We start from the raw sequence: 118,789 nt of genomic DNA, 5'->3' as shown, positions 1-118,789 counted from the left end.
CTAATGAGCAAAATAACCAGCTAACATCATAATGACAGGATCAAATTCACACATAACAATATTAACTTTAATGCAAATGGGCTAAATGCTCCAATTAAAAGACACAGGCTGGCAAATTGGATAAAGAGTCAAGACCCGTCAGTGTGCTGTATTCAGGAAACCCATTTCATGTGCAGAGACACACATAGGCTCAAAATAAAGGGATGGAGGAAGATCTACCAAGCAAATGGAAAACAAAAAAAGGCAGGGATTGCAATTCTAGTCTCTGATAAAACAGACTTTACATCAACAAGTATCAAAAGAGACAAAGAAGGCCATTACATAATGGTAAAGGGATCAATTCAACAAGAAGAGCTAACTATCCTAAATATATGTGCACCCAATACAGGAGCACCCAGATTCATATAGCAAGTCCTTAGTGACCTGCAAAGAGACTTAGACTCCCACACAATAATAACGGGAGATTTTAACACCCCACTGTCAACATTAGACAGATGAATGAGACAGAAAGTTAACAAGGATATACAGGAATTGAACTCAGCTCTGCACCAAGCAGACATAATAGACATATAGAGAACTCTCCACCCCAAATCAACAGAATATACATTCTTTTCAGCACCACACCTATTCCAAAATTGACCACAGAGTTGGAAGTAAAGCATGCCTCAGCAAATGTAAAAGAACAGAAATTATAACAAACTGTCTCTCAGACCACAGTGCAATCAAACTAGAACTCAGGATTAAGAAACTCACTCAAAACCACTCAACTACGTGGAAACTGAACAATCTGATCCTGAATGACTACTGGGTAAATAATGAAATGAAGGCAGAAATAAAGATGTTCTTTGAAACCAATGAGAACAAAGACACAACATACCAGAATCTCTGGGACACATTCAAAGCAGTGTGTAGAGGGAAATTTATAGCACTAAATGCCCACAAGAGAAAGCAGGAAAGATCTAAAATTGAAACCCTAACATCACAATTAAAAGAACTAGAGAAGCAAGAGCAAACACATTCAAAAGCTAGCAGAAGGCAAGAAATAACTAAGATCAGAGCAGAACTGAAGGAAATAGGGACACAAAAAACCCTTCAAAAAATCAGTGAATCCAGGAGCTGGTTTTTTGAAAAGATCAACAAAATTGATAGACAACTAGCAAGACTAATAAAGAAGAAAAGAGAGAAGAATCAAATAGACTCAATAAAAAATGATAAAGGGGATATCTACCAATCCCATAGAAATACAAACTACCATCAGAGAATACTATAAACACCTCTACACAAATAAACTAGAAAATCTAAGAGAAATGGATAAATTCCTTGACACATACATCCTCCCAAGACTAAACCAGGAAGAAGCTGAATCTCTGAATAGACCAATAACAGGCTCTGAAATTGAGGTAATAATCAATAGCTTACCAACCAAAAAAAGTCCAGGACCAGACGGATTCACAGCCGAATTCTACCAGAGGTTCAAGGAGGAGCTGGTACCATTCCTCCTGCAACTATTCCAATCAATAGAAAAAGAGGGAATCCTCCCTAACTCATTTTATGAGGCCAGCATCATCCTGATACCAAATCCTGGCAGAGACACAACAAAAAAAGAGAATTTTAGACCAATATCCTTGATGAACATTGATGCAAAAATCCTCAATAAAATACTGGCAAACAGAATCCAGCAGCACATCAAAAAGCTTATCCACCATGATCAAGTGGGCTTCATCCCTGGGATGCAAGGCTGGTTCAACATATGAAAATCAATAAATGTAATCCAGCATATAAACAGAACCAAAGACAAAAACCACATGATTATCTCAATAGATGCAGAAAAGGCCTTTGACAAAATTCAACAACCCTTCATGCTAAAAACTCTCAATAAATTAGGTATTGATGGGATGTATCTCAAAATAATAAGAGCTATCTATGACAAACCCACAGCCAATATCATACTGAATGGACAAAAACTGGAAGCATTCCCTTTGAAAACTGGCACAAGACAGGGATGCCCTCTCTCACTACACCTATTCAACATAGTGTTGGAAGTTCTGGCCAGGGCAATCAGACAGGAGAAGGAAATAAAGAGTATTCAATTAGGAAAAGAGGAAGTCAAATTGTCCCTGTTTGCAGATGACATGATTGTATATCTAGAAAATCCCATCATCTCATCCCAAAATCTACTTAAGCTGATAAGCAACTTCAGCAAAGTCCCAGGATAGAAAATCAATGTACAAAAAGTCAATGTACAAAAGTCACAAGCATTCTTATACACCAATAACAGACAAACAGAGAGCCAAATCATCAGTGAACTCCCATTCACAATTGCTTCAAAGAGAATAAAATATCTAGGAATCCAACTTCCAAGGGATGTGAAGGACCTCTTCAAGAACTACAAAAAACTGCTCAATGAAATAAAAGAGGATACAAACAAATGGAAGAACATTCCATGCTCATGGGTAGGAAGAATCAATATTGTGAAAATGGCCATACTGCCCAAGGTAATTTATAGATTCAATGCCATCCTCATCAAGCTACCAATGACTTTCTTCACAGAATTGGAAAAAACTACTTTAAAGTTCATATGGAACCAAAAAAGAGCCCTCATTGCCAAGTCAATCCTAAGGCAAAAGAACAAAGCTGGAGGTATCACGCTACCTGACCTCAAACTATACTGCAAGGCTACAGTAACCAAAACAGCATGGTACTGGTACCAAAACAGGACATAGACTGATGGAAGAGAACAGAGCCCTCAGAAATAATGCCACATATCTACAACTATCTGATCTTTGACAAACCTGTCAAAAACAAGCAATGGGGAAAGGATTCCCTATTTAATAAGTGGTGCTGGGAAAACTGGCTAGCCATATGTAGAAAGCTGAAACTGGATCCCTTCCTTACACCTTATACAAAAATTAATTCAAGATGGATTAAAGACTTTCATGTTAGACCTAAAACCATAAAAACCCTAGAAGAAAACCTAGTCATTACCATTCAGGACATAGGCATGGGCAAGGACTTCATGTCTAAAACACCAAAAGCAATGGCAACAAAAGCCAAAAGGGACAAATGGGATCTAATTAAACTAAAGAGCTTCTGCACAGCAAAAGAAACTACTATCAGAGTGAACAGGCAACCTACAAAATGGGAGAAAATTTTTGCAATCTACTCATCTGACAAAGGGCTAATATCCAGAATCTACAATGAACTCCAACAAATTTACAAGAAAAAAATAAACAACCCAATCACAAAGTGGGCAAAGCATATGAACAGACACTTCTCAAAAGAAGACATTTATCCAGCCAAAACACACATTAAAAACTGCTCATCATCACTGGCCATCAGAGAAATGCAAATCAAAACCACAATGAGATACCATCTCACACCAATTAGAATGGTGATCATTAAAAAGTCAGGAAACAACAGGTGCTGGAGAGGATGTGGAGAAATAGGAACACTTTTACACTGTTGGTGGGACTGTAAACTAGTTCAACCATTGTGGAAGTCACTGTGGTGATTCCTCAGGGATCTAGAACTAGAAATACCATTTGACCCAGCCATCCCATTACTGGGTATATACCCAAAGGATTATAAATCATGCTGCTATAAAGACAAATGCACACATATGTTTATTGCGGCACTATTCACAATAGCAAAGACTTAGAACCAACCCAAATATCCAACAATGATAGACTGGATTAAGAAAATGTGGCACATATACACCATGGAATACTATGCAGCCATAAAAAATGATTTCATGTCCTTTGTAGGGACATGGATGAAGTTGGAAACCATCATTCTCAGCAAACTATCGCAAGGACAAAAAACCAAACACCGCATATTCTCACTCATAGGTGGGAATTGAACAATGAGAACACTTGGACACAGGAAGGGGAACATCACAATCTGGGGACTGTTGTGGGGTGGGGGGAGGGGGGAGGGATAGCATTAGGAGATATACCTAATGCTAAATGATGAGTTAATGGGTGCAGCACACCAACATCGCACGTGTATACATATGTAACAAATCTGCACGTTGCACACATGTACCCTAAAACTTAAAGTATAATAATAATAAAATTAAAAATAAAATAAAATAAAATAAAAAAGAAAAGAAAAATCTCTGTGCCTCTTTTTCTTTCATCTTCCCTAGGCACAGGGATCTTATAAGAATGTGTTACAGATCTTATAAGAATGTTTTGAGGTCAACTTTTTTGGGGGGGAGCTTTATTGGGTGATGTGTTCTCAGGCACCCCAGGTTTCAATATTGTCTGTGAATAAACCAATATACCTGCCATGACTATGTCTGCTATAGTGTCTAGTGATTACCAGCTCCTGAGTCATTTTCTCCCATAGGACAATCTGAGATACAGGGACTCTCAAGGGAGCAGTCAGTTGAATGCTTGGAGCTGAGAGGAATCTCCTGGTGTACTCTTCCTTTGAAAAGCTAACCCCCTGAGACATTTAAGATTGTCTTCACTCGGGCCGGTTGAGGTTGCTCATGCCTGTAATCCCAGCACTTTGGGAGGTTGAAGTGGGTGGATCACCTGAGGTCAGGAGTTTGAGACCAGCCTGGTCAATGTGGTGAAACCCCATCTCTACTAAAAATACAAAAATTAGCTGGGTGTGGTGGTGCACACTTGTAATCCCAGCTACTCGGGAGGCTGAGGCCAGAGAATTCCTTAAACCTGGGAGGCAGAGGTTGCAGCGAGCTGAGATTGTGTTACTGCACTCCAGCCCGGGTGACAAGAGCGAAAACTCCATCTCAAAAAAAAAAAAAAAAAAAAAAAGATCCTCTTCACTCAACTCAGCTTGCATTTCTTGAAGATTCATTGCTGGTCAGCCAATCCGATGCTGGTATTGAGGGGAAAACAGACATAATTTCTGCACCCTTTATTCTTTAAGTTTTGTGAAAAAAATAGTATTCCTAAGAACAAAAAATAAAAACCAGACCCCAGTGAGACTGTGCAAGAACTTGCGAAGTAAAACATACTTGGGGAACTCACTGGGGCATAGTGCAGTGTCTCCTGAGAGGGTGGTCATTGAGCACTTAAGCGAGCAAGTTGGGGTGGGAGAATCTCTAAAGTGATTGGATGACTAGAATTGACACATGAGTGAGACACACCTGTTTTCTAACCAACACTGCCACTCCCTGGGTTTGTCACCTTGAAAAGATTTGTTCACTTATATTAACATCAGTTTTTTAACTGTAAATTGCATATTATTAGTAGAGCTTGAAACGTAAAGTATTTACAAGGGCCTAAAGCAGGTGAGTTTCAAAAGAATCTAATAGTATATTTCTTTGGTTAAAAATTCTCATTTACCTATTTCTTTTTCTCTTTCTTCCTCTTTTTTTTTTTTTCTTTTTTAGAGATGGAGTCTCACTGTTTCCCAGGCTGGAGTGCTGGGGCGTGATCTGGCTCACGGGAAACTCCGCCTCCCGAGTTCAAGCGATTCTCCTGCCTCGGCCTCTGGAGTAGCTGGGATTACAGGCACCTGCCACCACACCGGCTAATTTTTGTATTTTTTTAGTGGAGACAGGGTTTAGACATGTGGGCCAAGCTGGTCTCCTGACCTCAGGTGATCCATCCATCAACTTCCCAAAGTGCTGGAATTACAGGCGTGAGCCACCGCGCCCGGCCTAATTTTTTTTTTTTTTTTTGAGATGAAGTCTTGCTGTGTCACACAAGCTGGAGTGCAGTGGGGTGATCTCGGCTCACTCTAATCTCCACCTCCCAGGTTCAAGCGATTCTCCTGTTTCAGCCCCCTGAGTAGCTGGGATTACAGGTACCCATCACCATGCCCAGCTAATTTTTGTATTTGTAGTAGAGATGGGGTCTCACCATGTTGGCCAGGCTGGCCTTGAACTCTTGATCTCAGGTGATCTGCCCACTCCCACCTCCTAAAGTGCTGGGATTACAGGTGTGAGCCATGGCACCTGGCCTCACCCGGCTAATTTTTTTATTTTTAGTAGAGATGGGGTTTTGCCATGTGGGCCAGGCTGGTCCCAAACTCCTGACCTCAGGTGATCCATTTGCCTCAACTTGCCAGATTGCTGGGGTTACAGGTATGAGCCATGGTGCCCAGCCTAAAAATTCTCATTTACCTTTTTCTTTCCCAGGGTGAGTTTAGAAATTTCCTCAGGTGTATTTTTTATGGCTAAGTGATTTCCAACAGAATTCCAAGGCATAGCTATTAGAATAGTAGCTACCAAGGATAAAAATAAGGGAAATCTTCCCTTATTTTGGCTTCAGGAAATAAATAGGTTTCCACAAGAAAATGTGGTAGATAACTAGTGAGTCACATCGATTCATTAAAACATCAGTTTCTCTTTTTACAGGGTAAATTCATGATGTGAATATTTTTGTTCTATATCCTGTGATTTTTATTTCTGAGTTTTATGCTAAATTTTATGAGATAAAACTTCAGGCCAGGCGTGGTGGCTCACAACTGTAATCCTAGCACTTGGGGAGGCTGACACGTGCAGACTGCCAGAGCTCAGGAATTCAAGACCAGCCTGGGCAACATGGTGAAACCCCATCTCTACTAAAATACAAAAAAATTAGCCGGGCATGGCAGCATGTGTCTGTAGTGCCATCTACTTGGGAGGCTGAGGCAGGAGACTGGCTTGAACTCAGGAGGTGGAGGTTGCAGTGAGCTGGGTTTGTGCCACTGCAGTCCAGCCTGGGTGACAGAGCGAGACTCCATCTCCAAAAACAAACAAACAAAAACTTGGTACCTCCTAGAAGTGTTCTTATATTACTAATTGTTTGCTACATGATTTTTCATGAAAATAGTACAATAATACATTTATTGTCTGAAGGGAATGGATAATTTTGCTTTCCTTGTTGAGGTATGAAATACAAGCACCTTAAAATTTCCTTTTTTTACTTCAACATTTTGTTTGAGTAATTTTGCTGGATTTTTCAAACACTTAGTTTCAAAATCCAAGTGAGTGGCTGGGTGCAGTGGTTCATGCCAATAATCCCAGCACTTTGAGAGGCCGAGGCAGGTGGATCACCTGAGTTTGGGAGTTTGAGACCAGCCTGACCGACATGGTGAAATCCTGTCTCTACTAATAATACAAAAATTAGCTGGGCATGGTGGCAGGCACCTGAAATTCCAGCTACTTGGGAGGTGCTGCAGGAGGAGAATCACTTGAACCCAGGAGGTGGAGGTTGCAGTGAGCTGAAACTGTGTCATTGCACTCCAGCCTGGGCAACAAGAGCTAAACTCTTTCTTAAAAAACAAACAAACAACAACAAAAAAAAAACAAAACAAAAAAGAAAAGTAACTCTGATGTGGAAATTAAAGCTTGATCACAGTGATTCCAAGTTAAGGCTAATACTGAGCCTGCAAAATGAGTTTATTATAGGCCCAGTTAGTTTTTTCTGGGGAGCCTCCCCTGCAGGTGTCCCAGCCTGCTCACCCCAGCCGTAGAAGAAAACTTTACAGTGAGAGAAGCTACAGAGCCCTGGAAATCTGGGGACCCATAGGCAGATGCTGTTAAGGTTATGATAAAAGGACACTGGGAGGGTCTTACTGAAGATAAGTTTGTTCTTGTTTTGAGACAGTTGCCAGACTTTGTAAAGTAAAACAAAGTTAGATTTATGTAAAAAAAAATATTAAGTTCCAAAGGAGTATTACAACAGAAGGAAGTACCAACTATAATCCTTAAAGCTTTAAAGATTGCAAAGTTTAGGCAGAAAAGTGCTTTATAGGGAGAAGCAACAAGATTAGAAAGAAGGTGGAAGGTGAATGGCAAATGGAGAGTGAAAAAGTCAGATTCTGGATCAGAGAATGTTTTACCCTGAAGTCATACGTTCTTAGGAGGGACCTAAAATGGAGTTGTATGTTGGCTTAGGCAGAGGGTAGCTCAAAGTTCAGGAGCCTGTAGGAAGGTGATAGACTTAAGTGAAGTTGTTTTTTTTTGGGAGGGAGTCCCACTCTGTGACCCAGGCAGGAGTGCGGTCATGCAATCTCGGCTCACTGCAACCTCCATCTCTCAGGCTCAAGCAATTCTGCTGTCTCAGCCTCTCAGGTAGCTGGGATTACAGGCGCATGCCACCACACTGGCTAATTTTTGTATTTTTAGTAGAGACGGGGTTCGCCATGTTGGCCAGGCTGGTCTTGAACTCCTGAACTCAGGTGATCCACCTGCATCAGCCTCCCAGAGTGCCAGGATTAGAGGCGTTAGCCACTGCACCCAGCCTGACTTAAGTGAAATTTTATTTAGAAGCATTTTATTTTTACCACTGAAGAAAAATTCAGCTGATTTTTAAATGAGAACAAGAAGGAAATGTGCAGAGTCTATGTCTGACTATGTGGTAGGTGAAAAAAAGAGCATCTAAGTCATAATGGGAAGGATGTTTCTTTTCATAAATGGTTCCTGGAGCACATAATAGATGGAAAATTTTATTTTATTAATCACAGCTATTTACCAGGATTTTCTATGTGCTTCATCTTTTGCCACCTCTTTTCTTTGCCCTGCACATATTTTTCATTTGACTTTTCCTGGATTGTATCTTTTATAATAAACTGGTTAACATAACTACAGTGTTTTGCTGAGTTCTGTGGGTAGCTCTATCAAATTATTGAACTTTAGATAGTTTATAGGAGTCCTGATTTTTTTTTTGTTTGTTTTGTTTTGTTTTGTTTTGTTTTTGAGACAGTCTTGCTCTGTCACCCAGGCTGCAATGCAGTGGCACAATCTTGGCTCATTGAAACCTCTACCTCTCGAATTCAAGTGATTCTCCTGCCTCAGCCTCCCTAGTAGCTGGGATTACAGGTGCACACCACCAAGCCTGGCTAGGGAGTCCTGAATTTTTAAACAGTAGCTCAAAGGAATAGCTGGGCCCATGGGGTTTGTGACTGGCAACTGCACTAAGGACAATGTTGTGGGACTGAGTCCTGAATCAGGGTGTGTGCTGACTCTGGGTGGTGTTAGAATTCAAATGTTAGAAAATGAGTTGGTGTAGAAGTGCTTGGCATTCAGCAAACTACAAATTTGATGCCAGAAAAAAAGATACCACGGAGGCCTGGCCTGGAATAAAACTGGGTGTCTGGGAATGAAAGTCTCCACTCTCTAGTACACAGGTGGTCACACTGCCCATTGTCCTGTGATTTCAAGTCTTCTCCCAGAGTAAGAGAGGACTAAAAACTTAAATGTGCTTTGATGACAGACCCCCTTTTCCCACAGCTGCCACCACAGGATTCTCACCCACTCACAAACATACCCACTACACATTGATGTGCCCACACCTCTCTCAGGACTAGGCACCACCCTCAGAAACTTCACCACAGCATTTTAAATTCTAGTGCTTCTTAACAGAAAACACTATACACTACACAAAAGTGTCTACAATTGTCCTGGCATATCCCCACCTCCAGGCACTGGATCTGCAGCAGCAACCCATTTTCTCCACCAAGATTAGGTTTCTAGGTAACTTGTTCATAATCTCATCTGCCTACATGGACACAGAAGTAAATCAGAGTACAGTCCCATTTGGGTCACTATCTGTAGCACAAACCAGTCTTTCCACCTACATTTCATTCTCCTCCAGCCATGGAGTTATTTCATATTAACTCTTATCTTTGGTTCAAGGGTACATGTGTAGGTTTATCATATAAAGATCACATCAGAAAGAATTTTTACTTATTCTTGTTCCTAGGTTTTTTTTTTTTTTTTGAGACAGAGTCTCGCTCTGTCACCCAGGTGGGAGTGCATTGGTGCGATCTCCGCTCACTGCAAGCTCTGCCTCCTGGATTCACGCCCTTCTCCTGCCTCAGCCTCCTGAGTAGCTGGGACTATACGTGTGTGCCCAGCTAATTTTTGTCTGTCCCCTGCCACAGCCAATAGTGCTGCAGTAGATTTATGCTGCACAAAAGCTGTGAGCCTTCTGCCTGGGGAACCCCTGCAAAAGTTCCCAACAGGAGTCTGTGGATCTTTGACAGTGGGGAGGATAGGATTGCTTCTAGGTAGGTCTAGTTTCAATTTAAAAGGAGTGCAAATACATACAGGAGTAATTGATTCAGACTACAATGGGGAAATTCAAATTGTTATATCTACTTCTGTTCCCTGGAAAGCAGAGCCAGGAGAGCACATAGCACAGCTCCTGATTGTGCCATATGTGGAAATGGGGAAAAGTGAAATTAAATGAACAGGAGGATTTGGAAGCACAAATAAACAAGGCAAAGCAGCTTATTGGGTGAATCAAATTACTAATAAACGTCCTACCTGTGAAATAACTATTTCACAGGGAAAGAAATTTAAAGGTTTGGCAGATACAGGAGCAGACATTTCAATCATTTTTCTAGAGCACTGGCTGTCCACATGGCCAATTCAACCCACTAAATTTAACATAGTTGGACTTGGTAAAGCCCTTGAAGTATACCAAAGTAGCTATATATTGCATTGTGAAGGGCCTGATGGACAACCTGGGACTATTCAACCAATTATAACTTCTGTACCTATAAATTTATGGGGGAGAGATTTATTAAAACAATGGGGAGCACAAGTTCTAATTCCAGAACAATTATATAGCCCTCAAAGTCAGCATAGGATGCATGAAATGGGGTATGTCCCTGGTATGGGACTAGAAAAAAATTTGCAAGGTTTGAAGGAACTGCTTCAAGCAGGAGACAAAGTTCCCTCCAAGGTTTAGGATATCACTTTTGATGGCGGCCATTGTTAAGCCTCCAAAACCTATGCCTTTAAAATGGTTAACAGATAAGCCAATTTGGATAGAACAATGTCTGCTGAGTAAAGAGGAACTGGAGACTTTAGAAGACTTAATTACTGAACAATTAGAAAAAGGACACATAGCTCCAACATTTTCCCCTTGGAATTCTCCAGTTTTATTAATTAAGAAAAAATCAGGTAAATGGAGAATGTTAACTGACTTAAGAGCCATTAATTCAGTTATACAACCTATGGGGGAATTGCAGCCAGGATTGCCTTCTGCTATGATTTGGAAAAATTGGCCTTTAATAATCATAGGTTTAAAAGACTTTCTTTTCTATCCCCTTAGCTGAGCAAGACTGTGAATGGTTTGCATTCATGATTCCTGTGGTAAACAACCTACAGCCTGCTAAGCATTTTCACTGGAAAGTGTTGCCACAAGGCATGTTAAACAGTTCAACAATTTGCCAGACTTATGCAGGGCAAGCAATTGAACTTATTGGTAAAAAACTTTCACAGTGTTACATTATTCATTAGATGGATGATATATTTTGTGCTGCCCCCACTCAATAAATATTATTCCAATGTTATGATTACTTGCAAAATTCAGTTTCTCATGCTGGTTTAATTATAGCTCCTGACAAATTTCAGACTACTAATCCTTACTCTTACTTGGGGACCTTAGTAAATGACACTACCATTGTGCCACAGAAAGTAGCCATACATAGAGATCAATTGAAAACATTTAATGACTTTCAAAAATTACTAGGGACATTAATTGGATAGGACCTGCTCTAGACATTCCTACCTATGCCATGAGTAATCTATTTTCCATCCTTAGAGGAGGTCCTAGTCTCACTAGCCCTCAGCAATTAACAAAGGAGGCTGAGGTTGAGTTACAGCTAATCAAAAAGCAAGTCCATAAGGCTCAAATTAATAGAATAGGTCCAGAGAAGACTCTAGATTTGCTAATTTTTCCAACTCAGCATTCACCTACTGGTGTTATTGTTCAAGAGCAAGATCTTGTAGGGTGGCTTTTCCTTCCACATACTCATTCACAGACTTTGACTCCTTATTTGGATCAAATCACTACTATGAGAGGAAATGGTGTATATATACAACATTTTCTTTATCCAATCTGTCATTGATGGCATTTAGATTGACCATATCTTGCTATTGTAAATAGTGCTGGAATGAACATTTGAATGCATGGGTTTTTATGGTAAAATAATTTACATTTCTCTGGATATATATGCAGTAATGGGATAGCTAGCAGAACTATCAAATGGTAGTTCTGCTTTTAGCTCCTTGAAAAATCACCTAACTGCTTTTCACAATGGTTGAACTAATTTACACTCCCACCAACAGGGTATAAGTCTTCCCTTTTCTCCACAACCTCACCAGAATTTATTTTTTCACCCTTGAATTATCTCCATTCTGACTGGTATGGGATGGTATCTCATTGTGGTTTTGATTTTCGTTTCTCTAATGATCAGTGATGTTGAGCTTTTATTCGTATGCTTGTTGAGCACATGCATGCCTTCTTTTAAGAAGTGTCTATGTTTTTTGCTCACTTTTTAATGGAGTTGTTTGTTTTTCTCCTGTCATTGCCATGGTTGCAGCTGCTGGGTGGGGTCTTACCTGGTGGCCATCATGCCATTGTGTGTGCTGCCCATGTTGGGCTCTGCATTGTCAGGGGTGGGAACCCCCTGGCAACTGTGGGGTGTCTGTGCTCACCCCTGTGGGGGGGGTGTGCATGCCCCTGTGGTGAAACCTTCCAACCCATCTGAGAATTTTGTCTCATTGCTGTCTCATTGGCTGACCTGAGGCAACCTCTTCGGGGATGTGCTGTGCCAGGAGGGCCTCCCCCTGTTGGGTGTCCCTCACCAAAGAACCTTGTAAAACTCTTAACGGTGGATCACTCCGCTCCTGCATTGATGAAGAATGCAGCCAGCTGTGAGAATTAATGTGAGTTGCAGGACACACTGATCATCATTTCAAATGCACTTGTGACTCTGTGTTCCTCCCAGAGCTACACCTGTCTGAGTCATCACTTGCTGAGCAATCATCCCAAGGGGTGCTTCTGACCTCCAGGGATGCATGGCTGGCAGTTCCCTTGCAGGGCTTGTTGGCCCCTCTGTCCTCCCAAGTACAGGCCTGGTGGTGCCCCCTTCCTCTTCCATTAGCACCTTCCTCCCAACTCCCATCCATCCATGCAAGCCCTGTGAGGGACCACGTGGTGGGGGAAGGAGCCTTGGTTAGGAGGGATCCCACTGCCTGTGAGAGGAAGGAAAAGAGCCGGCTGGGGCCGAGTTCCTATGGCTGCCACAGTCCGGGTTCCCCTAGAGAACTCCCTCGTGCTGCAAGTGGTCCAGGGTTCGCCTGGGCCTGGGTAAAATGTCCTGTGCTGTCCTACATTGGCGGGTGGGGGGCGGGGAAGGTTGAGGGGGTGGAAAGCAAGATTTCATCCCGGTTGCCACAGTTCACCGCCCACCACAGTTTACCGCCCGCCCCGGTGGCAGCCTAGTGTCCGGCCAACTGTTGCTCCTCCCTGCACCCTCCTCCTCTCCCGCCCAGCCTGCTGTGCACTTTTGGGGCCAGAAGTCTGCCCTGCGTGACACCCCCGGTCGGGGTCGAGGCCAAGCTGCGTGCTGGGCGGTGCCCTGGTGGTGGCCCATGGGACACCATGGCGGCATCCGACATTGTGTGCTTGCCCCTGGTTCATGGCTGTGCCGCCCCTGTGGCCCCCTTGAGCTTCCCCATTGGGGCGGGTGGAGCCACATCCTCAGTCGCTGTCCCCTAGTTCTTGCTTCTCCCTCCCGTCATCCGGCTCTGGTGCCGCAGGGACACCATCAGCTGCAGCTCTTCTCTGTCACCCCCGCCCCCCTCCCTCACTGGGCCTGTCTCCCAACCGAGTGTCCAGGCTCGCATCCTCCATGCCCGCCCGTCCCTTCCGTTATTCCAAGACGCGACCTAAGATGCTGAATTTAAGCATATTAGTCAGTGGAGAAAATGGAACTAACCAGGATGCCCGTAGTAAAGGTAAATGAATAGGGATCCCAATGCCAAATCCCTGCCCCTTGGTGGGTGGGGTGTGGGAAATGTGGCCTATGGAAGACTCACTCTCCAACGCCACTTGTGGGGGCCCAAGTCCTTCTGATTGAGGCCCAGCCAGCCTGTGGACGGTGTGAGGCCATTAGCAGTTCCTGACTGCCACGCCTGGGTCTTTCCAGAGTCCGGTTGCTTGGGAATGCAACCTCAAGCTGGTGGCAAACTCTATCTAAGGTTAAATACTGGCTCAAGAGCACAATAGTCAACAAGTACTGTAAGGGAAAGTTGAAAAGAACTTTGAAGACGCAGTTCAAGAGGGCGTGAAACCGTTAAGACTTAAATGGGTGCATGCAGTCTGATGGATGATTCAAACAGGCGGCGGGTCGGGCTGTGCCAGTGGTCTGGCAGATCTTTCTTGCCTCCGGTTTCTCCCGACCCCTCCAACCGCCCTCCCTCCCCGGCCACCTCTCCTCCTCCTTGGAGGTTGTGGGCCCCAGCAGGTACGGAGGTGGGTGGGTAGGGCAGGCGGGGGAGTTGTTGGGGACTGTCCTCCAGACAGGGACTGGCCACCACCAGATGCATTTCCACTGTGGTGCTGCGCCGTGACTGGCTATGGGACGGCTGGGAAGGCCCGGCAGGGAAGGTGGCTTGGGGGGGGTCATGTCCTCCCCGTCCCTCGGGAGGGGGGTGGAGTGGGCCACTCCCTGAGTGTTACAGTCCTTCAGCAGTAGCACTCACCGAATCCCAGGACTGAGGTAGTGAGACCTGTTGCCCTGCTCTCCGCTTCCCTGAGCCCACCCCAGTGGGAGCCCCCCATGAGGGGATCTCCCGTGGGGGCATGACAGCGTCCCTCTAGGGGGCTGGGGCACCCCTCCCACGGTGTAACTACTCTACCACCCTTCCCTGCCCCCAGCGAGTAGGCCGCATGGGAGGGGCTGGGGCTGACTGTGGTGTGCCCCAGGCTGGTTGTGCTGTCGGGCCTGGGGGGACTCTTCGGCCATGCACTCATTTCAAAAGAACAGTGGAAGGAGTGCACGAGGCCGGTGGAACTGTTGGCTACTCACATGACCCATCTTGAAACACGGTCCAAGGGGTCTAACACGTGTGCGAGTCAGGGGCTCGCACGAAAGCCATTGTGGCGCCATGAAGGTGAAGGCTGATGCGCTGCCTGGCTGAGGTGGGATCCTGAGGCCTCTCCAGTTCGCCAAGGGTGCACCACCATCTGCTCTCACCCACTGCATTAGGCAGGTGGAGAAAGAGCGTTTGTGTTAGGCAACAAAAGATGATAAACTATGCCTGAGCAGGGCGAAGCGAGAGGAAACTCTGGTGGGGGTCTATAGAGGTCCTGACGTGCAAATCGGTCATCTGATCTGGGTATAGGGGCAAAAGACTAATCCAACCATCTAGTAGCTGGTTCCCTCTGAAGTTTTCCTAAGGATAGCTGGCGCTCTCGCAAATCCCCATGCCACGCAGTTATTTGGTAAAGCGAATGATTAGGGGTCTTGGAGTCGAAATGATCTCAACCAATTCTCAAACTTTAAATGGGTTAGAAGCCCAGCTCGATGGCATGGAGCCAGGTATGGAATGCGGGTGCCTAGCGGGCAACTTTGGTAGGCAGAACTGCTGCTGTGGGATGAACCAAATGCCATGTTAGGGTGCCTGATGCTGATGCCCATTAGACCCCAGAAAATGTGTTGGTTGATATAGACAGCTGTCTATATCATGCTTCCATGACGGTGGCCATGGAAGTCAGAATCCGGTAAGGGGTGTTTAACAACAAAGAATCAACTCGCCCTGAAAAATGGATGGTACTGAAACATTGGGCCCATACCCGGCCATTGCCAGCAGTTGAGAGTGGATGGGAGTGGTGAGGGTGGTCGCTCCCGCTGGAGCCCCGAGGATGCTATGCTGCTATGAGTGGGAGGACCGCTGCGATGAGCCTCGAAGCCTTGGGCATGAGCCTGGGTGGAGCTGCCCCAGGTGCAGATCTTGGGGGTAGTAGCAAATATTCAAATGAGAACTTTGAAGGCCGAAGTGGAGAAGGGTTCCAGTGGAAGATGGGTCACTCAGTCCCTAGAGATAGGCGAGTGCCATTCCGAAGGGATGGATGATGACTTCCATTGCCCTCAGCCAATGGAAAGGGAGTCAAGTTCAGATTTCTGAATCCAGAGTGGCAGAGATGGGCACCATGAGGCATTCATGGAGGTAATGGAAGTGATCCTGGAGAAGCTGGTGGGAGCCCAGGGGAGAGTTCTTTTTGTGAAGAGCAGGGTGCCCTGTAGTGGATTCACCCTTAGAGAGAGGTCTGTGCCTTGGAAAGAATCATAGTTCAGGTGGCACCTGGTGAGCTCTCACAGGCCCTTGAAAATCTGGGGGAGAGGGTGTAAATCTCACACCAGGCTGTAACCATATCCACAGCAGGTCTCCAAGGTAAACAGCCTCTGGCATGTTAGAACAATGTAGGTAAGGGAAATCAGCAAGCTGGATCAGTAAGTTCAGGGTAAGAATTTGCTCTAAGGGCTTTGCCAGTCTGGCTGGGGCTTGAAGTGGGGCTGGGTGCAGGCAGTGGCTGGATGAGGTGCTGTACTCCACCCCCCAATGCTAGTGGCACTCCTCTGAAGACATCCCTCACCCCACCTTGCCATACCTTCCTCTTCCCTATCCCTCCCCACCTCACTATTGCCACTTCCTAGCAGCCCTCTTAGAACTGATGCAGACCAGGGGAATCTGACTGTTTAAAACAAAGCATGGTGAAGGCCCATGGTGGATGTTGACACAACGTGAATTCTACCCAGTGCTCTGAATGTCAAAGTGAAGAAATTCAATGAAGCACGAGTAAACGGCAGGAGTAACTATGTCTCTCTCAAGTGTAGCCAAATGCCTCGTCATCTAATTAGTGACTCATATGAATGGATGGACAAGATTCCCACTGTTACTACCTGCTATCCAGCAAAACCACAGCCAAAGGAATGGGCTTGACAGAATCAGCAGGGAACAAAGACTCTGTTGAGATTGACTCTAGTCTGGCATGGTGAAGAGACATGAGAGGTGTAGAATAAGTGAAAGGCCCCGGCACCCCTCTGTTTCTCTGAGGAGATGGGGTGAGGTCCACTGGCCTTGTGGGCTGCCAGTGAAATTCCACTACCCTGATAATTTTTTACTGACCTGGTGAAGTTGGGGCTGGGGAGGAAAGCCACAAGGGGCTCAAACTTTTGGCACCAAGCACCTGGCCACATGCTGGCTGGATGTTAACTGCTCCAGGAATAGTGCCAAGTGCAGAGTTGGCCTGGTGCAGTACACCTGTCGAACAGTAATGCAGGTGTCTGAAGGTGATTGCAGGGAGTACCAAAACCTCCCGTGGAGCAGAAGGGCAGAAGTTGCTTGATCTTGATTTTCAGTATGAATGCAGACCGGGAAAGCAGGGCCTCATGATCCTTTTGACGTTCTGTTTGGGTTTTAAGCAGGACCATCAGAGAAGATACCAGATGGTTGACCAGATGGCCCTCAGCTGCTATGATTGAAGTCGAACAGATGGCTCTTGCCTTGCCATGTCTGAAGTGGACAAGGGATAACTGCCTTGTAGTGGCCAAGAGTTCATAGCGACATCGCTTTTTCATCCTTTGGTGTTGGATCTTCCTATGGTGAAACAGAATTCACCAAGCGTTGGATGGTTCACCCAATAACAGGGAACCTGAGCTTGGTTTAGAACGTCATGAGACAGGTCGGTTTTACACAACAGTCTTTTAAACAAGGTCTTCCCACCTTGGCCTCATGAGTACCTGGGACTACTGGGACCTTATTCCTCTGTATTTTTTCTAACCACAATTTCAGTTTGTTTCCACAATACTTAGAGTAACTTGCTGTAATTTTTCATTGTTCTTTTCTCTCTCTATTCTTATATCTCCTTCCTACACACTAAAGTTGACCTTTGGTTTATTTTTTGTCACAGTTCACACTGGTTGTGACAGACACACACACACACACACACAGTGAGAGAGAGAGAGAGATAGGAGTTCTCAATTGTGATATTAAATGCCTTTTATTATTGTTAACTTTGGCTTAATTATTTCATCTTTAAGATTGTTGTTATTTGATATTGTGATATACTTACTTTTGGTTTATTTATTTTGATACAGTTGTCAGCCACAAGCCTTGGACTTAGCCACCAGCTTGCCATGACTGAGGTCGGCCAGATGGCTCTCACCGTGCCATATCTGAGGTCCACCACATGGCTCTCACCTTGCCATATGTAAGGTAGATCAGATGGTGCTCACTTTCCCATGTCATGTTTTGATTTATTTTTTGTCACACTTCACCCTTCTGTTTGGTGTGACAAACAAAAAGAGAGAGAGAGAAAGAGATACACACACACAGAGAGAGGAGTCCTTAATTGTGATATTAATTACCTTTTATTATTGCTCACTCCCACTTTATTTGGATTTTATTATTGTTTGATATTATATATATATAGTTGGTTTTTAAATTTATTTTGATACAGATGTCAGCCTCAAGCACTGAAATAGCCACCTGCTTGCCATGTCTAAGTTCCACTAGATAACTCTCACCTTGCAATGTCTAAGATCGACTAGCTGGCACTTGCCTTCCTATTTTTGGGGTTGACCAGATGGCCCTCAGCTGCCATGATTGAAGTCGACCAGATGGCTCTTGCATTGCCATATCTAGGTGGACAAGATGGTTCTCACCCTTCCCTGTCTAAGGTCAACCAGATGACTTTCACCTTGCCATGTCTAAGGTCAACCAGATGGCTCTCACCTTGCCACGTGTGAGGTCAACAAGATAGCTCTCACCTTGCCATATGTAAGTGGACAAGATAGCTCTCACCATGCCATCCCTAAGGACGATGAGATAGCTCTCACCTTGCCATGTGTAAGTGGACAAGATAGCTCTCACCATGCCATCCCTATGGACGATGAGATGGCTCTCACCTTGCCATGTTTGAAGTCTTCCTGATGGCTCTTGCCTTGCCATGTCTGAGGTCAACGAGATGGTTCTTGCCTTGCCATGTCACATGTTGTCCAGATGGCTCTCACCTTGCCATTTCTGAGGTGGGCCAGATGGCCCTTGCCCTGCCCTATCTTAGGTCGACCAGATGGCTCTTGCCTTGCCATGTCTAAGGTCAGCCAAATGGCTTTTGTGTTCCCATGTTTGAGGTTGACATGATGGCTCTCACCTTGCCGTGCCTAAGGTGGCCAAGATGGCTCTCACCATGCCATGTTTGAGGTCAACAAGATCGCTCTTGCTTTGCCATGTCTGAGGTCAACCAGATGCCACTCTGACATGTCTGAGCTCGACCAGATGGCTCTCACCTTTTCATGTCTCAGGTCGACCAGACAGTTCTCCTCTTGCCATGTCTGTGGTCCACCAGAAGGCTCTAGCCTGGCCATGTCTGAAATTGGCCAGAAAGTTCTCACTTTGCCATGTCTACAGTCAACCACAGGGCATTTGCTTCGGTATGTCTAAGGTCGACCAGATGGCTCTCACTTTTCCATGTCTGAGATCAACCAGATGGCTTTCACCTTGCCGTGTCTCAGGTCGACCAGATGGCTCTTGCCTTTTCATGTCTGAGGTTGACCAGATGGCTCTCGCCTTGCCATGTCTGAAGTTGACTAGATGGCTCTCCCCTTGCCATGTCTGAGGCCGACCAGAGGGCTTTTGCCTTGCCATGTCTAAGGTTGACAAGATGGCTCTCACCTTGTCATGTCTGAGGTGGAGACATGACAAATGGCTCTTGCTTTTTCATGCCTAAGGTCGACCAGATGGCTCACACCGGCGGCAGTGCTGTTCAAGTCCAACAGAGATGGGATTGTGATTCACTGCAGCCTCGATCTTCCCAGTCTCATCCAGGTGATCTTCCCATCTCAGCCAGAAGCATTGGAATGAGTCCACAGCTTGCCATGCCTAAGGTCGACCAGATGGCTCTCACCTTCCCATGTCTAAGGTTGACCAGATGGCTATCGCCTTGCTATGTCTGAGGTCGAACGGATGGCTCTCGCCTTCCCACGTCTAAGGCCGTCCAGATGGCTCTGGCTGGCGGCAGTATCATTCAGGTCCAGCAGAAAGATGTGATTGTGATTCAATGCAGCCTCAGTCTCCCTGGTCTCACCTGGCTGATCTTTCCAATTGGGCCACCCAAGTACCTGAGAATACATGAACCTTCTTCCTGTGTTGTTTTTCTAACCCCAATTTCAGTTTGTTTCCACAATACATAGCGTGATTTGCTGTTGTTTTTCTTCGCTGTTCTTTTCTCTCTCTATTCTTCTATGCTCCATCTTGCACGCTGAAGTTGATGTTTTCGTTTACTTTTGGTCACACTCCAGCCTGAGTGTGACAAACGGAGGAGAGAGAGAGATCTTAATTGTGATATTATCTTTCACTATTGTTCACACCCGCTTATTTATGTATTGGTCTTTAATATTGTTATTATTTGTTATTGTTCTATATTTACTGGTAGTTTTACAAATTTATTTTGAGACACATGTTGGCTGCAAGCATTGGAATTAGCCACCAGCTTGCCAGGTCTAAGGTCGATCAGATGGCTCTCGCCTTCCCATGTCTAAGATTGACCAGACGGATCTCACTAGCGGCAGTACCATTCATATCCAGGAGAGGGATGTAATCGTGATTCACTGGAGCCTCAATCTCCCCAGTATCCCTCAGGTGGTCTTCCCATCTCGGCTTTCCAAGTACCTGGGACTACTTGGACCTTCCTGTGTTGTTTTTCTAACCTCAATTTCAGTTTGTTTCCACAATATTTAGAGTGACTTGCTGTTGTTTTTCTTCTTTGTTCTTTTCTTTCTCTGTTTCTTTATGTTCCTTCCTGCACAGTGACCTTTTGATTTATTTTTGTCACAATCCAGCCTTGGTGTGACAAACCGAGAGAGAAAGAAGGAAGGAGAGAGAGAGAAAGAGAGAGAGTGAGGAGATCTTAATTTTGACATTAATTACCTTTTACCATTGTTCACTTTCACTTTTTTATGTATTGGTCTTTAATATTGTTTTTATTCTTTGTTATCATTATATATTTACTGTTGATTTTTAAACTTATTTTAAGATAGATATTGGCCATAAGCGTTGGGCTTATCTGCTAGTTTGCCATGTCTAAGGTCTATGAGATGGCTCTCACCTTCCCATTTCTGAGATCAACAAAATAGCTCTCACCTTCCTATGTTGAAGATCAACCAGATGGCTCTCACCTTGCCATGTCTAAAGTCGTCCAGATGGCTCTCGCCTGCCCATATCTTAGGTCTACCAGATGGCTATAGCTAGCGGCAGTACCATTCAGATCCAGCAGAAGGGTGTGATCATCATTCACTTCGGCCTCTATCTCCTCGGTCTCGCACAGGTTGTCTTCCCATCTCAGCCTCCCGAGTATCTGGGATGACAGGGTCCTTCTTCCTCTGTTTTTTTTTTTTTTTTTTTCCCTAACCCTAATTTTAGGTTGTTTTCTCAATACTTAGAGTTACTTGCCATTGATTTTCTTCTTTGTTCTTTTCTTTCTGTATTCTCCTATGCTCCTTCCTGCACACCGAAGTTGACTTTTCGGTTTATTTTTTTGTCACTCTCCAGCCTGGGTGTGACAAACAGAGAGAGGAAGGAAATCTTAATTGTGATATTAATTACCTTTTACCATTGTTCACTCCCACTTATTTATGTACTGGTCTTTAATATTGTTTGTTATTATTTATTTGTTACTGTTATATATTTGCTCATTTTAAAAATTTATTTATTTTGGGACAGATGTTGGCTACAAGCATTGGACTTAGCCGCCAGCTTGTCATGTCTACATTCAACCAGATGGCTCTCGCCTTTCCATGTCTAAGGTCGACCAGATGGCTCTCACCAGAAGCAGTACAGTTCAGGCTCAGGAGAGAAATGCGATCATGATTCATTTTGGCATCAATCTCCCCTGTCTTGCCTGGGTGGTCTTCCCATCTCAGCCTCTCGAGTCCCTGTGACAAATAGAATCTTATATTTCTTTCTTTCTTTTTTTTTCTCTAACCACAATTTCAGTTTGTTTCTACAATACTTAGGATGACTTGCTGTTATTTTTCTTCTTTGTTCTTTTTTCTCTCTATTCTCCTATGCTTCTTCCTGCATGCTGAAGTTGACATTTTGGTTTATATTTTTTCACACTCAAGCCTGGATGTGACAAACAGAGAGAGAAAGAGAGAGAGAGAGAGAGACCTTAATTGTGATATTAATTACCTTTTACTATTGTTCACTCCCACTTATTTATGTATTGGTTTTTAATTATTATATCTTTGTTATTGTTATATATTTACTGTTGGCTTTTTAATTTAATTTGAGAGAGATGTTGGCTGAAAGCACTGGACTTAGCTGCCAGCTTGCCATGTCTAAGGTCAACCAGATAAATCTCACTGGCAGCAGTACCGTTCGGGTCCAGCAGAGGGATGCAATCATGATTCACTGTGGCTTTGATCTCCCTGGTCTTGCCCAGGTGGTCTTCCCATCTCGGCCTCCTGAGTACCCGGCAATACTCAGACCTTCTTCCTCTGTTTTTTTCCTAACCTGAATTTCAGTTTGTTCCCACAATACTTGGAGTGACTTGCTATTGTTTTATTTGTTGTTGTTCTTTTCTATTTCTACACAGTCTATAACACCAAAGGACTTTATACAGTATGAATGACAATCACAATTAACTCTTGAGTCCTTCATGCTTGTATGGACCCATGACCATACCTGCTGCCCCAAGCCCAGGTATGAGAGTCAACATCTCTCAAATTGGCTGGGTCCAGATACTGGAGTCCTCACCTCCCTCTAATGTGGGCTTAGAAATATGTCACTAATCCAACTGTGGCTAGATCTTTACATATTACAGTCAAAATTCCAACTGTGGACTGTATTTGCATGTGAAATTCTGGACCTCAGGAGTGAGCTCTTTCCATGAGTGAGGGTGACAATTCTAATGTTTGGTGGGGTGTGCATATGAGAAACACAATCTCACCTGCATATTGTTCCCTGTTATAACACTATCTGTAACACTCAGGGGCTTTAGATGATATGGGAGTCATTTATTGCCAAGTCAAAGACAACCCTTTTAATTCTGGTGAGCACAAAGCCAGAGATTATCTAGCCTCAGCTTAAAGATCCTCACTCAAATTGAAAATGCTGAATAATTCTTTTTAAAGCTTCCAGTATTTCAGGGTCACTATTTATTTTTTTTTTAAGCGAAAAGGGAATACCATCTTGTCTTTTGGTTTTGTTGGCTAGAGACATGACTTTTAGGTAGGAGTTGAAAAGCCAGGATCTGTGACTTAAAGATAGACTGTGATACTGGAATCATATTACAACTTTCCTTTAATGCTTTTTTCTGTAGATTTATATACAGATATAAGATATGTAGAAAAATATATTCAAACACGCTGGGTTATATAAATATATCTATGCAATATCTATCTATGAGTTCATCTTATAAAAAAAGTCCCAAAATATAATAAAGCTGAATCATATATAAGTAAACCAGTCCCAAAATATAAGTAAATTGGTCCTACACAGCCCCTCAGGATAGGTGAATGCAATCAGCAAATTGGCTCAGCCCATGTATTTCCAATTAGTAAACTAGCTCAGCCAAGGTGATTCCAGCCAGCCAATTAGCTCAGCTCACAAGATTTCAATTAGCCTATTTGTTTAGTTCATGTGGATTCAATCAGCCAATTATGTAAGTGATGACTAAGTATTCATCCAGGCAAGCCCAGGAAGGTAGATGTGAATGGTGCATGCATAAAACAAGAAGAAAATAAGTGTTCTTAAATGCTAATGTGGACAGAAAGCATTACATGGGTTTCCTGTCAACTTACTTCCCAGTTCTTTTCCCTAAAGGTGAAGCATTGTTTATGTTTATACAAAAATATTGTATAGCTATGTTCCATTCTTGCATGCTACTGAGCCAAAGAGAAGAGAAGTAATTCTACATACGCATTCTTAGAATATGCTATGAGATTGAGAATGTCTTTTGGAGTACATTTTTTTTTCTTTCTGAGATGAAGTCTTACTCTGTCAACCAGGCTGGAGTGCAGTGGTGTGATCTCGGCTCACTGCAACCTCTGAATCCTAGGTTCAAGCAACTCTTCTGCCTCAGCCTCTCAAGTAGCTGGGATTACAGGTGCCTATCACTGTGCCCAGCTAATCTTTTTGTATTTTTAGAGGAGACGGGGTTTCACTATGTTGGCCAGGCTGGTCTTGAATTCCTGACCTCGTGATCTGCCCACATTTGCCCCCCAAAGTGCTGGGATTACAGGCGTTGGCCACCGTGCCCAGCAATTTTTTGTATACATAAATAATTACATAGACGTACTTATATAATTCCGTGTTTTTATATCTGCCTATGTATATCTGTATACAGATATATTAATCTTTGTATCTATATTGATATAGAATAAATTTATAGAAGTGAAAGTATTGATAGATATTGATACTAACAGTAGCAGAAGAAGAAACTTACAAGTATAAACTCTTTGCCCTATAAAGTATATCTACAAGAGTACACAAATAAAGATACAGCCTTGCAAACATTCCGCTACATTTATCATTTACAAAGAAAACACTGGTCTTTGTTGCTCACTTCTGAGAGATGAAAATGTCATTCATTCCCATTTTCAGTTTGACCTTTTCCTTTATCTTGTACATAGGGACAGAGATGAACCAACCCCAGTCCAAAGGTCCTCACCTCAATTTGAGTATACTTATTATTTCTCATCTATGGCCTCAGTCAAGGCAGGGGCTCTTTATTATTTTCCCAATGCATGCACGATGTAAAAGTGCACTCTTGTCTTATAATCTCTGAGGCTGAAATAGGGTTTTTGTGGTAAGAGACAGAAAGTTTAGGTCACTTTTTAGAAGACAGATTGTGAAACTGAAAGCAAATATAATGCTACATAGTTCCTGGCCACATTTTAACCAGGATAGGGTGAACATTCACTGAAATGACAAAGGTAATTCTTACTGGCTAGGCAAAAGCTTCTTTGTGAGGAAAGCTAGGTGACTGGTGTTGAGCATTTCTAGATGTTTCTACCTGAATGTACAGAGCCACTTTAGGCTAACTTAACGAGACCCAGAATGAAAAACCTCCATGTTCCAGATAACAAAAAACATTTTCACATTTATTTTTAAAATATCAGCTGGTGTGTAGCTTGAATTGAATAAATCATCACTGAACTAATTGGCTGATTGCATTCAAATGGCTTGAAAAAAATTAATATAACCTCTGACCATGCTTACTTTGTGATTATTTTTCTGCACACATATACCTTCATATCAAGTAGGTGGGGAAAATGTATATATATAAACATAGTGTGGACCCTATGGGTATGGCTATGTAATGTCCATTTGTGCATATGTCTAGTAAAACACTTCAGAAAAAAATCTAGATCAGAAGTCATCTTCATTCACTAGCATATCTTCATTCACTAGTTCCCTTAGCACAGCTCAGGTGGATATAATCAGACAACTAGTTAAATTAGGAAGCAGAGGCATCAAGGGAGAACAAAGATGGCATATGTGAATAACAGAGAAATACAAACAGAAAGAAAGTAGGGCCCTGAAATATTAAGATGCACATAAAGCTTCATGTGGCAGTACTGGAAACTTATATCCAGGCCATGCCCTAAAGTGTGAAGCTTTGTTGATTTATATATGTATGGCTGTCTTTCAGTCTGAGATGGTATGGAGCTATATAGGTGAGAAGTAAAGTCTTCATCTGTGTTTCTAAGATAGGCTGGGGAATTGACAATGTCTCCTGATGAACATTTTTTGCATATACAATTATTTACATAGATAAACTTATATAATCTTGTATGTATACGTTTATTTATCTGCTCATGTATATGTAAAGAAAATGGCTTTGCTGCAACCAAGCAGGCATAGGGCAGCAAGCATAGGCTGAGGTAAACAGTCTGGATGACTCAGCAGGTTTGTGGCACAGGTGCACAGCTTTGTATAACCACAGTCATGTAGACATAACATAGAGAAGCTCACCACCTGGCACTCAGCCACTGTTGTTTGTGTGGTATATAAATGTAACACTGACCCTGTGAAGGGGCTGCTGAATAAAGCCATGTCTCATTTACCTGCTGTCTCTCAAGTGTTACTCCAGCTCCCTGCCCCACATCCACCCACTCCCCTTGGCTCTCAGCTGGGGATGTAACCTGACCCTGAGCATGACAGTGTATTTCTATCCAGGTCTATCTATCATTATTTCAATATTTATACAGAATAAAGATGTAGAATTTCAAAGTGTTGATAGGTATTTTTACTGATAGTAATATAAAAATAAATTTCCATACATGTAAAATCTTATTTGCTCTCTAAAGTATATCCACAAGAGTACACAAATGGAAGAATACTCTGACGTGAATTTAGCTGCATTTAACATGTTTAAAGAAAGTATTTTTTGGCTGGGTGTTGTGGCTCACACTGCATTTTGGGATGCCAAGACAGGTGAATCACTTGAGGTCAGGAGTTTGAGACCAGCCTGGTCAACATGGTAAAACCACCTCTCTACTAACAATACAAAAATTAGCTGGGCATGGTGGTGGGCACCTGTAATCCCAGCTACTCTGTAGGCGGAGGCAAAAGAATCACTTGAACCCAGATGTCAGAGGTTGCAGTGAGCCGAGATCCTGCCACTGCACTCCAGCCTGGGCAACAGAGTGAAACTCTGTAAAAAAAAAAAAAAAAAGTATTTTTTTGTTGCTCCAATCTGTGAGCAAGGAATTTACTAAAACCACAAGTGTTATTCAATGCCAAGTCAAAAATATTTCTTTTCATTCTGATTAACACAGGAACAGAGATAAACTAGCTTTAAATTAAAGGCCCAAACAAAAATTGAAAATGCTAATTCCATTTAAAGCTTACATCTTTTTAGGAGCGCTTTGTTTTTGAACTTGTGACATTGAACACAATTTTGTAATTGGTTTGGTTGGCTGAAGAAGTGACTTCTTGAATATGGGTAGAAAAGTCAAGGTCTGTAAATTCAAGACAGACTGCAATATTGAAAGCAAATTTCAGATTTCTTCGTACACTTTAACTTGAATATTTATTAACAGGTATATGTAGATAGATAAGCATATGCAAATACATACAGATATATAAATATGTCTATGTAATGTCCATTTATGAGTATGTCTTGTAAAAAAACTTAAAAGTCAGAGGTCATTTCCCTACTTATTCTCAGGGCAGGTGAATACAATCAGCCCATTTACTCAGCTCTGATGATTTCTATCAGCCAATCAGCTTAGCCCAGTTTATTCCAATTAGCCAATTAGCTTGGTCTAGGTAATTCTAATCAGCCAATTTGCTCAGATCAGGTAAATTCATTCAGTCAATTACTTCATTCCAGGTGATTTCAATCAGCCAATTAACTCAAACCAGGTAATTACAGTCAATTAGCTGATCCCAGGAGATTAAAATCAGGCAATTAGTTCAGTCCAGGTGATTTCAATTTAGCTCCAGTCAGCAACTATTTGAGCCCAGATGATTTTAATTGACCAATAATTTCAGGCCAGGTGATTTCAGTCAATCAGATGAGCCCAGGTGGATTCAATCAGCCAGTTCTCTAAAAAGCAACTGTAGATTTAATCAAGACGGGCCCCCAGTAGTGGATGAGAATAGCTCATGCATACTCTGAGAAGAAAAGCAAGGTCCAGAAATGCTAACCTGGACAGAAAGTGTTACATGGCTTTACTATCAGCTTATTTTTCAGAACTTGCCCAAAAGTGAAGCTTTGTTTGTCTATACAAATAACATTGTATAGCTATGTTCCATTCTGACATGCTACTGAGCTAGAGAAGGGAACTAATTCTATATATGCACCCTTAGAATATGCCAAAAGATTGAAAAATGTTTTTTGAGGTACAATTTTTCTGTACGTATTTACATAGAAATACTCATGTAACCTTGTATATGTATCGATATTTGTATGCACATTCATACAGAACAAAGATGTAGAATGTGGAAGAATTAATAGGTACTGGTACTAATAGTAATGCAACTAGAAACTAGGATCTCACACATGGTTCAAGTCAACTGTTGAGATTGTGACTCATCTATTTGGATCCAACACACAGGTGTTGACTCTCATACCTAGAACCGGGACCTGTGTGAGATTGTTAATTTCATTACTGGACCTTCCTGCAGGTGTGATTGTGACATATGCACCTTCACAGAACCTTTTTGACACATGTGCCTGGGCCCAGCCCAGATGAAATTGTGACACATCACTGGACTCAGCCCTTAGGTGATACTTTATCACTGCTAAAAGGGGAATTGTAACATCACTGGGCCTTACATCCAGCTGGTGTGAATCTCCTCTCCTGCTCTGACACTGCCCATGGGGGGCATTTTGACATATAACCGAGTCCCACACCCAGGTTATGTGACTCTCCTGACTGTGTCTGGCCCATATCGGCCATTGTGACATGTTGCTTGGTCTAACACCCCAGTTATGTAACTCTTGTGTTCTGGCCCTGCCTACAGAGAGCATTGTGAAGTATCTCTGTGTCCACCACAGAGGTGATGTGACTCTCTTCTCTTGACTGTTCCCTTCTCAAAGGGGTGACTATAACATATAACTGGGCCCAGCACCTAGCTCATGTGATTTTTCTTTTTCTTTTTCTTTTTTTTCTTTTGAGATGGAGACTCACTCTGTAACCCAGGCTGGAGTGCAGTGGTGCTATCTCAGCTTACTGCAGCCTCCGCCTCACAGGTTCAGGTGATTCTCCTTCCTCAGCCTCCCGAGTAGCTGGGATTACATGTGCCCACCAGGACGCCCAGCTAATTTTTGTATTTTTAGTAGAGACAGGGTTTCCCCATGTTGGCCAGGCTGGTCTTAAACTCTTGATCTCAGGTGATCTGTCCACCTCGGCCTCCCAAATTGTTAGAATTATAGGCATGAGCCATGTTGCCTGGCCAACGTTTCCCTTCTTTATAGGTTCTGCCCACAAAAAAAAAGTGTAAGATATTGCTGCAATCAACACCTCTTTTGGCTCTGCTCTCAAAACGTATTGTGATATATTGCTCGTCCTACCACCAAGGTGATGTGAGCCTCCTGCCTGGTCCCTGTCCACAGGGGGCAATGTGATATATCTCCGGGCCCATCAACCACTTGATGTGACCCTGCTCTCTTACCTGATCATTGCCCAAAAAAGAAATTGGGAGATATCCATGAATCCAGATCTTAGGTGATATGAATCTTCTCTCCTCCCTGGGCCATGCCTAAAAAAGAGAGAGTGATGTATTGCTTAGTCCAGCACACAGGTTGTGTGATACTTCTTTCTGACCTCTGCCCAAACAAGTAACTGTGACATAACTCAGGTTTTGTTACCTAAATGATGTGACTCTCCTCTTTTTCCTGGGACCTGTCCACAGTGAATGTTGTGGCAAATTGCTTGGCCCAGCATCTATGTGATGTGACTCTACTCTCATGCCTGGGACCTGTCCACTGGGTGATTGCAACATACAGCGAGGCCCAGCTTCTAGATTGTGTGACTCTCTTCTTTTTCCTGAGTTCTACCCACAGAGGGTATTGTGAGATATCTCTGGGCCCCTCACCTAAGGACATGGCTCTCTTACCTGTACTCTCCCCTCAGTAGGTATTGTGACACCTTGCTGGACCCAGCACTGAAGTGATGTGACTCTCCTCTACTACTTGGGCTTTGCCCAAAAAACGATTGTATAATTGGGCTCAACAAATAAGTGAAGTTACTATCATCTCATTCCTCAGCCCTGTATACATTGTATATTGTGACATATTTCTGGATCCAACACCTAGGTGATGTGACTGTCCTGCATGGATCATGTCCACAAAACTATTATGACATGTATTTTTATTCATCACCTTGGTGATGTAACTTTTCTTTCTGCCTGGGCCCTGCCAAAATAGAAAATTGTGATATATCATTGGACCCAGTACCTAGGTGATGTGACTCTCTTTTTTTGCCTAGGCCCTGCATAATTTGGGTATTGTGACATATCACTGGACCCAAACCCTAGTGGATGGAAGGCTTCAGTCTCGACCCTGTCTGCAGGAGACCTTGTGACATATCTCTGCATCCATCACATAGGAGATACGACTCTCCTCTTCTGCCTGCATCATGCCCACAGGAAAGATTTTAACATATCACTAGATTAAGCAACCTAGTGATGTGTTTTGACTGCTTGGTTCTCTCATATAAGGGTCATTGTGACATGTCTCTGGTAACACCTACTATCTGATGTTACTCTTCCCTTTTACCTTGGTTTTGATCATGTAAAAGATTGTGACATATCTCTTGGCCCAGCAGCTAGGTAATGTGACTCTGCTCTTCTGCCTGGGCCATGTCCACAGAAATGAGAGTGATGGCTTATCACTAGGTGCAGCACACAAATAATGTAATTCTTCTGCCTGATCTCTGCCTAAAGAGGTTATTGTGAGATGTCTCTGAGTCTATCAGCATGGGGATTATGATATATCACTGCCCAGTACCTATGTGATGTGACAGTCTTCTCTTTAATGGACCTGCCTACTAGGGTGATCGTGTCATAGAGCTGAGCCCAGCTTCTAGGTTATGGGACATTCTTCTTTTTTTGTGAATACCCCAAAATGGAATTGTCCCATATCTCTGATATTCTCACCAAAGTGACTCTCTTTCCTGGGCCCTCTTCTCGGGGGTATTTTGACATATTGCTATACCCAGAACTTATGTGGCGTGACTCTTTTTTACTGCTTGGGCTTTGCCAAAGAAGTGATTGAGATGTATTGCTGGGCCTAGCACCTAAGTGATGTGACTCTCCTCTCCTTCCAAAGTGCTGCAGACATTGTGATATATTCCTGAGTCCTATACCTACAAGGTGAAATTTTCTGCACAAGCACTGCCCACAGAGGAATAATGACATACCTGTTTATTGATCACCTAGATGATATGACTCTTCTCTTCTGCCTGGGCCCTGCCAAAAAAAAAAAAAAAAGGAGAAGAAAGAAAAGAAAAAAAGAAGGTTATTGTAACATATCACTGGACTGAGCACCTAGGTAATGTAACTCTTCTGTTTTGCCTGGGCCCTGCATATGTTGAATATTGTGACTAATACTGATCCCAACTTATACTGGATGAGAGACTCCTGCCTGAGCTATGCCCACCAGTGGCCTTGTGACATATCATTGCCCCCACCACCTAAGAGATTTGACTCTCCTCCTCTGCTTTCATGTTGTTTGTAGGAAAGATTGCTACATATCGTGGAACCCAGAAACCAAGTTATGTGTCTTTCATGCCTGGGTATTACCCAAAGGTCACAGTGTGACATAACACTAAGCCCTGAATCTGGGTGATGTGTTGCTGTTGTCTGTGTCCTGCTTCCAGTGGGGAATTGTAACATATCGCTGGCTGAGAACCCAGGTGATCTATCTCTTTTGCCTGGCCCCTTCTTTCAGAAAAGATTGGCACATATCCCTGGCTCAGCACTTAGGTGATGTGACTCTTCTGTTTGCTCCCTACACACAGGTAGTATTTTGACATATATATTGGCCAGTGCACAGGTGCGATAATGACTCTAATATTTTGAACCAGCCAAGGGGACAAATACTGTCTGTCATAGCTAGGTGTAGAAAAATGGGTAAGATCCTGGGTTTCCTTTCTGTAGAGAGGTTTTAAAATGTTACCACTCTCTCACATATTGTATAAAGCCCTTGGGTGGTAGAGAGAGTGCCATGACAAGGCCCAGCATGCAGATGAGATTGTGTTTCTTGCGTGCTCATCCTGACAACCATTATGGTTGTCACACATGGACAAAGCCCACTGGTGAGGCACTTAATCTCACACATGGATGCAGTCTGCAGTTAAAATTGTGACATTTATTTGTGAATTTCTCTTCAGAGTTGTGATGGTGACTCATTTCTAAACCAAGCTCTGGCAGGTGAAAACTCTCTTATCTGGACACAACCAATTAGAAAGATGTTGACTGTCATACCCAGGCTTAAATCTACAGACACTATCATGGGTCCATACCAGCACAAAGGATTTAGAGGGAATTGTGACTCCCATGCATACCATATAAAGCCCTTGGGTGATACAGAACATGTCTTAACATGGCCCTGAACAAAGGTAAGATTGTGACACTCTTACACACACACAGCAAACAGTAAAGATTATCTTACTTTCACAGCCCACTGTTGAAGTTCTGAATCTCATACCTGGAGACAGTCAAAAGTTGGAAAATTGACTCTCATAAGTGGATCTGGTCCACAGATTGATTGATTTCTCTCAGACAAAAATCTAGCACACCTGTGAGACTGTGATTCTAATAAAGGAACACAGTACACAGAAAAAATTGAGGCTCTCATGAGTGGATTCAGTCCATTGTAGAGATTGTGGCTCATGTATATAGAAGCAACATACAGCAGGCATTGACTCTCATACCTAGAATTTGGACATGTGTGGAATTTTTAATCTCATTCTTGGACCTTCCTGCCGGTGTGAAATGTGCCTTTTCCCAGCACCCAAGTGATTTGACTCTCTTTGTTTGGGCCCAGTCCACAGAAGGGATTGTGACATATCACTGAACCCAGCAGCTAGGTGATGTGACTCTCCTCCATAGGTCCTGCCCACAGAGTTATTGGGATGTGACTTTTTGTTCATCCCCTAGGTGTTTCAGATTTCCTCTTCTGCCTGGGCCATCCCAATAAAAAGAATTGTGACACATCATTGGAGCCAGCACTAGGTAATGTGCATTTGCTGATTGGACCTAGACACAGAAGACATTGTGACATATCATTAGGCCCAGCAACCAGGTGAAGGGACTCTGCTTCCTTAGTCCTGCTTTCTGGAGGGGATTATAGCATATCACTGGCTAAAAACACAGGTACTGTGCCTCTCTTGCCTGGTCCTTACTCTCAGAACAAATTATGACATAATTCCAGCCCAGCAACAACATGATGTGACTCTCTTGCCTGGCCACTGCCCTCAGAGAAGGTTGTAAATATCTCTGGCACAGCACCCAGGTGATGTGACTCTCCTGTTCATTCCCTCCTTACCCAATTGTGGGATTGTCACATATATCTTCATTCAGTTTACAGGTGTCGTAATGACTCTCATAACTTGAGCCAGCCAATATGAAAGATACTGTCTCTCTTAGCTAGGCTTAGGAAAATGAGTCAAATCCTAGGTATCATTTTTGTGTGAAGGTCATAGAGAATTACCACTGTCTCACATTTAATAGAAAGCCCTTGGGTGGTACAGAGAGTGTCAACACAGAGCCCAAGACACAGGTGGGGTTGTATTTCTCATTATTTTCTCAATTGAATAAAGCCCATTATTGAGGTCCTGAATCTTACAGGTGGACACAATCTACATTTGAGATTGTGGCTATCATATGTAAACATGTAAGCACAGTTGGGATGGTGTCTCATTTTAAGCTCAGCTCATAGGAAGGTGAAGATTCTTCATTCTGGACTCAGCTAATTGGAGAGACGTTTATTCTCATACTTGGGCTTAAGAGCACAGGAATGATCATGATTCATACCAGCACAAATGTCTCAGAGCAGATTGAGAATCTCATGCACCAGGTATAAAGCCCTGGGTTAATACACAGGCAAGATTGTGACACTCACCAAGTCGACAGAAAAAGATTGTCGTCTTCCCACATGAACACAGCCCATTGTTAAGGCTCTGGATTTCACAACCAAAAGCAGTCAAACGTTGGAAAATTGATTCTCATAGGTGAATCTGGTCCACAGGTAGGTTGATGACTCTAAGACCAATATTCAGCACACCTGTGAGGCTGTAACTCACTCAGATGAAACAGCACACTGGAAGGATTGTGCCTCTCATGCACTGATCCAGTTTATTGTTGAGATGAACTCACGTACTAAGACCCTACATACATGAGGTGTTAACTCACATACTTAGAAACAGGATATGTGCTGGATTGTAGATATTATTCTCTGATCTTCCTACAGGTGTAAATGTGATATATCCCTCTGGCCAGCACCTGAGTGATTTGACTTTGTAGCCGGGGCCCAGCCCAGCCCAAATACAGGACCCAGCACCTAGGTGATGTGGCTTTATTATCCTGCCTTGGTGCTGCCCACAGAGGACATTTTTGGGACTCACTTCTGCCTGGTTCCTGCTTACAGGGGGGATTGTGACCTGTGACTAACCCAGCACCTAGCTGATGTGACTCCTTTTCTTTTCATGTTCTTCTCTGAGGGCAACAGATTGTGACACATCACTGCACCCAGAAATCAGGTGATGTGTCTCTCCTTCATGTTCCTGATCCAAAAGCTGAGTCCAAAGAACGCTGTGATTTACTGCTGGGCTCGGCATCCAGGTGAGGTGACTTTGCTGCCTGTGTCCTGCTTTCAGGAGGAGATTGTAATGTATCTCTGGCCCAGGTGAGATTGTGACACTCTTATGCACACGAAGCTCATAGTAAAGATTTTCATTATTGCACATGAATTCAGCTTACTGCTTAGGTTCTGAATCTCACATTAGGAGGAAGTTAAAAGTCGGATAATTGAGTCTCATACTTCGATGTAATTCACAGGTGGGTTGGTGAATATCAGACTAAGATTCAACTCACCTGTAAAGCTATTACTCCACAAATAAGACACAGTGCACAGAAGGGACTGAAGTTCTCATGCACAGATTCAGTCCACTGTTGATATTGTGAATTTTGTACTCAGACCCAACATACAGCGGGTGTTTGCTCTCATACCCAGAAGAGGGATATGTGTGGGAGTTTTATTCTTATCCTTGAACTTACCTTCAGCTCTGATTGTGACATACACTTCTTCCAAGCACCTGAGTGAGGATGTCACAATAAAGACATATACCCTAGGTGTTAGGTCCAGGAATGTCACATGAAATTGTGATATATTTCTGCACCTAGTACCTAGGGTATATGTTTTTTATTCTGTCTTGGCATTGCCCACATTGCATCTAGTTACATATTTCTAGGATGAAAACCCACGTGATGTGAATCTCCTGCCCAGATTCTGCCTACAAGGGGAATTGTGACATATTTCTGGACCCATCATCTATTTGATGTTATTCTCCTCTCTTACTTGGTACTTGCCAACAGGTGACATTGTGACATACCTCTGGCCCCAACACCTAGGTAATGTGAGTCTCCTTTTCTCCCTGGGCTCAGATCACAGAAGGGAGAGTAAATTATCCCAGGACACAGCCCAGAGGAGATGTGATTCTTCTGCCTGGTTCCTGCCCATGAGGACAAGAGATAAATACATTGTGATGAATCTCTGTGACCATCAGCCAGATTATGTGACTCTCCTTTATTGCAGAGACCTGTCCACAGTGTGAGTTGTGACATATCACTTGGCACAGCATCTATGTTATGTGACTCTCCTCTCATGCCTGGGCCCTGCTCACTGAGGTTGTTGTAACTACGGCTGGCCCCAGCCCCTAGGTTATTTTTCTCTTCTTTTCTTCCTGAGCCTTACCCACAGGAGGCATTTTGACATATTTCTGAAACCCTCCCCAGGTGATGTGACACTGCTGCCTGGGCCCTTTTTTCAGAGTGTATTGTGCCATATTTTTGGGTCCAGCAGCAAGGATTACCTCTACTGCTTGGGCCGTGCCCAAGAAGAGATTGTAATGTATGCTGGGCACAGCACGTAGGTGATGTGACTGTCCTCTCCTTTCTGAACTCTGCATACATTCTGTATTGCAAAATATGCAGTACCTTTGTGGTGTGCTCTCCTCTCATGTTGGAGCTCTTCCCACTAGAGCGATTGTGACATATATATCAGCACATCTATTACTTTATGTAACTTCCCTCTTCATTCTGATCTTTACCCACGCAGAGAATTGTGACGTATTTCTAGGCCTCTCACCTAGATTAAGTTACCCTTTTACCTGGGCCCTCCTCTCAGGGGTTATTGCAAGGTATTGCTGGACTTAAAGCCTAGGCTATGTGACTCTTCTAGACTGCTTAGCCTTTGCTGAATAAAAAATTGTAATGTTTCAATGGATACAAGACCTAAATGATGTGACTATCATTTCTTGCCTGAGCCCTGAATACATTGTGTATTGTGACATATGGCTGGGTCCAACACCTAGGTGATGTGACTCTCTTGCATGGGCCCTGCCAACAGAAGGCATTATAACAAATCTCTGGTTGCATCAATTATTTGATGTGACTCTGCTATTTTACCTGGACTTTGCCCATAGAAGAGATAGTGACATATCTCTGGGCCAAACAGCTAAGTGTTGTGACTCTCCTCTTTTGCCCGTGCCAGGCCCCCAGAAGGAATAATGAATTATCACTAGGCCCAGCACACATGCAATGTCATTCTTCTGCCTGATTATTGTCCACAAGGGCCACTGCAACATATCTCTGGGCCCATGACCTAGGTGATGTGATTCTCACTTTCTTTCTGGGACCTGCCCACAGTGAAAATCATGACATATTGCTTGCTGTAGCACCTACATTATATTACTCTCTACTCTTGCCTGAGCCCTGCCCACTGGTGTGATTGTGACAGATAAGTGGGCACTGGCCCTACGTTATGTGATGCTTATCTTTTCTTCTAGCTCTACTTACCAGGGACATTGTTACATATTTCTTGTTCCTTCACCAAAGTGATGTGACACCTCTGCCTAGGCCTTTCTCTCAGGAAGTTTTGTGGCAAATTGTTGTACCTGGCACCTAAGTAATGTGACTCTTCTCTACTTCTTGGGCTCTGCTCAAGGAGGCATTGTGATGTATCCCTGGGCACAGGACCTAGGGGATGTTACTCTCCTCTCCTGCCTGGGCCCGGCATACATTGCATATTGTAATATATGGCTGGACCCAACAAGTAGGTGATGCAACTCTTCCCCATGAGCCCTGAAGACAGGGGTATTATATGATACTGTTGTTCATCACCTAGGAGATATGACACATTTCTGTTGCCTGGGACCTGCCAAATAAGAAGATTGTGACATATCACTTGATCCATCATCTAGGTGATGTCTTTTTTTTTTTTTTTTTTTTTTTTTTTGCCTGGTCCCCACATGTTTTGGGTATTGTGACATATTGCTGGGCCCAATACCTAGAAAATGGAAGGCTCCTGGCTGGGGCCTGTCCACAGAGGACCTGGTGACGTATTTCTGCATTCATCACCTAAGCGATGTGGCTCTCTTCTTCTGCCTGCACCCTGCCCTGCCTACAGGGAAAATTGTGACATATTGCTGGCCTCAGCAAACAGATGGTGAGTCTCTCCTAATTGGGCCTTGCCCACAGAAAGCATTTTGACACATCGCTGAGCCCATTACCAAGGTGATGTGGTTCTGCAGCCTGCATTGTGCATCCAGCTTTCAGGAGGGGATTGTGATTGTAACATATTCCTGGCTAAGTACCCAGGTGATATTATTATTCTGTCTGGTCACTTCTGTCAGGGAAGATTGTGACATATTCCTGGCCCAAAACATAGGTGATGTGACTCTCCTGTTTGCTCCCTACTCACAGGTAGGGACATATATCTTGGTCCAGCTAACAGTTGCAATGATGACTCTATTACCACACACCAGCCAACAGAAAAGATACTATCTGTTTCAGCTGGGATTAGAGAAACGGGTAAGATCCCATGTCTCCTCTTTATATGAAGGTTATAGAAAATTACTACTTTCTTACACATTGTATAAAGCCCTAGCGTGGAATAAAATGCCACCACAGAGCCCAGCATTCAAATGAGATTGTGTTTCTCATATTCTCACCCTAACATCCATTAGGATTTTCACCCTTACACATGGACAGAGCCCACAGGTGAGGTCCTGAATCACAGAGGTTGATACAGTCCACAGCTGGAATTGTTTCTCTCATATGCTACAGTTGAGATGGTGACTCATTTCTAAACCTAGTTCATAGGTAGGTGAGGACACTTCTATTTGGACTGAGCCAATTGAAGAGAAGCTGACTCTGAGACAAGAGATTAGGGTAAAAATTATAACCATGGGTCCATACCAGACCTCTGAGACCAGCAGGGAGGTCTCAGAGCATATTGAGACTCTCATGCATAAAGCCCTCAGGGGCTACAAAGTGTTTCCTGACAAGGCACAGCACAGGTGATATTTTGACACTTGTATGCACATCCAGTTGACAATAAAGACTGTCACACTGCCACATGAACATGGCCAAATTTTGAGGTTCTGAATGTCACATTTAGATGCAGTCGAAACTTGAAAAAGTGACTCTTATATGTGGATCCAGTCCACAGGTGGGTTGGTGACTCTCAGACCAAGATTCAGCACACCTGTGAGGCTGTGACTCTACTAAGGAGGCATAATGCACAGAAGAAAGTGAGGTTCCCATGCACAGACCTAGTCCACAATTAAGACTCATGACTTAGGCCCAACATAAAGGAGATGTTGACTCCCATACTTAGAATTAGGTCATATGCAAGAATTTTAACTTTGTACCTGTATCTTTCTGCATGTGAGATTGTGTAACATATGCCTCTGTCCAGCAACTAAGTGATTTGACACTTCTGCCTTGGCCCAACCCACAGATGGAATTTTGACATATTGCTAAACCCAGCATCTTCATGATGGGACTCTAGTCCACTGCCTTGGCACTTCCCACAGACAGCATTGTGACATATCACTGTCACTAGGCCTTATATTCAGTTAATGTGAGTCTACCCTTCTGTTTTGTCACTGTGTACAGAAGGCATTGGGACATTGGGCCCCATACCCAAGTTATGTGATTCTCCTGCCTGTACCCTGCCCACGTGGCCCATTGTGATATGTTGCTGGATCCAGAACCCAGGTGATGTAACTCTCTTGACTTGGCACTTCCTACAGGAGGCATTGTGACACCTCTGCACCCATTAGCCAGGTGATGTGACTCACTTCTGCCTGATCTCTGCTAACAGGGAATATTGTGACCTATCACTGAGCCCAGCATTGAGTTGATGTGACTCTTCTATTCTTTTTAGGTTCTGCCTGCAGGAGAGGTTGTGATGTGTCTCTGGACCCAACGGTAAGGTGATGTTACACTTTTGCCTTGGTCCTGGCCTCAGAAAGCTTTGTGACATATTGCTGGGCTCAGCACCAAGATGATGTGAGTCTCTTACCTGGACCCTGCCCACAGGGGGCATTGCAACGTATCTCTAAGTTCATGAACTATTTGATGTGACTCTTCTCGCTTACTTGGGCTTTGCCATTAGAAGAGATTGTTACATGTCTCTGATTCCAGCACCTAGGTGTTGTGACTCTCCTCTTTTGCCTGTGCTATGCCCACAGAAGGTAGAGTGAATTATCCCTAAGCCCAACACACAGGTGATGTGATTCTACTGCCTGGTCATTGCCCACAGGGGTCACTGCAACGTATCTCTGGGCACATTACCTAGATGGAGTAATTCTCCTTATTTTTCTGCTTCTGTCCCCAGTTGGGATTGTGACATATTCCTTCACCCAACATTTATGTGATGTGATTCTCTTCTTATGTCTGGACTCTGACCACTGTTGTAATTTTGACATAGGGCTGGGCTCATCTGTCTAGGTTACGTGACAGGTTATGTGACTCTCTTCTTTTTTCCTAAGCCCTACCTACAGGGAGCATGGGTACATAGCTCTGGGCCCCTCACCAAAATGATGTAATCCTCATTCTTGGGCCCTTCACTCAGTGAGTACTGTGACATATTGATGGACTCAGCACCTAGGTGAGGTAAACTCTCTTCTACTTCTTGGGCTCTGACCAACGAGGTATTGTGATGTATCGCTGAGCCCAGCACATAGGTAATGTTACTCTTTTCTCCTGCCTGAGCTCAGCATAAATTGTGTATTGTGACATGTGGCCTATCTTAACAACTATGTGATGCAACTCTTCTGCATGAGCCCTGCTCACAGGGGTATTATGCCATACCTTTTTGTTTATCACCTGGGTGATGTGACACATTTCTGCCTGGGCTCTGCTAAAGAGGGTTATTATAACATATCATTTGGCCCAGCGCCTACGTGATGTGACTTTCCTTTCTCCCAGGCCCCAAATATTTGGTGTATTGTGAAATAACACTGGGTCCAACACCTAGAAAATAAGAGGCTCCTGCCTGGGTGCTGCCCACAGGGGGCCTTGTGACATATATCTGCATACACTACCTAGGAAATGTGACTCTTCTTTTCTGCCTGCACCCTCCTAACACAAAAGATTATGACACATCACTGGACCCCGCAACAAGGTGGTGAGGCTCTTTTGACTGAGTCTTGTATTCAAGATCTTGTATTCAAGTCTTGTATTCAAGAACTAACGTAGATCACTGTGACATATTGCTAAGCCCTCAGAGAAGATTGTGACATACATTTGGCCCCAAACCCAGGTAATGTTACTCTCCTGCTTACTCCCAATCCAGACGAGTGATTGTGACATATATCTTGGCCCAGCTCACAGGTGTGATGATGACTCCCATACCTTGAACTAGCCAATGAGAAAGATACTGTCTCTTATAGCTAGGCTCAGGGAAAAAGGTAAGATCCTGGCTGTCCTCTTTGTACAAAGGTCACAGAGGTTCACCACTCTCTTGCATATTGTATAAAGCCCTCAAGTGGTACAGAGAGTGTCATCACAGGTCCAAGGACACAAGAGATACTGTTTCTGGTATGCACACCCTGCCAATCCTTAAAATAGTCATCCTCACACATAGACACAACCCACTGGTGAGATCCTGAATCTCATACATAGACACAGTCTAAAGATGGAATTGTGTCAGTCATATGTGAACATCTGGACACATATGGGATAGTAACCCATTTCTAAACCCAGATCATAGGCAGATGAGTACTCTTCTATTTAGACACAGCAAGTTGGGTAAGTGCAGACTCTCATACCGAAGCTTAGAGTGACACGTACAATCATGGGCTCATATCAGCATGAAGGTCTTAATGCAGATTGCAATTCTCATGCATATCATATCGTATTAGTTCATTTTCACACTGCTATAAAGAACTGCCCAAGACCAGGAAATTTAGGTAGAAAAGAGGTTTAATTGACTCACAGTTCCACATGGCTGGGGAGGCCTCAGGAAATTTATAATCATGGCAGAAGGGGAAGCAGGGACCTTCTTCACAAGGTCGCAGGAGGGAGAAAGTGAATAAATGAGGAACTTCCAACACTTATAAAACCATCAGCTCTCCTGGGAACTCACTCACTATCACAAAAACAGTATGGGGGAAACTTCCCCATGATCCATTTACCTTCTTCCCTTGACACGTGGAGATTACATTTGTAGATGAGATTTGGATGAGGACATAGAGCCAAACCATGTATCTCATAAATTCTTTGGGTGGTACAGAGAGTGTACTAACAGAGCCCAGCTCAAAGGTGAGATTGTGACACTAGTAAGCAGACACAGTCAAGAGTAAAGATTGTTGTCCTCTCACATGAGCATGGCCCACTGTTGAGGTTTTGAATCTTATATCTAGAGGCAGTCAAAAGTTGCAATGTTGACTGTCATACATGGATTTGTTATGCATGGATTTGTTGACCCTCAAACCATAATTTAGCACACGTGTCAGGCTGTGGCTTATCTAAGGGGCAAAATGCCCAGAAAACATTGAGAAGCTGTTGCACAGATCCAGTTCACAGTTGAGATTGTGACTCACGTACTTCACACGACATACAAGACATGTTGACTCTCAGACCTAGAACCAGGACATGTGAGGGATCGATAATCTCATCCGTGGATTTTTTGAAGATGTGATTGTGACATATGCCTCTGCCAAACACCTGATTTGACTCTCCTGCCTGGGCTTTGTTCACTAATAGAATGGTGATATATTGCTGGACCCAGAACCTAGGTGAGATGACTCTATTCTCAAGCCTTTGTGCCTCTTACAGGAGGCATTGTAACATATCGCTGGGACTTGCACTCAGGTGATGTAAGTTTTCTCTCCTACCTTGGTGCTGTGCACAAGGGACATTGTGACACATTGCTCATTCTAACACTTAGGCGATGTGACTGTTCTGCCTGGGCCCAGCCTAAAAAGGGGATTGTGACATCTCCCTGCACTCCTCACCCAGGTAATGTACTCTCATCTCTTGCCTGGAGGGATGGTGACATATCCCTGGGCTCAGCACCTAGCTAATGTGACACTTATCTTCTTCCTCGGTTCTGCCTGCAGGGGAGACTGTTACATATATCCTGGGCCCAGCTCCAAGGTGTTACTTATTTGCCTTGGCCCTGTCTTCAGAAGGTATTGTGACCTATTGCTGGGCCCAGGACCAAGGTGATGTCACTTTCTTGCCTTGACTCTGTCAAAAAGGGGCATCTGTGGGTCCATAAATATTTGATGCATCTTTCTTTTCTTACCAGGGTCTTGCTTATAGAAGAGATTGTTACATATCTCTGTTTCCAGCATCTAAGTGATGTAACTCTCCTCGCCCGCCTGGGCCATGTCCATAGATGAAATAGTGACTTATCCCTGGGCCCAGCACACAGGCAATCTGATTTATTTCTCCTAATCTCTTTCTACAGGGGGCATTGCAAAGTATCTCTTAGCTCATCAACTATTTGATGTTTATCTCTTCTCTTACCTGGGCTTTGCCCATAGGGGATGTTGTAACATATGGCCCAGCATGTAGGAGATGACACTCTCCTCTGATTGTTAATATTGCTTTGCTCAGCACCTACTTGATGTGACTCTCCTCTCATGCATCGTCCCTGCCCCTTGGGGTGATTGTGACATATAGCTGGCTGTAGCCCCTAGGTTATGTAACTTTCCTCTTCTTCCTGAGCCCTACCCACTGAAGGCATTGTGCCGTACCTCTGGGGCTCTCACCTAGGTGATGTGGCACTCCTGCTTTGGTCTTCCTCTCAGAAAGTATTGGGATGTATTGCTGGACCTAGAACGTAGGTGATGTGGCTCTCCTCTACTGTTTGGGCTCTGACCAAAAAGAGATTGTGATGTTTCACTGGGCCGAGCACCTAAGTGTTGTGGCTGTCTGCTCTCTGCTGTCTCCTAGGCACTGCATACATTGTGTATGGTGACATATGGCGGGATCCAAAACCAAAATAATGCAACACTTTTGCATTGGCAACATCCACAGGTGTATCACCAGGTATCTTTTTTTTTTTTTTAGCTCTGAAATTGAGCTCTGAAATAATCTGGATCTTTGATCTTTGTTCCCATCTCTCCTACTGAGTTTAAACTTTAGTCCAAATGCCATGACAATAGTCATAATTACTGAATGCCACAAAGTTATAATTTTTTCTCCTCCTCCTCCTTTTCTCTTCCTCTTTTCCATCTCCTCCTTTCCTCTCCCTCCTCCTCCTCCTCTCCTTCTCCTCATTATCTCCTCTTTCTCCCCTGCACTTCCTCCTCTCTTCCTCCTTTTCTCCTCTCTTCCTCGTCCTCTCCTTTTCTTCCTCTCATCTTCTTTCTCTCCTCCTCTTCTCTTCCTCCTCCATCTCCTACTCTACTCCACCTCCCTTCGTCTCCTCCTCCTCTCCTCCTCCTTTTCCTCTCCTCCTTCTCTCCTCCCCTCTTTTTCCTCCTCCTCCTCCTTTCCTTCTACTCCTTCTCTCCTCCTTCTCTTCCTCTCCTCCACCTCCTCACCTACTTTCTCCTCTCCTCCTCTCCTTTTTCCTCCTCCCCCTCTCCTTCCCCTCCTCCTCTCATCCTCATCTCCTCCTACTCTCCTCCCCTTCTCCTCCTCCTCCTCTCCTCCTTCTCTTCTCCTCCTCCTCTCCTCTCATTCTTCTTCTCTACTCCTTCTCCTCCTCCCCCTTCTCCTGTCCTCGTCTATTCCTCTCCTTCTCCCTTCTCATCTTCTCCTTCTCTTTTTCTCCTCTCTTCCCCCTCTCATCCTCTCCATTTCCTCTTCTCCTCATTTTTCACCCCCTCCCCTCCTTTTCCTACTCCTCCCCTCCTCCTTCTACTTTCCTCCTCCTCCTTCTCTCCTTCTCCTTCTCTCCTTCTCCTTTTTCTCTCCTCCTCCTTTTCCTCCTTCTCGTCTTCCTCCTCTCTTCCTCATTCTTTTCTCCTCCTCCTCCCCCAAACCTCTCCACCTCCCCCTCTCCTCCCCCTCCTACTCATCTTTTACTCCTCCTATTCTCCTCCTTCTTCTCCTCTCCTCCTTTCCTTTTCTTACTCCTCCACCTTCTAATCTCCTCTTCTTTTTTCCTCCTTCTTATTCTTCTCTCTTCCTCCTTCTCCTTTTCTCATCTCCTCTTCTTCCTCCACTCTTCCTCCTTCTCCCCTCCTCCTCCTTCTCCTTCTCTCCTCATCTCCTCTTCCTCCTCCACTCCTCCTCCTTCTCCTCTTCTTCTCCTCTCCTCCTCTTTTCCTTCTGCTTCTCCTACTCCTTCTTCTACTCTCTTCCTCCTCTCCTTTTCCTCGTCCTTTCTCCTCCTTTTTCTCTCCTCCTCTTACTCTTCTTCTACTTTCCTCTTCATCCTCCTTCTCCTCTCCTCCTCCTCTCCTATTATTTTCCTCCTCTCCTCCTCCTCTTCTCCTTTTTATTTTCCTTTCTTCCTCCTCCTTCTCCTCTCATCCTCCTTCTCTTCTTATTCTCCACTCCTTCTCCTCTCCTCCTCCTTTTTCTCTTCCTGCTTCTCCTCTTCTCCTCCACCTCCTCCTTCTCTCCTACTCCTCCTGCACCTCCTCTTTTTCTTCTCTTCCTCCTTCTTCTCTTCTTCTACTCTCCTTCTGCTCCTCCTTCTCCTCACCTCCTTCTTTTGCCTTCCTCCTTTCCTTCTACTGTCCTCCTCCACTGCTCCTCCTCTTTTTCTCTTCCTTCCTCTCCTGTCCTCCTCCATCTCCTTTTTCTCCTCTCCTACTCTTCCTCATTTTTTTCTTCACCTTTTTTCTTCTCCTCCTCTCCTCCTTTTCCTTCTCATTTCCTCCTCATCTCCTTCTTCTTCTCCTCTCCTCCTCCCCCTCTCCACTTGCTCCTTTTTCCTTTCCTCCTCTCCCTTCTTTTCCTCTCCTCCTCCTTCTCTGCTTCTTCTTCTCCTCTTTATCTCCTCCTCCTCCCCTCCTTTTTTCTCCTCATCTCCTCCTCCTTCTATTTCCTTTCCTCCCCTCCTCCTTCTCTCCTCCTCCTCCTTTCCTCTGCCTCTTCTCCTCCTATTTTTCTCTTCCTTCTTCTCCTCTCCTCCTCCTCTTCCTCTCCTACTCTTTCTCTTCCTCCTTCTCCTCTCCTCCTCCCCCTCCTCTCCTTTTCTTCTATTTTTTTCTCCTCCTCTCCTTCTTTCCCCCTCTTCTCTTTCTCCTCCTCTCTTCCTCCTCTGTTCCTTCTCCTCTACTCCTCCTTCTCCTCATCCTCCTCTCCTCCTCCCCTTCTCCTCCTCATATTTTCCTTCTCCTCCTCATCTCTTCCTGCTCCTCCTCCTCCTTCTCTGTTCCTCCTCATTCTTTTCCTCTCCTTCTCCTCTCCTCCTCCTCCTCCTCGTTCTCCTCCTCTCCTCCTCCTCTACTCCTTTTTCTCTTCTGCTGTCCTCATCCTTCTTTTCTTCTCCTCCTTCTTCTGTCCTTCTTCTCCTCTCCTCCTCCCCTCCTTTTTCTTCTTCTCTTCCTCCTTCTTCTCTTTTCTTCCTCTTCCTCCTTTTCCTTTTCTTTTTCTCCTCCTCCTCCTCTGCTCCTTCTCCCCTTTTCCTCCTCCTCTTTTTTCTCCTCTCCTCCTCCTTCTCCTCCCCTCCTGTCTCCTCCTCCTTTTCCCCCCCTCCTCTTCTCCTCCTTTTCTCCTCCTCTTCCTTCTCCTCTGTCTCCTCTCCTCCTTCTCATTTCCCTCTGATCCTCCTTCTTCTCATCCTCCTCTCCTCCTCCTGTCCTCCTTTGTCTCTCCTGCTTCTCCTCCTTCTCTCCTCCTCCTCCCTTTTTTCCTTCTTCTTCCTTTTTTCTCCTCCTCTCCTTCTCCTGTCCTCATCCTTCTTTTCTTTTCCTCTGATCCTTCTTCTCCTCATCTTCCTCTCCTTCTCCTCTTCATCCTCCTCTCCTCCTCCTCCTGTCCTCGTTTGTCTCTCCTGCTTCTCCTTCTCTCTTCCCCCTCCCTTTTTTCTCCTCCTCCTCCCTTTTTTTCTCCTCCTCTCCTTCTCCTCTCCTCATCCTTCTTTTCTTTTCCTCCTCCTCTTCTCCTCCTCCTCCTTCTCTCCTCCTCCTAGCTTTCTTTTTCTCCTCATTGCTCCTGGTCCCATTGTCCTCCTCCCCTGTTTATTTTCTCCTCTTCCTCTATTCTTACTATCTTCTCATTTTCTCCTCCTCTCCTCTTCTTGTTTCCTCCTCCCTTTTTCTACTTTTTCCTCTCTTTCTTCTCTTCTCCTCCTCCTCTTTCTCCATTCCTTCACTCCTACTCCTCCTCTTACTGAGCTACTGGCCATGTCAAGCAGCACCCAGCACATGCGGTGTCCGTCTCTGCAGTGCTGCAGCAGAAAGACCTGATGTGCATCTATATTAGCTTTCGGAGGGTAGGAATCCGGCTCAACCCAGGCGGCTGAGTTTATTTATATATTTATATATTTATTTATTCTATGAGGAAGGCTCTTGCTCTGTCACCCAGGCTGGAGTGCAGTGGCACAAGCTTATGACTGACTCTAGTGTCAAGAGATCCTCTCTCACCTCAGCCTCTCGAGTAGCTGGGATTGCAGACGTGACCAACCACACCTGACTAAATGTCTTTTGTAGTGACGGGGGTGTCACCACGTTGCCCAGGCTGGTCTGAAACTTCTGGACACAAGTGCTTCTCTTGCTTTGGCCTCCAGGAATACTGGGGTGAATTTGTTATAGCCCCGCCGGGACTTGGATGGTTCAAGCCTCGTAAGCCAGAAACATCTTCCAGACGCTGCTCCCCACCTTCCGCCCTCTCTCTCCTGGCATCTTTCCCCTGTGGGATGAGGAACTTTCCTTCTATGGACTTTCCAGTCTCTCTCTCTGGCAGGGAAGCCTGGAAACTAGGGTTCCTGCTTTCCCCTGCAGCCGCAAAGCATCAGGGGTGCCGGCCAGGAGGTGGCCTCCTGGGGTACTCTCGCCAAGGTGTTTGGTGGAAGCGCCTCCTGCGCCCTGCTCTGCGGATTTGAAATTCCGGGGCAGAGGACACTGGCGTCGAGGAGGCAGCAGGCAGCCCTGCGCCCTGGCCCTGGCCCTTTCCTGGCTGGCGGTTTTGGTGTGGCCGACTACCACCTAGGGCACCCGGTAAAGAAGGGGGCCAGGGCCTTGCCATGGGGGCGCCTATCGTTCCTCGTCCTTCCGTTGGCGGGGTGTGTGTTTTACAGGGATCCGTCAGTGTGGAGTGCACCTTCCTTGCGCGTGTGGGGGGCTCAGTGCCGGGTGCCATCGTGAGTCCAGGAAAAAGGCGGGGGGCCTACTCCCGCTGGAAAAATCTGTGGCTATTTCCGGGGCTTCCTTTTTTCCTCCCATACCAGCCTGCAGCCTAGTGTCGCTTCCTCTGCCCCCAGCACTAGCCTCTGCCTGGACCCCCTCCCCCAATCCCAGTCGCGTCTCTTAGGAAACTGCGACCCTAATGTTTGCTAAGGAGCAGGGGAGGTCCTTCCCGTCGCCGACACCGTCCATGGGAAGCGGCGCGTTTTCTGGGCCGAGTGCACATCAAGGATGTCACCCACTCCCTGGCCAAGGGTGAGGACAGGACGCGGCGGCCGATCCCACTACCTGGCGGGGCCGCTTCCTTTCCAGGCAGGGCGGAGACCTGCAGGGCTCGGGGACCCGGCTCGGCGCAGAAACGCGCTGGCCAGTGGGCCGCTGGGCAGGCGCCCTGGGCACCTGGTGGCCTTCGTCAGCGCTGCATCCGTGAGAGGTTATAAATGAGGAGGAAAGATTTTCTTTCTTTTTTTGTTTTCTTTTCTGCTCAGTGGATTTGTCCTCCTTGTCTTCCACTGGTTAGGAGATAGAACACGAGCCCAGATCCCGGGCAGCAGTTCACACTCCATTACAAAACTCTACACAGCTTCCCAGCTAGCAGCAGCACACATTTGGGGAACATTGGAGGGATTACCTTCTTTTGTGGGTGGTGATGTTAGTGTTTGTGGAGAGACAGAGAAGGGTGAATAAAAAATATAACGATTTGGTAGGTTGAAAAACATGTCTGGGATTTTCATTATTAGAAAACTGAACCCTCCTTCTTGTTTAAGAGTTTAGATTCAAGCTTACCCCTTTCAAAGTCAGTGGAAACTGTTTGCCTGTTAGATGAGAATGCTGAAAACAGTGAGACACTACTGTCTGGAGGAAACAAAATGATTTCTGCAAAGGCAAGATTGCCACTTCATCCCCATATATTTGAGGGTTTTTTCCTTTTTTAGATAGGTAGTGGTCTCTGCACCTGTGCACAATGATTCTGAAGTATATTTAATAGAAGTGGGAGGTGGGGGAAAAGGAATTGCAAAGAGAAGAATGTGATTTTGTTTTCATTTTTTCACACCCGTGAAAAGCATTCTCTAGTTTTGATGCTTTTTCAAGTAGGCAGGTAGAGTTTCTAAGCCATATTTTAATCAGAGAGTCTATTAGAGGCCAAAGTCTTGGCTAAAACCTCTTTGGAAACACACACACACAAAAAACACTTAGTTCTGTGCTATCTTCAAGGGTCCACAGAACTTTTGCAGGAATGGATATGAATTCCTTCAAGAGGGTCTTGTGCTCCATTTCAGGTGAATGAAGTTCAGTTTATCATTTTTTAAAATACTGCTAAACTGCTTGCATGTTAGCATATCTTGTTTTTAAAGGACTTGTTGGATGTTTGATAATTTTTAGAAATGCTACTAATGCTTATGGATGTATGGAATATCACTCTCTGGGGTTGTCTAGATACCACTTTATTTCTCATCAGAAATTTAGACTCTAAGCCCTGAGCATGGCAGACACGTGTTTGTTATGTGATGTAAACATGCATCTCACTAAGCTGGCACAGGTGATACATTCATGCCTAACTTGTTACACCATCCAAGTGACTGCTTGATTTTCCTGCAACTAAATGTTCCCATCTGGGGGAACATTTTTTATTTTAAGTCTCTTCAGGCAGACTCCTGAGGTCTTATTTGCATCTGAAACAGGCACAGCATGTTGAAGGAAAAAAAAAAAAAAACCTTACCTTATTAGTCCTGCATTAAGTCAATAGCTGTTAATTAACAACCTGGTGTATGCCAGGCACTGTACAACATAGGTGCCCTGGTAATAAATGGCTGGTAATAAATGTAGTTGTCAGAACACAGTGGCTCAGGTCTGTAATCCTGGCACTTTGGGAGGCTGAGGCGGGCGAATAAACTGAGATCATGAGTTTGAGACCAGCCTTACCAACATGGTGAAACCCCATCTCTACTAAAAATACAAAATTAACCAAACGTAGTGTCACATGCCTGTAATAGCACCTATTTTGGGAGACTGAGGCAGAAGAATTACTTGAACCCAGGAGGTGGAGGTTGCAGTGAGCTGAGATTGCGCCATTGCACTCACCCACTCAGTCAGTCAATCAATCAATGTAGTTGCCCCATATCAGGGGTCCTCAACACCGGGGCACAGACTGATACCAGTCTGTGTCCTGTTACAAACCAGGCTGCACAGCAGGAGGTGAATGGTGGGTTAGCAAAGCTTCATCAGTATTCACAGCCACTCCCCATCACTTGCATTGCAGATCAGCAGCAGCATTAGATTATCATAGGAGTGCAAACACTATTGTGAACTGAGCTTGTGAGAGATGTAGGTTGCAAACTATTTATGAGAATCTGATGCCTTAGGATCTGTCACTGCCCCTCATCACCCCCAGATGGGAACATTTAGTTGCAGGAAAATAATCCCAGGGGTCTCACTGACTCTACATGATGGTGGGTTGTTTAATTATTTCATTATATATTACAATGCAATCATAATAGCAACAAAGTGCACAGTAAGTGTAATGTGCTTGAATCATCCCAAAAGGAAACCATCCCGCCACATGTGCGGAAAAGTTGTCTTCCGCAAAACCAGACCCTGGTGCCAAAAAGATTGGAAACCACTGTCCTACATTATACAGTGCCTGGCATACACCAGGTAGCCAAAAAATTTCTTAGTGGGGTTAATTAGATAGAACTTTTAAAAGCTGTATTTGTCTTTTGATAGCTTGCTTTGTGTTTTTCTCTTTTTCCCTTTTCTCAGAGACAATGGGGTAGGATTATATATCGGATATTTCTGGTGGTTTAATTACTTTAAAATATTCCTTATTTATTTTGGTGTACCTTCCTGGACTAAGTTATTTTCACTCTGCTTTTTCGAAAGCATTCAGCAAAGATTTCACATTTCTACTCAGAGCAAAACTATTAGGGTTGGGTGGGTATACTGACTCCTGTTATAGCTGCTTTATGATCTACCCAGGGGCTGGCAATAAATTAAGCTCAGGATTCACAGTTCCTAACTACCACTTAGCCCCATGGAACAGCTGCTTTATAGAGTCAGCTTGATCTCAAAACAATGTAGCTTTAAATGTACACTGCTTATTTACCTCTGTGTATGTGTGTTGTTATTTTTAATAAAGCAGGCCATATTTTTTTCAAAATAAATTCGATTAATTTTGAAAGTATAAGTGAATTTAAAATGAAACTTTAGCCTTTGGTGGCATTGCCATTGGTGAATATGATGATAGGCATCTTGTCAGTAGCTTTTGTACCTCATGGGATTGTTGTAAGGATAAAATAACTGTTCCAGAAACTCAAAACCCACGTATGGAATAAAGTGGTATATTTTGAGATCAGGAAGCTTTGTGGGTGTCCACTGTGGATTTCCTTTACAGAATGATGATAAAATTTTTAGTGTCTTGCTTTGAGAAAGGGTGCTACTGGCATTTAGTGTACAGACACTAGAAATGCTGCTCCACATATTACAATGCATAGGACAGCCCCAAATGTCAGGAGAGCTGAAGTCAACGAAGCCTGCTTGAGAGGTGTAGTAGTGGTCTTTATTGCATCCACAAGCACACTGGGTGCATTCCCTGTATTGCATGTGCTATATTTAGAAATCTGAAGTTCCATAAAGTAGGTAAACTTTTATCTGCCTCTAAGTTGCCATGGTTGGCAGGGTCAAAGTTTTACAAGAAGCTTGGGACTGAGGAAAACATTAAGTGGTATTCAATGTATTTGAAAACTTTATAGTAAATAAGAGTTCTAGAACTCACCTTCTTCTACAACAAATGAGATGCATTGGCTCTGTAAAGCTGTTTTGGTAGGTGGCTCAGTTTTCCCAGTCACCTCCTCAGTTATTTAGGAAATCCACTCTGATGCTGTCATCTGCCAGTCTTCCTCATGATTTAAGTTATGTGGAATATATCTTTTTAAAAAATTCTTTGAATTATCTCTTACTTGCTTGACAGTTAATGTTTTCGCATTCATAGTCACCCTTATTTTAATTTCTCAAGTTTTTGCAAAATTCTTACATAACTATCTGCCCTTTTCATAGAGCAGTGTTTCTGACCCAGGTCTTCTGTCCATACATGTCCCCCTGAGAGGGTGGATGTCAGCCAGCTGCCCTGGCTGAGAGGGATAGGGACAATACAGGGATGCAATAAAGGAGACAGTGATAATTTTTATGTTCTGAGAACCCAGGCCTCAGACCAGAACTGTCTAGTAGAATGAAAGGAGTGATCTTTTCTTAACCAGTGCCACTGGTCTGAGCTTTGTCCTGCCCTCCCACTTTCCACCCTATTACACAAGCAGGAGATATGCAAGGGAGAAGGCAGGAAGATGAGGAGACTGAATTCCAGATAAGAAAGGGCTGCCTGCAGTAAGGAGACAGTTGCCCCCAAAGTGGTGTGGGCCCCCACTTACCTCAGAGACATGGGTAACACTTGAGAATAGTTGTTTTAAAATTCTTTTTTTTTTTTTTTGAGACAGAGTCCCACTCTGTCGCCCAGGCTGGAGTGCAGTGGTGCGATCTCGGCTCACTGCAAGCTCCAACTCCCAGGTTCACGCCATTCTCCTGCCTCAGACTACCAAGGAGCTGGGACTACAGGCGCCTGCCACACACCCGGCTAATTTTTTGTATTTTTAGTAGAGACGGGGTTTCACCATGTTAGCCAGGATTGTCTCAATCTCCTGACCTCGTGATCCACCCGCCTCAGCCTCCCAAAGTGCTGGGATTACAGGCATGAGCCACCGCGCCCGGCCTAAAATTCTTAAATCAGTAGACAGACTGTAAGCATCCCATTGGTGTCAGTGGCCAGGTACCCAATGCCTGTTCTCTGCAGCAACCTTTGCAGTCCCATACATGGGAGTGAGTTCCGTTCCTGCAGAATGCCCTGTGCATTCTGGTGCTTTTCTGACCTCCCCTCTAACCTATAAACTGGCAACTCCAGCTCTATATTTTCACCTATGACTTATCTGAAGCTGTAATCTTCTGTCATCCTGATCACAGTACAATTCCCTCATCCTGCAAGTACTTGTAAAAATGAAAGTAATCTCCATCCTTTCTGGAAGGTGATTGTCATGCACACAACCTGCTAGGCCAGGAACATTACTGCTGACTGTCCTGATGCATGTCTCTCTCACCCTCATGTCCATCAGTCACCAGGCTCTCCTCAAAACCATGCTTCAATCACTGACATGGGCTGTTTAATCACTCCTGACCTGAGGACCTCATTGAGTCATAAACACCTCTTAATTTTCTGCCACCAGTTTCTCCCTACTGATGTTAATCTTCCACCTTGCTGTCAGAGGCATTATCCTCAAAACCTAAAGCTGCTCTCGTTGTTTGCCTGCCTAATGACATCTCTTGGCACCATGTTGTCTACAAAAAGGAAAATCCAAACTCCTTAACTTGTTTTACAAAGACCCTCATCTGCTTCCAAACCAAACTGCTAGTATTGGCGCTTGTCTCTATCTTCCACATCACTGCCACACTGAATAATTCTTTACTGCCTCTGCTGTTGCATGGGTTCTTCTCTTTGTTGTGTCTCCATCTTCTTCCCACAGCAAAGAACATTTACTTTTCTGTTGAGACCCATCTCAAATACTACCTTTTCTAGAAAGAATTAGGCCTTCTGTTTCTAATGACTTTTACTCCCATGTGTCAAGTCTGTCTGCTGTAATTTATCTGTTAACATGTGTCTCCCACCTCAGAAATATTTTTTCCATCTCTTGTACCTAGCACAATTGCATGGTTGGTGCTCACTGACTACTGCATGTTGATTTCTTTCTTGCTTTCCTTTCTTTCTTTTCTTTCTTTCTTTCTCTTTCTTTCTCCTTCTTTCTCATTCTTTCTTTCTTTCCCCTTCTTTCTTTCTTTCCTTCCTTCCTTCTTTCTTTCTTTTCTTTCTTTCTTTCTTGATGGAGTTTTGCTCTGTCACCCAGGCTGGAGTGCATTGGTGCAATCTCGGCACACTGCAACCTCTGCTTCCCGGATTCAAGCAATTCTCCTGCCTCAGCCTCCCGAGTAGCTGGGATTACAGACACCCACCACCACATCTGGCTAATTTTTGTATTTTTAGTAAAGACAGGGTTTCACCATGTTGGTCAGGCTGGTCTCGAACTTCTGACCTCAGGTGTTTGGCCTGCCTTGGCCTCCCAAAGTACTGGGATTACAGGTGTAAGCCACCGTGCCTGAACTTGCCTGTTGATTTCTAATATAAACATGAGATTTTTTAAGATTTTGGAGAAGAGCCACATGTAAATTGAAAACTAAGGCCTTTCACTCCACATTCAGTAAAGGAAGTGGACATAAACTAACAACTTTGGCACATCTGTCATGTAGTCATTTGCAGCTACATGAAAAAAATTTAGGTGCTTTGGTGGGAAAGAACGTTGAATTACAGAAATTCTAAAATAAAATTTGGCTCAGCTTAAAGAGAAAAGAAATGCTTCTTAATGCCTGGTTGCACTAAAAGCTGTCACACTGTGGCCTTTAATAATTCTAAACATTATTAATGGATTTTGGTTTGAACTTTAAATTCAATGGGAAAAATAAACGCACAGATAAAAGACCCAGAACATTTCAGAGCTCCAATATGTGAATTCATTTTCTCTACTTATTTAGAGTTTTGTTTCACTAGTAGTATGAGTTAATAGAAGTGTTGGTTTATATATAATTCAACTTTCCTTTATTCCATTATTTCTTGGTTTTAAAATTGAATGTAAAACCAGAAACCTGCAGGGTATAAATCTTGCCTGATGTGTGTATGTGCAATGTACCTACTTCATAATAATTGATTATATATCATACTCATAAAAAGAACCATTTTTACTGTTTTAGGGGAAGTTATTTTACCCTGGTACTTTATTGTTAAAAACAACAACAAAGCACTTCTATAATTACACACAATCAAAATTTTAACTTTCTTTTAATAGAGGTACATATATTTTTAGAAATAAAAGAGATACTCAGAAGATAACATGGGTGTCCTGAAACACAAGGTGAACCATTTGAATGAGTTTTCTTTTGAAAGAGTAAATTTTTAACAAAGAAAAAGTTAGCATTGTGGGTGACTTAGTGTCTTTTATACAAGATGAAATCCTGATTGATTAAGGATACATTACTAACTGTAAATGTCGATTAATAAGTGCTTGCATGCTAACTAGAATTTAGATTCATACCTGACAGATACATTTAAATGTAACATTCTAACTTAGTTTTATTTCTGAGAAGGCTTCTATATTTTCCTCTATGATACAGAAAATAGTTTTTTTAGGCCATTTTATCTTTTACTTTAGAGCTTTTGTTGGTTCAGCGGATTGTTTTACAATGGTTTAACATCTCAAACAGTTTTCTGTGATTTGGTCAGTTAAATCTATATCTATTTGGTTAAAACACTCAAAAGTTTTAAACCAAAAGTAACTTAAAGGAGGCTTAACTTGTGTTTCTCTGAATTTGATTTGTATTTAAATTATAAAAATAAGTTTTACAAGAGCCATTTTATGTTAAAAGCTTATTAAAGTTTTACAATTTAATTTTTCTAAGTACAGTTCTGTATTAGATTTAGCCTCTTTTTTTTTTTGAGACAGAGTCTCGCTCTGTCACCCAGGGTGGAGTGCAGTGGCAGGATCTCGGCTCACTGCAAGCTCCGCCTCCTGGGTTCATGCCATTCTCCTGCCTCAGCCTCTGGAGTAGTTGGGACTACAGGCGCCCGTCAACATGCCCAGCTAATTTTTTGTATTTTCAGTAGAGACGGAGTTTCACCACGTTAGCCAGGATGGTCTCGATCTCCTGACCTTGTGATCCCACCCGCCTCGGCCTCCCAAAGTGCTGGGATTACAGGCGTGACCCACCGCCCCCGGCCTAGCCTCTTTTTAAAAGAGACGGTTTTTCACTATCAAATTTACCATTCCCATGATTTTTTTTTTTACATTTACACATTTTATTTATTCCATAAATATCTAATTATCTGCTTCTGAAGGTTCTGTCTTTACCGCCAAACTTACTTGCATTGCAAAGACAGACAGTTGCTAATATCATAGAGGATATATCACAGTGAAAGAGACTCATCCAGCCAGGAAAAGCTCACTTATATCAGTGTTAACTGCTCAAAGTTAAGTATGATAAAAACTTATGAAGTAAAGTTTGGCCTTTGTGTATGGGAGAGGAATGGAGGATGTCAGGATGCAGGTCAAGGAAGGCATCCTGTGGAAGTGACATTTGAGCTAATATCTGAAGAATGGGTGACAGGAAGAAAGAGAATGCTTCAGAGAACAGCAGGTGCAGAAGCTGAGGTTGAAAAAGTAGATGTGTCCAGGGAAGTGGGAGAAGTACAGTGTGTTTGGAAGAAGAAAAGACACTGAATGAGGGGAATGACAGGAATGACGAAGTAGGCAGGGGTTAGAGTAGGCTTGTAGGAGCTCTGGAAAGCTGTAAAAAGTGTTGGGCCCAAAGGTAGTGTGGTGAGATTTGAATGTTACGGACTATTTTTACCCATAGTAGTAAATAGACCTGGTAGAAGGAAATAATTATTGGCCTTCTGTTTGGAAGAAGATCAGTTAGAAGGCTAGTTTATGAAAAATTTGAAAAGCATTGGTGGCCTGAAGCATAGTGACAGTAGAGATGGGAGCTCAGATGGATTTGATAGAGGTTTAAGAGGTAGGAGAGGCTTGATGATGGGATGGTGTGGGGAAGGGATAGATGACTTCCTGATCTTGGATTTTATAGCTGAGTGGATAGTGGTGCCTTACTAAGTAAGATTGGAATGCTAGATTAGGCAATGTGTATGAACTGGGCATGTTCTCTACCCTTTAAAGAGTTATGTATATGTTTTCTGTTTTTAGCTATTTCTCCACTTGTAATGTGTTATAGTTGGTTAAAAATTAAGTACCTGGCATGGATGAAGCATGAAAATACTATGTAACTGATAAACCAATGTCATGTTCTTACCTACAAAAATAATTAAATGGCTTTATCTTATTATTTTCCTGCTTTCCTTTTAATTTACTGACACTAAACTGCAAAGAACAGATTTCTTGTAGATGACCTGAGCTTTTCAATGATTTTCAGATGGGATTTACACGTAAATGTTAAGAGTGTTGAAGTTTGTGTTTGATATAGTGATGCTTTGTCTGTTTGACTTTTAAGCATAGGATTCATGAGAAGAGACTTTGGGTAGGAACCAAGCTAGGACTTTCACAATGGCTTAAGGCCATCAGAGCAGTTCTGATGCTAATTAGGAGCATCAGAACTCCTTTCACGGACTTATTTTTCATGTAATTTCTTAATTGAAACCCCATAAAGAACATAAGTGGTCTTGTGATACCTTAATGTCTTAGAGTTATATCAATATTTTGCTTCACCTGTAATCTGTGAAAATGAAGTTTATTTAGTAAACAGAAGTTGTTCTTTATCTATTGTATGCTAAGATCTTCACTAGATCTGAGAGTGCCCAAGACAGATTTATTTTACCCCTTTCACAAACAGTGAAACTTATTTCCACAGAGTATTTGTTTAGCCAGCATTTAAATACTTCTGGTGATGACAGACCTGCTACCTACCCCTAGGCAGTCCTTGGGCTTCTACTATATTAATTCACTTTTTTATGGCAAACAAAGTATTTTTGAAACAAAATAGACAGGGATGTGTTTTCTGCTGAGTTGGTACATGCTAGAAGCTGGAGTGCAGGCAGGTTGTTCTGTGCTTTATGCAACTCAGGGAGACAGTATGCAATCTGACCCCCAGAGAGTTCCATCAGGGCATGCTTCGACTACTTAGTGAGTGGCCATCTCCTACATTAAGATTTCTGCTCCTGAGAAAAAAATATCAGTCTCACTTGGATGCACAGCCATCCTTTTCTGTGTGAGTTGAGCCACCATATTCTAAGACAATCTTATGTGAAAGTCTTATAGGGACTCCAATTTTGGGTAATGCTTGTCTCTGATGTCATCCACATGACTCACCAAAATCTCAGGTGAGCCCCACTGTGTTCGAGAGATGATTCTCTCTTACGGTATCAATCCTGACAGATGTAACCTGAACATCTCTTTGGGCCCCAGGTAACACTGGTTTCCCCATTTTGGGGAGAACATGATTTTTCATCTCTTGCTTGGGAGCATAGATATTTCTGCATCACCACAAATAAATATCATTAGGACAGACACCACACTTTATTCCATTTCTGTATAGGATAAGATAAACTGAATAGAAAGGAATAAAACTTTAAAAAGCCCTCCCCACTCCTCACTTATTAAAATTAAAATAGTTGCTGGGTGCGGTGGCTCACGCCTGTAATCCCAGCACTTTGGGAGGCAGAAGCAAGTGGATCACCTGTGGTCAGGAGTTCCTGATCAGCCTGGCCAACTTGGTGAAATTCTGTCTCTACTAAAAATACAAAAAATTAGCTGGGCATGGTGGTGCATGCCGGTAATCCCAGCTACTCAGGAGGTTGAGGCAGGAGAATCGCTTGAACCCAGGAGGCGGAGGTTGTAGTGATTCAAGATTGTGCCATTGTACTTCAGCCTGGGCTACAAGAGTGAAACTCCATCTCAAAAATAAATAAATAAATAAATAAATAAATAAATAAATAAATAAAACTGATACAGTTTGGTGAAGAGATGCTGGGAAGAATACTTCTAAAACTAAGCTTAAGTACGTGTTTTGAAAATGTAAATCTTAAGGTACTCTACAAATAACTCAAGAGTTTTTGTCTCACTGTGACCCAAGCATATGCATGCATTCAGAAGTCTAATTACAAGTTAGCTATAAATATATCTTACCAGAAAATTACCATGTTGTTAATATCAAAAATTGGAATCTAAATTATGTTCAGAACCAATTTGCGGTGACAATTATATATAAGCCAACTTTTGGATAAGCCATTAACAGCTACTTATTTTGGAGAATGCTGGATAGTGGTGACCACAGATGCTGTCTGTTGGGTGATGTATTTTTCCTTAAATATTTTTGTATTTGCACTGTTATAGTGTTGCTTCCTCGAGGCCCTGGTGTGTTAAGTTTTCTATGCTTCGGAGTACGGGCATGTCTTACATATGGCTGTCTTCTGGATATGTTACACCATCTATTGTGGTAAGATTAAGTGAATGAAAGTTGAACATATTTTGTTAAGTCCCTGAGGAAATTAATGAAATAAGTTAATAAAGAAATACATGTTTGAAATTTGAGTTTACTTCAGAGAAGTAATTTGAGTTTACTTCAGAGAAATTAAAAATTGTGTCAGGTAAGCCAGGCCAGGCGATGTGTCTTAAGGGTGTCTGTAATATGCCCAAAGCCAGTGTCATCTTGCAAAGAGTAAGAGATCAGGATATATGCTGTAAAGTTACTTTTTTTTTTTTTTCCAAAAAAGTGAATGCTCTGCCTTAAAATGAGAGTGTGTGTGCATGTTTGGTCTTCTTGTGACAATAAGTGCTGAAAACAGGGTAGTCACTAGTGTCAGTTTCTCATTGATTTTGCTTCTCTTCTTAATCAGCTCTAAATGTAGATGTGGTGAACATGGTGCTCTGTGTGTTCTGAAGCTTGCTTTGTGCCTTGTTACTCTGATCTGCACTGGAGAGTGGATAGTGTGTGGTCATGTGTTTGTTTTGTGTTATGCTAAGAAAAAAGGAGTAGTATCAGTGTATTGGGGAAGTAAAGTGGTTAACGCTGGTCAAATTCCTATGTTTAGAGATTATTATTTATTATATTTAAAGTAAATGGAATTTTGTAAGGGCTCATTTGCCCAATTTGTCTCTAGGAAGTCTGATAGTAGCTAGGGCTGTCTCTTGTGCCTCTTCAGAAAACTAAATAAACAGAAATCGGTCCTAAACACCAGAAACTACAACATGCTCATATTACAAGTGAATCTGTCCAGAGAACTTTTAAATAAGTTTAACCTACAGCATTCAAGTTGCAGACAAACTTTGGTGAAAAGCATTTCTTAGCCAGATTTGCCTGTATTTGCATTAAATCAGATAAACCAGAAGTATTTCTGTCTCTCTTCTACCTGTGCTAGACCTATTAATCCATACAAATCCAGTCTGACAAGTCAACAATTTCTTGGTTGTTACTGTACATGTGGTTTATAAAGAAAAGGGAAGATGGAGCCACCATTTTGAACAGGCATAGTCTCCAGGCAGCCCCTTTTCCTACTGGCATAGCGTGGAGGTTGTAAGACAATACATTCAAGCTTATGTATAAGGCATTTGAGGTTGAAGCATGGAAAAATACTGAGACACTGTGTGTATGTTGTTTGTGCATGAGACTGTAATTCCTTGCCCCTGAAAACAGGACAAGGAACAGAATGTGTGATAAAGAGTGCTTTTAGATGTTATAAACAAGGCCATATGTGCCTCATGACCTGAACCCAAATAGCCACCTGGTGGATGTTTCTTGTTTGTCTAAATTGTAGTTCAACAAGCCTTCTCAATAAATACTTGGCGGATGAATCTTAAAGCAACACTCCACTGGAGGAGCTGCTCCCTTCCCCGTGCAGCTGTAATTGTCTGAATACTTATTTCTTGGCATTCACTGCAGAGCAAGCTGCAAGTGGTGACTCGGACGTGATCAAGTGGTGACTCGGACGTGATCAAGTGGTGACTCCAACGTGATTGCCTTGAAGTTATGCATGGAGTAGGATGGCTCACCAATCTTCAGGGACTACCGGTAAGGGACAGTCCCGACCCATTTTCAGGAGGACAGGACCGACGCCTATAATACCAGGGGTCGGGTTACCATGGATCAGGAGTTGTCCAAAGAGCAGAAAGTATTTTTTAAAACGGTGCAACAATTACTTAAGGTTATTCAGTGCACCATAGAGTCTGAAGCTTTACATAAGCTTATTTTTTTAATTCGGCAGGAATGCCCTTTGTTTCCCTGATCAAGGAACATTAGACTTAAGAGTTATGGGAGCAGGCAGATTGCTGCCTGAAAAGAGGATTTGGGCAGGGCCATTTTACTAATGTTACCGTTTTGATCACCTGGAGTCTGGCATGCTCTGTGTTGTACCCTCTTTATATGCCAGATCGTGGTGAGTCAGATTGCCCATTTTCTTCACCTGAAGGGAATTCGGAAAATTTAAAGGAAAAGGGAACACGGAAAGCAAAACAACAGGGAGGGGTTCCTCCCCCACTTCACTCCCTTCAGTAGGGCATAAAGAAGACATTTTTTCTAGTGATGATGAGGTCGGACTGGAGCCTTTTCCTCTCCCAACAGAAGAGCCATTGCCCTCTTTTCCTCCACCCTTCACACGACCTGCATCTGTTGGCCCCATTCAGGCAATAGCACCTCCCATCCCCCTTGAGTAGATTGGAGGCTGTCCAAGGGACTGTTCTTGGATAAGACCTCTAGGCAGTGAACATTTATATGACCGGATGGCCGTGTCCCCTCAAAAAACTTCCCTACTAGAAGGATGCCTCCAGGAGGGACTGAGGAAGGAAGATCCTGAGGTGCTTTTTAGTGCATTCCCTGTCATTGTTCAAAATAATAGGAAACGGCATGAGTGCTTGCCTTTTATTGTCTTTAAGGAGTTAAAAAGAAGTATCCGCAAAAATGGTGTACATTCACCCTTTACACAGGGGATGGTTGAGGCTCTGGGAAATGGTTATGAGATGGCTGTGCATGACTGGAAAACTCTGGGAAAAGTTTTGGCTTCAGCTGCTGAATATACTGTGTGGTGGAGAGAGTACAGTGATCTAGCTATGTAGCAATCCTTGCAAAATTTGGATAATATCCTGATACAGCTTGATATATATGCTATTGGAGACAGGGCCTTTTGCTTCAGCTCAGGCTCAGGCTCAGGTGGATGGCCATCTATTTCCTCAATGCTCACAGCTAGCGATACAGGCATGGAAGAGGATACCCATGGGACAATTACAGGGTTCCTTTGTGATGGTTAAACAGGGTGCCACAGAAACATATGTTGAATTTATCAACAAATTGCAGGCTGCAATTGAAAGACAGGTACCTCATCCTGAAGTCGCCAAACTTCTTATGTTGCAATTGGCTTTTGAAAATGCAATAAGGATTGTCAGGCAGCAATAACCCCAGTCTGAGCCACTGCCACTGAAATCGGTGTGTTTATCAAAACGTGCCAGAATGTAGGCACTACAACTTATCTGGCTCAGACTTTTGCTGCAATGATGACTGGGGCCACATGTTATAATTGTGGCCAATCTGGGCATATGGCCAAAGAATGACAACAGAAGGGAGTCCCAAAGAAATCAAAAGCCCCTAAAATACCCTCTCAAGAATGCCTGCAATTCGGCAAAGGTAAGCACTGAGCTAATCAGTGAAAATCAAAATTTGATAAGGATGAAACACATTATCGGAAAACGGGAAGAGGGGCAAGACCTCCAGCACCCAGAAAAATCCATGGAGGAACACCAATTCCCAGACTTGGGGAATGACTTTCCCCTCCGAGTCAGGACCAGAAATAGCATCCATAACATCTCTTCAGCCACCTCTGGCAGCGCAGGGCTAGACCTCACAGTCATAACAGATATGGTGCTTAAAGAGCAAGATGGGGTCCAGCTGATTTCTACTGGAATCTATGGCCCATTACCCAGAGGAACATTTGGATTGTCAGAAGTACACTTAAAGGAATTCAAATTTTCCCTAGAGTCATAAGATTCAGACTATTTAGCAGAAATTATTATGGCACAGGTGTCAGGGGTTCACGCCATCTCTAAAGGGACTTGCCTTGCTCAGATTATTCTTATTCTTTACCTTCAAGGTAATGTTCAACAGACCTGTGGGGCCTCAGGATTCGGCCACTCAGGCATGAAGGTTTTTTGGAGTACTCGTGTCATGTCATAGACCATACTTAGAAGTAACAATTAATGGAGTTATGTTTATGAGAATTATTGACATGGGGGCTGATCAAACTATAATAGCTAAAAGACAGTGGCCTTCAGATTGGGCCTCTCCTGCCTGACGTTCTGTCATGGGTGTTGGAGGGTATCAACAGCCATTAAAAAGTAGGCATATTCTTCCACTTTTGGGCCCAGAAGGCAAGGTCACCCATGTTCAGCCCTTTATCTTAAGAGATTCCATTTTCTCTGTGGGAATGAGATGGCCTAGAACAGTGGGGCTTAAACCTCTCTGTCCTGCTGCCTTTTTGGTAGGGGCCACTGCTCCTTTGAAAATTATCAAAACCAAGTGGAAAACTACTAGCCCGCTATGGGTGGAGAAGTGGCCCATTAAGAAGGAAAAATTGAAACACATCCAATGTCTCATACAAGAACAACTGGACACTGGCCACATTGAGCCTACTACTAGTCCCTGGAACACTCCTATTTTACCATTCTAAAAAGGTCAGGAAAGTGGAGGTTATTGCATGACCTCTGTGCTATTAATGCTGTAATGTTTCCTGTGGGGCCTTTGCAACCAGGATTACCTTCTCCGGTTATGATCCCCAAAGACTGGCCTCTTATTTTAATTGACCTAAAGGATTGTTGTTTTTTTTTTTTTTTACCATACCCTCGCATCCCGAGGATCGAGAAAATTTTGCTTTTATTGTTTCCACTTACAATACTCTGCAACCAGTTTAATGTTACCAAAGGACAGTTCTACCCCAAGGGATCATGAATAGCTCTAGTATATGTCAGCTTTACGTACATGAAGCCTTACTTCCTGTGCATCAATCCTTCCCCTAGGCAAAACTTTTCCACTATATGGATATTTTGATAGCTGCTCAGCATCAGTCATTACTGCATCAACTTCATGCAATGGTAGTACAGCATATGTCACAATATGGTCTCATTATTGCACAAGAAAAAGTCCAGCTGATGGCTCTGTGGCTCTATATACTGTGTGGCTCTTATCTACTACCCTAAGGCCACAACTTACAAAATTAATTCTTCCACAGCACTTAACCCTTAATACATGATATTGAGTCCTAGGAAAGATTAGTTGGATACGATCCTATTTAGGCATTCCTACAAATTACTTTAATCTTTTTGACACCCGGAAAGGTGACTCTGCTTTAAATTCACTGCAAGACCTCTCTTGGCTAGCACAGGCTGAGCTTAATGCTGTGGAGCAAGCCTTGACCCAAAGGTGCGTATTGGGTTTAGATCCTGACAGACCTATAGATCTTTTGACCTTTAATACCCCTCAAAGCCCTACAGGAATGCTTGGGCAAGTTGGAACAAATGTTTCTCCTTTGGAGTGGCTTTACCTGTCTTGTAACCCCCTCCCTAAACACATATAAAAGATTGCAGATTTAATAGCTTCTCATAAAGGGATGCCGACATTGCATCCAATTGTCAGGATATGACCCTGCTGCTCTTTTCTTACCTTTAAGCAAGGAACAATTTCATACTCTCTTAGCCTGTGATCTTGATTGGCCAGTTGCAATGATCAACTTTATTGGTAACATTAGTTTCCATTTACCAGCCTCTAAGCTCCTGAACTTTTTACAAACTGTGCCTGTTAAATTTGCATGTATTGTTGTCTCTGAGCCCTTGCTTCACGCCACTACTGTCTTTACAGATGGTTCAAGAAAAATAGGAAAGTCAGCTACAGTGTGGCAAGATGCCATGCAAAATTGGCAGCACAAAATCCAGGAATATTTCAAAACTACTCAACAGGCTGAGTTAGGTGCCCTAATATTGGTCTTACAAACTTTTCCTCACCAAGACATGAATATAATTAGTGATTCCACTTATGTGGTGTATAGTATTACTCATTTAGATCTCACACATCTAAAAGGCATTACTAATAAACCCCTACTAACGCTGTTTCTCACAACACAGGAGCTCCTTTGTCCCCATTGTCACCCTTTTTATATCACACATATTCGCTCTCATTCTGGGCTACCTGGTCCCTTGTCAGCGGAATACTCGAGCTGATGCTCTGGTACAAACACAGATGAGGTTTGCAGACTCTCCTGTATTTTTGTGAGCTCAAGCTGATCATTCCTTTTTTCATCAGAATGCTCGCAGTCTTTTTGTTTTTGTTTTTGTTTTTGTTTTGAGATGGAGTTTCACTCTTGTTGCCCAGGCTGGAGTGCAATGATGCGATCTCGGCTCACTGCAACCTCCGCCTTCCAGGTTCAAGTGATTCCCCTGTCTCAGCCTCCTGAGTAGCTGCGATTACAGGCTCATGCCATCATGCCCAGCTAATTTTTGTATTTTTAATAGAGACAGGGTTTCATTATATTGGTCAGGCTGGTCTCAAACTCCTGACCTCAGGTGATCCACCCACTTCGGCTTCCCAAAGTGTTGGGATAACAGGTGTGAGCCACTGTGCCTGGCCTGCTCACAGTCTTAAACAACAGTTTCATTTAACTCTTGATCAAGCTTGCATGATTATTAAAACTCGTCCTGATTGCCAACAGCATTCTCTCCCTTTTTTCATTGGGACTTGGTGCCAACCCACGAGGTCTGGTACCTAATGCTACCTGGCAAACTGGTATTACTCAGCATCCACCTTTTGGATGCTTTAAATTTCTCCATGTTACTGTGGACACTTATATGGGCCTCATATATGTGACTCCATGGACTGGAGAAGAAACTAAAGATGCAATTGCTTATCTTTTTGAATCTATTATGACCTTAGGTCCTCCACAGACTATTAAAACTGATAATGGTCCTTGTTATCTTAGCACTAGCTTTTTATATGCATTGCAACTTTGGCACATACAACACAAAACTGATAGTTCTTATAACTCAACCTGTCAGGCCATTGTTGAACAAGCTCATCAAACCCTTAAAGTATATCTTAATAAATGAAAAGGGGGGAATATGGGAGCTCTCTCCTCAAGAACGAGCAAAAATCTTATTTACTCATAATTTTTTGAATATTGGACAAGATGGCTAGATGGCTATTGGTCATAGGATGAAGCTGTTTGAGGTCACAAAATGAAAGGTGTTAATTTGAGACATTTGTACAGGGAATTGGGAGGGACTTTATGAGGCACTGCAATGGAGTCGAGGTGCGGTTTGTATTTCATGAACTACAGGACTAGAGTGAATCCCCATAAAATGAGTGAAGCCATATTATGAGTTAGAGACCACTGAAAAAGCCCCTCCTGATGATGAAGGACCTGTCGTTGGAGAATCGGCCAAAACTGACAGTGATGACTTGGAAGGCACCTGACATTACCTAGGGGCAGCTAAAGAAACTGGACCAACAGGGAACTATCTGGCTTGCGTCTATGGGAGCCCCTGCAGCTGCAGAGAACCAGTTTCTTAAGTATCTGACGGTAATTGGGGAAGCTTCTGAGAAAGTAAGACAGACATGGATGTTGGGGTGGCTGGTAATTCTTGTTCTTTGCCGACTGGGCTTAGCTCAAGAACATGTTTATTGGAGTCATGTTCTGAATCCCTCGATTTTCAATATTATATGGTGGGATGCTGACCCGCCTTTGTCATCTAATAATAGTTCTTGGATGGGAGGTCGATGGATGCCCCTGTCTTACTCCCTAACTGAAAATTTGGGATGGATTAAACTTAAAGACTCCTTGATTTTATTGTCTAGCAATCCTTCTCCATTTCTCTACATTGGCACATAAGTATATTACTCTCATTCCTCAGGAGTATCTTTACTATGAGTCCAAAAGGGATGCTAAGCCTGCAAATTTGACTTTTATTTCTGCTGTTACCAGTAATCTTACTGAGGTTTCTAATGAAATTATACAAATGCCTGATCTTCCTATATGCCATCTGAGAAAAGACTGGCGATATAAGTTTGAGGCTGTCCAGTGGTCCCCGTGCAGACAACCTGTGCCACGTCAAGGACCTCTGTTTGATAATGGCACCTTACTTGATTGGGGACCCCATGGATATCTCATGTTTGCAAATCAGACTATTGGATTTGGGAGTCCATCCAATAGTTCCATCACCTGGTCAGAGTATGGGATTTCAGGATGAATATTACAATCAAAAGGGGAACAAGTTTTAAGCCCTGCTCATACCCAAATTTGGAAACTAGTCTTCCCTTTTTTGAATGGGTTCTTTTGTAATAAGTGATTACATTTATAGCGGTGACAACTACACCCTCTCCTTGCACAACAATGTTACTGATACAGTCCTGATTTGTGCTACACACTCCTATATACTTTTGTTTGGGCAGGATATTCCTAACATAGAACAGAATCAATCCTTTTATAGTATTACTGTCTCTTCCAGTAGTTGATATGCTACATGCTTATCTCATCAAAACATTACACAATTATAAACTATGTCACTTTTTTTTTTTTTTTTGAGACAGAGTCTCACTCTGCCACATGGGCTGGAGTGCAGTGGTGTGATCTCAGCTTACTGCAACCTCTGCCTCCCAGGTTCAAGTGATTCTCCTGCCTCAGCCTCCCAAGTAGCTGGGATTACAGGCATGCGCCACCACACCCAACTAGTTTTTGTATTTCTAGTAGAGACAGGGTTTCACCATGTTGGTCATTGTGGTCTCAAACTCCTTACCTTGTGATCTGCCCGCCTCAGCCTCCCAAAGTGCTGGGATTACAGGTGTGAGCCACCACACCCGGCCCTATGTCATTATTTTAAAATGGCGGTCAGGATTGTGGCTCCCTGTATATCTAACCCAGAACTGGAAAGGGGATTCTATGTCGCAGTTATTTCAAAAAGCATTATCTCATACTCGAAAAAAAAAAATTTCTGGCCACTCTAATTGCCTTTTTAGTTTCAGCTATTATACTAACTGCTGCTACTGCAGCTATCTCTTTGACGGAATCTATTCATACAGCCTCACTGGTGAACCACATGGTATACAATGTAACCCATGAATTTCAAGAACAAGTAAATACTAATAAAAATATTTTATCTCACCTAGAGGCCCTTGAAGCTGCCACTGAATGGCTAGGGGATCCACAGCAGGCATTCATTACTTGTCAAAATTTACACTGTGATTAGCAATATAATTCCATCTATGTCACACTTATGCCATATAATAGCTCCCAATATACCTGGGAGAGAGTGAAGGCACACCTACATGGGGCTTACCGTGACCACCTGTCTGCTCAAGTTTCTACTCGTTAATGCGAATTAAATAAACAGGGTACAAACAAATACCCTTCAGTTATTACAAGACTTTCAGTGGCTGAACCCAAATACTTGGTTGTCTGGGCTAAACATACACATTTGGGTGATGGCCACTGTTTATTCTTTTATGCATCTTTTAGGCATCTGCAAATGGCTCTGTGCTGCCACTCAACCAACTACGACCAGGGAAGAATGATAGAAGATTACTTTGCATTGGATAATCAGCACATTCTAAGAATTAAAGAAGGGGGAAATGTGGCGGGTGTCTGACAATACATTCAAGCTTATGTACAAGGCATTTGAGGTTGAGGCATAGAAAAATACTGAGGCACTGTGTGTATGTTGTTTGTGCATGAGACTGTAATTCCTTGACCCTGAAAACAGGACAAGGAATAGAATTTGTAATAAGGAGTGCTGAACACAGCCTCCTAAGAATGTGGTTTGAGTGCTTTTAGATGTTATAAACAAGGCCATATGTGCCTCATGACCCGACCCCAAATAGCCACCTGGTAGATGTTTCTTGTTTGTCTAAATTGTAGTTCAACTAGCCTTCCCAATAAATACTTGGCAGATGAATCTTAAAGCAGCACTCTCTTGGAGGAGCTGCTCCGCTCCCTGTTCAGCTGTAATTGTCTGAATACTTATTTCTTGGCGTTCACTGCAGAGCAAGCTGCAGCACAGCTGCCGGCATTTATTCATGCAAGCTTCCAGCTTGCTTATCTATGTCTGCAGCTCAATTTTACAGGCTGTTCTTTGTTTAAAAAACAAAACAAAAAAAAAAAACATAATTTGTGGACTTTTTATTAAAAAGAAAACTTTACCAATGACTTTTTTGCTGTATCTGCCTAAATAATTTCAACTCCTGTAACAATAATAATGTCAAAGGAAACATTTATAATGTATTTTTATGTATGAATAAGCAAGATAGCAAACTCTACGTAGTGGCTCTTTTTAATTTATTTATACAAATGTGTTGGGTACAAGTGTAATTTAGTTTCATGCATAGATTGCATAGTGGTAAAGTCAGGGCTTTTAGGGTATCCATCACTCAATGTACATTATAACTATTAAGTAATTTGTCATCATACACCCCCATCCTACCTTCTCACTCTTTTACATCAGGAGTGCTGGCCCTCAATAACTAACACAACATAGATAAATTGTTTTCTGAGACTTAGAATTAAAAATCAACCTAAGAGAAAAGATGACTCCTAAGCCAGTAAAACATTGGTTTTATATATATATATATATATTTATTTATACTCAAGAAACTTATACAGTCTTTCCTATGCACAAACCCAAAAGTAAAGCCAAATGGCTCTATGCAATAAACATCACGATAATAACGTAAAAAAAAAAAAAAAGCTTTCTCAAGTGAATGCAAATTCAATAAAATGAAGGAACTGTTTATCTAGATGTACAGAAATCAACATAAAGACACACAAAGACACAGGAAACACAGAAAAGCAAGGTTTATGACACTTTCAAAGAAACACAATAATCCTCCAGTATTCTAAGAAAAAAAATTGATTGAAATTACTTTAAAAGACCTTAAAAAGGCTTCAAAATATATATTTAAAAGAAGCTCAGAGATGTGAGAGAAACCCAAAAACCAAATCAAAAATAAATAAATAAATTTAGAGTATAAGTGGGAAATGTGCCAAGGAGATGGATATCTTTTAAAAGAAACCAAAACAAAAACTGTGAAACTGAAAAATTGAAGGAAAAAGAAAATACATTCAAAGATTCAAAAATACAATAGACTGAAACAGGCATAAAAGGAATTTCAGTCCTTTTTTTTTTTTTTTTTTTGAGACGGAGTCTCACTCTGTTGCCCAGGCTGGAGTGTAATGGTGTAATCTCTGCTCACTGCTACCTCTGCCTCCTGGGTTCAAGTAATCCTCCTGCCTCAGCCTCCTGAGTAGCCAGGATTACAGGCACCTGCCACCATGCCCAGCTAATTTTTGTATTTTTAGTAGTAATGGGGTTTCAACATGTTGGCCAGAGAGGTCTTGAACTCCTGACCTCAGCTGATCCACCCTCCTTGGCCTCCCAAAGTGCTGGGATTACAGGTGTGAGCCACCGTGCATGGCCCAATGAAACAGAGCTGAATAAAACAGAGCTCTCATAAAATGGGAGGGGACCCAAAGGGAGTTGCCATTGCCAGCTCGAATGCCTGGGTTTATATCCCGAGCACTGTCCCTCCCACTGTGCTCTCAGGCAATAGATGATTGGCTATTTCTTTACCTCCAGTTTTTGCCTAATTAGCATTTTAGTGAGCTCTCTTTACTACCTGATTGGTCGGGTGTGAGCTAAGTTGCAAGCCCGATGTTTAAAGATGGCTGCGGTCACCTTCCCAGCTAGGCTTAGGGATTCTTAGTCAGCCTAGGAAATCCAGCTAGTCCTGTCTCTCAGTCCCCCTTCTCAACAGGAAAACCCAAGTGCTGTTGGGGAGGTGGGCCAATGACCGTTCTAACTTCTTCCTGCTGAACTGGGGCATAGTAGGGGTTGTGCAGTTGAGATTTCCTCGGGAGGGGTGCCTTCAATGTCATTAACATCAGAGCATGGGCTAGCAGGCCGGTCCAGAGGTCTGTGGTAGATCTTAGTCATGGACTGCACCTGGGGCTCCATTTGAAGAACCATTTATAGCTTTACAGCTTTGATTCTGGAAGAGACAAACTTAACAAGGAGGTTAAAGATACAGGGATTGAAATGTATGGCCTACAGTGCAGGCAATTATTTCTTTGGCACACTTCACAGGCCCTGACTATCTGCTTGATAGTTTTGAAAAGGCCTGGTCCAGTAAATAATAATTTGGCCATCTGATGGGTGCTATCAATGCCTAAGTGAAAGGTTTGGTGAAGGGTTTTAAGTAATTTCCATTGGTTAGCTGCAGGCAAAAGTATTTTTCCTACTTCAGTGGCTAGCCATCCTGAAGGGAGGAAGCTGTGTCCTCATGAGGTTCCCCATTCTATTTCTTCTCCTGAGTACTGGGGCTTGGTTTCCCAGAGGGGATTAGCCCATACTAGGGGTCCTTCTATAAGCATTTCTAATGGAGGGTCCTGCCTTGCAGCTCTTTTTGCTTCAATATCCACTTGGTGGTTCCCTTCTATTTCCCTTTCCTTTCCTTTCTGATGACCCTGGCAGTGTAAGACTGCCACCAAAGAGGTTTTTATAAAAAATCTACTCAGACAAAAATAAGGAGAAAAGAATAAACAAAGACTGTGAGATGTTCGCGACTACATAAAGTGAATAAACTTAAAAATCATCAGTGTTTCTGAGAAATAAAACACATCAAAAAGTTTAGAACAACTATGTAAGAAAATAATTGATGAAAACTTCCCAACTTTACCAATAGAATTAGACATACATATACAGGAAGCTCAGCAATCACCAGCAAAATACATTGCAAAACAGACTTCATCATGGAACATGATGAATATCTAAAGTGAAAATGAAAGAAGTAATTATAAAATAAAGAAAACCACATCAGACTAAAAGCACACTTCTCAGCAGAAACTTTACTGGTTAGAAGAGAATGGGAGGGCACATTTAGAGTGTTGAAAGAAAAGTGCCAGCCAAATATTTTACAGCAAGCTAGATTAACCTTCACAAATGAAAAAGATATAAAGTCTTACCCTGAGAGATAAATGCTGGGGAAACTAATTACCACTAGACTGGGCCTACAAAAGATGTTCAAGGGATTTCTAATATTAAAAAAAAAGTTTGATATTCACCATCATTAAAACATATAAAAGTATAAAACAGGTCTTATAAAACAAAAGAGAAAAAGAAATAAATCAAATTACAACATGACAGAACTTTATTAAACCACAAAGATAGATAAAAAGAAAAAAATTAACATTATGACAGTAACAAAACCTTACATATTAATATTAACCTTGAATATAAATCAATGAAATCCTTCATTGAAATGTATAGATTTATGAAGTGAATAAGAAAAAATGATCCAACTGTATGTTGCCTACAAGAATCTCACCTTACTTGTAAGATACATGTAGATTAAAAGTAAAAGGTGGAAGATAATAACACAAACAGAAACCAAAAGCAAACTGGAATATCTATACTTACATCAAATAAATCAGACTTTAAGTAAAAAGCAGTAACAAAAAGGATAAAGGTCATCATCCAATAATAAACAAATCATTTCAGCATGTAACAATTATAAATATCTATGCACCCAACATCAAAGCACCCAGATTTTAAAAAGAAATATTATTAAACCTATAGAAAGAGACAGATAGTAATACAATAGTGGAAAAATGTAGCATTCTACTCACAGCATTAGAGAGACCATTGAGATAGAAAAGTTGGCAAATCAAAAAAGTACCCCCAAAACAACCACAGAATAAAACTACAAATTATTAGACCACAGAATAAAACTACAAATCAATAGCAATAAAAATTTCAGAAACTATAAATTTACAAAGAATTTAAACGACATACTCATAAACAGTCACTGTGTAAATGAAATAATTAACATGGCTGGCCAGGGGTGGTAACTCACACCTGTAATCCCAGAACTTTGGGAGGCTGAGGCAGGTGGATCACCTGAGGTCAGGAGTTTGAGACTAGCTTGGGCAACATGGCAAAACCCTATCTCTACCAAAAATACAAAAAAATAGCTAGATGTGGTGGTGCACACCTATGTTCCTAGCTACTCAGGAGGCTGAGATAAAAAGATTGCTTGAGCCTGGAAGGTGGAAGCTGCAGTGAGCCAAGACTGCGCCACTACATTCCAGCCTGGGTGACAGAGTAAAACCCATCTCAAAAAGAAAATTAAGATGAAAATTAAAAATTTGTGGAAAAAAAGATGGAAATAGAAACACAATATAATAAAATCTGTGAGTTACAGTAAATATAGTAATAAGAGGGCAGTTTATAGCCTAAATGCCTGCATCAAAAAAGTAGAAAGCTTACATATTAAGGAACTGGCATCACACTTCAAGGAACTAGAATATCAATAACAAAACAAATTCCAAGTTAGAAGAAAAACATAACAAAAATCAGAACAGAACCAAATGAAATAAAGACCAAAACAATAAAAATGATCAACAGAATAAAGAGTTGGTTTTTCAAAAAGACAAAATTGATAAATTACTAGCTAGATTCATCACAAACAGAAGAGAGATCTAAATAAACAAAATCAGAAATGAAAGAATAGACATTACAATGGATACAACAGTAATAAAAAAGATCACTAGAAATGATTATAAACAACTAGACACTCACACACCTGAAAACTTAGAGTAAATAAATTTATGGAAACATACAACCTCCCAAGATAGAGCCAGAAAGAAATAGAGTACCTGAACAAACCAATAATGGGTAGCATGATTGAGTCAGTAGTTAAAAATGTCTTGACAAAGAAAAGCTTAGGACTAGGAAAATGCACAGCCAAATTCTACCAAATGTATTTGAATAATAATCCTCTTGAAACTCTTCCCAAAAATGAAATTCTTCCTAAGTCACTCTGAAGTCAGACTCACCCTGATACCAGCATTAGGCAAGGACACAACAAAGAAAACTATTATTGTATTATTATTTATTATATTATTATTAAAAATAGACAAATGGGACTAAAAAGCTTTGGCACAGCAAAAAAAATAATAATAATCAACAGGGTAAATAGGCAACCTAAAGAATAAATGAACATATTTGCAAACTATGTGCCAAAATTAAACTAATATTCAGAATTTACAAGTAACTCAAACAACTCAAAAATATCATAATAATAAAGAATCCCATTGAAAAATGGGCAAATAACATTAGTAAGCATTTTTCAATAAAGACATGCAAATAGCCAACACACATATGACAAAAATGCTCAATCTCAACTATAAATAGAACTACCATTTGATTTAAAAGTCTCTTCATTGGGTATCTACTCAAAGAAAAATAGTTTATTATAAGAAAATGATACTATACTTGAATGTTTATTGCATGCTCACAATAGCAAACCATATATACAAGAAAAGCTTAATATTCAAAATATACAGGAAATTCAAAGCAAAGGCAAGTATAACAATAAAAACCCAACAGAAAAATGGTCAAAAGATTCAAAAAATATTTTGCCAGCAAATACATGCACATGACCAACAGGTATATAAAAAAAGTGGTCAATATCACCTACTAACAGTTAACCACAAATGAAAACAATAATGAGCTATCACTTAGTTAGGATTGCTAATATTAAAAACAGAAAATAGAGAAATAAGTAACCTCTGTCAATGATGTTCCTGAGGTTACTGTCAATGATGTTCCTGAGATTTCTGAAACAAATCTTAATATCACCACTGCTCTCACACATTTCAGACATGATGGGAAAACTTAAGAAATAATCTAACATGCAGTTCCTCAAAAATACTCGGAGATATTTTTATATTCCCCCGAAGCAATGGAAGAGCAGGTATATCATGCAGTACATTATAAGCCATAAAGATGAGTTTAGTTCTCACAGTACCCTCAAAGGAAAATCACTAAATAGGAAGTAGAGTCTTTAGAAATAATTTAAGGGTATGGGACAAAAATGCTCCTACTTGAGAGCTAGAGAAAAAAAAATGGCTTTTTAGGAAATCTTTCCACTGAAGCAGAGCATCCCATACCACATTTTAAGGTCTGGCATTCTTTTTGACCTTTGAACGTCTCGTCTGTGTTATCTGCTTCATTCATGCTTACCTACCTGAGTATTTGACTACTGTCTCATGACTCTTCACATTCCAGGGCTCTCTTATTTGCTCAAGGCAGGAGATCAGATCAGGGTTAGAGACAGCAAGGCCTGTTTTGTTAGAAAAAAGTAATATGACTTGCTGGGATTCTCCAGCTAGCAACCTAGTACCATGTTCAGTAGAGAAAATATTATGAAAGCTTCTACATATTTAATTTCAAAATACTGTTTTCTGATAGAACCTTTAGAATATTTAGAACATATTTTACATTTCTGCATCCATAGCTCTGCTATCCAATACTACTGAATTTAAAATTGGTCCTGGATATTGGATTTTAATATTTGGGCAACAACATTTATTGCCATTGAATTTCTAGAGATGGGGGTGAAACCCCATCTCTACTAAATATACAAAAATTTGCTGGGCGTGGTGGTGCACATTTGTAGTCCTAGCTACTCACAAGGCTGAGGCAGGATAATCGCTTGAACCTGGGAGGTGGAGGTTGCAGTGAGCCAAGATCAAGCCACTGCACTCCACCCTGGGAGACAGAGCAAGACTCCATTCCCCTCACCTTCCCCCCCAAAAAAACACCAAAGTATGCAGGCAACAAAGAGCATGATGAATGTAATTGGACATCACATTTCAATACTAACACTGAATGGAAATGGCCTAAGTGCTCCACTTAAAGGACACAGAACTGCAGAATGGATAAGAAATCACCAGCTATGTGCTGTCTTCAGGAGACTCACTTAAAATAAGGACTCAAATGAAGTGTAAAGATGGAAAAAGGCATTTCATGCAAATGGACACCAAAAGCAAGCAGGGGTAGCTATTCTTATATCAGACAAAACAAATTTTAAAGCAACAGTGGTTAAAAGAGACAAAGAGGGACATTATACAATCGTAAGTGGCCTGATCCAACAGGGAAATATCACAATCCTAAACATATATGCACCTAACACTGGAGCTCCAAAATTTATAAAACAATTACTAATAGACCTAAGAAATGAGATAGACATCAATACCGTAAGAGTGAGGGACTTCAATACTCCACTGACAGCACTAGACAGGTCATTAAGACAGAAAGTAAACAAAGAAACAATGGACTTAACTATACCCTGGAACACATGAACTTAACAGATATATACAAAACATTTAATCCTACAACCGCAGAACACACATTCTATTCAACAGCGCATGGAACTTTTTCCAAGATAGATCATATGGTAGGCCATAAAATGAGCCTCAATAAATTTAAGAAAATTGAAATTACATCAAGCACTCTCTCAGAGCACAGTGGAATAAAACTGGAAATCAACTCCCAAAGGAACTTTCAAAACCATGCAAATACATGGAAAATAAATAACCTGCTCCTGAATGAGCATTGGGTCAAAAACAAAACCAATATGGAACATAAAAATTCTTCAAACTGAATGACAATAATGACACAACTGATCAAAACCTCTGGGATACAGCTAAAGTGGTAAGAGGAAAGTTCATATCCCTAAATGCCTACATCAAAAAGTCTGAAAGAGCACAAACAGACAATCTAAGGTCCACCTCAAGGAACTAGAGAAACAAGAACAAACCAAATCCAAACCCAGCAGAAAAAAGGAAATAACAATGATCAGAACAGAACTAATTGAAATTAAAAGAAAAAAATAAAAAAGGTAAATGAAACAAAGAGCTGCTCCTTAGAAAAGATAAATAAAATTGATAGGCCATTAGCAAGATTAACCAAGAAAAGAAGAGAGAAAATCCAAATAACCTCACTGAGAAATGAAACAAGAGATATAACTGACACCACTGAAACGCAAAAAATTATTCAAGGCTACTATGAACACCTTTACACACATAAACTAGAAAACTTAGAAGAGGTGGATAAATTCCTGGAAAAATACAACCCTCCTAGCTTAAATCGGGAAGAATTAGATACCCTGAACAGACCAATAAAAAAGAGTGAAATTAAAATGGTAATTTAAAAATCACCAAGAAAAAAAAGTCCAGGACCAGATAGATTCACAGAATTCTACCAGATATTCAAAGAATTGGTACCAATCCTTTTGACACTGTTCCACAAGATAGGGAAAGAAGGAACCCTCCCTAATTCATTCTGTGAAGCCAGCATCACCCATCTACCAAAACCAGGAAAAGACAAAACCAGAAAAGAAAACTACAGATTAATATCCTTGATAAACATCGATGCTAAAATTCTTAAAAAATACTAGCTAACCAAATCCAACAACATGTCAAAAAGAATCCACCATAATGAAGTGGGTTGCATACCAGGGATGCAGGGATGGTTTAACTCACACACATCAACAAATGTGATACACCACATAAATAGAATTCAAAACAAAAATCACATGATTATTTCAATAGATGCAGAAAAACCATTGACAAAATCCAGCATCCCTTTATGATTAAAACTCTCAGCAAAGTTGGCATACAGGGTTCACAACTTCATGTAATAAAAGCTATCTATGACAAACCCACAGCCAACATAATAGTGAATGGGGAAAAGTTGAAAGCATTCCCTCTGAGAACAGAAAAAAGAAAGGATGACCATTCTCAACACTCCACTTCAACATAGTTCTGGAGTCCTACCTAGAGCAGTAAGACAAGAAATAAAGAGCATCCAAATCAGTAAACAGGAAGTCAAACTGTACCTGTTTGCTGATGATATGATCATTTACCTTGAAAACCCTGAGGACTCCTCCAGAAATCTCCTAGAACTGATAGAAGAATTCAGCAGTTTCTGGATACAAGATTAACGTACACAAATCAGTAGTTCTTTCATTTACCAACAGCAACCAAATGGAGAAATAATCAGGAACTCAACCCCTTTTACAATAGCTGAACAAAAATAAAATACTTAGGAACATATCTAATGAAGGAGTCAAAAGAACTCTACAAGGAAAACTACAAAACACTGCTGAAAGATATCATAGATGACACAAACAAATAGAAACACATCCCATGCTCATGGATGGGTAGAATCAAATTTGTGAAAATTACCACACTGCCTAAAGCAATCTACAAATTCAACAGAATCCCCATCAAAATACCACCGTCATTCTTTACAGAGTTAGAAAAAACAATTCTAAAATTCATATAAAGCCCACATAGCCAAAGCAAGACTAAGCAAAATGAACAAATCTTGAGGCACCACACTACCTGATTTCAAACTATAAGGCTGTAGTCACCAAAACAGCATGGTACTGGTATAAAAATAGGCACATAGACCAAAAGAAGAGAGGACCTAGAAATAAACCCAAATACTTACAGCCAACTGATCTTCAACAAAGCAAACAAAAACATAATGTGGGGAAAGGATACCCTTTTCAACAAATGGTGCTGGGATAACTGGCTAGCCACATGTAGGAGAATGAAACTGGATCCTCATTTCTCAACTTATATAAAAATCAACTCAAGATGAATTAAGGACTTAAACCTAAGACCTGAAACTATAAAAATTTTGCAAGATAACATTGGAAAAACCCTTCTAGGCATTGGCTAGGCAAAAATTTCATGACCAAAAACCCAAAAAGCAAATGCAGTAAAAACAAAGACAAATAGCTGGGACCTAATTAAACTAAACAGGTTTTGCATGGCAAATGAAACAGTCAGTGGAGTAAACAGAGACCCCACAGAGTGGGAGAAAATATTCACAATCTATACATCTGCCAAAGGACTAATATCAAGAATCTACAGTGAACTCAAACGAATCAGTCAGAAAAAAAAAAAAATCCCATCAAAAAGTAGGCAAAAGACATGAATAGACAATTCTCAAAAGAAGATATACAAATGGCTAACATTTAAAAAGTTCAACATCACTAATGATAAGGGAAATGCAAATCAAAACCACAATGCCATACCACCTTATTCCTGCAAGAATGGCCATAATCAAAATATCAAAAAACTGTAGATGTTGGCATGGATACAGTGATCAGGGAACACTTCTACACTTCTAGCGGAAATCTAAACTAGTACAGCGACCATGGAAAAAAGTGGGGAGATTCCTTAATGAACTAAAAGTAGAACTACCATTTGATCCAGCAATCTCACCACTGGGTATCTACCCACAGGAAAAGAAGTCATTATTTGAAATACAGACCAATGGAACAGAGAACCCAGAAATAAACACAAATACTGATTATTTGAAAAAGATACTTGAACATCCATATTTCTAGCAGCACAATTCACAATTTCAAACTCGTGGAAAAAACCAAAATGCCCATCAGTCAACAAGTAGATAAAGAAACTATGACATATACATATATGTTGGAATACTACTCAGCCACAAAAAGAAATTAACAGCATTTACAATGACCTGGATGATATTGGAGATTATTATTCTAAGTGAAGTAACTGAGGAATGGAAAACCAAATATCGTATGTTCTTGCTGATATGTGGGAGGTAAGCTATGAAGATGCAAAGGCATAAGAATGATAAAATAGACTTTAGAGACTTGGGGGGAAGAGTGGGAAGGGGGAGGGATAAAAGACAACATATATGGTGCAGTGTATACTGCTTAGGTGATGGGTCCATCAGGGTCTCACAAATCACCACTAAAGAATTTACTCATCTAACCAAATACCACCTGTACCCCAATAAATGGAACAATGAAATTTAAAAAAAAAAATCATTCTTATACTTACAGACCAGCTCACATAATGAATATTTCATAAACTATTACACACAGGCCGGGCACGATGGCTCACACCTGTAATCCCAGCATTTTGGGAGGCTCATGTGGGTGGATCACCTTAGGTCAGAAGTTTGAGACCAGCCTGACCAATATTGTGAAACCCTGTCTCTACTAAAAATACAAAAATTAGCTGGGCGTGGTGGCAGGCACCTGTAATCCCAGCTACTTGGGAGGCTGAGGCAGGGGAACTGCTTGAACCTGAAAGGTAGAGGTTGCAATCAGCCAACATCACACCATTGCACTCCAGTCTGGGCAACAGAGCAAGACTCCAGCTCAAAAAAAAAAAAAGGAAAAAAAAAACTATTAAACAAACAAAAAAAATTATGGTTCTAACATGAGTAACAGTCAAGTTAAAACAGAGAATTTGCATGGGGAGATTCTGAAGCATAAGTCAAAAGGTTATACAGTAATAAATTTAATACAAAACAGAGAGCATAGATTTACTTTATTTTTGAGAATTTGTTTTTTTCTAGTAAATTAGACACCTTCTTAAAATGATTTATTTTGTTCAAATATTACTTTTTTTTGGCTAAAAATAGTTTCAAACTTACACTAACACAAACATACTCCATAATTTATTTACACCTAAGATTTATCTTTAGACTAATAGATCTGTATATTTAATTCCATGTAAGTCAATACTAAGAGTCCATATGTGCTTGCAGCCAGAGGCCACATGTTCAAAGAAAAATATATTAAAATTTTAAAAAATATTTATTCAGGACTCAGAAATGTATGGATTTTACTTATGTTTGTATATAATTTTCATTATGACCATAAAAATGACCCTGTAGTCAATAACAATTTAATTGTACATTTAAAAATAACTAAAACTGAAGAAGTGAATTGCTTGAAATATAAAGAATAAATGCTAGAGGTAATGGATATCTCATTTCCTCTAATGTGATTATTATATATCACATGCCTGTATCAAAATATGCCATATATGGCATAAGCATATACACATATTACATATCCACAAAAATTAAGAAAAATAAATTTAAATGTAAAAATAAGAATAAAATTTAACCTATAGGAACAATATTTTTAACTTATTGGCAACTTAAAGCCACTGGCAAAAAGATTACTAGAGATGTCAGTCCATTATCTTACCAAATAGTGTATTTTTACCATCTTTTACCTACACCATTGAGTAAGGTGGAATAGGTTAAAGTTAGTGGCATAAGGCTTCAACGAATTCACAATAGTATTCAACATGTTAAAATGCTGAATTGAAAAGTTAAGTTCACACATAATTTAAAAATATACTGTATATTATTCCATAAAAGTATAGTAACATACTACTAACTTAATGTTAACTAAAGGATGCTTTTCTTTCATAATAATGCATAAAAATATTACTCTGAACACCTACCTCATGCATCACTTAACATTATAACTCAAAGAGCCTCTCTACTTAAATTTTCATCATTTTAACGTCCTTACCTTTCTTTAGAAAAAGTCATAAATGCCTACCTAATAAAAAAGAATCTCTCATATCTTTAATGCAGCTACAATTAGTCACATGTTTTCACATGTGAATACACCAGGAAAGATGAAACAGCATGAAGTAATTTAAGAGTTTAACTCCATTATTCGCTTTTTTAAAATTCTGTATTTTCAAAAAAAGTTATACTTTGATTGTAATTATAAATCTCCAAAAAATGTTCTACGTCTTTTAAAGTTATATACAAATAATGTTTACACGAACTTTAGTTTGTATTATTTCCTATACTCAGCACTGATTTAGTGTAATGTCTAAAGTTTGAGTGCCCTAGATATTTCAACTGTGACTTATTCCCTGATATTTACATAGACTTAATTTTGGATTGAACATCTTTCATATTTAATGCATCTGCAAAAATATATTTTAGTATGAACACTTTGGTGTTTTATAATTTGTAGTTTTTGAAAAAATGTTTTTCCAAATTCATTACATTTGCAGGGTTTTCTTCAATATAAACTCCCTGATGTTGAACAAAATTTTAATAACTGCCTCAGGGTTTTCCTCTAGTACAAAATGTGTACAATACGATGAGACAAGTAAATGTATTACAACCCTCTTCATATTTGTAACGCTTTTTCAAAATAAATACTCGTGCACTTTAAAGACATATTTCCTGATCTTTTGATGGTAATTAGATTTTTAATGCTTTTATTCAGTATGAACTCTGATTTTGAGTAAGATGTGAGCAGGTATTAATGGATTTTGTCTATATTTGTACATTTGTTCTCAAATATAAATGCTTACCGGTGCAATAAGCTGTGAGCATTGGTTAGAAGCTTGGCCACATCGTTCACATTGGTAGTTTTTTCCAGTATAAATAATCTTACGTACAATGAAGTATAACAATCATTTAAAGGCTTTGTCACATTCTTCACTTTTCTAGGATTTGTCAGCAGCATGATTTTGTTTAGAAAAGTTTTAGATGCTGTCAAAAGCATTGGCACATCTTTCAGATTTGTAGAGTTTCTCTTCAGTATGAATAATCTTATATCTGTTAAGAATTCAGGACTTTTTTAGGCCTTCCATATTATTCACACTTGTAAGATTTCTCTCCAATATGAGTTATCTTATCTGTAGTAAGATATGAGGACTGGTTAAAGGCTTTGCCAATTTTTTTCCCATTTGTAGGGTTGCTGTCCAGCATGAATTTTCTTATCTTTAGTTAGGGCTGAGGACCAGAAAAGCACTTTGCCACATTCTTCACATTTGTAGAGTTTTACTCCAGTATGAATTACCTTATGTTTAATAAAGGTTGAAGACAGGTTAAAAGATTTCCCACATTCCATGGGAAACCTGCCCCTGTGATTCAGTTAGCTCCCACTGGGTCTCTCCCACAACACGTGGGGATTCAAGATGAGATTTGGGTGGGGTTATAGCCAAACTGTATCACCAGCCTTGCCCCTGGGCAAAAGCAGCAGCAGTCTGCCTGGCTGGATTCAAATGATTCTGAGACTTCTATAGTCTATGCCTCCAGATCTCTCCCTCACCCATGCTATGGTGTCTGAAATTCCACCATTAGAGAGTCATTTCTTGGGCTCTGTTAAAGGGACCAGGCCCTTTATAAAGCAAATGCCCCTGAGCAGCTGGCTCTGACATTGATTTATCAGGTATCTTCTCTTCCCTGCCAGAAGGAAGGAAGCTAAGGTGCATGTAGGGCATACTGTGTGCCCAGGTACTGTGCCAGATGCTTTGGATACTTGGAGTCATGGAATTCTCACAGTAACCCTGTGAGAGAGGGAGTCTTTTCCTCACATTGCAGAAGGAAACAGGGCTGAGAGAGATCCAAGAAATATCCCTGAGATCATATGGCTCCTAGTGGAGTCAGGATCCAAACCCGGTGTGTCTGATTCCTTAGCCCTTGGGGGTCCAGAGGCTGCTGAACAAGACAGGAGGTGGAGAGGAGAGAAAGCCACAGGAATACCACTGTACACCCTTCTTGATTCTAGAAAGACTGTATGAAAATTCTGAACAGTGAACAGAACAAACAATAAAGGTGCAATGGAAAAAAAAAAAGATTTCCCACATTCTTCAGACTTGCAGGGTTTCTTTCCAGTTTGAATTCTCTTATGGTTACTCAGGATTGAAGACTGCTTAAAGGCTTTGCCACATTTTTCACATTTGTAGGGTTTCTCTTCAGTATGAATTATTTTATGTTTAGTAAGAGATGAGAACATTTAAAGGCTTTGTCACATTCCTCACATTTGTAAGGTTTCTCTCCAGTGTGCATCCTCTTATGTCTACTTAGGGGTGTGAACCATATGCTTTGCCACATTCTTCACATTTGTAGGGTTTATTTCCAGTATGAATTATGTGTAGTAAGATTTCAGAATCGACTAAAAGCTTTCCCACATTCTTCACACTTGTAAGGTTTCTCTCCAGTGTGAATTATCTAATGTTTAATAAGATTTGAGGATTAAAAGCTTTTTCCCATTCTTCACATTTGTAGGGTTTCTCTCCAGTGTGCATCCTCTTATGTTTAGCATTGAGAACCATATAAATGCTTTGCCACATTCTTCACATTTGTAGGGTTTCTCTCCAGTGTGCATCCTCTTATGTTTAGCATTGAGGACCATATAAATGCTTTGCCACATTCTTCACATTTGTAGGGTTTCTCTCTAGTATGAATTCTCTCATGTTCAGTAAGGGTTGAGGACCATATAAATGCTTTGCCACATTCTTCACATTTGTAGGGTTTCTCTCTAGTATGAATTCTCTCATGTTCAGTAAGGGTTGAGAAACATATAAATGCTTTGCCACATTCTTCACCCTTTTTAAGGTTTCTCTCAAGTATGAATCCTCTTATGCTTAAAAAGGGTTGAGGACCAGATAAATGATTTGCCACATTCATCACACTTATAAGATTTCTCTCCAGTATGAATTATCTTATGCGTACTAAGATTTGAGGATCGATTAAAAGCTTTGCCACATTCTTCACACTTGTAAGGTTTCTCTCCAGTATGAATTATCTTATGTGTACTAAGATTTGAGGATTGATTAAAAGCTTTGCCACATTCTTCACATTTGTAGGGTTTCTCTCCAGTGTGAATCCTCTTATGTTTAGACAGGGTTGAGGACAATATAAATGCTTTGCCACATTCTTCACATTTGTAGGGTTTCTCTCCAGTATGAATTATCTTATGTGCAGTAAGGGTTGAGGATTGGCTAAAAGCTTTGCCACATTCTTCACATTTGTAGGGTTTCTCTCCAGTGTGCAACCTCTTATGTGTAATTAGGGCTGAGGATCGGCTAAATGCTTTACCACATTCTTCACATTTGTAGGGTTTCTCTCTAGTATGAATTTTCTTATGTTCAGTAAGGTTTGAGGACCATATAAATGCTTTGCCACATTCTTCACACTTGTAAGGTTTCTCTCCATTATGAATTATCTTATGCTTAGTAAGATTTGAGGTTCGATGAAAAGCTTTGCCACATTCTTCACATTTGTAGGGTTTCTCTCCAGTGTGAATCCTCTTATGTTTAGTTAGGGTTGAGGGCCATATAAATGCTTTGCCACATTCTTCACATTTGTAGGGTTTCTCTCCAGTATGAATTATCCTATGTGTAGTAAGGTGTCCGAATTGGCTAAAAGCTTTGGCACATTCTTCACATTTGTAGGGTTTCTCTCCAGTGTGCAGCCTCTTATGTCTAGTTAGGGTTGAGGACCATACAAATGCTTTGCCACATTCTTCACATTTGTAGGGTTTCTCTCCAATGTGCATCCTCTTATGTATGGTTAGTGCTGAGGGTTGACTAAATGCTTTGCCACATTCTTCACATTTGCAGGGTTTCTCTCCAGTGTGTAGCCTCTTATGTATGGTTAGCGTTGAGGATTGGCTAAATGCTTTGCCACATTCTTCACACTTGTAAGGTTTCTCTCCAGTATGAGTTATCTTATGTGTAGTATAATTTGAGGATTGATTAAAAGCTTTGCCATATTCTTCACATTTGTAGGGCTTTTCTTCAGTATGAGTTTTCTTATGATTAGTAAGGGTTGAGGACCAATTAAAGGTTTTTCCACATTCTTTACATTTGTAGGACTTCTCTGTAGTATATATGCTTTTATGCTGGGTTTTGTGTGAAAGCATGCAAAATGATTTGACACAATTTTTACATTTGAAAGGTTTCTTTCTAGTACATCTTATCTTATGTCTGTTTAAATTTATAAATTTATAAAAGACTTTCAAATATTTACCACATTGAGATGCTTTGCCCTGGGTAGTTGTGAAACACTGGTTAAGTCCATTATAACCTTCTTTGTGTACCTTACACTCATCCACACTTTTACAACCTTTTCTTAACTGTAAATTCTCATGTCCATATTTTTCAAATCTTCTTAGTATTACTTTTTGAAAAGAATCTTCCATGCCCTGCTCTGGCCAAATGTCTTGAGGAAAATGAGGACATATACCTAAAAAAAAATTTAAAAAATTTACTCCACTTACTATACTGACATAAATATAGTTTAAAAATCTTACCTATAAAATTATACAACCTACATAAACAAGATGGTTTTGCAAAATACCACAAACCCTAATTCTTTCATAGACATTTAAATGTAACAAAAACATACAAACCAAAATACATCGGTGGGAAATTTATAAATCAGTTAAGTATGTGCAGTGTTCCAGAAGAGCACAATGCAAAAAACCACATAGAAGAAAAAGAAAAGTCTAAATTTACCCAACACAGCTTTTCCTGCTTCCCACTATAACATAGTGCCTTTAGAAGTAAATTGTTAACTCTTGATTTCTGTTTTAAAAGAAAGGTAAAATACTGGCACATTCATTATCATTTCTGGCTTTTAGGGGCTTTTTTCTGACACTGTTTTCTGTCTCTCATGACATAAAGTGCTGACAGAAATGGTGGTATACTTTGGAATGAGAGTTTGAGTGTGCTGAGACAAAAGAAAAATGTTCCAGCAGCAGCCAGACTGCAGTGCCACAGAAAAGGAACAGGTGTAGCAAGTGATTACCGACTCCTACAAAGTAATATGAATAAATTCTCTTAATTAAAAACTAAACACAAAATTTCAGACAATACACGTCATAAGAATATGTTTGAAAAACTGCCATAAAGACGAGCCAAGAAAATTGTTTTCAGACTATGCCAGCACAAAGCTACATTATAAAAATTTTGACAGGTAGATTTTTTTAATGTAAAAAACTGAAAGCTTATAATATATACAAAATATGGCAGTATCATACCACCAAAAATATCATAAAATTTTCTGAAAGAAAACATAAAAAAAAGATTTATACATTTAAGAATTGGTAATAAATTGAATAATACTGATTAAAACAAGAACACAGACAAGTATGGAAAATCAGAAAAATGAGGACAAGAACAAAAATATTTAACATTTCATAAAAACAGAAACTGTGGAGGTAAAAAATACAAAAGGAAACTAACAGATCCTAAAAGTTAGAAAAAACGATGTAAAAATAAAGAAGCTCAGTTGCGGTTTTGGCTGGGGGATGGTGGCACATGCCTGTAATCCTGGCACTTTGGGAGGCTGGGGCAGGCGGATCATGAGGTCAGGAGATCAAAACCATCCTGGCTAACAGGGTGAAACCCCATCTCTACTAAAACAATACAAAAAATTAGCTGGGTGTGGTGGCAGGTGCCTGTAGTCCCAGCTACTCAGAAGGCTGAGGCACTAAAATTGCTTGAACCTGGAAGGTGGAGGTTGCAGTGAGCTGAGATTGCACCACTGCACTCCAGCAAGGGTGACAGAACAAGACTCCATCTCAAAAAAGAAAAAAAGAAGGAAAAATTGGTAGTTGTTTAATATGTATTAAGATCATTTTAGCAATATGTTGCATTACAATGTCAAGATAATTAATATGACTAAACTGAATATTTAAAAATATTTTGTGGTAAATTTTGTGGTGTTTTTTGGACAAGCAAAAATAAACAATAATACCTAAAAGAGATAAAGAATTATGATTGTTTTAAATTATATTCAAATCCAAAAATGTTTCTACCACACAACAATTACATAGATTCAGAAATAAATAGGATGTTGAAATTACAAGAATTTTATGACTTCTCATCTACACAGGATTAGAAAACCATTCACAACAAACTTACACAACAAATATACACATTATTAAAAAAATACAAGGATAACATTTATACAGGCAAACAAACATAGAGATAATTCTATCAGAAAAAGACATATGGCTAATTCATATATGATTTTGCTCCACAATGTCTTAAATTGTATAAAGTTAAAATATTAGCACGCAGAATTATAATATATACTAAAAAATAAAAACACAATTAATGGATGTGTGGTAGCATACCCTAAAATATATAACATAAAAATATAAACTTCCAAAACAAAATTAAAACATAGAATGTAAAAGTGATTGGATACCATCAACTAGATCAATATATTCATTAACAAATCTCAGAAGAAGAATATGGGAAAAAAATAACACAGAGATTACTTGAAGATAAAAAAGGGTGAGAACTTCCCAAATTTTGATGTAATAAAAGGAAAAAATATTTCTAACCAATAATATTTGATTTAAATGTATTTCTCTTTAAAAAGATGAAAATTAAAAAATCCAAAATAAAAGGTAAGGGTGTTAATCACCAGTAGCACAGTTCTACCAAAAAAAAATGGTACATGGTGGCCAGGCACCATGCCTCATGCCTGTAATTTTACAGTTTTAGGAGGCCAAGGCTGTCAGAACACTAGAGGCCAGGAGTTTCAGGTCAGCCTGAGTAATACAGTGAGAGTCTACACATAATAAGAACTGCTATAATGAGTCCATTTTGTTTAAAAATAAAATACTACTGGACAGCATCATAAACCATATATAAAATAAAGCTCTCTATTAAATGTAAGTATACAAATATAGAAATTTTTACTATCATAATGATGATGCATATAACTCTTAAAGCTATTCTGTAGAATATTTAAAACAGAATAAAAACCTGCATGTTAATACACAATATAAAATAATTTTAATAATAAACTGAAAAATATAGAGATATAATCTTTATATTCAATTGAAGTTGTCATGAGATATAAATATATAGTTTTAATTTTAAGATGTTTCATGTAAACTCCATGTTTTAAGATGATATGGTTTGGCCATGTCCCAACCCAAGATTCATCTTTAATTCCCACGTTATGGGAAGGACGTGGTGGAAGGTAATTGAATCATGGGGGCAGGTCTTTTCTGTGCTGGTGTCATGATAGTGAATAAGTCTCATGAAATCTGAAGGCTTTATAAGGCAGAGCTTTCCTGCACAAGATCTCTCTCTTGTCTGCCACCATGTGAGACATGCCTTTCACCTTCCACCATGATTGTGAGGTCTACCCAGTCACACAAAACTGTAAGTCCAATAAACCTCTTTCTTTTCTAAATTGCCCAGTCTCAGGTATGTCTTTATCAGCGGCATAAAAACAGACTAATACACAAGATGATTATGAAGATAATATTTATAGAAACTATGCAAAACAAGATATAAAAAATAATTGAAGCACATCACAACAAAATTAAAATGAAATTTAAGGCAATAAACCAACATATAAAAAATACCACTGAGGAACACATAAAACAATCACAATAAAAGTAGTAACTTCACTTTTAATAAATAATTTTAAATATAAATTAATTAAACTACTTAATAGAAAAAAATATAATCTCAGGACTTTGGGAGGCTAAGATGGGCTGATCACTGGATCTCAGAAGTTTGAGACCAGCCTCGGCAACACGGCAAAACTCTGTCTCAACCATAAATACAAAAAAAACTAGCTAGGTGTGATGCTACACACTTATAACCCAGCTACCTGAGAGGCTGAAATGAGAGAATCTTCTGAGTTTGAGAGATTGAGGCTGCTGTGAGCCATGATCACAACACTGCAAACCAGCCTGGTTGACAGAGTGAGACCTATCTCAAAAATAAATGAATAAACAAGTAAATAAATGAAATTATAAAAAGAAAAAATAAAATGCTTTAGTGGCTTAAGAAAAAGCAAACAATATGCTACCTACAAGGGACTCATTTTAGCATTGAGTCAAATAGGCTGAAAATTACACAGTGCAAAAACCTGTATTTTATGAAAATAGTAACTACACTTGGGTATTAGACATAATATATTTTAAGTCAAGTGCTAACGTGAGACAAACATTGATAGTATATATTGTAAAATGGGTTGATTTACCACAAATTTATAACTATAATATCTATCTATCTATCTATCTATCTATCTATCTATCTATCTATCTGTATGTGCATGTACAACATCAGGGCTCCAAAATATATAAAGCAAATATTGACAAAAGTAAAGCAAGAAATACATAGCAACATAATAATTGTAGACATCAAGAGCCCATTTTCCATAATAGAAAATTCACATTAAACAAAAAATAAGAAAACAGAAAACCTAGACAACATTATAGACTGTATCAATTATTTTGCATATAGTTGAATACTGGAGATTGGATAACTTATAAAGAAATAATATTTATTTGGCTCACAATTTAGCAGACTGTAGAAAGTGTGCCAGCATCTGCTTCTGGTGAGAGTGTCACCAAGCTTACAGTCATGGTTGGAGGCGAAGAGTAACTGCACATATTACATGATGAGAGACAGAGCAAGTATGAGGTGAAGGAGCCAGGTTCTTCCAATAAACCTGCTTTCATTTGAATTAATGGAGTGTAAACATTTTCATTACCGAGAGGATGGTGCCAAGCTATCTATGAGGACTTTGCCCCCATGACCCAAACACCTCCCACCAGGTCTCACATCCAACATTAAAAATTACATTTAATCATAAGGTTTGGAGGACATGAACATCAAAACCATATTATAGACCAACTAGGTTTAACAGATGAGTAAAGAACTTTCCAGTCAAAAGCAAGAAAATACACAATATTCTTATTTGCAGATGGTGTATTCTGTTAGGACACATACTAAGTTTTATCAAATTTAAGAATGCCAGCTGGGTGGTGTAGCTCATGTCTATAATCCCAACATTTAGAGAGACCAAGGTGGGAGGATCACTTGGAGTTAAAAGTTTGAGGCCAGCCTGGGCAACTCTATCCCTAGAAATAATCAAAGAATTATTCAGACATGGTACTTTATGTTTGTAGTCCCAACTACTTGAGACACTGAGGTGGAAAGATCACTTGAGCCCAGTAGGTTGAGGCTGCAGTGAGCCAAAATCATGACAGTACACTCCAGCCTGGGTGACAGAGTAAGATCCTGTATCTAAACAAAAACCACAACAAACACAACAATAACAAATTTAAGAAGACCAAAATTACACACTTTGTGTTGTCTGACCAAAACTGAATTAAACTAGAAATTAAAAGTAAAACTGAACAATATAAAAATATATAAAAATAAAACACACTTTTCAACATATTTTTGCTCAGGAATCAAAAAAACATTAATTTTTCAAAATGTCAATACAATCTACAGTGGTAGACATATTCAATATAATTTTTATGGCCGGGTGAGGTGGCTCACACCTGCAATCCTAGCACTTTGGGAGGCTGAGGCGGGTGGATTGCCTGAACTCAGGAATTCTAAACCAGCCTCGGCAACACAGTGAAACCCCGTCTCTAATAAAAATACAAAAATATTTAGCTGGGCATGTAATCCCAGCTACTCTGGATGTTGAGACAGAAGAATTGCTTGAACCTGGGAGGCAGAGGTTGCAGCGAGCTGAGATCGTGCCACTGCACTCCAGCCTGGGCAACACAGCAAGACTCCATCTCAAAAAATAATAATTTTTATATAAATCCAAATAGGGTTTTTTTAAGGAAACGTTTAAAATGTTAAAATTTTATTATGAACTATAGACAAATACCCATGAAAAACAACACAGACCTTATATTTTCTGATTTTGAAACACATTAAAAGCAACAATAACAAAAACAATTTGGTACTGACATAAAGACAGATAAAGAGATGAAAGAACAGAGAGCCCAGAAATGAACCCTTCTGTATATGGCCAAATAATCTCCCACAAAATTAACATGAGCACACAGTAGAAAAAAGATAATCTTTTCAAAAAATTATGTTGAAAGCTGAATATCCATACCGATAAAATGAAGTTCGATTATTTCCCTATACCATATGTGAAATATCTTTTCATTAGACATAGGAAGATAACTTTTTTTTTTTTTTTTGGAGACAGAGTCTTGCTCTGTTGCCCAGGCTGGAGTGCAGCCCAGATGGAGTACAGCAGCGTGGTCTCGGCTCACTGCAACCTCTGCCTCCTGGGTTCAAGTGATTCTCCCACTTCAACCTCCTGAGTTGCTGGGATTAACATGCACGCCATCACACTCGGCTAATTTTTTTGTATTTTTAGTAGAGACGGGGTTTCACCATGTTGGCCAGGCTTGTCTTGAACTCCTGTCCTTATGATCTGCCCACCTCAGGCTCTCAAAGCACTGGGATTACAGGCATGAGCCACCGTGCCCGACCAGATAACTTCTTAATCTCTTTAAAATATATAGGGAAAACATGACATTAGTCTTGGGGCTGTTTTCTTAGATATAAAATTAAATGCATGAGCATCAAAGAAAAAAACAAAAAATTTAACTACACTATACTTCAACATTCCTGCACATATAAATATTTAAAAGACCGATAATGCCTCCTAGAAAATGGGTGAAAATATTTACACATCACATGTGATAGGAGTCAATATTCAAAAACTATAAACTTTTAAAACCAAAAATAGCCGGGCATGGTGGCTCACACCTGTAATCGCAGCACACTGAAAGGCAGAGGCAGGTGGATCACGAGGTCAGGTGTTCCAGACCATCCTGATCAACATAGTGAAACTCTGTCTCTACTAAAAATACAAAAATGAGCCAGGCATGGTGGCACACACCTGTTATTTCAGGTACTCATGAGGCTGAGGCGGGAGAATCACTTGAACCCAGGAGGCGGAGGTTGCAGGGAGCCGAGATCTCACCATTGCACTTCAGCCTGGGTGACAGAGCAAGACTTCATCTCTCAAAAACAAAAAAACTGAACAATAAAATTGAATAACTTTATTTAGAAATAGACAAATTGAAATAAATTTTCATCAAAAATTTGAAAGGACACTCAAAACTAATTTGTAGAGAAATGCATAAAAGTCATAATAAAAAACAAAATCCCCCTCACACTCATTTAAATGGCCACTATAAATTTTTTGAAAACACCAAATCTGTTGATGATGCAATAAAAATAAAACCCTTGACCGGGAATGGTGGCTCAAGCCTGTAAACCCAGCACTTTGGGAGGCAGAGGTGGGCGAATCCCGAGGTCAGGAGTTTGAGACCAGCCTGACCAACATGGTGAAATCCTGTCTCTACTAAAAATACAAAAGTTAGTTGGGTTGATTGTCAGTGGAAAATAAAGATGCACCAATTATTTTATAATGTTATAAATGTACTTCAAATAATATAAATTATTAAATACAGTGATTCCATTTATGAATCTATCTCTAAAATATACAACATAGGACCTTGAAGACATATTTGATACAATGGAATATTATTCAGCCTTGAAAAAAAAATCATCACATTTGAAGATACACTTTGAGAATATTATACCAACTGAAATAAACCAGTAACAAATGATGGATGTTATGATTTCACTTATATGAGATATGTAAGACAGTCACACTTGTAAAAACAGAAAGTGGAAAAGTGCTTCTCGAGAGCTGAAGAGAGCATAAAATGGGTAAATGTTATTTAATGGATATTGAGTTTTAGTTCTACAAGATGTAAAATTTCAAGAAGTCTTTTGCATAACAATGTGAATATACATGATATGCCTGAAACATACACTTTTTTTAAGACAATGTCTCAATCTGTCACCCAAGTTTGAGTACAATGGGACAATTATGGCTCACTGCAGCCTCACACTCCCAGCATCAAGTAATACTGACCCTCAAACTCTCAACTAGCTGGGACCACAGGTGCACACCACCATGCCTTGCTATTTCTTAGAAAAAAATATTTGTAGAGAGGGTGTCTCCATATTTTACACAGGTTGGTCTCAATCTTTTGGGCTCAAGCAATCCTCCTGTCCTGGCCTCTCAAAATCCTGGTTTTACAGAAGGGACCCACCACATTGCCTTGCCCTGACATATACATTTAAATAGATTTAAGAGGTAAATTATATGTTATGTGTATTTAAAACAATTATTTTTTAAAAAACTGGAGACAATACAGGATTATGAATCTTTTTTAAAAATTACCTTCAAATCATAAAAGAATTATTCTCACGCAAAGGAAGTATATATTCATCATTAAACACATGGTGAAAATAAGTATTTCCAAGGCTACTAACTTAGACAAGATAAAACCAACATTGAAAATGAGCTAAGAGGCCAGGCAAGGTGGCTCAAACCTGTAATCCCAGCACTTTCAGAGGCCAAGGTGGGCATTTCAACTGAGGTCAGGAGTTTGAGACCAGCCTGACCAACATGGAGAAATACCATCTCTACTAAAAAAAAAAAAAACAAACAAAATTAGCCAGGTGTGGTGGCACATGCCTGTAATCCCAGCTACTGAGGAGGCTGAGGCAGGAGAATCACTTGAACCCGGGAGACAGAGGTTGCAGTGAGTCAAGATCGTGCATTACACTTCAGCCTCGGCAACAAGAGTAAAACTTCCTCTCAAAGAAAAAAAAAAAGAGCTAAGAAAGAATATATACAAGGTATAACCAAAATTGGGGTCATATTTGTAGATATAAACACACACACACGTATATAATTTGATTGTGATAGACATGGCTCATTTATCTTTTAATTAAACTCCACATTAACTTAAAGTATACAAAACATAATATATAAGTAAAACCAACAGGCACAATAAACTGATGTTAGGAAACTTACACTACAAAAAACACTAATATAAAACTGCAACACAATAACAGAAATGTTTACTCATTACAACTAGTTGGCAACATTTATGTACATTAACAAATAATTTGTCTAGATAACTGCAATGTTTGACTGGAACTGTGCATTCATGGAAAGCAGGCATTTTAAATTACTGGCATCTGTAATCCCAGCACTTTGGGAGGCCGAGGCGGGCGGATCACAAGATTGGGAGATCCAGAGCACGGTGAAACCCCATTTATACTAAAAATACAAAAAATTAGCCAAGCGTGGTGTCGGGCGCCTGTAGTCCCACCTACTCAGGAGGCTGAAGCAGGAGAATGGTGTGAACCTGGGAGGCGGAGGTTGCAGTGAGCTGAGATCACGCCACTGCACTCCAGCCTGGGTGACAGAGCGAGACTCAGTCTCAAAAAAAAAAAAAAATTACTGGCATCTATTGCATGGCAATAAAATTTCAGAGAAAATGCAGTACAATCATAAATAGGAGATGCTAATGAGAAACTTTTAATAGATATGCATTTAAAAGAAATTCATGTCAATTTTTATGTTTTAAATATATGCTATTTTTACACAAAATAAAACTACTGTAATCCAAGTTTAGAAGCAAAGAATAGCCTTACATTGCTAAATTATATATATATTTAGCAGAATATGGTTAGAGCCTCACATATAAAACAAATATTTGGGGAATAAATTATGTTATTTTGTTACAGGCTAACAAAAGTGGTTGAAAATTCTGTAATTCCCTTTTGCCTGCCTGCATATTAATTATCTAATTTAATTCAGGAACAACATGTAAATTCTAGTATATTGCCCTAAATGTCAGAATCTAAAATTACAGACAAATTTGAAGTAGAAAATAGAAAGTAAAAATTTCTTTGGAGAGTGGCATTAATAAGATATAAAAAAAAAAAAGTGACCTATTTGCTTATCTCCTGACAGCAAGAAAATTTGTCACCCATTCCTGAGAACCAGGCATCATGGTTCACACTTGTAATGAAAACTACATGGTACATTACAGTTGAAGAATTGCTTGAGGTCAAAATATTAAGACTTGCCTGGATTATGTAGCAAGACCTCATCTCAAAAATAAATGCCTTTAAGAAAGCTCTGAGATCCAGGAAAGGAGTTGTGAAATTCTGCTAAAGCCCAAGACTCAAGGTAATTCTGTTTAGAAGGCAGGCCCCCATTCAGGTTGCAAACTACATGACTACTGTTTTTGGCTACAGACAAGAAAATGCTCCACCTAACTTGGTTCCACTGAGAATTTTAAAGTTACTCTGTAACCATCCCAAACTCTTCACAGCCACAGTCTTGGGAGCCGGCGGGCTGGGGGGGTCCTGCCCTTCCAGAGGCCTAGAGGAAGACCTCCATTTATAGCCATGATGGCAGGCCTCAGACCTTGGCCTTTCCTGTGGTCCCTGAAGCAGTTCCATGATTCAGTTCCAGCTCCCTGAGCCACAGTTCATGGCCAGTTCTGCCTATGTAGAAATCCAAAGTGACTGGGAAAATCCTCTCTTGTACTGGGTGAAAGCCATGCTCATCCATATCCTGATATAAAGAACACCATATACAGACCTGACTGCAGAAACCTGCCCTTGGGTCTGCCCTTCAGAGCAAAGCCCTGAAGGATATTCACTCTGTCTAAAACTTAAATGACAATTACAACTATCCAAGCCCTGTTTAACAAGACAACTAAAAGTGGACCCTTGTGCAAACCCAGCAGACTTAAAACCAAGCTACAACCCCTCTTCACTACAAACCCAGAGGATATTCTATCACCCTGGGGGTACAACAAAAATAGATTTTTAGTTTCTGAAACCAGTTTATAAAATCCTGAAGAGGTGTTTGCTCCTTCAAATTTACAGACACCAATGCAATACTATTGTTTCTTATTGTCAATGCTTCTATTTTAACATAGCACTGAAAGTATGTGAAAGAAGTAGTCAAAACAAAAATTTAAAGTCTTAAAGTCACTGAAATTGAAGACCAATAAGTAAAACGTCACTGTTTGTAGATTATGTAATCTTATATATAAAAAAGTACATTAAAACCTCTTTAAACTAATGAATACACTCAGTTGATTAGCAAAATATGAAATTAACATACAATTATAAGTTATCATTTCATACACTTAAAACCATCTCTCTGATAAAATAGAGGAAAAAACATTCTTATTTACAATAGCAATAAAATAATCAATTTTAGAACAAATTTAACCAAGCAGCTCATAAATCTTTTAAGTGAAAGATATATCAATAAAAAAATTAGAGAGGACACAAATAAATTTAAAAATATTTTATTTCTATTGAAAGAATAAGTATTGTGAAACTGCCATATTATCTAAGGTGATCTCTAGATTCAATAAACTCCCTGTCAAAATTCCAGTTTTTCACAGTAATGAAAATTACAATCCTAAAATGTACATGAAACCACAATAAATTTTGAATAGCCAAAGCAATCTTGAGGAAAAAGAACAAAGCAGAAGGACATTATACTTTATAATTTCAAACTATATATATATATATAGAGAGAGAGAGAGTCTTGCTCTGTCACCCAGGCTAGAGTACAGTGGCATGATCTCAGCTCACTGCAACCTCTGGCTCCCGGATTCAAGCAATTCTCCTGCCTCAGCCACCCGAGTAGCTGGGATTACAGGTGCCCACCACTGAGCCCAGCTAATTTTTTTATTTTTAGTATAGATGGGGTTTCACCATGTTGGCCAGGCTGGTCTCAAATTTGTGACCTCGTGATTCACCCACCTTGGCCTCCCAAAATGCTGGCATTACAGGCATGAGACACCACGCATGGCCCAAACGATATTTCAGGGCTATAGTAATGAAAACAGGATGCCTGTTCCAGCCAGTGGAAACTGGACACAGCAGTAGAGTGGACACATCAGGTTATAAATGACCCTGTCTTCTTTGCTCAGTGTACTCTCATGGCAAAACTGCTGGCAAGTGTACTCTTTCTGCAGGAAGTAAAAACGGCCATATTAAATAAACAAAAAAAAAAAAGAAAGCAAGCAAGAAAAAAAACAGGATGAAATGAGCACAAAAACAAACAAACAAACAAAAACCCCTAATGAAACAGAAACCACTACTCTCGTGCAAAAAGAGAGGCCAGGCATGGTGGCTCACACCTGTAATCCCAGCACTTTGGGAGGCTGAGGTGGGTGGATCACCTGAGGTCAGGAGACCAGCCTGGCCAACATGATGAAACTCCATCTCTACTAGAAATACAAAAAATTAGCCAGTTGTGGTGGTGTGCACCTGTAACCCCAGTTACTCAGGAGCCTGAGGCAGAAGAATCACTTCAACCTGGGAGGCAGAGGTTGCAGTGAGCCGAGATCGCGCCATTGCACTCCAGCTTGGGCCACAAAAGCGAGACTCCTAAAACAAACAACAAATTTAACATAGAGTGTCTCAAAATTATGCAGATATCTATCTGTCCACAAAAACAAGAAAAAAAAAAGTCAGATTGTATGCTCTTTTATATGCCATGAACAGTACTTTGGCTGTCACTGTAAACGTTAAGGAAGATCATTGAAGGGAGAGTTGAATTCTTAGAGATTTTATAAGCATAAGCAGAAGATGCCCCTGTGTGAGAGTATATTTTTTAAAAAATTTCAGGCTTTCCAGAAACTATTTCCTTTGGAACGCAGATTTCCAAATCACTTTAAAGACTGGCTTTCTTCTTGACGTTGGAGCTCTCATCCAGGTCGTCTCTCGTATTCACTCTCACCTACCTGGGGGTTCATCCACCATCTCATGTCGCTTCATATTCCAGAGCTCTTTTTCTTTCTCCAGACAGATGATGAGGTCTGGCTTAGAGACAGCAATACCTGTTTTATTAAAAATAATTAACATGAATCTTGCTCATATTCTCCAATTACCAACTTAGTAATGTGCAAAGTAAAAGGGATATAATAGAATATTCTAATAAATTTATGCCATATACTAATTTATAACAGAAATTTTTAAAGATTTACAGAATATTTTAATTTTGTAGGTTCTTAATTTCACTGCCTAGTACTACTGAAGCAAAAATTGGTAATGGCGCTTAAATTTTAAGGTGTGAATAACAATATTTTATGCCATTAAGGTTCTGAAATTACCACTAATCTAAAGTGAAAGACACAGATCAGCTCAGGAATCTGGAAATTTCAGGTCAGGATGAAACATCTTGAAGAAATTTTTTCTAAACAGACAAATCCCCAGGATTTTCTTGAAAACAGAAATAGGAAAGCATAAATTACCAGAAAACACACTACAAAAGAAAAATAAAAGCTTTAGTTTATATTAAAAATTTTGTATTAAAGTTATCCTCACCCAGGAAGGCCAGGTTTCTGTAGTTCTCTAACATCACATTCCTATATAAATTCTTCTGTGCAGTGTCCAGGCATTGCCACTCCTCCAGAGAGAATTCTATGGCCACATCCCTAAATGTCAACAGTCCCTGGAAAACACACACAAACACACATATTTACAAAGTGGCTATGGGCAGAATTTTTCATCTGACTCAAGGTAAAATCAGAAAGTGAATAGAACTGATTCTAACTTATAAGAGGGACTGAAATTCTCCAATAAAATAATTGTCAAAACACAAACGTTTTCTAATGTATTCTCTAACTCTGAGAAAAGAGACTGGCATAATATCCAGAACATCAGTGTATATATGATACTTTTCTGAATGATAAAGTGTAAAAATGTACTAACATGTACATTTTTGAGTGCAGTATTTACATAATACTGAATGAGTTGTGTATATTTTTCAGATGAAAAAGACAGCTGTTAATAATTTTCAGACAAAATAAACATGTTGAGTTAGAAGGTACCACTCAAATTTAAATGTGTACAATAAACTGGACATCTCGTTAATGCAGATTATTTTTTCAGAAGATCTGAAATAAAGTCTGAGTTACTGAGTCTCTATCAAGCTCATTAGTAATGCAAATGTTTTGGCCCCAAAAGACTATTTTGTCAAACATCCAGTAAGTGGAAGAGTCTGTGCTTTTTTTCAGTTTTTCTGGCCTGTAAACAAAGATGAGAGCTTTCATTTACCTACAAAAGATAAATGCAAAGAATACCTTAAAAAAAACAGGCAGCTGCCAATTAAGTGTGATGGTTTACGCACATCAGCTGCATAAAGATACTTAATGATGAAGAGAAAAATAACTCCATACGAAAAATTCTGTAAGAGAGCTTATGGAATTAACATCAACTGCACTAGGACAAGTTTTTATAGTGTGCTGATGCACGCAGGACACAGCATCACTACTGAGATATTACCCCCACTAAAGCAAATTACAGTCTGAATTTAGCCATAAGAAAACATCATTTTTATGGAAAGTCCAAGATACAGATATCTTCCATGTTCTACAATTTTTAATAGTGATTTTAAGTAGTCTTTTTTTAGCACCCTAATAAGCAGGTATCTCCCGATAGTTTTTTCAGAACTTTCTGGGTAATAAATGCCATCCTGTTTAAATGAGCATTTTCTTAATCGTGTAATGCATAGATGTTGAATACTGTAAGAAATTATTCTTCAAAAGTTTAGTTTGCTTAAGTTTCTTTGCCCTTTTTTCCCTTGCTTTCAAGGCCAGACTTCCTTACTCTCTCTGTTCCCCCTTCCCTGGTAAACCTTCTCGCCAGTTCTTATCTATGGAGCCACATCCCACACCTGCTACCCACTCCGTGAATTACCTCTCCCATCGCAGGGGCTGCTTCCAGTGAAACTGATCTTCCTGCCTTCCCACCGGTATAACCGCATTCCTGCACTTTTCAAGTTAGCCAACCGGGTTTAGCCAACCGGATTGTGCCATCCAACTCCAGCCAATGAAGACAGGACACAGTAAGATGGACAAGCTGCTTAGCGGTAATAAAAACCCCCTACTTTCCTTTGTTCCTGAGTACTCTCATGGCAACCTACGAGGGGCACCCTCCTGCAGCTTAAGCTTTAATTTCCATGGTAGAGTTATTAATTTCATTTTTGAAACTAAAACTGTTAGAAAAATTCAGCAAAATTACTCGGTGTTCATATAACGAAAGAACATTTTAAGGTGCTTACATTTTATACCTCAGTAAGAAAAGCAAAAGTATGTATTCCTTTCAGACAGTAAATGTATTATTTTATTATTTGTATTAAAAATCATGTAGTAAACAAACAAAAAAGGATACAGAACAAAGATATTCACTGTCAAAATTTTACCCTGCTAAAAAAAGGAACTGAAGTTTTCAGTAATTTATGTAACTCACCAATTATCTACCACATTTTTGGGGGAAATGTATTCATTGTCTACAGCTGAAATTGAAGGGAGATTTTTTTTTTTTCTTTTCTTTTCTTTGGTAGCTACCATTCTAAAAGCTAGATGGAATTCTGTATGAAATCACTCAGCCATAAAAGCACATGCCTGAGAAAATTTCTAAACTCACTCTGAGAAAGATAAAGTAAAAGTTTTCAACAAATAAAATATATTATTAATTTTTGAAACTCACCTTTTATGCCCTTTGTAAATATTTCCTTACCTTTCAAAAGCTCTACTAATAAAATGCAGTACACAGTTAAAAAACTGAGGTCAGCTGAGCACAGTGGCTCATGCCTGTAATCACAGCATTTTGGGAGGCCAAGGAAGGTGAGTCACTTGAGGCCAGAAGTTTGACACCAGCCTGGCTAGCATGGTGAAACTCCATTTCTACTAAGAATACAAAAACTAGGTGGGTGTGATGGTGCACACTTGTAATCCCAGCTACTTGGGAGACTGAAGCATGACAATCACCTGAGTCGGGATTTGGAGGTTGCAGTGAGCAGAGATGGCACCACTTTACTCCAGCCTGGGTGACAGAGGTAAACTCTGTCTTAAAAAGATACATAAATAAACCCTAGGTCAAAACAAATGAACAAATCCTTTCAAGGTACAGATATGTTTTACTCATGTATCAAGTCAGGCCATTTAATTAGCTGATTGTCCCGCCCCATCCTGCTCACTTAAGTGCTCAATAACCCCTCTCAGGAGACTGAACTATGACCCAGTGAGTGCCTCAGGCGCATTTTACTCTGCAAGTTCTTACACCACCACAGTGGAGTCAGCTTTTTGGTTTTTGGTGGTTTTTTGGTCTTTTGGAATACTAATTTTTTTTTCTAGAATTTTTGTTACTATTTTTCTTGCACTATTTTTCTGCCCCCTGAAGGAATCCAGGATGCAGAAATTATTTTTCTCCTCAATGCTTGTAGCAATTGGCTGATCAGCAATGTGTCTCCAAGAAATGAAAGCTGGGTTGGGTGAAGACAATATTAATGTCTCAAGGAATTAAGTTTTTTTTAAAAAACAAAAGTGCACCAGGAAATGCCTCTTAGCCTCAGGGCATCCACCTGCACACTTGAGAAGCTACACTCAATAACTCAGGTTGTCCTATGAGAGAAAATGACCCAGGAGCTGATATTCACTAGACACTCTAGCAGACATAGCCACAGTGGGTATCGTGGTTTATCCCCATACAGTACTGAAACCCAGGTCCAAGCTAAAACTGAAGGGTGACTGAAGATACGTCACCCTATGAAGTTTCCAAAAAAAAAAAATCTTGACCGAAAAACATTCTAAGATATCTGTGACTAGGGAAAATAAAAGAAAAAAACACACAGATACTTTACAATAGTGTCAGATTATTCTTTGCTTTATTCTCATAGGAAATATTTAGAAAAAAAATCTTTTTAAATGTGCCATCAAATGCTTTGTCAAAAAATAATTAATTCACCAGGCACGGTAGCTCCCATGTGTAATCCCAGCTCTTTGGGAGGCCAAGGCAGGCGGATGACTTGAAACCAGAAGTTCAAGACCAGCCTGGCCAACATAGTGAAACCCCATCTCTACTAAAAATACAAAAATTAGCCAGGCGTGGTGCCAGGCATCTGTAATTCCAGCTACTTGGGAGACAGAAATGAGAACCGTTTGAGTCCAGGAGGCGGAGGCTGCAGTGAGCCTAAGTCATGCCACTGCACTCCAGCCTGGGCAACAGAGCAAGGCTCTGTCTCAAATACTTTAAAAAAAAAAAAAATTCATTAAAATAGGTATCAATATGTACACTAAAGGACAAATAGTTGATAAAGTCAATTAGGGAGGAGAAACTGGCATTTGGCAACGTCAGACAAAACCGGAAATTTAGTATTTTACTGCAAGCCAGTCAGGCTGGAGGAATAGGGGATGAGGGGCAGACTTTAGGCCCTGCTTGGGACACTTGTGAAAAATTCAGAGAAAAATCAGTCCCCTGTGGAGTGTGAAAACCATTAAGTGGCAGGAAATTAGATTGAGGTGGCTCTAGTCCCTGGATTTCTACTTCTAAAAAAAAAGTCTAAACTCAAGAGCATTTTTTGGTAAATTACTACATTGGCAGAAACAAAATTCAGGCTTAACGCTTAACCAACTATAAACTGCCAATTAAGCTCTAATTACATAACCAGGATATTTCCACCTTGATTGTAAAAATTAAGAAATAGGACAGGCGCAGTGGCTCACGCCTGTAATCCCAGAACTTTGGAAGGCCGAGGTGAGTAGATCACCTGAGGTCAGGAGTTCGAGACCAGCCTGACCAACACGGTGAAACTCCTGTCTCTGCTAAAAATAAAAAAAATTGCCAAATGTAGTGGCAGGCGCCTGTAGTCCCAACTACTAGGGAGGCTGAGGCAGAAAAATCGCTTGAACCCGGGAGGTGGAGGTTGCAGTGAGCCAAGATCACAAAACTGCACTTCAGCCTGGGCAACAGAGATTCTGTCTCAAAAAAAAAAAAGAAAATGAAAACGAAACAACAACAACAAAACAACAACAAAATCTACATAACCGTACCTAGCCAATTACGGAATTTGGTTTTATCATGAAACTTATAAAAACCTTTCCTTCCATGGATTACAAATTAGAAACCACAGCAAGGTGCTCTAAAACTTTTGAATCACACTTTAAATTACTTAATGTTTTTGCAGTGAGGCCCACAAATTTTTAATAGGAAAAAATGGCCTGAAAACCCTACGGACCAAAGCTCTTCCCATTCATGAACCCGCACCCGGAGTCAGGATTCTGCCCTGACGTTCCTCCCATGGTCCCTGCACAATCTGGGAGAGACGCGGGGCTACTGGTGTAGACCTGCCCAAAGAGGGCTCCAGGCCAGGGCACAGTCACTGCGCAGAGAAGAGACAGAACGCCCGGGAGCCCTGCTGTCAGAGCAGCCGCCATCTTATGGCTGAAGGGACTGAGGCCGAGCTGGGCAAGAACTCGGGCGCAGATTGTAAAGCTGACTGCCGGGAGGCCTGAGTCCCACCACAGCCGCTTCCCACCGGTTCCAGCCAGCCCCGTTCCCTCTCTCGGGATGTTGGACCCGGCACTCTCACCATTTCTAGGCTTCCAGGGGGCAGGTCACAGGGCCACAGAGGCTGCGCCCCTAAAAGCAGAAGATACAGAGCAGTGAGGACGAGACCTGGAGCTCCGGCTGCAGCTAGAGACAAAGGCCCCGCCAAATCCCGGAAGCCGCCCTGTTCGCTCCAGCTGCGTGCCTGATTGGACAGTTCCCAGGACAGCGTCTCTGATTGGATAACGTTTGAGACCCCGCTTGCTAAGGCCCTGAGTGACAGAAGATGTCATCAGATGTTGGGCTGAATGAAGAAAGATTGACAGTCTAAGCCTCAGCCTTTTTGAGGCGGAGCTTCCTCCCTGAGCTGAACGAGGCCCATCCCAGAACACGGAAAAATTCTATCTCTTCTTTGCTGTCTCTTTTTTTCAATGTATTAAATATATGAATAATTTTTTTTTTTTTGAGACAAAGTTTTGCTCTTGTTGTCCAGGCTGAAGTGCAATGGCGCGATCTCGGCTCACTGCAACCTTCGCCTTCCGGGATCAAGCGATTCTCCTGCCTCAGCCTCCAGAGTAGCTGGGACTACAGGTGCACACCGCCACACCGGGCTAATTTTTTTTTTTTTTAGTAGAGATGGGGTTTCGCCACGTTAGCCAGGCTGATTTCGAACTTCTGACCTCAGCGGATCCACCCGCCTCGACCTCCCAAAATGCTGGATTACAGTCGTGAGCCACCACACCTGGCTGACTCGATATTATCTTTAAAGCAAAATTAGGAATACCTTTATTCCCCAGATGTTGGAATATCTGGACACTCTTCCGTCTGGTTCTGCTTATTAATTCATTTCCTTAACCATAAATATCTAGAGTCTAGGAATGCCTAACTTACTGAGAATGCAGCCCAGCGAGTCTCAGCATCATTTTCCTAGCTCTCTCTCAAAATGGAGTCGCTGTGGTTCAAATGATTCTGACATATTTTTTGCCTTCTTTTACAAGAGGACCCTTAACCCTAAGAGTTGCAGAGAGACAAAGATTCGTCTTCTGTAACTTTTTCAGGCTGATTAGGGGCGATAATGTTCCTGCCTAACCATTGGTCTCTTGCATTCAGGGTAGAGAGAAATTCAGTCAGACAGTGTTGATATCGTGAAGGTCGTTCACAACTTCGACTTCCAAAAGAAGGTGATATCTGGAAGACTAATAAGCGTCCAATTTAAGAAAGCACTTAGCGAGCTTATCTTGCATTCCTGCACAAAGAGTACAAGCACAATATATTCCACAACAGCAAACAAAATTAGTAAAATTCTTCCAAGTAAACTAAACAGGAAAGCCTTTCAAGAAGTGGGCAGTTGTTGGAACCAAACTGATGTATGGTTGACTGATAGCACATAAATGGCAGAGATGTGAGTGCTTAAAACTTTTATGGCCTGGGTAATGTTATGCAAATAGTCTGGAGCACACAAAACATTTGGTTTTGATCAAAGCATAGGTTTCCTTTTGAGTCTCTGTTTAAATGTCTACATACCCAACAGTTTGTCCGATTATGTAGAGGATGAAGTCTGTGCCCACTCAGTAAATAAGTTACTCTCTGCATGATTTCAACTAATACCCAAAAGTAGAAAGCCAATCTATATCTTTATGTTACCCATCCCTTTCATTTCTTCTGAACAGGAGTCAGAGGTCACTGGCTCGTGGGAATAAATAGGATCAGTCTCTTGTGTTCTGTCGGCCTGTAGGACTTCATAAGAGACAGGTTTGAGTTAACTGGACCCAGCTATTTATTCCCAGAATTTTAACTGCAGTTGGGGTACCATAGAGAACTTGATAAGGTCCCTTCCACTTTGGGGAAAGTTGACCTGCTGGGGATCCTTCTTTCCAAGTTTTTAATAGGACCCAGTTTCCTGGCTGGGTTATAACAAGATTATCTTCCTTAGTTGGGGAAAGGAGTCTTTGATTTCCATATTCAGAGTGTGTTTTGCACTTGTCACATAATTCTGTAACTTGAAAGTATCCGTGTCTATTAGAACGCATGTAGCTAAAAAAGGCCTTCCATACATTATTTCAAAAGAGCTGAGCTGCAGATTTCCCTTAGAGGCCACTGGAATCTGTAAAAAGGCTACAGATAGTAAAGACAGCCAGGTCTTTGATGTTTCTTGGCATAGCATAGCAAGAGTCCTCTTTTGAGTTTGATTAGCTCTTTTTACGTTCACTGAAGACTGTGGCCTTCACGCTGACTGAAGGCAGTACTAAATTTCTAGGGCTCAAGATATGTTTTGTGTATTTGTCACTGTGAAAGATAGGCCATTATCTCTGTGTAATTTCTTCAGCAGCCCAAATCTAGGAATTTTTTCTTTTCTTTTCTTTTTTTTTTTTTGCAAGAGTTTCACTCTTGTCACCCAGGCTGGAGTGCAGTGACACACTCTGAGCTCACTGCAACCTCTGCCTCACAGGTTCAAGTGATTCTCCTGCTTCAGCGTCCAAGTAGCTGGGATTAGACGTGCCCACCACCACACCTGGCCAATTTTTTGTATTTTTAGTAGAGACGAGGGTTTCATCATGTTAGCCAGGCTGGTCTTGAACTCCTGACCTCAGGTGATCCACCCACCTCAGCCTCCCAAAGTGCAGTGATTACAGGCATGAGCCACCTCACCCAGGGGTGTAATTGTTTCTTTTAGTAGGAGTTTGGGAATCTCAATTGCCTTTTCAGATCAGGTAGGAAAAGCCTCGATCCAAACAGTAAAGGTGTCAATGAATACTAATAAATATTTAAACTCTTTACATGGGGTCATCTGAGTATAGTCTATTTGCCAGTCTTCACCAGGATATGTTCGTCTATGCTGAATAGGCCTTACTAAAGGAGGAGGTAAACATTGGTCATTTGGGTTATTCCCAACACATAGTTCACAGGCTTAAGTGACCTGGTTTACTGTTTTAAGTAATCCTTTTTCTATAACAAGCTAAGACATTATTTGAAACAGGGAATCTCTTCCCATATGGGTAGAGTCATGCAAATGTTTAACTATTTTTCATTGATTAGCACCTCATATCAATAGTTTATCAGGAGTGTCTAGCAAAATGCCTGCTATTTCAATAAGTGTCCCCCTGTCATCCACCGGTGTCCTTTAGCTTCTAGGACTCCTTGTACTTGGTGTGGGTTTTAACTTCCAGGTGTTGTTCTACAGCCAGTTTATTGGATTCATCTACCAAAAGAGAAGTTGCTGCAACTGCCCTGAGGCATCCAGGCATGATAAGAAAGTTGTGTAAGAAAACTAAGGTCTCTGAAAAACAGCATAGAGAATAGGTAAAATGACATTTATGGGCTTGTCAGTCTACCCCTGTGACCATGAAGTTTTGGGGCAACAGAGACCCATTATAATGGGTCAAAACAGAGTAAGCCATCCAGAAGAAAGTTAATATTCTTTTTTCTTTTCTTTTTCTTTCTTTCTTTTTTTTTTTTTTTTTTTTGAGATAGAGTCGCACTCTCTTGCCCAGGCTGGAGTGCAGTGGCACAATCTCAGCTCACCGCAACCTCCGCCTCTTGGATTCCAGCAATTTCCAGATTTTTTTTTTTTTTTTTGTATTTTTAGTAGAGATGGGGTTTCACCATGTTGGCCAGGCTACTTGCAAACTCCTGACCTCAAGTGATCCTCCCATCTTGGCCTCCCAAAGTGCTAGGATTACAGGTGTGAGCCACCGCACCCGGCAAAAGTTAATATTCTTACCTGCCATGGCAAAGGTTACTGAGGCTTCTCCAGATATATGGCTAGTTGTCTGATGGAAGCTGTGGTGGAAGGTCTCAGGACCTGTCATTTTGGGGCACTTGCCTGGCTGTTAACCCATCATTAGTTTGGGTGCTGATGGCTCTCTTCAGAACACTGGACTATCCCTCTTCCAATGGCCTGTTTTCTTACAGTGTGCACACTAATTTATGCCCAAAGCACAGTGACTCAGATGCCCAGCTTTGGGCTTTTCACCTTTCAGCTTCCCTTGTTTAAGCCAAGACCTAGGAGGGCAACCCCACACGGGAAGTAAGCTTAAGGTCGCAGCCAAGAGCTGCACCTTGTGGAGGTCCTTCTACCTCTTTCTCCTTCCTCCACTTTGCCCCTGTTATTAAAAACTAAAAATGCCATAACCAAAGCTGTTCATAGAAGTTTTGGGACCCATAGCTGCTTTTACTAGTTTTCTGTGGATATCAGGGGCAGACTGGGTTAGAAAATGGACTCCCAGAGGGTTTATCTTTACCTTGAGGCAGGATCCATGTTAGCATATTTCCTGATTGCCTCAACTAAATGCTATTGAAACAAAGCTGGATTCTCATCTTTGCCCTGAGAAACTTCCTTAACCTTTTCATTGTTAACAGGATTTTTCTTACATTTCTTCATCTCTTCCAACAAACAAGTGACCATATGATCTCTTCTCCCAAGTCCTCACTGCCCCCTTTGATATTCCATCATAGATCTTGATCTGGAACTGCTATACCTCCTGTCTGATATATATTATGGTTCAGGCTGCAAGCCAATACCTCATCTGCATGGGTCTTAGCTGTCCCCAAAATGCATTGTTTCTCTTCCACTGTACAACACAGAGACAAAAAAAATACAGATCCTGCCAAGTTAAAGTATAGGTCAGAATTAACTTTTCAAACTCATCTACGAATTTGTCTGGATCTTCAGAGAAATGACCAAACTTGTCTTATTATAGAGCCAAACCAGACAGAGAAAAGTGGACATGTCCTCTCACAATGCCTTCTTCCCCATTTGCAACCTCTCTAAGTGGACAGAGATTTCCTTTTGGAGGTTGATAGGCAGCTCCACTACTAGTAGTACCCGGTGGGCTCCATTCTTCAGGGCGTGGTGGGTGTAGAGAGGAACTAGAAGGGTAAGGAGGAGGGACAAAGGGTTCTCAATAGAACTTTCAGGTGAACTAAGGGCAGATAAGACTGACACATCTGAACCTTCAGACCTGACAGAAAGAGGTTCCGCTTCACCCAAAAATGCTCACTGAATCAAGTGGCAGGGAGATTGCAATAAAGGATCATATTGTCTAACTCTTTTTATTCTATTTCTCTCATGAAACATGCCCATGCCTTCTGCAGGGTTTTATTCTGACTGAGCAGCAAAAATGCTTGAACTTACGATATTTTATCCCATTTTCCCTACCACGTACACAACAAATCGAGTTGAACTATAGTATAAGTACCCATTAGAGGCATTTTTTCTTGTATCATTCTAAAATTATTTGCTGATTTTCCATGCATATCATCCTTAAGAAAGCACACACTCTTAACCCAATCTGTAATCCCTGTTCCTGAGGTTTTGGTAACCTGATGTTTCTCTTTTGTTGTAGACAGCCCTGAAGATGAGTTTTCACCCCAGAGAACAGAATGACAAAAGGCCAAGATGTGGTTGAAACAGCTGGTGAGAGACATTGGGTGAGGAAAGGCCAGGCTTGCCAAGCATTCAGACACACCTGTGCAACTGTCCTTGCAATTAGGAGCCAGGCGCCAATGAGTTTCTCACCACATGTGTCTTTGAACTATGCTAGGCCATGCTGTTGATTAGTTTCCTCTACTGAGCAGGTAGCTTATAGTCGGAGTATTTACACCCAGGAGAATGTTCCAGGCCAGCCCTGAGTCAACTTAAAATAATCAAAAAGTTAAAATGTAATCTGAAATATATTTACTCAAGGTCTGATATTGAGGATGGCCACCAGGAGGACAGATTTAAATTGCCCTGAATATATATTTCAATTAACAACCATTGAAAGTGAGTCTTTTCAAAAAAGTCAGAAGCCAGTCCCTAAGTTGTTTACCAAGAATTCATATTTAAATGCATAAGCTATTGATTGGCTACATATATTCTTTTGTTTTAGAAATTTCAGAATAAAGAAATAATGGGTGAGACTGCTAGTCAGAAACAAAATGTCTTTAAACAATTGCCCTTAATCCCAGCACTTTGGGAGGCCAAAGTTGGTGGATGACCTGAGGTCAACATTTCAAGACCAGTCTGACCAACATGGTGAAATCCCATCTCTTCTAAAACTACAAAAAAAACAAAAAAATTAGCCAGGCCTAGTGGCACACACCTATAATCCCAGCTACTCTGGAGGTGAAGAAAGAGAATCATTTGAACCAGGGGGTGTAGGTTGCAGTGGGCTGAGATTGTGCCATTGCACTCCAGCCCGGCAACAGTGCAAGACTCTGTCTCAAAAAAAAAAAAAAAAAGAAAGAAAGAAATTAGTCACTGTATTAACTCTGGGGGCATGATCACATATGACAGTCAGAATTTTTACTGTGGACTGCACTCACCTGTGAAATCAGTATCTCTCCAGTGGGCACTGTCCATGTGTCAGGGTGACAATGCTAACATTTGGTAGGTTGTGCATATGGGAAACTCAGTCTCACCTGTGTGCTTGGTCCTGTGATGACACTTTCTGTACCATCCAAAGACTTAATATAAATGTGAAAGAATGGTAATTCTTTATGATGTTATTATCTAGAGAAGACGCAGGAATATACCCATTTCTCTAAGTTTAGTTACAAGTGCCAGTATCTCTCCTTTTGGCTGATTCATGGTATTAGTGTCATCATCACAACTGTGAGCTTGGGTAACGTATATGTCACAACCCAAACTGTGAGTAGAAAGAAAACAAAAGACTAACATCACCTGGGTGCTGGGTCAGAAATATGTCACAATTTTTCCAGGGCAGAGACCAGGCAGAGAGTAATATCACCTGGTTTCCTGGCCAGGGTTATGTTACAATTTTCTCCAGAAAGCAGGGCACAAACAGCAAAGACACATTACCTGGGTAATGGGCCAGCTATATGTCACAATTTCTTCTGCAGGCAAGACCTGGGTACAAGAAAAACACCACCTGGTTGCTGAACCCAGAGGTATATCACAATCTTCTGCATGGGCATGATGCAGATGCAAGAGGAAAGTCACACCTCAAAGTAATGGATGCAGAGATATGTCACAAGGCCTCTAGTGGGCAGGGCCCAGGCACTTGATTTGACCCAGCAATATGTTTTAATACCTAAAATACATGGGGCCAATTTGAAAGAGGAGAGTGATAAGGGCTGGTGCAGTGGCTCATGCCTATAATCCCAGCACTTTGGGAGGCTGACGCTGGCAGATCGCTTGAGGTCAGGAGTTGGAGACCAGACTGGCAAACATGGCAAAACCCCATCTCTACTAAAAATACAAAAATTAGCCAGCTGTGGTAGCACACACCTGTAATCCCAGCTACTCGGGAGGTTAGGGCAGGAGAATCACTTGAACCTGGGAGATGGAGGTTGCAGTGAGCCACGATCACACCACTGCACTCCAGCTTGGGATACAAAGTGAGATGTCATCTCAAAAAAAAAAAAAGAAAAGAAAAAAGAGGATGATATCACCAGATGCTGGGTCCAGTGATATGTCACAATCCTCCCTTTATACAGGGCTCAGGTAGAAAAGGAGAGTTACATCACTTAGGTGATAAAATATGTCATAATTCCCCTATTGGAAGGGCTCATGTGGGAGAGTTAGATCACATAGGTGTTGGACCCAGCCATATTTCAATATACACAGTTTTTAACATATACAATATACAATTTGTATATTGAGATGTGGCTGGACCCAACACCTAGGTGATGTGACTTTTGAAATATGCCCTTTTTGGGCAGAGCCCAAGCACTAGAAGAGAGTAACATCACCTTATTGCTAGGTCAAAAAAAATGGGACAATACTTCCTGAAAAATGAAGAGCCCATGCAGCAGTCTACCTAAATTAGAGCTTCAGAGATATGTCAAAACACCCTGTGTGGGCAAGGCTCATGTAGATGAGAAAAGTCATAACCTAGGGCCTTCACCTAGTTATATGTCACAATCACCCCAGTGGGCAGCACCCAAGCATGGGAAAAATATTATGTAAGTGCTGAGAAGGGAGATCTGTCACAATCCCCACTGTTGACAGGTCTGAGACAAAAATAAGAAGTCATATAATCCAGTTTAGTGGGCCAGGGACATTCACTATGTCCTCTGTGGACAGGTATAAGGCAGAAAAATTACATCACCTGTGAAATGTCACTAGGGATTAGTCACTCTCACTTGTGTGGTCTGGGCCCAGATAGGAGAAAAGAGAAACATTACATATGTCTCCTAGGGAAAAGCCCATGTAAAAGTGGAAAGTAACATCAAATAGATGGTCCAGGAATATGGCAAAATGCCTCCTATAGCCAGGGTCTAGGGCAGAGATTCATATCTCCTGGGTGTTAGACCCAGCAATATGTTACAGTAGCTGATGTGGGCATGGCACAGAAAGGACAAGCACATTACCTGGGTGCAGGGACCAGTGATATGTTGCAGTGCCCTCTTTGGCAGCACCAAGGCATGAGTTTAGGGTCACATCATCTACATACTGGTTCCAACAATATGTCCCAGTCCCATCTGTGTGCTGGACCCAGGCAGGAGAGTCAAATCACTCAGGTTATGAACAGAGATGTGTGTCACAATCACACATGCAGAAAGGCTCAGGGATAGCATGAATAACTTTTCACATATTCCCATTCTAGGTATGAGAGTCAAGACCATTTGGAGGTTGGGTTTAAGTACGCAAATCACAATCTCAATGTGGACGGGTTCATGAATAAGAGCCTCATTCTGCCCTTCAGACTGTGTCTCCTCAGTAAACTCCATAGTCTCACAGGTGTGCTGAATCTTGATCTGAGTCACCAGCCTAGCTGTGTACCAGATCCACATGTGAGAGTCAGTTTTGCAACTTTCCACTTCCTCCAAGGATGAGATTCAGAACTTCAGAAGTAGATTGTGTTTATCTAAAAGGATGACATATTTACTGTTGACTGGTTGTGAATACCAGTATCACAATGTCATCTGTGTGCTGGACCATATAAGGGCATTCAATATATTACCTGAGGGCTTTATTGCTGGGTCTGTCCCACAGACCCTGGCTGATGGATGAAATGAGTACTCAGACACAGGTATGCAGTGTAAGAGCAGCTAGGCGACTGCCCAGCTATATTGGACAGAGTTGCAGCCCCGAGAAGCTGGGCTGCTTTCTTTTATTCAGTGCAGGCACAATGCCGAAAACCTGGAGCCAATACAACCTGCAGGTAATTAACATTTATTGTTCCCCTTTCAAGAAATGTCACATGTGCAAATGATCAAAGGTCAGTTCCTGGTCAACATAAGTAAACAAGCCTCTTTAAGCTAAAGTTCCCCCACACTCCCTTATATTAACTCCTTACCCCCGACTCAACGTTATAGAACAGGTGCCTTCAGCTATTATCCCCTGGGGTTCTGCAGGACCTTCCGAACTTTCAGGAGATTTGCATTCTTTCCCTATAGATTTTTCACCACTCTGACCGACAACCACCACCTGCCCCCCTCCTCCCGCCCAACATTTCCCCTCCTTTTTTTTTGCATCAAGTTTTGATGATTGAAGCATACAGATGTGAGCAGTGACTGGCATAGTGGTTACAGCTTGTGTTCCAGCTTTGCATCTTAGAACCAGTAAATAATATAAAACAAACATGAGTATAATCAATATTATTCTTTTACAATCAAGGAGTGATATATAGTGGTACTTGCCACCTCAGTCCAATGTATGCCATTACTGAGGGACCCCCACTGGAGGTGTGTCAATCCCTCCCAGCCAATCAGTCACATTTTTAGAGGCTAGGAAGAGGGTCTCTGCCCAAGTAACAGTGTGGAAGAAAGGTGGATCTAGAAGATGGGCCCAATAGAGTGTAACAGGTACAGGTTGCAGGCAAAGTGAGATAATAAGAAGAATCAATACCCTACAAGAGTTGCAATGTACAACAGAAAGCATAGAAAGGAACACATTATCTGAGGGAATAGTTTCTTTTTCTGCAGCAGAATTCACTCAGCCTCCTGAGTTGTCTTCTTCAGCATCCCCCAGGTAATGTCTGGGGCCTGTGATGTCCAAGGAAGTGGCATTGTCTGGGGTTGGCAGGCTCTGCAGGATCATTTCCTTCATTTTTGGTACTGGGTTGGGTCCTAGCCATGCTGTGGTAAGGTTTGGTGTGTCATACTGGAATCCAAAGAGGACCTGAGGGGGTGTGAACACAAGTATATCCTCTTCCCCAAATTAACAAATAATTTGGACCACACTATACATTACTATCTGCCGAGACCAGCTCAGTCATGGAGACCCTACCCAGTGGCACTAGAGGAATTAAAGACACATGCACAGAAATATAGCATGTGGAGTGGGAAATCAGGGGTCTCACAGCCTTCAAAACTGAAAGCCCCAAACAGAGATTTACCCACATATTTATTGGCAGCAAGCCAGTGACAAGCATTGTTTCTACAGATTATAGATTAACTAAAAATATTCCTTGTGAGAAATAAAGAGATGCGCGCTGGCTAGTTATCTGCAGCAGGAACAGGTCCTTAAGGTCCAGATTGCTCATGCTATTGTTTGTGGTTCAGGAATGCCTTTAAGTGGTTTTCCCACCCTAGGTGGGCCAGGTGTTCCTTGCCCTCATTCCGGTAAACCCATAACTTTCTACGTTGGCATTATGGCCATCATGAGCATGTCACAGTGCTGCAAAGATTTTGTTTATGGCCAGTTTTGGGGCCAGTTTATGGCCAGATTTGGGGGCTTGTTCCCAACAACTATTTACATCTTTCTATAGAACTTGAGGTTTTATATTTTGAGAGGTTTTTGCAAAGTGCTTTTCTACAGCTGACTGAAATTTATTATCTAAATTTAAGAAATTTAGGGTAAATAAGGCTCGTGCTAGTAGTGTTGTAGTATTCCTACTCATATTCCCCATTTTTGGCTTTTTAAGCATACTCTTAAGGGTGGAATGGGTACATTCCACTGTTATCTGGGTTAAATAATTGATAAATTCAACAAATGGCTCCTGGGGCCCTTGTCATACATTTACAAAAGATCCATGTTGAACTCTACCTTTGGGAATTCATTCCCACGCCCTGTGAGTACACAAAGACACATGCACATAGGCTTGAGGGAAAAATTTAATTGCTGTTATACATTAACATAGGGACCTCTCCCCTGGAGCAGAGCAGCTGTTAAGTTTTGCCTGGCCCAACTGATTCTGGTTAACTTGTTGTTCACATAACTCATCATATTCTGCCCTCCAGAAGAGGTATTGGCTGGCCTCTAAAGTTGTTTTAGCTAGCATTGACCAGTCCCATGGGGTCATATGGTAGTTTTCTGCTATAGCCTCAAGTAATCCTCTCCTAAATGGGCTAGTGGCTCCATTTTATCTAATGCTTTTTCTTTATAAGTCTTGAAAGTAATGGGTTCATGTACCTGACTGCCTTGTTGATTTTCCATCATTGGGCAGGCCAAGAGCTTCCCTTCTAATGCTGCTTACCTAAGACAGGGTCCCATAACTGTAATGTATCCCTTGTCTTTTCCCCAATTTATTGGGAGAGGGGGCTCAGGGAAAATCTCTGCCTCCTCGGTGGCACCTTTACCTGGTAACAACCAGGTTGAGGGAGGAGGAGGAGGAGGAAGACGAGGAGGCAGTAAGGTAGATGATGGTTCTTCCTCCCTTCCCTTTTTAGGCTCTTCTGTATAGAGCAGGGCCAAAGCAGCCCTAACTAAAGCCCATAACATTAAAGAACATTAAAGATGTTACTGGGACTCATTGCCCATGAGCATAATGTTTAAGATTTCTTCTCACTTGTTCCCAGAGCTCTAGGTCTAGTATGCCTTCTTCTGGGAACCATGGGCTGTGGAAAACAACAGTTTGCATTAGGTCTCTTAATTGAGCCTTCAAAACTGAGGCTCCACTAGCTTTTAGCAGTCGTTTCAACATTTTTATATACTGTTGCTGTTGAGCTGATAATTGTTGTCCCATGATAAAACCCTAGCTTGAGTCTGGGCACAATGGCTCATGCCTGTGATCCCAGCCCTTTGGGAGAACGAGCTGAGTGAATCACCTGAGGTCAGGAGTTCAAGATCAGCCAGACCAACATAGAGAAACCCCATCTCTACTAAAAATTACAAAATCAGCCGGGTATGGTGGCGCATGTCTGTAATGCCAGCTACCTCTAGAGACTGAGGCAGGAGAATCACTTAAACCTGGGAGGTGTAAGTTACCATGAGCCAAGATTGAGCCATTGCACTCCAGCCTGGGAAACAAAAGCAAAACTCTATCTCAAAATAATAATAATAATAATTAATAAAACCCTGGCTTGAAAAAATCCCTTTGAACTTGGAAATTCCCAGTGGGCACCAATTACTTACTGTGCAGTCAGTTCCCTTTCATTTTTGAGGGTTCTGTCATGATCCGTTTTGTCGCTCCCCACATGGGGCACCACCTGCTGGTTCGGTCCCACACATCCTGGCTGACAGATGGAATGAGTACTCAGACATAGGTATGCAGTGTTAAAGCAGCTAGGGAACTGCCCAGCTCTAGTGGCCAGATTGCAGCACCGAGAAGCTGGAGCTGCTCGCTTTTATTCAGTGCAGGCACAATGTCAAATACCTGTAGCCAACACAACCTGTAGGTAATTAACATTTATAATTCCCTTTTCAGGGAACATCACAGGCAGTTGGTCAAAGGTCAGTTCCTGGTCAACTTAAGTAAACAAACCTGTTTAAGATAAATTCCCCTAAATTCCCTTGTCCCTACTCATTGCCCTCTGCCTCAGGGTTATAGAACAGCTAACTTCAGCTATTCTCCCCCAGGGCTCTGCAGAAACTTTTGACCTTTCAGAAGGTTAGCAACCTTTCCCTATAGTTTTTCCACCACTCTGACTGATCCCCCACACTTTATGCAATATGCATGTGAGTCGCAATCTACTCTAAGACATTTGTGATGATATGGACTCATGATACTACATGTGACTCTTAAGCCCAGGAATGAGAGTCAACATCTTTCCAATTGGCTGATCCATTTAGGAAAGTCCTCACCTGCCTATTAGCTAGATTTAGAAGTGAGTCATCATTTGTAGCTTTAGAAATGAGCCATTCCTGGCTGGATGTTTGCATATCACAGTCACAATTCCAACTGCGGACTGCATCTGCATATGAGATTTAGGACCTCACCAGTGGGCTCTGTCCATGTTGAGGTTATAATTATAACAGGCAGCAGGAAGTTCTTCTAAGAAACACAGCATTTGGCTGGGTGCAGTGTCTCACACCTGTAATCCCAACACTTTGGGAGGCAGAGGCGGGCAGATCATCTAAGGTGAGGAGTTCGAAACCAGCCTGGCCAACATGGTAAAACCCCTACAAAAATTAGCTCAGCTTGGAGGCACGTGCCTGTAGTCCCAGCTACTCAGGAGGATAGGCAGAAGAATCACTTGAACTCAGGAGGCGGAGGTTGCAGTGAGCCAAGATCGTGTCACTGCACTCCAGCCTGAATGACAGAGTGAGACTCCATCTCCAAAGAAAAAAAAGAAAAGAAACACAATATCATCTGTGTTTTTGTCCCTTGAGGACACTCTCTGTGCCACCCAAGGGCTTTATACAGTATTTCTCTATGACCTTGGCAAAAAGAAAAGACTAAGGATCGTCTTTGTTTTCCTAAGCCTAACTAGGAGAGAGTGCAACTCTTTTATTGCCTTGTTCAAGGTGTGAGAATCAACATAGCAATTGCAAGCTGGGGCAAGATAATATGTCACAATTACACTGCTGAGTAGGAAGTGAGCAGAAGAGTCACATCATCTGGGGCTGGTCTAAAGGTATGTCACAATCTTTTCTGAGGACAAGAATCAGACAGGAGAGTCATATCACATCACCTAGGTGCTTGGCAAGGGATGCATTAGAATTTATTCCTATAAGATGGCCACAGGCAGACTGGGTGCATTGGCTCGTACCCAGACAAGAGGGAAGGCTCTTGCATTGGGAGATCAAGGCAAGTGGGTCACCTGACATCAGGAGTTTGAGACAAGCCTGGCCAACATGATGACACCCCACCTCTACTAAAAATACAAAAATTAGCCCAGTGTGGTGATGCATGCCTGTAATCCCAGCTACTTGGGAGGCTAAGGCAGGAGAATGGCTTGAACCCAGGAAGCAGAAGTTGCAGTGGGCCAAGATCACATCACTGCACTCCAACCTGGGTGACAGAGTGAAACTCTGTCTCAAAAAGAAAAAAAAAAAAAAAGAAAAGAAAAGAAAGAAAGAAAAGATGGGCACAGGCCACAAGTCACATTACCTAGGTGCTGGGCCCAGTGATACGTTACAATGCTCTCTTTGAGAAACACCCTGAATAGTTATACACACACCTGGTGGCTGATCCCAGTGATATGTCACCATCTTTTCTTTGTGCATGGTGCATGTAGGTGAGGAGAGTCCCATTTCATGGGTGATGGATGCCAAAATATGTCACAAGGCCACCTGTTGTCAGGGCCCAGGCAGGAGCCTCTCATCCCATAATGTCAGACCCAGTAAAAGTAACAATATGCAAAATATGCAAGGTCCAGTCAAAAGATGTGTTACATCATCTAGGTGCTGGGTCCAGTGACACATCACAATTCCCTTGTGGCAGTGTAGAGGCTGAAGAAGAGTCACATCACTACCTAGGTGATGAATGAAAAGATATTTCATAATACTCTTGTGGTCAGGGATTATGTAGAAGACTCACATCACCTGGGTGGCAGACCCAGCTATATGTCACAATGCAAAAGGTTTGTAGGGCCTAGACAAGAGAAAAGAGTCCCATCACATAGGTTCTGGGCCCAGTGATACATCACAATCCCCTTTTGGTCAGACCAAGCAGTAGAGGAAGTCACATCACCTAAATGCTGTACCCAGCAACATGTCACAATAACCCCTCAGAGGACATACCAGACAGAAAAGTCACATCACCTAGGTAAAAGGCCCAGAAATATCTTATAATGCCATTGTTTTGTATGGCTTGGGAATAAAATGGGGTCAGCTAATATAGCAGCTGGGCCCAGCTATATGGCACAATTACATTAGGCAAGGGCTTGGCTTGAGAGGAGAGTCATATCACATAGGTGCTTGGCCCAGTGATATGTCACATTTCCTACTATGGACAGGTCCAGAAAGATAAGAAGAGACCTATCATTTAGGTGATTGGCTCAGAGATATGTCACAATAACCAATTGGGCAGGAACCAAGTGGAAGAATCACATCCCCTGTGTGCTGGGCCCAGCAATAAGTCACTCTTGCTTCTGTTAGCATGACCTAGGCCCAAAGATATATTACAATCTAACCTATGGACAAGGTGAAGGTAAGAGAGGAGAGTCACATAAAATAGTTGATGGACAGAAAACTCACATCATCTTCATGTAGGGCCCAGGAACATGACACAATGTCTTACGTGGGCAGGACTAAGAAAAATAAAAGTAATATCTTTCTGATGCCTAGTTCAGTAACATTGCCCAATCTTTCCTGCAGGAACAACAACAACAAAAAAATCAGCTACATGCTGTGAAATGTCTCAGTTCTTCCTGTGAGCAGAGACATGGTAACACAAAAGAGTCACATCATCTGTGGGATTGGTGCAAAGACATTTCGTTCTTTCTTTCTTTTTTTTTTTTTTTTTTTGAGATGGAGCCTTACTCTGTTACCCAGGCTGGGGTGCAGTGGTGTGATCTTTACAAACTCTGCCTCCTAAATTCAAGTGATTACACCTAATTTAGTGATGTACACCTAAATGTTAAGAGTATTAGAGTTTGTGTTGATTTAATAATGCTTTATTCATTTGACTTGTAAGCATAGAATTCATGAGAAGAGACTTTGAGTAGAAACCAAGAGAGCACTCTGTGATGGCTGAAGCCCATCAGAGCAGTTATGGCCTGATTTTTCAACTTATTTCTTAATTGAAGCCCCATAAAAACAAAAGTGGTCTTGTATTAACCTTAATGTCTTAGAGTTATATCAATATTTTGCTTCACCAGTAATCTGTGAAAATAAAGTTTATTTAGTAAACAAAAGTTGTTGTTTACTATATGCTATAATCTTTACTAGATCTGTCAGTGCCAAAGAAAAACACTTATTTTACCTTTCTCACGAAGAATAAAACTAATTTCCACAGAGTGTTTGTCTAGCCAGCATTTAAATATTTCTGGTGATGACAGACTTGCTACCTATCCCTAAGCAGTCCTTGGGTTTCTACTGTATTAATTCATGTTTTTTTAAAATGGAAAATGAAGTATTTTTGAAACAAAATAGACAGTGATGTGTTTCCTGCTGTGTTGGTACACACTAGAAGCTGGAATGCAGGCATGCTGTTCTGTGATTTATGCAACTCAGGGAGACAGTGTGCAATCTGGCCCCCAGAGAGTTCCATCAGGGCACCCTTCGAATACTCACTGAGTGGCCGTCTCCTACATTAAGATTTCTGCTCCTGAGAAAAAATTTGGTTGCACAACCATCCTCTTCTGTATGAGTTGAGGCACCATCTTATAAGACCATCTCACATGGAAGTCTTATTGGGACTCTCATTTTGTGTAATGCTTCTCTCTGATGTCACCCACATGACTCACCAAAATCTCAGGTGAGTCCCACTGTGTTCCAGAAATGGTTTGCTTTTATGGTATCAATCCTGACAGATGTAACCAGAACATCTCTTTAGGTCCCAGATAGCTTGGTTTCTTCATTTTAAGGAGAATGGATATTTCTGCACCACCAGAACCATAAATATCACTAGGGCAGACACT

The 118,789-nt window shown here is 41.2% G+C and overlaps 2 long non-coding RNA genes and 1 pseudogene across 4 annotated transcripts; 1 reads left to right on the top strand and 2 right to left on the bottom strand.

Moving 5' to 3' along the window:
- Positions 1–18,120: 18,120 nt before the first annotated feature.
- Positions 18,121–32,251, bottom strand: LOC129020634 (uncharacterized). 3 transcript variants are annotated; one of them, XR_008495873.2, is made up of 6 exons: positions 32,155–32,251; positions 31,893–32,035; positions 30,640–30,688; positions 28,892–28,978; positions 20,941–21,886; positions 18,121–20,605 (listed from the first exon to the last, which is right to left on the bottom strand). It is a non-coding gene; the product is annotated as an uncharacterized LOC129020634 (long non-coding RNA). The 3 variants fall into 3 exon arrangements; XR_010125087.1 differs by having other exon boundaries at positions 31,893–32,251; XR_008495874.2 differs by having other exon boundaries at positions 31,929–32,240.
- A 25,781-nt stretch (positions 32,252–58,032) lies between these two features.
- LOC134738879 (uncharacterized) lies at positions 58,033–67,861 on the top strand. Its single transcript, XR_010125086.1, has 3 exons — positions 58,033–58,134; positions 59,578–59,706; positions 67,181–67,861. It is a non-coding gene; the product is annotated as an uncharacterized LOC134738879 (long non-coding RNA).
- A 10,957-nt stretch (positions 67,862–78,818) lies between these two features.
- Positions 78,819–102,316, bottom strand: LOC129020631 (zinc finger protein 726-like; annotated as a pseudogene).
- Between the last annotated feature and the right edge of the window lie 16,473 nt (positions 102,317–118,789).

Source organism: Pongo pygmaeus, chromosome 20 (genome assembly GCF_028885625.2).
Source record: "Pongo pygmaeus isolate AG05252 chromosome 20, NHGRI_mPonPyg2-v2.0_pri, whole genome shotgun sequence".
Lineage (NCBI taxonomy): Eukaryota > Metazoa > Chordata > Mammalia > Primates > Hominidae > Pongo > Pongo pygmaeus.
The sequence above is the reverse complement of the archived record's forward strand: the minus strand, read 5'-3'. Positions and strand labels throughout refer to the sequence as shown.